Source organism: Lottia gigantea (assembly GCF_000327385.1).
Source record: "Lottia gigantea unplaced genomic scaffold LOTGIsca_115, whole genome shotgun sequence".
Classification (NCBI taxonomy): domain Eukaryota; kingdom Metazoa; phylum Mollusca; class Gastropoda; family Lottiidae; genus Lottia; species Lottia gigantea.
In genome coordinates this window covers 625,978-770,156 of record NW_008707123.1, presented here as the reverse complement: position 1 = coordinate 770,156, position 144,179 = coordinate 625,978, and the positions used below count along the sequence as shown (strand labels likewise).

The 144,179-nt window shown below is 35.0% G+C and overlaps 17 protein-coding genes across 17 annotated transcripts in view; 10 read left to right on the top strand and 7 right to left on the bottom strand.

Annotated features, from left to right (window-relative positions):
• Window positions 1-2,179, top strand: part of LOTGIDRAFT_199286 (hypothetical protein) — a 5,290-nt gene extending 3,111 nt beyond the window's left edge. The window contains exons 7-9 of the mRNA XM_009047707.1: window positions 233-454; window positions 1,191-1,412; window positions 1,692-2,179. Coding sequence (XP_009045955.1) covers window positions 233-454; window positions 1,191-1,412; window positions 1,692-1,757 — 510 coding nt within the window. The 3' untranslated portion in view covers window positions 1,758-2,179. The remainder of the gene's footprint in view (window positions 1-232; window positions 455-1,190; window positions 1,413-1,691) is intronic.
• Window positions 2,180-4,227: 2,048 nt separating this feature from the next.
• LOTGIDRAFT_87533 (hypothetical protein) lies at window positions 4,228-5,658 on the top strand (the record flags this gene model as incomplete). Its single annotated transcript, XM_009047706.1, has 4 exons — window positions 4,228-4,352; window positions 4,694-4,801; window positions 5,010-5,155; window positions 5,534-5,658. Coding segments are annotated over 4 exons (504 nt in total), but the record flags the coding sequence as incomplete, so codon positions are not given.
• A 19,070-nt stretch (window positions 5,659-24,728) lies between these two features.
• Window positions 24,729-26,284, top strand: LOTGIDRAFT_224463 (hypothetical protein). The gene is made up of 2 exons (XM_009047705.1): window positions 24,729-24,890; window positions 25,272-26,284. Exon 2 carries the CDS (start codon window positions 25,278-25,280, stop codon window positions 25,524-25,526), a length of 249 nt encoding a protein of 82 aa, XP_009045953.1. The 5' UTR covers window positions 24,729-24,890; window positions 25,272-25,277; the 3' UTR covers window positions 25,527-26,284.
• A 738-nt stretch (window positions 26,285-27,022) lies between these two features.
• LOTGIDRAFT_224456 (hypothetical protein) lies at window positions 27,023-34,414 on the bottom strand. The gene is made up of 12 exons (XM_009047704.1): window positions 34,289-34,414; window positions 33,909-33,982; window positions 33,513-33,632; window positions 33,227-33,342; window positions 32,913-33,034; window positions 29,565-29,631; window positions 29,204-29,324; window positions 28,916-29,106; window positions 28,601-28,741; window positions 28,297-28,437; window positions 27,906-28,080; window positions 27,023-27,512 (listed from the first exon to the last, which is right to left on the bottom strand). Exons 1-12 carry the CDS (start codon window positions 34,314-34,316, stop codon window positions 27,357-27,359), a joined length of 1,452 nt encoding a protein of 483 aa, XP_009045952.1. The 5' UTR covers window positions 34,317-34,414; the 3' UTR covers window positions 27,023-27,356.
• Window positions 34,415-34,754: 340 nt separating this feature from the next.
• Window positions 34,755-39,361, top strand: LOTGIDRAFT_151365 (hypothetical protein). Its single transcript, XM_009047703.1, has 12 exons — window positions 34,755-34,890; window positions 35,256-35,418; window positions 35,608-35,665; window positions 35,883-36,009; window positions 36,302-36,417; window positions 36,632-36,853; window positions 37,047-37,193; window positions 37,374-37,531; window positions 37,828-37,900; window positions 38,101-38,186; window positions 38,316-38,412; window positions 38,692-39,361. The coding sequence occupies exons 1-12, from the start codon at window positions 34,881-34,883 to the stop codon at window positions 38,752-38,754; spliced, it is 1,320 nt and encodes a 439-aa protein (XP_009045951.1). The 5' UTR covers window positions 34,755-34,880; the 3' UTR covers window positions 38,755-39,361.
• A 173-nt stretch (window positions 39,362-39,534) lies between these two features.
• LOTGIDRAFT_199271 (hypothetical protein) lies at window positions 39,535-52,382 on the bottom strand. The gene is made up of 26 exons (XM_009047702.1): window positions 52,244-52,382; window positions 51,929-52,090; window positions 51,378-51,521; window positions 50,816-51,033; window positions 50,268-50,455; window positions 49,827-49,934; window positions 49,347-49,523; window positions 49,018-49,150; window positions 48,486-48,718; window positions 48,021-48,121; window positions 47,525-47,685; window positions 47,225-47,372; window positions 46,611-46,780; window positions 46,169-46,283; window positions 45,749-45,876; window positions 45,206-45,340; window positions 44,695-44,784; window positions 44,282-44,472; window positions 43,912-44,033; window positions 43,469-43,595; window positions 43,148-43,206; window positions 42,659-42,800; window positions 42,009-42,240; window positions 41,582-41,695; window positions 41,053-41,215; window positions 39,535-40,628 (listed from the first exon to the last, which is right to left on the bottom strand). The coding sequence occupies exons 2-26, from the start codon at window positions 52,032-52,034 to the stop codon at window positions 40,480-40,482; spliced, it is 3,654 nt and encodes a 1,217-aa protein (XP_009045950.1). The 5' UTR covers window positions 52,035-52,090; window positions 52,244-52,382; the 3' UTR covers window positions 39,535-40,479.
• A 3,005-nt stretch (window positions 52,383-55,387) lies between these two features.
• On the top strand, window positions 55,388-73,008 carry LOTGIDRAFT_199269 (hypothetical protein; the record flags this gene model as incomplete). Its single annotated transcript, XM_009047701.1, has 8 exons — window positions 55,388-56,432; window positions 66,700-66,774; window positions 67,007-67,253; window positions 68,888-69,139; window positions 70,321-70,419; window positions 70,546-70,635; window positions 70,881-71,041; window positions 72,642-73,008. Coding segments are annotated over exons 1-8 (2,181 nt in total), but the record flags the coding sequence as incomplete, so codon positions are not given.
• A 5,168-nt stretch (window positions 73,009-78,176) lies between these two features.
• On the bottom strand, window positions 78,177-90,369 carry LOTGIDRAFT_171507 (hypothetical protein). The gene is made up of 6 exons (XM_009047700.1): window positions 90,037-90,369; window positions 81,374-82,189; window positions 80,937-81,029; window positions 80,490-80,620; window positions 80,251-80,325; window positions 78,177-79,941 (listed from the first exon to the last, which is right to left on the bottom strand). The coding sequence occupies exons 2-6, from the start codon at window positions 81,473-81,475 to the stop codon at window positions 79,830-79,832; spliced, it is 513 nt and encodes a 170-aa protein (XP_009045948.1). The 5' UTR covers window positions 81,476-82,189; window positions 90,037-90,369; the 3' UTR covers window positions 78,177-79,829.
• Window positions 90,370-91,553: 1,184 nt separating this feature from the next.
• LOTGIDRAFT_224445 (hypothetical protein) lies at window positions 91,554-94,610 on the top strand (the record flags this gene model as incomplete). Its single annotated transcript, XM_009047699.1, has 7 exons — window positions 91,554-91,616; window positions 91,860-91,942; window positions 92,334-92,403; window positions 92,583-92,747; window positions 93,072-93,188; window positions 93,491-93,651; window positions 93,860-94,610. 7 exons carry the CDS (start codon window positions 91,554-91,556, stop codon window positions 93,987-93,989), a joined length of 789 nt encoding a protein of 262 aa, XP_009045947.1. The 3' UTR covers window positions 93,990-94,610.
• Window positions 94,611-95,436: 826 nt separating this feature from the next.
• On the bottom strand, window positions 95,437-97,609 carry LOTGIDRAFT_199259 (hypothetical protein). Its single transcript, XM_009047698.1, has 4 exons — window positions 97,545-97,609; window positions 97,021-97,170; window positions 96,735-96,774; window positions 95,437-96,434 (listed from the first exon to the last, which is right to left on the bottom strand). Exons 1-4 carry the CDS (start codon window positions 97,595-97,597, stop codon window positions 96,243-96,245), a joined length of 435 nt encoding a protein of 144 aa, XP_009045946.1. The 5' UTR covers window positions 97,598-97,609; the 3' UTR covers window positions 95,437-96,242.
• Window positions 97,610-98,402: 793 nt separating this feature from the next.
• On the top strand, window positions 98,403-106,336 carry LOTGIDRAFT_171503 (hypothetical protein; the record flags this gene model as incomplete). Its single annotated transcript, XM_009047697.1, has 10 exons — window positions 98,403-98,450; window positions 100,475-100,549; window positions 102,217-102,265; window positions 102,524-102,695; window positions 102,910-102,973; window positions 103,478-103,596; window positions 103,878-104,941; window positions 105,105-105,223; window positions 105,417-105,567; window positions 105,810-106,336. The coding sequence occupies 10 exons, from the start codon at window positions 98,403-98,405 to the stop codon at window positions 106,334-106,336; spliced, it is 2,388 nt and encodes a 795-aa protein (XP_009045945.1).
• A 1,985-nt stretch (window positions 106,337-108,321) lies between these two features.
• On the bottom strand, window positions 108,322-111,272 carry LOTGIDRAFT_171502 (hypothetical protein; the record flags this gene model as incomplete). Its single annotated transcript, XM_009047696.1, has 8 exons — window positions 108,322-108,507; window positions 108,872-108,994; window positions 109,325-109,488; window positions 109,617-109,749; window positions 109,949-110,140; window positions 110,400-110,565; window positions 110,739-110,907; window positions 111,155-111,272. 8 exons carry the CDS (start codon window positions 111,270-111,272, stop codon window positions 108,322-108,324), a joined length of 1,251 nt encoding a protein of 416 aa, XP_009045944.1.
• A 1,062-nt stretch (window positions 111,273-112,334) lies between these two features.
• LOTGIDRAFT_237716 (hypothetical protein) lies at window positions 112,335-119,058 on the top strand (the record flags this gene model as incomplete). Its single annotated transcript, XM_009047695.1, has 9 exons — window positions 112,335-112,649; window positions 114,198-114,312; window positions 114,623-114,791; window positions 115,102-115,318; window positions 115,440-115,553; window positions 117,378-117,469; window positions 117,851-118,021; window positions 118,320-118,468; window positions 118,964-119,058. The coding sequence occupies exons 1-9, from the start codon at window positions 112,434-112,436 to the stop codon at window positions 119,056-119,058; spliced, it is 1,338 nt and encodes a 445-aa protein (XP_009045943.1). The 5' UTR covers window positions 112,335-112,433.
• A 1,663-nt stretch (window positions 119,059-120,721) lies between these two features.
• LOTGIDRAFT_237715 (hypothetical protein) lies at window positions 120,722-121,952 on the bottom strand. Its single transcript, XM_009047694.1, has 2 exons — window positions 121,316-121,952; window positions 120,722-121,279 (listed from the first exon to the last, which is right to left on the bottom strand). The coding sequence occupies exons 1-2, from the start codon at window positions 121,864-121,866 to the stop codon at window positions 121,060-121,062; spliced, it is 771 nt and encodes a 256-aa protein (XP_009045942.1). The 5' UTR covers window positions 121,867-121,952; the 3' UTR covers window positions 120,722-121,059.
• Window positions 121,953-123,077: 1,125 nt separating this feature from the next.
• Window positions 123,078-126,836, top strand: LOTGIDRAFT_171498 (hypothetical protein; the record flags this gene model as incomplete). Its single annotated transcript, XM_009047693.1, has 9 exons — window positions 123,078-123,539; window positions 123,840-124,146; window positions 124,370-124,480; window positions 124,681-124,872; window positions 125,028-125,315; window positions 125,587-125,870; window positions 126,075-126,187; window positions 126,357-126,420; window positions 126,735-126,836. 9 exons carry the CDS (start codon window positions 123,078-123,080, stop codon window positions 126,834-126,836), a joined length of 1,923 nt encoding a protein of 640 aa, XP_009045941.1.
• Window positions 126,837-128,883: 2,047 nt separating this feature from the next.
• LOTGIDRAFT_237713 (hypothetical protein) lies at window positions 128,884-130,119 on the top strand (the record flags this gene model as incomplete). The annotated part of the gene is made up of 3 exons (XM_009047692.1): window positions 128,884-129,035; window positions 129,356-129,510; window positions 129,912-130,119. The coding sequence occupies 3 exons, from the start codon at window positions 128,884-128,886 to the stop codon at window positions 130,040-130,042; spliced, it is 438 nt and encodes a 145-aa protein (XP_009045940.1). The 3' UTR covers window positions 130,043-130,119.
• Window positions 130,120-136,242: 6,123 nt separating this feature from the next.
• Window positions 136,243-142,584, bottom strand: LOTGIDRAFT_171496 (hypothetical protein; the record flags this gene model as incomplete). Its single annotated transcript, XM_009047691.1, has 11 exons — window positions 136,243-136,407; window positions 137,060-137,132; window positions 137,818-137,935; window positions 138,274-138,356; window positions 138,930-139,064; window positions 139,613-139,815; window positions 140,209-140,323; window positions 140,609-140,811; window positions 141,454-141,684; window positions 141,972-142,150; window positions 142,431-142,584. The coding sequence occupies 11 exons, from the start codon at window positions 142,582-142,584 to the stop codon at window positions 136,243-136,245; spliced, it is 1,659 nt and encodes a 552-aa protein (XP_009045939.1).
• Window positions 142,585-144,179: the final 1,595 nt, after the last annotated feature.

Below are 144,179 nucleotides of genomic sequence, written 5' to 3'. Positions count from 1 at the left end.
CTGTCTGGAGCACCCAGAGTTACTCAGATAGTTACTGAGATAATCAATTCAATGGAAGTATCATACACTTGCTATCCTGATGAGGGTTGTGTATCTGGAATGTCTTTGCAGCATGAGCCTTTGGTTTGGACGATTCGGTAGTTGGCTTAAGTTTTCAAGAATAAATGGCCAGGTTTTTATCCAATAGGGGCCTTTTTGATATTCATTAATCATCTTACAATTTTTATTTCAGCAAAATGGTCAATTCAGTCAGATATTCCAACCAAGTGCAGGAGCTGGGTATTTTGTACCCTCCATGCCCCATGCTGCTAGGGGGTACTTCACACAAGCTCAGATGCCACAAGTTCAAGCTAGTCCCAGATGGCAGACTCCATTTAGACAACCTCAACCTCAACCTGGTGAGTTTTCTTCAAAGTTCGTTTTGAGCTTGCTAGCATTGGGCTTGGGGAATCGTGTTTGCTGACCCAAAGAGGATTTTAAACCATGTGGGTCAGAGGGCCTAACGGCCTAGTCGTTCTGAAGGTACAATAAGCTGCAGGTAGGGGTTACGATAACCTCTTGCTGAAGATTGCCATTTCAAATGCATTCATTTACAATCCTATATCATAATGCTTTATTTTTCAGCTAACTTCCAATCGGCAATACCTGGCAACCAAATCAGACAACCAACTCGATTCACAGGTGTATCTCAACCTGTCCGAGCCAACGTCAACGCTTGTCCCATCACAGGACAGGCTGGTTCAGTTCAGACGATGAATCAGAGAATGCCAATGGGTCCTGGAGGCGCTGGAGCAGGGGCTATGAACCAACAGCGACCACCATTTAAATATAACAGCCAGATGAGAAATCCACAAGGTGTACCTCAACAACAGGTGTTAGGCGGTGTAAGTATTTTACACATTTCAACATGTTAAAGTGGCAATAGGTTTTTGAATGGTACATGCTCGGACTTGCTCATGCATGCTAATACTGGCAGTGTTTTTAAGAGAAATTAATAATAAAAGACCAACAATATATATTATTAAAGAGCACAAAAGTTCCGAAATACTTCCATATAAAGCACTGGCCAAGGTTACAAAGTATAGTAAATAAATAGTTTTGAGAATCCATTTTTACTGATAATTCAGACTCATCTTTGTAATCTAATTATATAGGTGCACCATGATTTAAATTAATGATTATTTTTTCAGGCTCCAGCATCAGTTGTGATACCTGGACAAGACCCTCTAACTACCTCCATGTTGGCTGCTGCTCCACCACAAAAGCAGAAACAGATGTTAGGAGAGAGGATGTTCCCCTTGATTAACAGAATGCACCAGGATTTGGCTGGTAAGATTACTGGAATGTTGTTGGAGATTGATAATTCTGAGTTGTTGCACATGTTGGAATCGCAGGAGTCCCTCAAGGGCAAGGTGAGTTGAATTTTTTTGAATTACAAGGGAGATAACTGACATTGAAACTTCTACAATTGTTTGAGTACTGCGGTCATTTATAGGTTTTAGTTTACATTCAAAAGCCTGATTTTCTAGCATTTGTATGCATATCATGGCTTCCTTATGACTGTTCCATTTGTCGGTGGTTTATGAATATTCCAGAATATCGTGGCTTAAATGCATTCGCCCTTTGGATCATTACCCATAGTTGATAATTGTTGAAAAGATAGAATAATTTTTAACTTTTTCTTTCTCCAGGTGGAAGAAGCTGTTGCCGTACTTCAAGCTCACCAAGCCAAGGAAGCCACCACCAAAAGAGAGTAACTTCCCTTCAATGACTAGGATGGAAAACTTGATTATCGAAGCCAAGATGTTTGAATTACAAAGTTTAAAATTTGATTGGTTAATTTTGAATTTTGACATAATTGTAAAACGTAGAATTTCCAACACCAAATTGTCTAAAAATTTGAATTCAAATTATCAAAGCTGAAGTAATAAAGTTTAGTTAAGATGTTTCCCAACTTACCAAAAAAATAAAAAAATACAAATTCTGAAATTTGATTAAAAATAGTAAAATTTTTGTAACGATTAGACGATTAAAAAAAATATAGCAAAATCCTTGATAAATTTGAATACAAAAACGTAACATTTTGGGTAGTAAATGCTCGGAAAATAATATATAAATAAACACAAATAAAAATACGAAACTTATTCAGAATTTGAAAAAAAAAACAAAAAAAATAACTATATTATTGTCCTGTTATTTGGCTTACTGCCTTCTTCAGTTATTTTACTAACTATTTAAAGAATTTTTTTATTCTCCTATTGATCAATGGATGAGGAACAAGTTGTTTGCTGGAAGCCCTTGACTGCCCTTGTGCTACAGTTTGAAATTGGAAAGGTATCTTAATTCTGTTGTCCTGGTAAATTCCCTCGATTGCTCAATGAAATGAATGGAGTGTTACATCTTGCAACTGCACATAATTGGGCCACTGAAGACCGGTAACACAATGCAGTGGGCGACAAGGCAAGTTTCTCCAAGATGGAGACTTTAGTCTGCCTTTAATTCCCTTTCCAAGCCCTAAGCCCATTGAATGCAGAAAAATCCATTTAGCTATTCTATCCGAGATTGATATGTCCATTCTTACTTAGGTCTTGGGACAATCAAAACATCCCTACTCTAACGTTGATGGGTCTCCCACCAATGGTTCAAACTCACTGGTTTTCCTGTTATGTTTGCTGAACAGCCAAAATGATAGTACAGAAACCTTCCAAGCCCCATTGACTTAGTTGAATAGGAAAAAAATACTATTTAACTACCTCGCAGATAGTGAATTGGACATTTTTTATGATGGACAATGATTATTATGCACTAAGAATGGCACAAGAAACAAATTCGTCAGTCAACATTAAAAGTAGCGCTTAGGTGTGGTCTGGAGCTTCATTGAGAGTAGCGTCCCTTGAATCAAACCCGCTCTTTAGCAGTGAAGGAGTGAAAGGTGTATGGAAGCAAAACAAACCGACGTGTGTTCATGTCAATTTTTCTTTAATTAATATAATTAGTTGTTTTGAAACGTTAAAATGAGTTCCTTGCTTGGAATACCGGACGGAGAAATACCCCGAAACACAGCATTGTCATGGGACACCAATAAAATAGGCGGGGAGCCGGTGAGTTTCATTTGTTGGCGTTGACAAGTGACAATTTGAGTCCATGGGTTCATGTTAGATTTTTTTTTGATTCTAGAGCACATTCACACCTTTGTCTTCTGAAAAATATGCCTGTGTCCATTCAATAGATTCATAGGAAATTTGATCTACATATATGAATCTATTCTTGATGAATGCATGAACTCTGGTGACCTATTGTCAAACACATTTTCAAGTAGGCTATAGTTTTTGCTATTATTTTTAATTAGTTTGTACTACATTTCAGGACTGGATGTTGGAGAATTGTGAACTGCCAGTATGTTCAGTATGTGGATTGAAAATGAAACTGGTGATTCAAGTCTATTGTCCTCTGAAAGATTCTGTGTATCATAGAGCTCTGTATATATCTACATGTTCTACCAAATCATGTTGGAATAAACCTCATAGGTAAGATCCTTATCTTATGGTTTCTCCCCAACTCCCAGAAGGTCCTGACTTTATCTGTTCTTTGTTTTTTGATGAAGGCAATGGCGTTTCTACAATGGGAGGACCCCAGAATCGAGGATGATCTGCTTTGGCCCACGACTATCAAATTTCTTACATGCCTGGTGCTGTTAGCCCTCCTTGACAATTCTGTGGCCTTCTTAGAACATAACCTAATGATTCATGGTTACATAATGCCATTGTGACATAAATTCTTTGGTATTTATTTTCCAGTTGGAGAGTTCAGCGCAGTCAGATTCAGGATGAAAGCTCGAAAGCCAAAAGTGGAGAAGCTATTAAACCAGATAGCTGGGGTGTACAGGAAGATGATTGGGGAGATTCCGCAGTTACCATGGAAACTAAAGACTGGTGCGATGATGCTGATGACTGGGGAGAGGAGGATGATTCTGTTGCCATGACAACTAAAAAGGACGCAAATTCAATTGATGATTTACAATTTAAACAAATGAACATTGTGAATGAAGTTTCCGATGACAATAGTAACCATAGCGATGAAACGCAGCAGACTGATGTAGTTCAAAGCGAGGTTCCGAATATTGATACCGATTCTGTGAGACACGTGTTTGATCTGTTAGCAACTGGTGATAGAGGACACAAAACAGAACTAACGGCAAATTCTAAATCAGAACAATTAGGCCTACCCTTTGATTCGTATTATTTGAGTGTGGTTGATGAAAGTGACTTTCAAACAGAAAATATCGAAGTTGACAGTCTATTAAAGAATTATGAAAAGAATTGTGGGGGTGATCTGAAATCTTTGTTTAAGAGGTAAGCTCTATCAAGATTTCTTCTAGCTATGTTAAGCACTGGTGTATCTAGAAAATGCCCAAAGTGGAGGCTAAAAATGAGAGATGTCTTTCCGAGATGAGGCCAGGGGGGTCGCAGCTCTGGGGTCTGTAATGAAACATGTCTTACATGAGACGCGTTGATTCGTTAAAAATAAGGTCAAAGGAATAGCTGTATCAGAAGGGGATTATATAGTTGTCTTTTAGGTGATAAGATGCCATGGGTATCAATCCTCTTAAGGATGAAAAAACAATTCCACAAAGTTCCAACAATATTAAGTATATTTACATTTGTTTCTGGGTCCATTTCAGCCAAAATGACAGAGTGGGGTCAGGTGCCCGAGAAGAGTATGAAAAATCAGAGATAAGGGGAGATAAGCATTCACATAAATTCTTAAAAAGATTGAAGAGATGCCCTCAGCAATGTATAAGGTAAGGTAGATAACTTTAAGGAAATTTTCACTTTAGTTTGAATGCAGTAAAATGCACTGTTAAGTGGACCTAACCATGAAATAGATCTACTGTTATCAAAATACCATAACTAACACTGCTGTCCTGGATAAATATTTCCTTCATTGCACAGTGCAGAATGTTGCCTTCAAAGTAGGATGCTGACCTCCATGCCTTTTAATTTTTTAAGGTATGAGTGGAATGGAGAGCCGTTTTTTATAACCAAGCCTTCTAAAGATCAACAAAGGGAGCTAACTTGTCCGAACTGTAGAAGTCAATGTGTTTTTGAACTACAATTGATGCCACCATTAGTCAACTATCTTCACAATTCACATGGTAAGACTTTACTTGAAAACCTGAACTGGTAGTAAGATGACTTAATGAATTGAATGGCATTCTAACAGAGCAAGGGGTATCACACTCAGTGACTAGTTAGATTGCTGTCTGCTAGTGTAGTTGTAGCTCAGTCATCAGATAGAGGGAGGTCTCACTCTGCAGACAGTCAGTTGTCCACTGCATGGGCATTAAGCATTAACTTGGGGACCCCTCTCAATAAGTTCGATAGCTAAGGTATCAACCCTGTGTTGAATCGCAAACCTTTCCATCTAACTGCTCGGACAGTCTGATTGTTGTCTGCTAGGGTAATGGAATAGCTGATTGGCAAGTTGAACTATCTAATTTTAGAAGTAACTGGTATTATATTCTATGTTTCAGGTGATAGTAGTGAATTTGGAACTGTTATAATATTTACGTGTAAAGATAGTTGTTGGTCATCAAACCAGAGACTAATGGAAGAGACCAGTATAGTCCAGTCTGATCCTGATAGTCATCTATTCAAAATCTAATGTTTTTTCAGTAATCTTTTTAGCTTGTTAACTTATAAGAAGATAACACTGTTACAAAATTCTGAGTTCTTCTGTCCCATGTCCTCTGCAATTTGATTAGATTTTACGCTAACGAATACAGCCAATCAGAGCCCTTGTTAGTAAGACTGTAAACAATATGGATATCCGTGTGTGTAATCGCAGGCTTGGATTGGCTGTATTGGTTAGCGTCTCTAATATAAATCAATGCTTAGTGGGTTGATCCCTTTAATTCAATTTTCTAAAAATATAGGGCTTGGGTTAGATTTTAAGTGGATAAGCCTCTCTAATTTTAATTCATTGTAAAAAATAAGTGGGTTGACAGCTTTAATTGAATTTTCTTAAAAAACAGAGCCCTTTTATTAAAATTTAACTTGATCAGTCTCTTTAATTTTAATTTCCATCATTCTTATATGGGTTGACACCTTTAAATCAATTTTAATAGAATAACCTAGGAGATTGTTATCTAAGTTTAAAAAGTAAACATAAGGCTTATATATCTTATACACATTAATCTGTTTTCGTACAGCGATATCTTACTACTCTACTCTGAAGATCTCCTAATGTTAATATTTGATCAAACAGGTTTCACACTTTTAAGGAGATTATCAATGGTTTATTATGTGGTTTTAATCACCTTACTAAAATATTCAACATTTATATATGCACCCATTCATACCTAGGCCAAACTTTCATATAAACTATTATTAAAAATATCTTAAGAATTTAATACACTGACGTTTCTATGAATCGTTAGGGGAGGGGCCACAAAACTGTCAAGGAAGGAATGGGGCAAAGAGCATCAGGCATTTAAGAACTCAATGATAATAAACTGAGGGATGGGGTTGGGGGGGGGGGGGGGGGGCTCAAGCCACTAGACAATCAGCTTGCTTGCACATGACCTAAAGGGAGATAGTGGTCTAATTATTTGCTTTACCAGTTGAAGTTTGACAAGGAGTGCTGACAGCTTTACACGTGCGGAAAGACAAAAGCATTGCAAGAACCACAGACATCTGATTGAAAATTAGAATGGTGCAAATTGATGCTATCAGTGTCCCTGATAAACATATGAAATTTAGAAAGCCTCATTACAATCCCTTTAAGAGAATTGTACAAACATGTCTTAAGTGAAATATCATGACCTGCCTCTAGCAATAAAAAAACACGTCATGATTGAGTTATTGTGTTCTTCACAGGTCATCTGTGACAGGTGGGTGCTTTTTGAAGTGTCCAGTGACCATAGTTTGACCATAATAAGTCCTCAGCTTAATGAGCAAGGCTATTATGACTTTTTGTGATTTGAATACTAAATACATGCTTTTCTTTTTGAATAATTTGGACAAAATACCAAACTGGTCAAGTTTGAAAAGAGTGCTGTTGTCTAGAAGACGCCACTATCACAAAAGCTGCTAATAATATCTCAGGGCCTTTGTGATAGTGACATCATTTAAGTGAACCACACATGTTCGACTTCTAATAGGAATGGTGTAAATCAATGCTATCAGTGTCCCAGATACACATAAGAAATTAAGTTACAATCTCTTTAAAATGACACAGTTAAGAAAGCGTCCAGAATAATATTTTGTCACAATGCTCGAGGGATATTCATCTCAACAACAGACCTCTCTTCAATCAACCTGTTTATTTGAAATACGAGTTCTATATTTTTTGTTATTGACAAGACCCCAATGGCTAGTTTATAATAATTTAATAACAAATTAGGCTCTTTATATTCTATAGATAGACTATTTTATATTGTTCTCTTATAGACCAACATTTAATACTTGACTAAACTTAAATTACTCTGACAAGTGCCTTCATTTTCTTTTTTTTTACTTATAAAATGTTGAGCAAACGTAAAGGACAAAATACAATAAAATAAAATAAATAAATAGAAAAATAAATAAAAAATAAAAAAAATAAATAAATAAATAAATTAATTAATTAATTAAAAAAAAATTTCTGATTTCATAAACTTACCCTTCTAAATAAATATCTTTCAACCAAAAAGTGATATTTGTGAGAAGGTATGGCTAGAGGAGTTGAAGATTAGTTGATGACATTGGTAATATTTTTACGAGGACATTGTGTAGTATCTCAGATCTGTTATTTTATTATCTTCATATAATCTGTAATAAAAACAAAAATCTTATTTATCTTAAACATCTACTAGCTAAGGTCACCTTAATGGCACAATCCCACATTTTTACCCTGTTAGATATGGAGGTTCACAAGTAGTGTAACAATGCATTGCCTAGGTTTGAATCCTCCTCAAGATAACAATTCAGATGCCTCAGCCTGTGATTTCGAGTGTCTAATTTCAACCTTTATCAACTTACAACTATAATCCTATCAGTAACCAAACTGAGCATAAAAAACTGTCCATAAAAACTGAACTAGAGAACCTTTTTTTGAAAGTGATAAACCCTAAAAAGGACCAAGTTAAAACTCTATAAAAACACTGTGAACTACATTAAAGGGTGACATTAGAGCCACCCCCTAGGGGTAAGAGGTCACTGGGGTCATTTAGGGTCAGCAAATTTCAACTTTTTGAAAGACTATAAATTTATTGCTGTAGATGCGGTACAATAGGGGTCAGTAGGAGGGTCAGGCTTGTACTGTTTGATGATGATTTATTTATCTTTAAGGACAGTTGGGATATCAAATGAGCCCCTATTACTCTTCAAACTTCTCTTTAACTTAATAATTCTTCACCAAAGGTTAATTCTCTACTTGTCATCTACATGAAGCCCATATTGTGGTCAAAATCCATGGATTTAAAGGTATAGAGTCATGTAGAATGTATAGATATAGACACAAAGAGGATTTTATGATTTGAAAATGATGTCATAGTATTCAAGCCCTCCATGCAACTTAGCTACATCCCTCCCCTAAATCTTAGATTTGAATTTGCGGAATGTAATGTCATCATATCTTCAGCACTCCATGTAAGTGAGCTACAGTCCTCTCTTAAATTAACCATAAAGAACATACAGAAGAATTTTGAAGAAGAGAAAAGTTGTAATTTTCCCAGTATGTGATTGTCAACTATGATATATTAATGGAGAAAGCTGATATACGTATTGTGAATGAAAGGACTGAACATAATGCGGCCCTTTTTGCAAAACAAAAATAGACGAATTAGGGGGATTTTTTCCACGATTTTTCTTGTGCACCACAATTTTGTTTAAAAAGAAAATTTCCCACACAGCCATTGCTTTCATTAGGAGCTATTAGACCCCAAAAATTTGGAGTTTCAAGTTTCTATAATGAATAAAATAGGGGACTAATGGATATTTAATGATGAGAATTTGCAGTAGACTTGAAAATAGACCTGAACCCTTTTAAACTGTGAGAAAAAAGGGAGCAGGTGCTTGTTATACAACTGGATATAAAACAAGAGCAGGTTAATGCTACTGTCCTCGCAAAAATTTCTCTCATTGCACACTGCATGGCATTGACGTCCTTATGAGCCCAAACAGGTGAAGAAAAGTAGGATGTAAACTCCATTCCGAGTTGTTTCAGAATTTTATACAACGGGCTATAACATGTATAACATGCAAGAAAGATTATCATTATATAAGGGCATTATAGATTAGAATTAAACAGGTGTCCCTTTTTAAACATTAATAACTTAGTTTCTTCTTCTATATTGTCTTTTACTCAACCATGTCTTCTTGCTTAGTCTAGAGTTGGTTAAATCTGCCCCTTCTTAATCTTGCCTTATACGTTTTATCTTAGGTATGTTAAATCTGCCCCTTCAACCATCCTGTCAAATTAGTGTTAAGTAGATTTGCCTTCCAATATATGTTTCTAAGAGAAAGAGCCAAAGCTTTTAAAAGAACATCTTCACAATGTTGAGCTAATAAGAACTGCGTCTAATACCTTGACTGCAATAGCCACCTTTCTTGTATCACAGAATGTAGCGATGTGATTGGATCCTTGATCTAGAAGCTGTATTTGCTAGCGTACAATCCAATCAAATCATAGTTCATAATAGATTGACATTGTGATGGTGTCTAAAGAGGAGGGCAAATCACACTAACTTTTGAAGAAAATGGGAAGGTAAAGGGCACAGTGTACCAACCTAACCAACACAAGAAGTGACTGTAGGGTGTAATAGGAAGTTACCTTTAAGACAAGCTGTAGATTGGAGTATATAACAGTGATACAGAGCTGATCTGGTAGTTAACTAGTTTACATGTGACAACTCTAGTTACAAATTTAACAACTTGGAAGTTAGTTCGACAAAACCGAATTAAAATTAAAAACTTAAGTGACAGTTTAAAAAGTAGGAACTTTGTCAAATTTCGTAGAGAAATAACAACTTATAGTGACAGATAAAAAACTTGGAATTTGTGAAATAAAATAAGGAATTTAGCACTAAAGTGAATATTTCAAAAAACTTGAATTTGAATATTCTGTAACCTATATGTGAGTTTTCATTTTAAAGTTGGAAAAAGAAACTTTAATATCGTAAATTCAGTGAATGATTATGTGAATTTCAGAGTGATTTTTATAATACACTTTTATCTTTACAACAAAGAAGACTAAAAAAAACAATTTGAAAAAGATCCTTTGTTGTCAATTTGTGAATGTTAAAAGAGCTACAGATTTTGATTAATCATTTAAAAAAATTGATGACAGTTATTTAAACTATCAGTTAGGCGGTAAACGTGTTGAGGTGATGAGATTTGATATAGATTTCTAACGTAAGGTGTGAAAAACAAACTTAATTAATTGATTTGATGGATATTTAAATATAATGATGTGTTGTTTATGGAAGACATGATACGCTGATTTGTTAGTTTATAAACAGAGTTTACCGCTTTCATGTGAATTCAATATTGAGGAATTGCTACGAGCTAAGAAAATAATTTTAAGTTCATACGTGTTAATGTAGCCTCTTTTGTTAGTTAGAATTTGTAGGAGAAAAGAGAATTTAAATTCAAAACTTGTAACACAGGCTAATATAAGAACTTACGATTCCAACTGGACAATATTTGGAAGTTGAAAACTATCAGAACAGTAACTAATGATATTGACAGTTTGTTTTGTTAATATCAGTCTATGTGAAGAGGTTTAGAAGGGAGTGTTTCAAGTAAAGATATTTAAATTAAACAGGTAAATCTTCCACATATTTCTTCCTTACAAACTTTACAATCCACGATTTCAATTCAAAATTTAATAATTTATGCATTGACTCATCTTCACAATGTTAAGCTATAACGAACTGTCTCTTATACCTTGACTACAATAGTCATCTTTTCTTGTATCACAGAAGTTTGTCAATGCAGTGATTTGATTGTATTGTATGCTAGCAAGTAACGCTAATCAGAGCCTTAAAACCCAACACACCAACTCATCTTAGTATCTCTTAGAGTGAAATGCATTTCCTTAGATTAATATAAACATGACACAGAGCTTTAGTCAGACATGACCGGTAAATACAACCTAAAGTAAGAATAGACCTCACTACTTCACTCCATAAACCAATTGTTTAAAATGCACACAGCAAACAGAAAACGACTTTGAAGTTTTGTTTTAACAAATTTAAAATTCATTGCTAGTCGAAGTCTTTTAACAGTTCAACAACAAAGCTGAATAACAAACCTGACTTGAAAGTTAACAGGGAAATCGTGGAGATTCTTACAATGATGTTTGGACTGATATTAAGGTCAAAGAATTGTCTTTATTAAAGGGATGTAGCCATTTAATTATTTGCTTTTATAACATCAAGTAAAGATACCCTCTCCATAGTGATTACTATCACTGTGTATGGTTGTGAATAATGAAAGTGGTCATGAGTTTCAAACGCAATTCTAATGTAACTGAGTTATTCATAATGCAATCATACTCATCTGGTGATCACTATGGTCGTCACATAATCTTACCCTGTCACCATAGTGATTACCAGTTGTATATGATTGTGAATAATGAAAGTGGTCATGAGTTCTGAACTAAACACACAACTCAGTTACATGAGAGTTGTGTTCGAATCTTATGACTTCTATTCTTATTCCAATCATACACAACTTGTGATTGATATGGTGTGAGAGCCACTCAAGTCTAAGAGTTGATGATCCTGCCTACGATGTCTAACCCTTGGTTCCACTTCTTAATAATGACGCTTTAGTTTCTCAATTATCCACAAAAAGAAGAAATAATATCCATATCTTACATGGATAATAACTTAGCTCCTATCACAATTTAAATAAAAAACTTTGACGAACATATCCCTTAAAATAGCAGACAGACTCTTAATATAATTAAAGAGGTACCTGGTACCCAACATTGAGTTCAATAATTAGATGAATCTATCACTTTAAAGTATTGACAACTAGACAAATATATTTTACTAATGAACTCAACAGTCAAAGAACAAAACTTTTTGTTGCCAAAATCCAGAAATTTTTACACAAAAACTAAAGAAAAGTCAGAAAAGGTCAGTTAGGCTAAAGAAATTCTTTAAGATTAGAAAAATTACTGTTTTAATTATATTAACAATTAAAGAGATTATAAAGAAGTTTTCAAACCAAAATAAACATTACTGACTATGTGAACTCTCCGTGAGCGAAGAGATCAAAACAACAAGAAAAGTCAAGCAGGATCTTTAAGAATCAATGTGAGATAATCCCAGGGATAAAGGTGTAATCCTAAAATCCTATAATCTGATAACTTATTACATGATCCGTATTAACTAAACAATAGACTGTAATCAATCTTGTAATATATTGTTACATTATTCAAATAGTTTACTATAATCTGGATAAAATTCATTTATTTATTTACATTTTACACTGAATCATTAGCATCTTTTGTGTACATTGTCATTGTATGCTACAATACTTCCCTATACAAGCACTGGCCTAGGCCACAAGTATTAGGTGTTATAGAAGATACTCTCATATAGAAACACTGTACAAGAAGATACTCTCCTATAAGCACTGGTCGAGGTCAGAAGTAGAGGCCATAGATTTGAGAGTGAGAATGTCCATGGAGAGATTTACAAAATTAACAAATTCAAATATAGCCAATGTAATGGCTTTATAAATTATAAACGAAGAACAAACTATGTATATTTTTTGAACAAGCTAAATTTCAGAGAACAAAGGTACTCTGATCAATACATTTCTAAAAGATTTTTAACAGATTTGTCATGTGTATTGTTGACATGTTTTTGATGTTGTTTGTTTGTTTATTTTGGTTGGTATGGAAACTGTCAACATCGCACCATCACGTACCAGATTAAAGAATATCATATTCTAAATAAATACACGGAAAGAGATCGATGTTCGTCGATATTGCCTTTTATGTACTGGATAATTGGTCTTATGTACTGGATAATTGGTCTATATGCATCAATCTTCACAATGTCAAGTTATTAAAAACTTATTACTTAGACCTTGACTGTAATAACCACTATTCTTATATCAAGATATGATATCGCTTTGTGTTCATAGACGTTCTGTCAAGGCTTCTGATTAGCTGTATTCACTAGCATACAATCCAATCAAATCGCTGCATCTGTAATACAAGAATGGTGGCTAGTGCAGTCAAGGTATGAGTACAAAGTTCGTAATAACTTCACATTGTGAAGATTATCTGCATCCTACTATGCACCTTTCATAGAGTCCACATAGCTAATTTTGTTTATTAATATTACTGAAAGAAGTACTAAATTGACACCAACAACATTTACAAAATGAACAAAAAGTTAACTATCAAATCACACGTTTTATACATGCTTGAATAAATCTTTTAGAAACTGAAATTTAATTTGGGTACACCAACTTATTTGATTAATTTTCATTATTCAATGAGGAAATCATCGTTTTTTACGCCCTTACTTGAAATTAAATTTTTAAATCGTTACTTAATTGTATATTACGAAGAACATGGGTGTTAACCATATCAAATAATTTTAATAGCAAATTCATTTTCAAACCACCCTAAACAAATCATCACAAAGAGCTCAAGTATTCCGGCTGGCTTTTCAGAACACCTGATGCTACATTGGGATTGGGTTTGTCAACTTGGCATCCCTTCTTGTATAATAAACAATAGCTAATAATGTTGATCTGTCAATTCGTCATCTCCTTCAGAGAGTCCACATAGCTAAATTTATATACAGAGTAGATATCTTTGAACAAAGAAGTTAAAAATTCAAAATACCATTGGCAAAATATTTGCAGATATGATTACATTTTTTTTTGTCTGTTATGACCTTTGTGGTTGAGATCCCAAGCGGAAAGACATTCTTTGTTCAAAATGTATCTTCTTCTTAATTGTGGAATTTGAAGTGGAGGGTCTACATTTTTCTAGTTAAGATCTCTGATATCAAAACATTTAGAAATAGAGAAATCCCTATTGGAAGTTAAAATACTTTAGTTTAAGAAAAACTTGAAGAGACAGGCTCACCATTTGTTTGTCCAATCGTACCTTAGTCTCAGAATCAGGAATGTTTTTAGCTTAGTTAATCAGTAATAGATTTTACATCTTACTGAAATTGGAGCCCTTAAATCTATGTGTGTGTCCAGAATTATCCACGCTTGAAAGTTAAAATGATGACTCGTGAAATATAAAGATAAATTGCTTTGAAGTATACTTGTGTGATTGTGCGATTCTAGTAGTTCTGAAGACTATTTACATATATTGAAGACCCAAATCAACCCCTAAAAAAAGGTGAATCATGGCCTTTAAGTTATTATTAAACATATTGAAAAGTATTATCACATTATCTTACGCCATATAAAACAGCATATTGGTTTTCCAGTATCAAATTTAAAGAAAATACAACCTTGAAAAGAAACCCCCTGCCCTCTAGCCTATACAGGATAAAGAGTTAGTAGAATATTCAAGTAATAATAAGGTTCTGAAGAGTTTTAGTATTATATAATTAAAAGTAAATAAGGAGAGAAAAGGGCTAGATGAAAGGTAAAACTAGAAGAGTCTCACTTACTATGTACAGTAAAGATAAAGCCAAACAGTTTTAAGGAGATGTTTGCTGCAAAGTTTTGCCACAGTGGCAAGTTGACATTCTTGAATTCTGGGCAGGACAGAGCATTAGGCTTCTCATTTTCTATTACCAACTGTCAAGGGATCTTTAACTGCACTGCCTGTAGCATACAGGACCTTAGTTAATCGTCCCATCTGGACGACTAGAAGCTTTTTATGTGCATACCCTTCAATTGAATACTCGACCTTCAAGTTAGCAAGCGAGCACCTCATAGAGCTCCTGCGGCTCGCTGCCAAGAGGTAAATAAAAGGGCAATATGGTTAATCAAACTACCAGGTATAAAAAGTGGGTTTGTAATAGATTATAATGTTGATAGACTAGTTAGATAAAGGGTTTTAGTTTCCTTTTCATAAGACTTGTATAACATAAGAGTACTAAAAACCCTTCACCAAATTTCTATAGGCTAGGAAATAATAGGAGTTTTGTTTCATGAAAATTTGACAGCGTTGTCTGAATTGATTAGGAACTTGTGACAATTTCTACAGGCCATTTCTATAGGTGTTTATTGAAAGCAAGGAATAGGAGTCTTGTTTCATGAAAATTCACCATGCATGTCTGACTAAACACAAGTATATCTTAGCAAATTAGGGCCCTTATAGTTCTACACTTCCTGATGAAGATGGAGATGGTACCTACATATTTTATCCCTGTCACAGATGGTGGTCAGAGGGTATGCAAACCTGTTGCTCAGACTCGGATGGAAATCTAAGGCCAGGAAAGATCCTTGGTGATTTGAAAAAGGAAAATAAGAGTAACCTAATAAGAAACAGCTGTGTAATGCCAATTTTCATCTAAATTCATTGCCCAATTCAAGTTCTGCAAGTTTATTACTAAGATATTTTATGACCTAGATCCATTGTAAATTAATCATTCAACTATTAAGAACGCCCTACTTGATATACTTTCTGCTATAATATAGAATAAAACATCTCATCATATGGATCAGTAACAAGTATACAAGTTTCTTAAAGAGAGCAGTCAGCATTTTCAGGGGTTCATTTTAGTCTTGATAACGTGTAAATAGCCTTCAGAAGTACAAGAACTGCATGAAAATCTCATAATTCCTTCAAATATATCTTAAACTAGAATTCTACTTTCTATTTCTATATCTGGCGTTGTCAAGCAAAGACAAGTCGTCATTTTAACTTTCAAATTTAGATAATACATGGACACACATGGATTTAAAGACTCAAATTTCGACGGTGAGCTGTGAACACTGTAACTGATTCCAATATCTCAAACTATGGTACAATTGGTCGAACAGATGGGCACACGTGTCCCTTTAAACCTCAAATTGTTTCAATAAAAACTTATTTTTAGTTCTGATATAGGCAATTATATATTTAGTGTATTACTACTCTCTGAACCGAATCACAATTAACATATTTTTGACAAACGCCATGACAATTAGTTCCACTAAAAATCTTTCTATTGAAATAGAACTAGGTTTAAATATTTCATAAAATATCTAGGTCCATTATTTTTGTATCTTATTCTAATTAAGGATAATCTATAAAAATTAATTATACCACTCAAGAAAGGGTCGCTTCGTAAACTTGACCCAATTTGAGGGGTGGTATTCAATCATTTTTCAAACTAGAGTAATTATTTTTTATCTTCTTTGTTTACCCTATTAGCCTAAGAACTCGAGCTCACGCCTAAAATCTTTATCAACTACTGTGTCAGTAGGACAAGCTCCACCTTCAACATCTAATGCCACTGTGCAAGTAAGTTTTCCATCGCGTTTGGAGAGTCCATGTAGTTAAATAAATGTCTTGCAAACTCTTAAAAGTAATAAACCTTTGCTTTACTACCTGTAATAATATCAGCCATAACTTAAAGTAATTTTAGGCTAACAGTTATCTGATTGGTCAATCACTAAATCAATTTTAAGTTAGTTTTAATCAACTTATTAACCAATCAAATTTCTTTTAAAGATTATGAAACAAGGCCCAAAATATGGCACATGAACCACTGTTGTATGCCCTTTAATGAGCTAAATGTCCTTTCCTTAAAGCAGAATACAGTTAATAAAACTATAACCTTTTGTGAAATTTTCTTGAAAATACGCTTCTGAACTAGCCAGGACATGCTGTAAGAAAACAATCCTAGCCTCTGGCAAATCACCTGGACGCAAATACTTCAAGCGTTTTTTGTTCCCACTTACTACAGCCTAAAATCATAAATATTTGCATTAGGACAAAAGGAGATGATCTTATGAATAGAAATGGTCCATGACAATCTGTTCATAAATTGGTTTACATATTCATTAATACATTAGTTGAAAAGAGAGGGTGAAAAGAGCTCACCCTGTTTGACCCCTTGTTTACATGTGTTCATTAGACCCATTATAAATCCTATAACTATTCAATAAATCCTTTAATAGTTTTGAAATAAGCCTCTTACATGACTGGCCAGGTTTGGATAAGGAGTTTAAACAACATTAGTGGTCTTCAAGTTTTTTTGGCCTTTTTAATAGATGTGTCAAGTGTTTTTTGGCTCTTTTATGTCACACTATATTTGGCCTCATCAGATGTGTCAAATTTGTTTTCGTCTTTTCAAGGCAACTGAATAATTTGTGAAGCAATTGATCAAGTGAAAAAATAATAATTTTTCCAAGCAACAACAGGCCATGACCGAAGTTTAAAATCTCTAGTGAAAATAATCATAAAACGTCAGATTAGGTTTATCAAAATTTCTGCCTCACTACATTTAAGTATGAGAGTTTTCAGATTGAAATAATAAGATTACAAACTTTGGCCATATACAATTATATCTGTTATTGTTCCAAACCAAAATCTAAATTCAAACTGTCCAATTAAAAATTATAACACAATTCTAAAACCTTGTGAACTCATTAAAAGAAGTCTTGTATAATTTCTGCAAGTGTCATATTTGAAAAAGTTTGCATTAGAATTTTTTTTTACAATTAAAATTGACAAGACACTTTAAAACTTTCCTCTTCTTTACCTTGTGAACTCATTAGAAGAAATATTGTATAATTTCTATGGCTGTCTTGAAGGTGGTCTGTTGATTTTATATTCATGATGCTGTTATTAGTCACACCCCTGATTCTGACTGATTGTTGATTCTATATAGTCACACCAAATGAAAACAACTCATTATCCTCTAATTCTGTTGACTCAGTTTGCCTATTAGCGGGGATATGTTCATGAAAATTTGCATAAATTTTGGCAATAATTAGTATACTTTCTAAAATATTTGAATGAACGTGAAGCCTCCAAAATAATTTTCTAAAAAATATCTATAAATTAGTTGTCTATGTACAACTCTCTTTTGCCCAAATTTGTGTCACCACGCCTTGGATAAGAATTGATTTTTTTAATAATGTTTTGAATAAATTTGTCTTACATATTGAGGCGCACGTCAATGACACAACAAATACAGATTCAGATCAAGATAAGATCTTCCAACTTTTAAACATTCAAAAAACTTTTCAAAAAAACCATTGCAATTTATATTCTTACGCAAAAGTTAGTTTCCTATTAAAAAAAGTAGTGCATTTAGATTGCCTTAAGCATGCTACTTCATGTCAAAAAATTGATAAAATGTTTTAAATTTGCATAAATTGATGAAAATATGTGATTGGTAAAGGCAGACAAGACAGATACAGTCTCTACCATCCTTAATTTAATGATAAAAATATCTTGTGACATTCAAATATTCCATAATGCATAAACTACATTTCAATTGTTTTAAATCAACACCGAAATCTATTTTAATAGAGTTTAGTTATCTAAATATTCAACCTTAAAAGTGATAGAAAAATGAAAGCAACATATCAGATGTAAGTGTATCTATCAGATTAATACTGTATTTAAATTAATAGACTACAGAGCGATATGGCTTTGATTTCAATAGTCTACATCACAACTAGTGATTACACGACAAGCCACATTTAAACATTTAAAAAATGAGGTAAAAAAAAAAGAGTTATGTTTGTGAAAAAGATCAAAGGTAGCAGAACTCTCTGATATCAAATGGGAGGTTATAAAAGTAGTTATTACTCAATGTCTCAATCAATCTACTGGCTGGTTTCTCTCTCATAGTGATACAGGTTGGAAATAATGAAATGAATGGAGTTTTACATCCTACTCTTCTGCACCATGTGGGCTAATGAAGATAGGCAATGTCATGCAGTGTGCAATGAGGGAAAATATTGCCAGGACAGCGGCATTAGCCTACTCTGTAGCACACTAGGCTGCCATTTTTTCCTATATGAAAGACTAAAAGCTATTTCTATGTCAGCCCCTTCAACCTGCATCACTGACAGGGGAAACTGGGTTGAAAAATCCGAAGGTATCATCTTGACCTAGGTTGGGATTGAACTCTGGAACTTTCTGTTAGTAAGCAAGTGTCTGAACTGAACCAATCTAGTCCTATTCCTACCTATCAAAATAAAGCTTTATTTTCTATTTTCACTAAAAGTAAGTATTGTTTTAATAAAAGATTGGTTACCATGGTAACAATAATATGAAATTAATTAATCTATCACATATTGTCTGGTATAATCACAACTACACGATTATTTGATAGTACCACAATAACTGATGTTCTAAAAACTGTTAAAGAGAGGGCCAGTACTTATGTAAGTATATTGCTGACAATCAATCAATATTAATACCAGCATCAAGAATAATGCCCAACCCTCTTGGCATTGATCTTTCTGGGATTATTGGAGGAAAGATGACTTACCCGTCTTTCACACTGACATGGATTAGAAACCTCAACCACCATTTGTTTCACATAACCATGTAAATGGCAATATTTCAATGCTTTAACCATCCATGCTACTAAGTGTGAAATGGTTTGACTGGTAAAAAAAATAGAAACAGAACTCCTGCTGACTAGATGAGTCTAACACCTACACTACACTATACTATACTAGACAATGAATATACTCTAGATATAGGGTATAACTTGACTGGTAAAAACAATAGATACAGAACTCCTGCTGACTAGATGAGTCTAACACCTACACTATACTACTAGGATACCAGACACATACATTATGTTAGAAATAGAGTATAACTAGACTGGTAAAAACAGTAGAAACAGAACTCCTGCTGACTAGATGAGTCTAACACCTACACTATACTACTAGGATACCAGACACCTACATTATGTTAGAAATAGAGTATAACTAGACTGGTAAAAACAGTAGAAACAGAACTCCTGCTGACTAGATGAGTCTAACACCTACACTATACTACTAGGATACCAGACACCTACATTATGTTAAGATTGTCACTGAGATGACAGTTGAATGGAAACAGTTGACTATGGCTTCAATACTCCACTAGGTTTCATACTTATAATGTGTATTACTAGGGATACATTCTAAAATGAGGTAATTTGTTTGAAAAGGAAGGTTTTATGAGTGATTCATGGTTTAAATTTAACTTGCATAAATTCTTGTTTGTGAGGTACGTTTCTAATCTTTATCATTTGGCTGTGTTAGTCAAAATATTGTGCTGTATAAATGGTTTGGTGATCTACATTTTCTCTATAATCTTTTGGTGTATTGCAATCATACAAGATATTGTGAGCTAAATTCTTTCATGGATTTGAGGGACAAATTGATACAAGAACAGTGGCTATTGTAGTCAAGGTATAAGATGCTGTTTGTAATAGTTTGACATTGTCAAATTGTGAAAACCCAAACCCACCATTCATAAAGTGGAATAGCTCAGTTGGTAGCGAGCTAGATCGTCGTCTGCTAGGCAATTAGGTGCCGTGGGTTTGAATCCTCCTCAAGGTACGAAAATAAGTAATAAGAAATGTCTGTGCCAGTGATTCCGAGAGGCAGCCCAATGTCATCTTGAACTCAATTCAAAACAATTCAAGTTCAGACGTCCTTATATTGGAAAATGTCTGAAGTCTAAGAAGTATTTAGGTTGTTTGATTTAAAATGTGGATTATGTTTTAACTATGAGCACCTTTGTTTTGTTATTTGTTGTTACGGATTAGACCTGGATTTCAAACACTCTTTAAATCTCAGTTTTACTATTCTTGCCTTCTTAAACTCTTTAACTCTGTATTGTTGAGATCAAGGTTTGAACTGTGAAGATTTGAAGAGGATTATTTTAAAATAAAAGAAAGGTATGTCTGTCATTGTGTGAAAGGAAGTCTTAGAGAGTAGAGGTAAGATGCCATTCTTCTGAGTTTTGGTAGGGGAAGAGGTGGGTAGAAGAGAGAAGGCTGAGGAAGAGGGGAAGATGGGGGTAAGAGAAGGGTAAGAGAGGGATGAGGAGGGTATGAGAGAGGGAAGGGGGTGAGAAGATAAAGGGTAGGGAAGGAGAAGAGAAGCCATTCTTTGAGTTTTGGTTGGGGAAGAGAGGAAAGAGAGGAAGTAGGGAAGGGTAGTTAACTCTCTCTCCCCACCCCTCTACCCCTCTGTAAGTAATAAGTAATGTACTAGTATAAGAGAAGAATGTTACTAAGTTTAAGTGTCAAATGTAACATGTGTTTAACATACACTGCCACCTTAAATAAATAAACTTCTATATAAAGTTAGTTAATTCACTAGTCATGGTGCTGTAATATATTTTAAGGAAATAACACAGCTAATCCAGGCTACAGTATAACCTGAATTGAAGTGGAGTTTTACATCCTACTTGTCTGTTAAAATTAGGCTGAGAGAAACAGGCAATCACTTGTTTTTCTAGGAAATTTTAGTTGAAGGGGCTAAAAATTTTCTAGGGGTGGTGGGCCACAGGTGATTCTTTCACTATGTAGAATGATAAAAATTGGAAATTGGGGAGTCAACCTCCTAAAAATGCCACTGCAGGAAACACCATGCAGTGTGCTTTAAAAGACATTTTGTCAATACAGGAGTTGAGATCACAGAATCACTAAGAGCTCACAGGCACATGCTGCCCAACCCCCATCATTTTAATAGATGTACTAAGGCAAGGAAATGCAAGTGTCTAACTCACTAAGCTCTCTTTCTTCACAATAAAATAAAAATGTAGGGGTTAAATAAAAACTAAGTGTACCTACACCCATGTGGAGTTACAAGTCTTTTGTCAAGCTGTCATATCAATCGTATTTCTAAATACATCGTTTTATCTCTTATTTCATATACTACAGCTAAATTTCAGGCTTATAATCTTATCTTAATGCATGTTATCATTATATTACATGTCAATACACGATATAGTCTGCTATCAGGATATAAATACCCCCCAAAAAAGGACTTTATATACAATTATGAAGGATTTTAGAAAACGAAGACGACTTGACAAGCATTTATACAAGACAATTTGGAAGATTTATAAAACTCTGGCCCCCGTTTCACTAAGTTTTGTGATAACAGCCATAATATATGTAGGTTTTATCATTGAATATTCAACTGAGCAATACGGGAGCTTTACGTTCTATATACCAGCTAATTTCCACTTGGTTGATTGGAGAGGATTAAAGCCATGCAGTTTGCAATGGGGGAAATTTTCTAGGATTATTTCTATTTAACAAGTGAGTTTGATCCTTTAAGTATATTTGTACAAGTGGGTATCCTCCTTGAAGTTTTGTGACTGTAGTGTGTATTTAAATACATGGGTATGCTCCTTCAAGTATTGCGATTACAGCAATTGTATCTGTAGTTTTTATCATTGTCACTAAAAGTAGAGTCTATAGAGAGATGTGTTAAGAGACTTTCAATGAAGTTGTGAAAACTAAATCAGAACTGACAGCATTGAATAATTTATACACTAATATTATACCATACAAATAGACTCAAAATAATTCAAGTCAAGGACAGTAACTCTGCAAAACCAATGTGAAAATTCATAAAATAAAAACCCTTTCGAAGCTCTACCAACAAAAATAGACCACATTAAAATCATTAAACACAACAATAACAACAATAGAGTAAATAAACAAACAATAAAAGTTAATGATGCCTAAATCATGACTGTAAACAAGAGTTATAAGATATTGGTCATAAATGTCAAAACTGACGTCATGTCGTACCCTATAGACAATTGAATATCTTAATTAAAGGCCCTTGTTCAACATTTTGGGGTTGATTTGGGTCTTGAATATATGTAAATAGTCTTCAGAAGTATTAGAACAATCGCATAATTCCTTTAATTATATCTCAAACAAGAAATTTCATTCGCTATTTCTATATACGTCTTATCTATATATGGCAGAGTCTCCAGAAATGACATGACCTGTTCTAAGTAGGCACATACACCAGGCAAGGTGATATCTAGATTACTAGTCATTGTTGAAATAACTAATAAATAAAATGACAATTTCTACATATTGTTATGACAGATCAAATTAATTTAATAATAGAGATATTTAAGACCATGTTTAAGATAAATTAGATAGTCTCCTGTCATAACTCACAGTCAGCTGATATATCATACCAGTCCAGAAGTAGGTAATTTCCTTTCAAATTGATGTATTCCAATGCTGAAATCCACAGTCTCTACTTGTGACCTAGGCCAGTGCTTTTTATAAGGGAGTATCTCTTATAAAATCTTAAATACAGGCTATATATCAATATTTCGTATCTTCATAACACATAATGAATTGCAAATTATTCAAATCGGAAGCCAAATTATTCAAAGCCAGGTATCTACCATCTTTACAATGTCAAACTATTACTAATTTCACCGTACCTTGACTGCAATAGCCACCTTTCATGTATTTTGGAATGCAGCGATTTGATTAGATTGTACGATAGCAAATACAGCCAATGAAAGCCTTCAACAGTATGCCTGCCAACCATCAGCCAAAAAGATTACAGTCAAAGTCAAGGGTTCTGATTGGCTGTATTCTTTAGTGTACAATCCAATCAAATCACTGCATTTACAAGCTTGCGTGATATAAGAAAGGTGGCTATTGCAGTTTCTGATTGTGTCATGCTTTGAACAAGATTTTTAGTTATAGGAATATTTTTTTTATTGATTTTCCTACAAGCTATATTGTAATTGTCAATGTATTTTAAAACAGATATTAGCTTTGTTACAGAAATATACTTCAAACTTAACAGACGACTGAAGATGAATCAAAGCCCCCTTTCTTCAACTTGTCAAACACGAAATAAATCTGTACTTAATATAGACAATAGCAGTCTTAAACTGTCAATGACAATCTTGTTATCCTTTTTCACCAAACACAAATGTCCGAGTTTCCTCATAAATTTATCAAAAAGCGTTTGTAAGATTTTAAAAATAACATCTAATCATTTCTATTTATATACTGATCATAAATTTTATTTTTATATTGTATCTTGTTTTCAATTTATTTCATATATCATAGGATACTTTCAATAACAACTCGGCAAAAATAGTAGAGATTAATTTCTATTTTGAATTCAATGCATATTATATGATGAAGCTTTCAATAACAACTAGGCAAGAATTTTGTTTGGATTAAATTTTATGTTTATATTTGTCTTGTTTTGAATTCATTATAATATATTTCTTTTCAGAAAAAAATGGTTTTAAATTTTAATCAACCACTGGAAGAGTGACAAGAGATCTTCAGTATGGGAGGTAAAAAAGAGGAATCGTCGCCAGGAAAAGAACAGAGGCGACCTCTATCAATAATAGTTGAGAGTGACGATAATAAAGACGGCAACAGTAGTGAAGAAGATAAGATAACTCGAAAAAATGTTGATAAATTAAGTGAAAATGGCCGCAATAAAATCGTTGTGCCGACAATTGAGATCACAGACTGTGTGACGGAAACTAATAATAACGTAGAAAAGAAAGATGGAGAGGACCCGGAGCAGCAGGATGATGATCTTCTGAAAGATTCAGATTTACAACTTCTTAAACAGGTCAGGGCACCATATTTTCTTAGCAATTCTGATTCATTTTTCAAATGTTCCCCTTTGTACTTCCATTTTAATCCCCCCACCCCTAAATTTCTGTCTTTGTGTTCTACCCATAATCTTTTTATCTTATTTCTTTGACAAATGAACAGAATTCTCAATATTTGGTTGCTATGGTTTCAGATGACAACAAGATTAAAACTGAGCACCAGACGTCAGAGTTATACTGTGTGGAAATCACAGTTCATAGACAGATCTCCAAAACTATTCCGTGCCAGTAAACCAATCCTGTCTCGTGACGGTTCTGACAACAAGTTAACATCAGAACGGAAACAGAGAATAGACGATGCCTTAGATTGGCTGAGAAAGGAATTGGTAGGGATCATAATTTTCTATTAAAAAAAAGAAACAACCGATTAGGTTCGTTCACAAGGATCTAACAGCTGATACTTGGCCAAACTTCTTGATAATGATTTTACAAAGATAGCAACTTGGGTTCACAAGGATCCTTTCTACCAACTATTCCTTGGCCAAACCTCTTGGTAATGATTTTACAAGGATAACAACTTAGGTACATGAGAAAACTCTCTACCAGCTGGTACTTGGCCAAACCTCATGGCATTGATCTTTCCCGGATAATCCGTACCCACTAACAGCTTAAACATGCACATGTAAAGCACAAATTGCCTGTTAATGCTCCCTAGACCAGCCTTTCCAAGTCATTTTTTAAATCCAAAATATTGTTGTCTTTTCCAGCATGAAATGAGAGTTCAGGATCAGGAATTAGCCAGACAGTTTTTATCCCTGAAACAGGACATACAACAACTCAAACTGACCAAAAGTTGTGAGGAACACGAGGAGATGTTAGAGGACATTCAATGTGAACTTCAAGAACTGGACGATCTTCCTGATGTTCTTGATCTTCCAGCGTATAAAACAGGGGACAATCCTTTAAAACATCTTGGAGTGACACGAATGAACCTTCATAGCCGTAGATTTTCTACATGTTAGCGAATGGGACTTTGAATAGTTGAAAATTTGAATGTGAACTCGAGGAACATCCTTGATTTTCGAGCATGTGAAATAACGGACAATCCTTAAGTTCCTTGATAATTCAATGGGAACTTCAAGAATGCATTTAATAACAAGGTGCTTGTGATTTTGTGAACCAAGGAATTTCTCCATAAAAAAGGGGGAATAACTCATGGAGCATCAGAGAAGTGTTCTTAATCTATTGTGAATGTGAGATTCAGCTTTTAATGTGAACATTTTATGGGCTTGAGACACCCAGAAAATTTTAGGACTGGATGATGACAGGTGATGTTCTTGCACATCCAGTACCTCGCTACAAACATTAACAGAAGAACTTCAAAAGAAGGTGTTGTTAATGCAGCATGGAGTGGTCACCCGTCTTGAACACATGGAGTCACTGTGCATGACTGGAATAATAAACTCAGTATCCCAATCTGGGTTCTTGTATTCATGCTTATAATTATGAAAGAAAGAAAGAATGAATGAATGAATAAATGAAGGAATGAGAGAATGAATGAAAAGAATGAATGAATAAACAAATTAATTACTCACTGAATTGATCACAAAAATGATTAATGAACAAATAAATGAATGAACAAATAAATGAATGAATGAATGAATGAATGAATGAATGAATGAATGAATGAATGAATGAATGAATATTATCGTGTTTTATCAGGAAGAAAAGTTATTGATGTAAAATAAAATGTAAAATAAAATAAATTATTTATCTAAGCAAGCTTATACATCTTTTTTATAACATCATTCTGAATTTTACCCAAATAAACTGTTTTTATACCAAACAATCAGCTTAAAGCAAACTTGTTCAGGTTCGGTGATATACTGGTATCGAAAACTTGATAATACCTTTCTTGTGATCTTGGCCAGTGCTTCTATAGGAGAGTATTCTTTATAACAAGACTGACTCCCCACTTCAAAACAAAAACGAAGCGTAAAATAAAAGGATGCTTACCAAGTGCAGAAAGAAAAGATGATTTTCTAACTTTTATTCATCATTCAAGGCACTTCAATGACCCTGTTTAGATTATAGGCATCACCTCTATGTCACAAAGATTTACCAGCTTCCAAGAATCTGCAAGAAAATGAAATGAAATAGAGTTTTAAATGTTACTGAATCTATTTTGTGAGATAAAGAAAACCTTGATCGTTAGCTTAAATGTATTCTCCTAATATTAAAGTATGTGTGGTCTAACTTTATTCAGTCATCACGGAGTTATCTCCCATATTTCACATTCATTAATCAAAATACTCACTGTATTCACTGTAGTCATAAATCATTTTTCTAAAGTAAATTTCATCACTCAGGAATGACAAATCCAAGTTCCGCGTGCAAATAATTCAAGGATGGAACCCCAGACCTCCTGACAAGAGGGTGAACATTTGACAAATCAGAGGAACATTCAATTTCATGCAAGCAAAACAGGATACAAAATAAGACGGGAAGAAACAAGGATAACAACTTAAAGATTTATTTACAAGTTAGATCATGGAATTATGAGTGGAGATAACTTATTCAAAGCATCAGACTTCCAAGATTAGAACCCATGATCATCATTTGTTTGATGTAACCACTATAATGACATCATTTGAAGAATTAATGCTCTAACCGACTAAGCCACAGAGCCTCAAAACATCATAAAAGTATCTAATTCAAATCTGTACAACCATGACAATTCCAGTAACCACAAATCTTGTTCATAGCATGACAAAATCGGGAACAATAATTGTATATTAGTGACAAGTACCATCAGGTGTTACGATAAGAGAAATTCAGCTTTCATATGGTCTTCAGGAAGCCACTTGTAGCCTTGATACCAGTGTTTCTACACCCTGAGATTTGTCCAGTTGATCATAATCTGTTATCAAAGAATTCAGAGATTCTAAACTGCTGGAAAAATCACCCATCTCCATTCCATCTACACTGGTATAATGATGTATATGAGCCTAAGAAAGAAAGAGACAACTATATTTTACAAGGATAACAACTTAGATTCATGAGGATCCCCTTTCTACCAGCTGGTCCTTGGACAAACCTCTTGACATTGAGCTTTCTCGGATTATCTCTACCCATTTTCAGCTGGGTCGAATAGAGTGTGATGGAAAAAATGAGCAGTATAAATGCACCCAATAAACAATATCAGATATGTGGAGTTGCCACAATAAGTTGCAGAGTAGAATTAGGTGTTCTAGAAAAGTTATGGCTATGTGGACTCTCTCAAAAAAGCTGAGTTGTCACAACCAGTTGCAAAGAAGCATTCAATATCTTCCGAGCACTTACACATCATAACTTCAAGCAAATGTTTCCCACTGACAAAGACAATATAAGCTGATATTTACCTTGCGTTTATAGAGTTTAACAAATCTATCTTTAAGACTGGTGAAACTATCACGTATACAGGTGTTATTAGACATGGTAAGTAGAGAATATGGCTGTCCTACTGGTGGTATATTACATAGACCGGTCTTCCATCCATCTTCATTCCATCTTATAAATTTCAAATTTGGTTTCAATCTGTGAATAAAAAATGAATGAAGGAATGAATGAATGAATGAACCAACCAACCAATCAATCAATAAAAAAAGTGGTTATTTATTTCCTCGTATTTATACATGTACTCCACAGAAGAAGGTTCTAAATAAACATTTATGTCAATGTGGACTCTCTAAAAGGGATACAGAGTTGACAGACACAGTTGCAGGATAACGTCAAGTATTCCAATGATCTTACCTATCAATATTACGTCTTATATCAGACATCTCCACATTCCCTCTGACCATCAATGAACAGGCTAGATACAGGCTGTGTTTAGGATCAGCTTTTATCAGCTGGTGATCTTTAGAGAAAGCATCAGTAAACATCTGATCCAACCTTCAAATACAAAACAATTTACTTAGTAATACAAACAATACTTTACTAACTTAGTAAACAATACTTAGTAATACAAACAATACTTTACTAACATATTAACAATACTTAGTAAACAATACTTAGTGAACATTACTTAATACTATTCCTTTTAAAACAATCCTACCTTCTTGGTGGAAGATGAACATCTTTAAATACATATAGTGGGCTCTGACTGGTCACCAAATAGTGTAACCGTGGATACGGCACTAGATTCATCGTGATCTCATTTAAATCGACATTTAATGAACCTTCGAAACGAGCTGAGCTGAAAATAGAACAGGATTTATTTCTCCATCAATTATATTTTATTATTAAACAGTATTGTGTGAAAATCTCACTTTTGCTACCTTGCTTCCCCGAAAACAAAATCATGTCCAACATTCCAGCCAATTTATTCAAATTTTTTGAGTGAAAGTATATTTAACATATTGAAACAAACCTCGTCATATTCAACAATAAATTAGCCACAATGTTATTCATAGCATCGAATGGTTTCTCATCTCGGCAGGTTGTATTGTCTATTGCTGTCAGGGTACTGTCTGTTTTAATATTACTGGTACTGTACACTCTTTTACCTGTCTTGCCTGACGGTATAGCCTGAGAAATCTTGTTCACTATATCTACCAATGCCTATAACAAATGAAAAAGTCAATTCCAGGTCATGACTTTAACAGCTTCCTTAATTAACATGTCAAAGGAAATTGTACGGAGAAGGGAGTAGCATTACCTGATTTTCAACAGGAAGAACACAATCAGCATGCTCTGTTAGTTCCCTCATAGCTAATACACTGTTATAAGGGGAGGTAACCACGTCATCTTCACCAGACGGATACACTGCAGTCACAAACCTAGAATAGAATTACATCAAATGCAGTTTTACATGATACTTTTCTCCTTCTGATTGGGCTTCAACAAGCAACAGTGAGAGTCTGTGACAGGGGGAAACCTGAGAGAAAAACTCAAAAGGTTGGAGCTATGTCAGGATTTGAAAACCGGACCGCAAGGTTAGCGAGGAAGCGTCCAACTCACTAAGCCACCCCAGCTCCTTACAATGAGAATGAAGAGCCAAATCAAGGTAGGTAACTCACCTATAAACATCAGGGTATTCATCAGCCAGGAGATTTAAAACGAATGTTCCTACACCAGATCCTGTACCTAAAATACAGACAAAATAAATTAGAGTCTTACATTTTGACAGGGTTCACATTTAACAAGAAAATCAAGAAGTTCCGGTCTATGTTAAGTTTCTGTCTTGAAACATGATGATCCTATAGTCTCTGAAATTGTTAGTTTGGCTGAGATCATATGAAATGAATGGAGTTTTACACCCTACTTATCTACAAGTGGAATATAGCTCAATTGGCAGCAAGTTGGATTGTCATCTGCTAGCAGATTACTTTCCATGGAAGCGATTCCCGATTCCCTCTCAAGGTAGGCAAATTGTGATGCCACGGACAGTGCCTTCAAACTCTATCAACCTAACAGGTTTAAGAAGACTAACAATGCCATGCAGTGGACAATGATGGAAATTAGAAATGGCATCAGCCTGTATTCAGTTCAAAACGTTCAGTTATTTTTGTTTAAGGGTTATCTAATTTTATTGTTTTTTCATTTGATATATTTATCAATGAATGAATTTATTCCTTTATTTCATTCATTCATTCATTCAATGAGGTGATCGTTACCAGGCAACGTAACACCGGAAATCTTGGGAAAACACCTAAAACACCTGGGGAAACACCCTTGTTACTTATAATAGCCTGCGCGCGCCGATAACATCATGGCTGTGTTTATGTGAAGACCTAATGAATCGAGAGGTTAAAGTTCAAATTTGGTTTCTATTTTAATGAGTCAAAGACATATTTAGCTTTTAGAAACGTGAAAAACACAGAAAACTGTTACTCAAGCTAAATGAAATCATCTACATGTGATTAGAAAATTACGCATTTGGAATTTTTATCGTAATCTACCGGGGAGTGATTCAGTGGCGAGAACAGCAGAGGGAATCCCGTGATGAATGATAACAAGAATTCAAAAATGGCTTCCACGTTGACTTTGCGCTCTAAAATAGAGGAAGACCATTTAACTTGTACGGTGTGTATGTGTAATTTTGACAAGCCGAAAGCTTTGCCTTGCCTTCATACATTTTGTCAAGGATGTCTTCAAGATTTTGTGGTTGGTCGGAATTATGAAGGAGAGGGGAGATTTCCATGTCCAATTTGTCGAGCGTATGTTGACATACCTGTCGGAGGTGTGGGTTATTTTCCCGATAATCATTTAGTAACGAGTTTGTTGGACACTGTAGAAGATGCCAGAAAACCTCCAAAGATTCCCCCAAGACCTAGGAACAAGTCTGACCCGTCTGCACTCCAAAGAAACAGCGAGCCAGTGGGATTTTTAGTCAGCACTAAAAACACCAAAACGACGCCATTGTACCCAGATTTGACAGGTGTAGCAAGAGTACAGGTAGATGATGATGTCACATCACAGCAGAACCAGCATCAAGTACTAGCCTGCAGTAATGGCTTGGTCCACAGATTTGGAAAGTTCGGACCAGGATTAGTTGATTTCTTCAAGCCAATTGGATTAGCCATTTCTCAAAATGGAGAATTTGTGATAGCAGATGAAGGCGGCAACAGAATTTTGATCTTCCACAGTTCAGGACAGTTACGAACCAAGTTTGCCTGTAAATGCACCATTAAAGATGTGACAGTGACGACTAAAAATGACATACTGGTCAGCGTAACCGGCAGTGGGTCGGCCATTATGCATCTGTATGACATGAACGGAAAATTGTTGTCTGAAATCGGACAACATTACAGATATGAAACTCCTAATGGAATCTGCTGTTTACGAAATGGTCAAATTGCTGTCACTGGGTTGGAAAAGTTTGGTGTTTATATGTTCAATTCCCAATACACGTTTTCTGGGACTATGATTGGTCGAAAAGGATCAGGTGATGAACGTTTTTTGTGCCCACGTCATGTGACCAGCGACAGTAAATCACACGTCATTGTCTCAGATAGTGTAAATCATAATGTCCAAGTTTTCTCTTCAGCGGGGAAATTCAAAGTTCGGTTTGGAGGTGAAGGAGAGAATCATGGGTATTTTAACACCCCGCTAGGAGTCGCCACTGACAACAAAGACAATATTGTGGTAGCCGATAGTAAAAATTATCGTGTGGAAGTGTTTTCACCGAAGGGACGATACCTTGCAACGGTTGTCAAGGACACTTTTGAAATTCAAAATGGCGTGAAACCAGTGAGTGTAGCCGTTACTAAAAATAACCAGTACGTTGTCTTATTAAATGGACCTCAATTTGCTGAAGTCAGAGTGTATGTGCCTCGTTCGAACGGGATGACAGGTTCAGATCATCCAGAAGCGTGTAAAACACAATGACACCCTCCTGCAATCTAAATATGAGACATTGAAGCGTTTTAAGTGTTTAGAATATATATATATCGCACTCGCATTGTGTACAAAAGTGATTTACATAAACATAAACTTCCTGAGTGCTTTTTTTACTGTGATAATGTTTGATTAGATTACTGGTATTACTTGTTATATGCAGGGATCACAGTAAGAATGGAAAATGTCAGCTGAAGGTCAAGGGGGCGAAAGGTTCCTATGTAGGGTACAGCCTGTATTGTACCGGAAGAAGATTTACCAAGAGGGTTCCCTGTATATGTGATTTAACTTTATAATGCACTAAAAATTGTCCCAGATTAGATTTTTTATTTATTACATATGATGTGTGCCTTAAATTTTTCTTTATCAGATTGTCCCTGAATTTTATTTCTTAATAAATGTAAATTGTTTTATTTCATTATGTGTCTCCTTTTTCTCAAAACTTTTATAAGATAGTTTCATATCAATAAGATGTAAAACTGGATCTTCTGTTTATCTGTTGCCGTGGGTTTGATTGATTCGGAAGTTTTCATTTCAAACTCAGACATAAATACTTCAATATAGTTGATAAATCTGCCAACTTAAATCATTTCTAACTTGAGACATGAAACCTAAAATAGTTTGCTGATATGTGACTCATTTGAATCTAAATTTAGAAACAATAGGTCAAAGGTATAGACATTCTTTTGTTTATATTGTAACCTTGGTGACTAAATACCCAAAGTTTATTATGACCTTAACAAGGTGACATTCCCCACTTATAGAAGCTTGTTGATATTTCCTAAGAGATGCCAAAATCTACAGATTTCTCACAAAGCGAGCATTTAATTAACCATTCCCTAGTTCACTGTGGCACTGCAGTGCTCTAATTAACATTTAACAATTTGATAAGTTACAATAAAGCCCCATTTATGTCAGAGAGTGGGGCATTGAGCAGCTTTAAAACAGGCTAATGGGAGTCCTCTTTGGTTTCTGGTTTAAGCGCAGGGTGGGGGTTGGGAATATGATGTAGAGGAATTGAGAGTTACCTCCTCCCATGGAATGTAATATAAAGAAACATTGTAGACAATCACAATGTTCAGCAGCACGTCTTATCGTCTCTGATATCATCTCTCCATATTGCCCTCCGTACATCTTGTTTCCTACTGCCCTGAAATAAAAATAATTGAAATACTCAATTGGTATAGGCCCTGCCCTTTTTTGATATCACATCTGTATATTCGCTGGCATACAATCCAATCAAATTGCAGCATTCCATGATACAAGAGAAGTTACTACTATAGTCAAGGTATATGATGAAGTTCGTATTAGCTTGAGATAGTGAAGATGATAGCACACTTACCAGTTGTTTCCACAGCCAGAGACATCAGTGATGAGTTGTTTACAGTCAAATACATCTCGTAATGGCCCTTTCATAATTTCACTGACTACTCCTTCCTCCATATCAACTAAAACAGCCTTCAATTTAAAATGAAATAGAGTTTTACACCCAAATTTCTTACTCCTTTTTGGCTAAATGACATGCAATGGAATTTGTTATTCTTTTTTTCACAAATTCTGGAGATTTGAATTTCAATTAGCTGGCCTGATGATGTACATACAAAGTCTATAACGAAATGCCTACTTACCCTGGCTTTAAGAGCTCTGATTCTTCCCTTCCCATTAGACAGGGAAATATTAACAGGGTCATCATAGCGACTGTCAACGTTCCTGAAGAAACTACATAAAGCTTCATCATATATACCTTGCTGAAAGTAAATTAAACACTTAGTGGAATTACAAGAGCCACAGATGTCTGACTGAAATTTGGAATGGTGCAAATCGATGCTATTAGTGTCCCAGATACATTTAAAAGTTTAGAAAACTGCCTTAAAGCCTCTACTGCTTTCATTTCAGACCTCGAAAAAAATTAAGAGAGCAAGTATCTTAACATTCACAGATCACCATAACTTTTCAATCTATGAAAGACAAATTATTCCCTCCTCCCCCCTGCCCCATTCTCCGAATTTTACCTGTTATCTCACCTTATTCACTGAAGCATGTTCTTTTAAAGCAAGATCCCAGAACTGACAACCAATCTGATTTCCACACTGTCCAACTGAAATATATGGGGAATATTTAAACCAAGAATCAAACCCTGCTTATTTTATGAATGATATTGCTATTATTGATTTGGTGGGGGTGGGGTGGTAACATTATACAGTCTCATTTGCATTCATGACAGGTTGTAGGCTTACTAACAACGGTTTCAGGCTCTGTTTAACATGTTACTAGTGGCTGTTAGGCAAGTAGATGAAATTTTCTTTTTTAGTAGAATAATAAGTTAACCTCTTCCTGCACTGACTGACAGAAGGCAAATAGTGCAAAATGCGTCATTGACCGAGTAACAGCGCGATCAACCGACCTTGGACGACAATGGACTGTGTCATCATGTATCTAACAGATCAGAAATCTGGTTTTCATTTCTCTTTTAGAGTCTATCTCCTAAAGCATCTGTGTTGCCATCAGCAGACGTGAATTTGGTGGCCATTTTCTTTTTCTTTTCAGGTGAGTGTAAATGGCCTTACGACAAATTTGAAAATTATCATAATACTCTTAATAGGTCTTCATTGAGCCAAAAATAACAAATTTCATAGAAAGGCATCGTTAAAAATTAGTTAAAATTGTGGAGCAATTTATTCATATAAGGCAAAGGTCCCATTCTTGAATTTTTGTCAAATAAAGGCATTTTACACCAACCGTGTGGCGCGAGTAGGAATCAAGGGCAAATAACTCTATTTCAACTCGCCGGAATGGTGAGACGAGTTCAGTCCCTTTGGTACTTTCTCCAAAATACTGACACGTAATTCTTGAGTTAACCAATGAAATAAAGCCACATGTAGGGGAACCTCCTTACTATTTTCTACAGTTCACACGTTTACAACCCAAAACATTTATAACACATTTGATCGTTACGAACAATCACAGAAAAAGTTCGATCTGAATTGTAGCTTATCATGATGATAGGTATGTAGACATTTTATTATTTACAAATAGAAATATTGGTAGCTTAGATTTGCTCTTTTCTTAGTGATCATTGATCATGTCCATTGTCACTGTGCTGTATCAACATCAACTCACTTCCAGTGTCAGTCATCAGTAGGGCATCAGGATGCATCAGCATCAGTTTCAAATTCTAAAAATGTCTCAGCCTCAGGAAAGAAAGAAAATCAACTAATAACAGTTCATCAGTATCTTAGGAGACAAAATTTCTGGATGCACCTTTAAGCGGCCTTAATGCATCTTCGTGGAGTGTATGTAAAATAGCAGTGGATGTTCAACTTAGGAACAAGTATCATAAGCAACTAACAGCACCTATTTTATTATTTCAGGTGTCCAAGTGACAGTTTGTGTGTCTATTGTGGCAGTGCTAGTGACGTCTGTCGCCTCGTTATACAGTAAAAGTGATGATGTTGTAGAACTTACACCGAGTAATTTCAATCAGAAAGTTATCAATGGAGATGAACTGTGGTTGGTTGAATTCTATGCACCATGGTAAGTTATATAACTCTGCAATGAGTTCCACTTAAAATTTATCTTTCCTGAGTGTGGAGAAATACTAAACTTTTGACAAAACTGATTGTAAGAAACGTCAGATCCACTTGTATCTCAATCTTGAACACAAGAATAGACCTTCAATTGGCCGTGTTAGAAATTATAAGAATATTTGTTGGAATGTTGCAGGTGTGGACATTGTAAAAGTTTAGCTCCAGAATGGAAGAAAGCAGCCACTGCTCTTAAGGTAGGAATCAACAATTAGGACTTTGTTTTAAGGCATTGTACGATATATAGACACTTTATGGAACAATCACTGGTTAAAGTTTTATGCAATATTTTGAGATGCTGCCCCTGTCGTCGTCAAGCACATAATGATAAAAGATATTATCAAGTAGCCTATTGGACAAGAGACAACAAATTAGGTTGCTTTCTCAACATTAAACTTATATCTATTGCTATAGGGAGTAGTGAAGATTGGAGCAGTAGATGCTGATGAACACAAGAGTCTGGGCGGTCAATTTGGTGTCCGAGGTTTCCCAACCATCAAGATCTTTGGTGCTAATAAAAACAGTCCCTCAGATTATAATGGTAGGCATAACTTTCATTATAGTCTGAATCATCCATTACATATGGGTTCTCAGCCATGGAAACAAATCATGGGCAACTAGAAGGCAAATCGTGTTGGCACAATCACAGATTTCAGTTGAGTGGAGATGATCTACCAGCTTGTCCATGGTCAACATCTTTGATCAACATTGATCTTTCCCCACTATCAGCTAGGTCTTGTGTTGTGACAGAAAGCCCAATAGTTGGGATGTCTTTCCAAAGGAATGTCTATTTAATTTGATGCTAATTGTCTGTGTATGGATTATGATTTCAGGAGCAAGAAATGCCCAGGGTATTGTAGATTCTGCCATGTCCACGTTGAAATCCATGGTGAGCTCTAGATTGAGTGGTGGTAGTGGAGGAGGAAAGAAGAGTGGTGGAGGCAAGAAGGTAGACAACTCTTTATATTTTTATGGGCAGACGCATTTTCACAATTTCAGGCTATTAAGAACTCCGACTTATACCTTGATTGCAATAGCCACCTTTTATGTATCACAGAAGTTTTTAAATGCAGCGATTTGATTGGATAGTACACTAGCGAATACAGCCAATGAGAAACCTCGTCATAAACACTGTAAACAATAAGCCATAATTTACATTTCAGGCAGGAGATCCAAAAGACGTCGTTACCTTAACAGACTCTAATTTTGAAGAGTTGGTTATAAAGGGCAAAGATCCATGGATGGTTGAATTCTATGCTCCATGGTGTGGTCATTGTAAAAACCTAGAACCTCACTGGGCCTCGGCAGCCTCAGAATTGAAAGGAAAAGTCAAATTAGGAGCTTTAGATGCTACAGTTCATACTGTCATGGCAGGCAGATACCAGGTGGGTTATTTTTAAAGGCTGTTGGAAAAAGGGCATTAAGATTTTGTTATGTGGACATTTATTCTAAAAAATGTTTAAAGCTTCAGAGAGCTGGCGGAAAAATCAACTGTATGTACAGGAGATCTCTCAGAGCTTTAGAATATACATTATCAAATTTAGAATATGTCTAAAGAACTCATCCACTTTATTTTAGGTAAAAGGATTCCCAACTATAAAGTTTTTCCCCGCTGGAAGTAATGGAGATGCTGAAGAATATGATGGTGGCCGAACATCCTCAGATATTGTCAGCTGGGCCAATGAAAAGGCAGCCGCTAATTTACCTCCACCAGAAGTTGTCCAGGTTTGTCTCTTTCTCGTAGAAGTTGATTTAGACACAGACGTACTCAAACTTGATGACCAAACAGGACCGCAATTTTTTGTTTCCAATATTAAAGAATTGTTGAATCGTTTAAAAGTGGTCTGCATATTGCATCACATTATCCAGTTTTGGGTGTAAAATTCCATTTAATTTTACTTTCAGATCGTATCCGAGTCCACTGTAACAGAGAACTGTGAAGGGAAACAACTCTGTGTAGTATCAATTCTACCTCATATACTCGACTGTCAATCAAAATGTAGAAACGCCTACGTAAAAACTTTAAAAGCTATGGGAGAAAAATTCAAAAAACATCAGTGGGGGTAAGAGCTTAATTTTTTTTATATTGTCCACACTCTCAAACAAGAAAAGTGCCTAATGAAGTCAAGGTATTAACCAGAGTTTGTTATATCTTGACATTGTGAAGTTGAAAAGTGTTTAAGGATGTCAAGGTAATAGCTCGATGCCTTAAATATGGCTTTCCTGATGAGGATTGTGTATCTGAAACATGTTAGTTAGCCCAATTTCTAAAACTAGCTGTCCTGATGAGGATTGTGTACCTGAAACATGTCAGCAAGAGATGAGCTCCAATCACTGATTATTTTGTGTCTATTTTTAGATGGATTTGGGCAGAAGCCGGTGCTCAGATGGAATTAGAAGAAGGGTTAGGTATTGGAGGATTTGGCTATCCAGTAAGTCAGATATTTTATCCCATTTCTGGACATTCATGCTTTGATGGAAGGCAAACAACCTTATAACTTAACAACTTAATCTTTTGTCTGTACCACTTTTCAAAACAAACATTTTATCTGTACCCCTTTTCAAAATGGCCAAACTTTATATTTCTATCAAAACTATACCATATGTAATATTTTAATTACCTTTTCTCCAGGCTATGGCAGCAGTTAATATCAGAAAGAAAAAATATTCTTTATTAAAAGGTGCCTTCAGTGAAAATGGAATCAATGAATTTTTAAGGTAAGTGCAATAACTTATATATTACTAGCTGTTCGTGGCTTTAATCTGCCTTCATAAGGGCATTAAAGTTTATCAGTAATTAGTAATCTCTTAGAAATATAAAGTTATGTTCTAACCTGTTAATTTCAGAGATCTGTCATTTGGTAAAGGTGCGTCTGCTCCTCTGAAGAGTGCTGAACTACCAAAAGTTGTTAAAACTGAAAAATGGGATGGAAAAGACGGAGTGGTAAGTGAATTGTCTTCCTTGTTGAACATTACTACATATTTTAAACTATCAAGGGCAAAAACTCAGGCTTTATTTCAACTTTAATCGTGCTAATTCCTCAAATTATTTAGCTATATGGCCATGGTGTTTAATTGGTTTCAAGTTTAATTGAATCTACGCAAATTTTAATGCCATAGCAAGTGCTTTCGAGAGTCAATCCAACGTCTGAAGGTTTCATTTTCTAAAAAGTTTTGGACAAGAAGGCGTGAAAGTAAAGATGTAATTTCAATTTCTTTTCAGTTGGAAGTGGAAGAGGACATAGATCTGAGTGATGTAGAATTGGATGACAAGGATGAATTATAGATAGAACTGTAGCGGTTATTTAAGACTGGGTGATTGTGTCTGAATGAAGAATGTTTGATGGGCCTGTTTGATTGGTATAATTGAGAGTATGTATGAAATGGTCGTGTTTGATTGATCAAGATATATATTTTTGTGTTTATCTTTTAGTCTAGTTTACTTTTAAATATTTCCAAGCCACCCCTAAACTCAACTTACCCACAAAACCTTTCTGCAATTGGGGTTGTCAACTCTGCATCTCTTTGAGTCCTGTGAAGCGAAACTATTAGTAACTGAACAAATTCAAAGCCATCCCAGCCAAAATATACAGTCTTTTATAAGCCCTTCCTTACTACGCATAGAAATTTTCCCATATTTTTTATCAATTTGAAGTAATTTTCCCTAAACTATGCATTAAAGTGCTCAAATCTGTTGAAAACCCTCCTCATGTATCAGGAACAACGCAATCATTTTGTATAAGATATCATTATTGTGTATTTTGGTACATCTGATTGGTTAAAATTGTGTTCTCTTGATTTTTCATTGGCTGATATATTTGTTGTATTTTATCATGTGATGTGAAAAACTCATTTGTTTGTTAATTGGTTTCAAATAAAACCTTTCAACTCTTTCTTTTGGGAGACTGAAAGCAGGGTAACAATGCTTGCTTGGGGGCTTGGATGATAAACCAAAGTCATGTGTACTAAACATTGTGCTTATCTCTTTTTACCATTAACAGATGGTAACTCAAACGTCAGCTAATGCCCATATTAAGGTCGACCATGTTCACCTATAAGACAAGTTAATATCGAGAGGTTTATTAGAAACTGAGCAGTAGGTTTTATATATTAATAATGATAGATAACATGTACATTACATCAAATAGGTAAAAGGTATTTAAAGCACTGCCAATAGCGAGGATTTCAATAACAAACAAATATACATACTGTCTTCCCACATCATCAGTATTTTACTGATTATTTTCATCTGAATTAGTATATCGGCTTCAAAATAATACTGTTAGTCTTATATTTTGACTTTTGACTGAAAGTTCGTGTTGAAATTTCTCGGAGGGAAGTGTTTTATATAACATGTTTATGGAAGCAATGAAATTCTAAGACTATCAGTATTTTTGAAGCCAATATGACAGTTCATTAAAATATAAGCAGTAAGATTCCGTTTACCAACAAATAGTAGCATAACAGTAGAAAAATATATACAATAACAAACTATTAACAAAACAAATGGCTTATTTTCCCTACCAATAAAATCTCAGGGTGTTTCAAGATACGCCCCTTTTTGCATATTCATGATCATTAATCATATATATATATATATATATATATATATATTGAAATATGAATATATGTATATGCCCCTTTATTGAATATTCATTTCAACAGACATTGACCTAAAGATACCCCCCTATTTGCATATTCATGAGTTCGATATTTACATTGAGGCATGCCCATGATCCCTGACTAACATAATTGAATATTAAACGTTTGCCTCTACTGTACTGTACCCTTTTTTGTTTTTTAACTATTCTGTATCAATCTAACGCCAGATTCATTCATTCATTTCTTTATTTACTAAATATTTTCATCTTCATTCATTCATTCATTCATTCATTCGAAATATGGATAAACACTAAATATTTTCATAATTCTATTCATTCATTCATCCATCTGGTCATTCATTCATTCATTCATTCATTCATTTGGTCAGTCAGTCAGTCAGTGAGTGTATCTATAATCTACAGTTATAATCAGGGAAGTTAGTGTGTTCTGTAACTAAATTAGTTTGACTGTTAGTGGTAGAGTTAGTTGTATGTTGATTATTAATAGTGCTATCATTCTCTCTCTTCTTCAATATCTTAGCTTTATTGACTGGTGGACCTAGAATATATCATTTTATTACATTAATTATTCTATCTGAGACATGAAAATGTAAGAAATTCACAAAAATTGCCTCTATATTGCTTGGCAAATACAGCCAATCATAGGAAGTGACAGAAAGTCTGTATACAATAAACCATAATGTTTACAGTCTTTCTGTGGAGAGCTCTGATTGGCTGTATTTGCCAAGTGATATAGAGGCAATTTTTGTGATACAAGAAAGGTGGCTATTGCAGTCAAGGTATAAGGTGAAGTTCGTAATAGCTTGATATTGTGAAGATGTATTGCGTTAGACGACATCCCTTATGTTTACAAGGATCCTTTCTACCAGCTGGTTCTTGGCCAAACCTTTTGGCAATTGATCTTCCCTGATTATCAATTCATCAGATGTAGATGATTTTAAACAGATATTAAAGTGACTTACCCACGTAGCTGAGTAATACGGGTAAAAACATTAGACCATGAGCAGCTCCGAAGATCACAATACCTAAATACATTCGGAAATAAAATACTTGGAACAACTGGGATTTGGAAAAGGCCAGCACGATTATTCCTACCAATTTGGTTAAAGTAATTCCAGATAATACCTGTAAATAGACAGAAGAAATGAATAAATGAATGAAGTATTGAATGAAGTATTGAATGAATGAATGAAGTATTGAATGAATGAATGAAGTATTGAATGAATGAATGAATGAAGTATTGAATGAATGATTGAATGAAGTATTGAATGAATGAATGAAGTATTGAATGAATGAATGAAGTATTGAATGAATGAATGAAGTATTGAATGAATGAATGAACACTAACAGCAAGATATCAATAGGTTAAGGATAGTGTGCAATAAATTTGTAATTATACAGTATATCAATATTAAGTATTTTCTATACTATTTGATAGTCTACAGATGGTAACTTTACTAGAAGATGAAAGATAAAAGCTGAGAAACTTACTGAGCTGCCCATATGAGCCAGAGAGTCTTTAGCACGTAGTTTACGAGTTGTCATGGTGCTGACTGTGAACGCTCGTGTTATATGTGAACAGAACTCCACCGATATTCCTACAGCCTGTCAAATATATTATTAAATACATAAATTGATGAACTAATTAGGCAATTAAGGATTTTTCCACATCAGGGGCTGACATAGAAAAAGTATCTTGTCGTTTGGATCAGACAATAAACTGAGGCTTCAGACTGTGCAAGTTAAAGATCTCTCAACAGTTGGAAATCAAAAAAGAGTAGGCTAATGCCACTGTCCTGGCAAAATGTCCCTCATTGCAAGCTGCATTAGCTCATAAGTTGCAGAACAGTAGGATGTAAAACTCCATTCATTTCATTTACAGATAAGCATTTAGAAAATAATAAACATAATGGCTTACCATAACTAAGTTAACCAGAGCGACAGCATTAAGAGAGATGTCCCACATATACATCAAGCCTAATAAATCAGCTAATATAAAACATATAGTGATGACAACCATAACAGCCGAATAGAAATCAAATCCCAGTAAAATAAACGTCACCAGAAATATAGATGCTATACATATTGATAGGTTGAATATAGTATCATAAACTATAGTTAGGTATTGTTCATAAAACACATAGAACACACTGAAAATAGTTCAATATTAAATTGTTAAAATGGTTTCTTAATGGAATTTGTTACAGAGATTGTAAAGAGGTTATCTTACTCTTTTATGTGTATCAATTTGCACCATTAGAATTTTCAATCTGACGTCTCTTGTGATAGTGACGTCATAGTAGAATAACAAGAACCACAGACATCAGATTGAAAATTGGAATGGTGCAAATTGTAAGTTGTCTCCCAGATACACATAAAAAGTCTAGAAAACCTTCTTAACAATCTCTTTAATGTTCATAGGACCTACATGTTTTGATCTACCAAAAATACCAAGTAGATGTATATAGATACATAAGTACATAAATACATAAACATAAGTACATAAATACATAAGTACATATACATAAGTACAAAAATACATAGATACATAAGTAGATAAATACATACCTATATGGGAAAACCTGGAAGTGTTCAGAAGAGTTTTGAAAAGAGTTGGTGATATTTTCTGCTATCTTTCTGGCATATTTTAAAGCATCTATATAATCTTTAGATGTCTTACATATAGAATGGTACGTCATAAAATACGTGGCTGAAACACAAAATAAACCATGTCATGTACAGAGTTTTACATCCTAGTTTCTTTCTCCAGTTAGAGTAATGATGGCAGTGAAATATCGACATTAATATATGGTATTTCATCATCATATAGGTTGTAACATTGCATTGAATACATTGTCACGAAAGCACATGCACAGGACGTGTCATTAGGGAAGAAAGGTTGTAACATTGCATTGAAAACAATGTCATGAAAGCACAGTCACAGGATCATGAGAAAGGGTGAAATTTGTATCAATAACGTCAAGACATTTAAATATTTGATACAACTCTCCTCTACCCATCACCATTTTAATATTGAAAACAGAAATATTGCCTCACCTCCTATAGTGTTGGTATCATTTTTAATCTCCACAGCATTTCCATAAGCAGCATGACCACTGAAATATAAAATATAAAAACTAGATACTAGCAATTTAGAAACCACAAAACTGAACTTTATTTCTGTTAAAATTTGTAAAACTGTGTCCAGATATCTTAAAGAGGTTTCTTTTAAGTCATATATATGTAATTGCCAATAAAATCGAGAGAAATTCTGCTGACATTTTGTTGCCCACTAGCACCATCTGTTGACATACACCAAGTACATTAAAATTTCATATTAGCAGCGTATCTATAGCATGAATTCTAATTCTTACTAACCCTTTAGCACATTTGATTTCTGGATTATCTTTCAAAAACCAAGGTAGAAACTTCATAAAATCTTGTTTTTGTGGTCGATTGTCTTTAAACTTAGAAACATTACACTCAATACAGTTAGGATTCGTGTCTGTAAAATAAAACAGCAAATATTTCAAGCTCTACTCCTTTTTTTTGCAAATAGTGAAGTCCTTAGAATATATTGACACTTTGATCTTATAGTGGCCAGTTGAATTGACATCTGCTGGGAAATCAATGGCGGAGGGAGTCCTCTTGACAGGAGAACAAGGCCTGCATTCAAAAAAAAAATAATGTGTTTCTATAGTTTTGTTATACACCTTTGTTGTTATTCTTTTTTATTCAATACTTCAACTGTTCAATACACCTAAGAAAACTACGACAAAATTTTGTAGTATTTTCAGGTTCTAATCATAATGTTATCTAACCTATAGCTTCACAGAAATCACCGGTTGTATTGTCATAGCGACAACAAGATGGCCGCCCTCCAGGTTTCAACCAATTAAAATAATCGTCTAACCAATCATTGGAGGAGTGGGATATTTTAGTTCTGTAACAAAAAGGAAAAATCATTTTAAGAGACATCTTTGCCATCTGTTTAACCAATCGTACCCTGGTCTCCGAAAAGGAAATTTTTTAGCTGAGCTAATCAGTAATAGTGTTTACATCCTACTGTTGACATTCGAGACTTTAAATCTTTTAATCAATGTGTGTCCAGAAATATCCGTGTTTAAATGAAGACTCGTCTCAACCCCTGAAAATGGCGAACCACGGCCTTCAAGGGAGTATAATACGTACATGTTAGCCCACTTGGTGGCTTGGTATATTTGACCATTAAGAGAGTTTTCTGGACACCCGTTTCCACTACACACCGCATCCTGTCCCATCTTGGATTCATAATTATGTCCGTCTTTTACCACAAAATACACTGGAGCTCCCACAGACAAATATTTATTCAAACTTTCAAAATAATCCAAAACATAGGAATCCTGAAAAATATAACAGATACGTATATTCAATACTATTAGTTCTTACATAAAATAACAGAAATATTGTAAAAAATAATAACACATGAAACTGAATGCTCCAAGTGACTGTATTCACCTCATTCCATGTTAGCGTCAAGGTATAAGATCAAGACGTAATACCTTGACCATTGAGAAGATACCTGAACCAAGACCAGTTTAGTTCGAAACTGAAAATATACTCACCTCTGGCATAGACAGTTTCTGATCCAATCCTACTTCTAATCTAGGTATCATAGCAACACTGGTACAAAAATACCCCACAAATACCACCATCTACAAAATATATTATCATCAACTAAATCCCTTTAACACAAGGTTATTTTTAAATTGATATACAAACAGCTGAAATTGAGCTCTATCAGCTGGTAAAGTAAATATTTAGATAACTATACAGATAGGTGAAATCGAGCTCTATCAGCTGGTAAAGTAGATATTAAGTAAGACAACCTAAGGATAGCTGAAATTAAGCTCTATCAGCTGGTAAAGTAATTATTTAGACAACTATACATAGAGCTGAAATTGAGCTCTATCAGCTGGTAAAGTAATTATCTAGATGACTATACAGATAGCTGAATACAGCTTTATCAGCTGGTAATGTAATTATCTAGATGAGTATACAGATAGCTGAATACAGCTCTATCAGCTTGTAAAACTGGTTCTATATTTTGAATATAAAATAAGAAAAGAAGCCTACCACTATTGGTCGAACCCATTCTTTCATTAGAAAATGAGAGTAATAGTTCTTCATGAATGTAAATAGTATACCATCAGCCTGTAGTTTATCAGTGTAGCTAGTCTTACTACAACAATAACAGTCAAACCTATCTTCCTAAACAAAACAAAGTATAGAAAATTATCACAATATTATATATACTATATAGACACAGCTTTATAGAACAACAATCACTGGTTAAAGTTTTATACAATGTTTCGACGTCTTTCCCCCGTCGTCCTCAGGCACATGAGACTGTTGAGATCAGGGGTTTTCAATGGTTTTCCATCTTTTTCATTCTATTATTACCTCTTTCAATATCCTAGATCGATTGAATAACCCCCTTCCCCCTATAATTCTTACTATTTCCTAAATTTCTCTTAGGTTTACCCTGCAATCTTTTTTTCAGAGAATATAGCCTAAAACATTCTGACTCTAACCCCACTCTGTATTCCCCAGGTCACCAATCTATGCCAACTCATCCCCTCCCTACAAACCAAGCACTGTATAAATGAAGACACTAACCTCTTCCCGATGAGCGTCTAGAGCTAGGACACTGATAAGACAAGTAATCTGTAGAAGGAAATTAAACAACACCGCCATAGCAGCATATAGAGAGAATATCTTTACAGCAGGCATATCAGTTAGAGCACCTAGAAAATACGATACAAATTGGCTTATTAGGGACAGGTTCACCATTTTCAGGGGTTGATTTTAGTCTTGAGTATATGAAAATAGTCTTCAGAACTGTTCAAAGATCGCGCCATTCCTTCAAAAATACTATAAGGAATATCACTTTTGATTAATTTCGTTTACAAGCTTATGTTCTCTCTGAAATTTGGGGAATCTGATAGTTGAACGTCCTGTTGTTATAGTCTCTGACAACCAGACATCTCTTAATTACAAAGAATAAGATAAAGGGAGGTAATAAGGAAAGAAACATACCAAGGAAGAAGGCCAATGATTCAGATAAAGATGTCAATAACATACTGGGACCCACTTTACCTATTGTTCTACCAACTTGTTCTTCTATCGTCTCTCCAGCACGTCGCTTGTCTCTCTACAATTAGATACATAATACATACATTACAGTTCTATAACTCTCTCTTACAATAGATACAGCTCATTCCAGAATTTCCTAATATTCAGGTGGCGCTAGTCACCACCAACTTAAATTCTGAGTACTGTTTAATCCTGTTTCATTGCACGTCTGGTTGAATCTATGAATTCTTAAAAGCAGAACTCACCAATCCAGTCGCTATATTCTTAGACAATCTTGAGAGCTCATAACAATTTGAAAGCCGTTCTCAAGTTGTCAAATACAATCATAGGAGATGACTGGCAAATACAGCCAAATTAACAATCCTGCTTCAGAACCCATACAAACCTGGAATGTCTGAACAAGGATGAAAATATTATCCACACCGACTGCCAGGACGAGGAATGGTACCACCTCAATGATAATAAGAGTAGCAGGTTCTCCTACAAAGCTGAAGAATCCCAGAGAACTTGATACTGACAGTAAAACTATTAATACTCCAACTAGACCCATTGTTACTTTCATATCAATCTGAAATATACAGTGAGTGACAACCTATATTATATTGAACACTGGTGATTTATAACAAAACACAAGACAATATTATGGAATGTAATTCACTACTTTAATAAGGTTAGGCACATAACGTTTCAACACAATATACACGTGTCGTTATCAGATGTAATGGCAAGAGAATAAAACATAACAAAATATATACCAACAAGAAACAATATAGAGATTAAGAGAGACAATAGATAAAAGGGTGATTTAGTCAAATTCCTGTTGTATAAAGCTGACATGCACTCCTCCTTTACCAAAACTTATGAATTAATGAACACTTGGAGAAAAATTCCTGATCTTATTTATTAAGCTGGCATGAATAAATAAAAGGCCAAGGACGTCTGGGCAATAAAACACAAAGAGTGAAACATAAACTATACTTACAAAGAATCTCATCGTACTAGAGGGAGGCTGTTCATAGCACATCCAACAACAGCTAGTTAGTTTACCAAGAGCAAAGGTAATATACCCAAACATTATCAGATAGCTAACAACAATAGTTAATACATCAGAATAGCTCTCTCTATTTAATTCATCCTGGATAGATCTCTGCAAATAGAATTAGAATGAATGAATGAATGATAAACAAATAAATAAATGAATGATTGCATCACACTGGCAAAACAAACAAACAAATAAACAAATAAATAAATAAATAAATAAATAAATAAATAAATAAATAAATAAATAAACTAGCTTACCTCAGAGCTAAAAGCTATGCTCATGTTAGGATTATCATAACTCTTCATAAACTTAATGAACTCTGATTCCCAGGCCTGGGCCTTGACGTTTTTATTGTCGTCAAGGTGATTGTTGACAATGAAGGTCATGACGTGGGCTTTTGATGTTTTATAATCATCTCCTGAAATGGTGAAATAACTGTCGTTAGTTTTCACGCAGTTCTTGTATATTATAACACTAAAGATAGGACTAGAGGTTACGATTTGATTGGATTGTATGTTAGCGAATACAGCCAATCAGAGTCCTCGACAGAATGTCTGTACACAATAAGTCATAATAAGTCTAGGGCTACAATTGGCTATATTTGTATGTGTACAATCCAATCAAATCAATGCATTCTGTGATATAAGAAAGGTGGCTATTGCAGTCAAGGTATGAGACGACATTCGGAATAGCTTAAGATTGTCAAGATGCTCTTCTGCAATACAAACTTTCAGTGAAATGAACTCAACTAACCTTCAAATCCACCGAACGTAATCCAAGGAAAGACGGGACCTCCAAATTGTCCCAGACAAGATGAATGGAACGCTGTAGTATCATTGACAGAGGCTGGAGCCCTGAAAATTATTTTCTTACATTAATTAAGTGTCATTTGTCTAACCATATAATAAAACAGTTATGACAAGATTAACATTCATTGGGTTGTGGGGGACTAGGGGTGGGGACTTGAGATTGGGGAACTGGGGGTGGGGATGAGATTGGAGGGTGATATCGGGGTGTGACCTACTTTGGGGGTGTGAGGGGTTCAAATGACTACTCTGAGGGTGTGAGGGGTTCAAATGACTACTCTGAGGGTGTGAGGGATTTAAATGACTACTCTGAGGGTGTGAGGGGTTCAAATGACTACTCTGAGGGTGTGAGGGGTTCAAATGACTACTCTGGGGGTGTGAGGGGTGAAAAAAGGTTGGAAAGAATACATACCTAACACAGAACTGTAAGTGATCTAAATAATCTGCTAAAATATAGAAATGATCCTCATCCCAGATCACTGCATCTAATTTCTTCAAACTGTTTTGATAATACTGTAAGGAACTCATGATAGTACAATCATTGTAATCTGGCGCCAAGGGTTGGAAACAGATATCTTTTAATGTGACAGTTTCGTTGTTATGTACTGCTGTTAGATTACTTATATCTTCTTGTAGACGTAATAACTGAAAAAATACCATCAACCATTTTCTAACTGCTGGCCAAACATCCTGGCTTTGATCTTTTCAAGTTAGGTATAGGAGGATCCTTTCTACTAGCTGGTCCTCGATCAAACCTCTTGACATTGATCTTTCCTATATCAGCCATAAGCTTACCCATTTATAGCTGAATTGACAGAGACCAGTTCATAAACCAGCCAAAACTTAGCAGTAATTTCATAGGTTTATCCAATTCATATTTTTAACATAGGAAGGGAAATAACTCTTGTTAAGTTTAGAAAAATCAGACCACAATGTGTCAATACCTGATGCATGAATTCTAATTCAAAGATACCATTAAAGACAACATCTTGACCATAAGGTGGAGGGTTTGTGTGTATAAATGAGGTATCATTACCAGTTTTTGTGATAATCAACTGTTCTGTACGATAAAATGGCCTAGAAATACAACATTGAAATAATGAAATGAAATGAAACGAAATAAATGGCTCTAAATTTATGAAATGAAACACTGTGAAATAGAGTTTTCTATCATTTTAGCCTGCTTAAAACTGGGCCAATGAAATCAAGTTTAATATCCTAGGAGATTATCTTCTATAACATCAGACCCCCAGTAATAGTCAACAATACTTACACAAAATGAGAATCAAAATAATCTTTTTCTTGCCGGGCACGACTGCTGGGTGACGACCAGAGTTCAACAGGGTCGGTGGTGACGTCAAACAGGGTGATGCCCACTGATAGTAAGAGAGATATCAATATAGCTAGTCCTATTACTAATATTGGTCTTCTAGCACAAAATACACCCCATCTACAATTACATATAATAATAAATGAAAACATTTGAATGGATTTTTACGTCCTACTTTTCTGCACCTTATGGCTAATGAAGACAGACAACGCCATGTAGTGCGCGATGTGATATTTTGCGAGGACAGCGACATTAGCCTGCTCTTTTTCAATTTCCAACTGTCCAGGATCTTTAATGTGCACAGCCTGTAGAACACGCGGCCACAATTACAATAATGTAGATAGTAAATATGAAAATGTAATAATTGTAAACATTCATTTCAAAATGTCTGCTCAATGTCAGATTTCACGCCTAATATCTTACCTTGTAAAAGACTTCTCCAAGACCTGTTCCATTTTGGCACCTATTTTCTCCATGCATCCCAGATCTTCCTCTTTGATGTTGTCATATCTACTAGACTTATCTTGATCTCTCCTTAAATCATAATGATAAACCTCGCTACTTCCTTCATCATCTTCATTACAGTCTAGTCCTACAATCAATATATCAATGAATGAATAAATGAACGAATAAATGAATGAATGAACAAATATATGAATGAATGATTGAACGAATGAATGGTGCTTCATAAGCTTGCAAACCTTGAATATGTTTATGAACTTCTTCCAATGCCATGCAGTGTGATATAAGGGAAAGTTTACAAGAATAGTCTGTAGCACACACGGCACCATCCCTTTGAGCAGATGGAAGCGTTTCAATGTCTGCATCTACTCATCTTTATGACTGATTGAGGCAAGAGTGTACACAAATTGAGTCTCACCTAAAGAGTCCTGAACCATGATGTTATAACAAATAGCGTAGGAACCAAAAAAGAGCAGGAAAGTAAGGAAGATAACTCCCATGATGAAATCATAGCCGTCAATATGTAATATCTCCCACGGACTAGGAGGTGAGGGCGGTGGTTTTACAGGAGAACACGCTGTTCTACAATCCTGAATATAGAACATACATTATAATTACACCAGACTGTGCTTAATGATGAATAATTCATGGACCGGTTCATTAGGGAATCTAATCCACTTTTTTCATCCAATTATCATTGGCTAAATTTTTCTATTGAGTGGATACTTCATCATTAAGTAAATTAGATCATGTGACATTTTGATTGACAGCTTAGTAAGTTAGATCTTATCAAGTTAAAAGTTTCGTTTCAGTTAAGAAGCGGTAGAAAGGTGAAAATTTAAATAAAATGCAGTTTCTCATACTGCTCTCAGCTTCTGATTGAAATAACCAAGACCAAAGACAAGCAGTGTACAATGAGGGAAACCTTAAAGTTTGGATATTGAACCTACCTGACAACTACAAGGTGATGATGTATTGGTTAATGGTTGACTACAAGGTGTTATATTTCTAAATAATGGATATATGGTGATGTTGTCTGGAAATCTGACAGAATCATTACCCACGTAAAAATTAATCTTAAAGGGAGTCTGACCATTGATGGTGTCCCCCATATAATCTAACCAGTTGGTCGTGTTACAATCTTTCGCTGGTTTGCCACATAATATATCTACAATTAAATCAATTCTATTAGAATTTACATCCAGTGATTTAAAATTCCACTTAATAAGGACCAATTTTGCAAATTTAATGGAATCATACAGAGTTTTTTTGATTACAGAGGATCTTAATGTTGGATTTTAATTTTGATAAGTGACACATAAGCCAAATTTAAGCTCTAGAAGACAAAAATCAAACAAATTAATTGACCTCTGTATGTCTTCAGCTTTAAGCTCTGGTTCTCGGTAAGATCTTTCAATTTCCAATCAAAATCTAACAAAATTCCGTCATTTTTAGACTAGCCACATATTGTGATCTGAATACTGGTGAAAAATTCAAGAATTGATATCCTACCTAAAGCTTTTTCATTAGCAGCAGGTATTTCTACATCACGACAAGAGTTGTACATTCCATAAGCGAATTGATTAGATACTGTATAATCTACCACTGTTATTAAAGTTTTATTGGTTTTAACATCTACTCTAGTGGTGTTCACATCTACAAATAAATATCTACTTTAGTAAATTACCCAACAAATCAGGTCCTCAAAACTTGGGTCTTTTTCCTGAGGCAAAAATTCTGTTGCCTTCCATTACATGGCTCTTGGTAAACCACTTTTACCATAGACATCAAATAAGCCAATTATTCAGCACACTGGTTCCCAACCTTTTTCAGGCTTCACACCCCTGGAGCAATCACTTGGACCTTTCACACCCCCAAAAATTTGTATCATCCACATTTACATCATGTGATGATGTGAGGTGCACTCTCAATTCAAAATAAATTCTTCTCCTACTCCAGTTGGCCACACACCTGACACCCTAGTCCCATACCCCCAGCCCTGCTATCTTTAAATATAAATGTGTAAATAGAAGATAACATTAATTTGTTAACAGAAAACTCACGGACGAATTCACTGTGATGTGGATCACAGGTAAAATAACAGTACAAGTTGACAAAATTCTGGAAACAAGAAGGACATCTGCTAAAAACTTGGAAAGGAACGGCCATATTGGTTTCTAAATCCTTGAGCTGTCCAGTGGAACAACATGTCTTTGTTTCTTCACCTGAAATAGAAGAATTGGAATAATAAATTATGGGTGATACGGGGACATCAGGTTGACTTCCAGAAGCAGCAGCCTGAAAATTGGAATGGTGCAAATTGATGCTATCTGCGTCCCTGATAAACCTCTTTACAAATTCTTAAAGTAGAAACAAACCTGTATAAAGAGATGGACAGTATTTCTCTAATATTCTCAGACCATCTGTATCATTAAGAGTTTTAGCTGGACCATAATAAGGACAATTCTGGTCTTTGTCTGTAATTGGATCCTTCCCACAAATGTCATACCAAACACAATGACCAGCATCAGGGGAATCAGTGGCTTCCAGATCTTCATCTAGGTCGTCTAAATTGTGGATCACGACCTCTTGTCCATGAGATACATTGTTATTAATATCTTCAGGAGTAATAGAAGCATAGTACAGAGTATCAACACTACCAGCAACCTATAAAATATAAACAGTCCTTAAATTTCAATCAAATCGAGAAGAATCTTGAATGCTGATTATCACAATGTCAAGTTATTACAGAATCTGTAAAATATCTTGATGTATCACAGAAGTTAGTAAATGAAGCGATTTGATTGGATTGTATGATAATACAGCCAATCAGAGGTCTAAATAGAATGTATGTGAAGGCAAAGCCATAACGTTTACAGTCTTTTTGTCAAAGGCTCTGATTGAAAATTGGAATGGTGTATATTGATGATCACAGTGTCTCTGATACATTTACATCTCTTTAAAGGGACAGGTGTGCGATTTCCATACATTTCTAGTACTTCTGAAGATTATTTACATATAGTAAATATAGTACCGATACTCAAGACTCTCTTCAAAATGGCGCACCTATCCCTATACGATGAATATCAAATCCAAAGTCAGAAATTTTGAAACAAGAGGGAATCCAACTTGAAGGCAAGATAAAAGTTTGATGACATGCCAATGAGTCTATTTGTATGTTATCTATAGATAACTTCATACTGTAAAAATTTATAGTAAATTTTATCATGTATTCAGATAAATCTTCAATGAAAGATCATCAAAATATCACACGATGACTTTCAACCAATGGATAATCTTACTATAAAATTCAACCAATCAAAATCCATCTTGATGTTTGCTTTTCACAGTGGTTCCATCGCAAACGTGGACCTAATACATAACCTTGTTTCAGATAAACTAGATGCCTAAATATCAGTCAAGGTTTATATAATGATAAGAATGCATTCTGTACAATTTTGAAATGATTTAGAACTTTTGGTTGGCCACACCGTTCTTGATGGCCTGCAAGAGATTAATTTCGTTACAGTAAAACACCTTTACATGGAATCGTAAGACATGACATAAATGGTGTATGAGGAAAAATCCTTCTTTCAGAATATATCTGAGGTTGAGTGGATTAAATATAAATTAGGGTTAAAAAACCTGCACTTTTGAAGGTGCGGAAAAACCCGCAAAAAACAGGGTCTAGTTTTTCATACCCTATCCCTGTCAACAATTGTCAAAATAGCTATCAGGGGCTGGAATAGAGGCAGATATTTTGGACTAGTAGACCTAATCATGTAATTAGGCACAGGATAGAGTTACAGCCGTTGTAACTTGAAATAAATTGTTAAATTTTCTATAGTTAGTTAGGGCAGACTACACATATTTATTTAGTAGACTGTAATAACAAAAGTCACTTCCTTCAATTTAATGTACTACCATCTTCGGTGACTAGGATAAGCAATTAATTTTCATAATAATTTACAAGAATACGCCATCAGTTCAATTTACTTTTAGATTCATTCAAACTTTCTAAATTCTTTCCAGAAGTAAATCTACTTGTAGTTTTGGAAAATTTGATGAAAGATGCCCACACTACAAGCAATACATGAGTAATAATAGGACAATGTTTACATAACAACGTTATAGTTATCACTTCATCATCTTAAAGTTCTTTCATAAGCCTTCCATTGCCCCCTCCCATCGCATATTCAAGACCCCAAACAGTTCTACCAACCTTAAAACTTGACAAACATATCAAAATAAATCCTAGCACCTTCATTTCAATAAAGTTTCATTGATATATGATTTCCTGGTGTGTTTTTAAGTTCACAAACTCGTTTCTTAAAGTTAGTTGTTGACTTGGGAAATGACACCGGAAGTTGATGATCGCATGATTCTAAGAGGCTGCGCACAAAGTCGAGAATATTTTATTGGCCACGCCCACATCAAGAAACGAATGGACTTCAGATATAGGTCAAAATTTATCATCATAGATTAAAGGTTCTTAATCGGAGTCGAAGGTTTATAATCGGAGTCAGAGGTTATCATGACTAATAAGCCAAAGCCATAATATCATCGTAATTAGGCCTTAGAAGATGTAGTGCAGTTAACAGATAGCATAATGCTTACTCTTCTATGGCCACCTTGTCTTATATCTTTAGTTGCAAAGACCACTTTTTAGTCAACAAGCCTGACAAATTTTTCCCATTGCTCACCGAATGGTGTATTCATAATTCCAATCAGCACCAGAAAAGTAGGGCGTAAAACTCCATTTCACTTCATAGTAAAAATGTACGAAATAATGATTTATATGGGAGATAACTCATGATGTACTGTTCAATAGCAGACAACAACAAGTCGTTCAATTTTTTGATATAAATGTAAGATTTCGCTCAAATTTCAGGCATATTTTTACCCTTTTCATTTGCAATTTGCATCATGTCAATGATCAATTTCTAAAAATGGTCTCGGTAGCCTTTGGTTAGGAGTTTCGACACAGATGTTGAAAACCAAAGGCAGATGTCAGTCAGATGGACACAAAATTTAGGTCTACACCTGTCAGTTGGTCTTGTTCTCAAAGAAAAGTTTTTATACACAGGGGTTTTATTTTCGGCACCTTTAATTAACAAATTAACGCATCAGATGCAGTGAAGTGGTAAGGCACCTTTAATTAACAAATTAACGCATCAGATGCAGTGAAGTGGTAAGGCACCTTTAATTAACTAGCGGCTTACTTTCTTAGATAAGAGTTTAAAAGAATAAGCTAACAGGAAATTGGGTGGGAAATGAATTTAACAAAAAACTACCAGACATTCGTATTATTTATTTATTCACTAAAACAACATAATCATGACTAGAGCATGCAAGCCATGGAGTTCACCTCAATTTAATTTCTATTTATAGAATTAACCTACTGACGAAATCGACTCGCCCAAACTCACATTGTGGCGAATTGACCCGAACGTGTCCCGTAACGTCTCGTCTATCCAATATGGCGGCTTAGAAGACATTGTGTGAAATTACTTGACGTTTTTCGGAGTTTCCACTCCGATTACTGAATCTTTTTATTTACCTTTATGTGAAGTTTAGTCCCAAGGTCGAACCGAGGGATTCTGTTAAATTTGGAAGTGCTAGGTTCACGGATCAAGCTACGAGGGCGTCCTTTGATGGATAACTATGCTCAAACTCAATGCAGGCTGTCCGACGTTATTCCTTGCTTTGCCTATGCGGAATAGTCATTCTCTCAGGGTATTTGGTGGTCAATAAAATTCAAAATGGACAGCGTTTGTTCCCATCTAAGACGTTCCAGTCTTTTGCAGACGGAGCAGACTTCAGCTTTAGTCAAGACTTCCATATTTCAACGAAATTCAGACGCTCGCTTCCGTCACAAACTTATCAACAAAGATGTCGAATGTCTAACTGCTTCGACTTCTCCTTGTGTAAAAATGGATTTAGAGTCTATGTGTACCCGCGTAATCCACAGGACTTGCTGTCGGAAAGTTACACGAAAATCCTCACAGCCATTGAACAGACCCGGTTCTACACGACGGACCCTAAACAAGCGTGTTTATTTATCCCATCAGTCGATACATTAGATCGTGATAAATTAAGTCAGAATTTCTTTCCTGATGTTCAAAATAGATTAGAAAGTTTACCATATTGGAATAATGGAAGGAATCATATTATATTCAACCTCTATTCTGGAACTTGGCCGGACTATAGTGAGCATTTAGGCTTCGATATTGGAGAAGCCATTTTAGCTAAGGCCAGTTTCTCCATTCATAAGTTCCGAGATGGATTCGATATTTCCTTTCCGTTATTCGCCAACGAGTTACCGATGCGAGGGGGCGATCGTGGATATCTACATTTGTCGTCTAACAACATACCTTCTCCTCGAGAGTTTTTACTGGCGTTTAAAGGAAAGCGATATTTAACAGGAATTGGATCAGAGACTCGGAACTCACTGTATCATATTCACAATGGAAAAGACATAGTGTTATTGACTACGTGTCGTCATGGTAAAAATTGGGAGAAGAAAAAGGATAAGAGATGTAATGCTGATATGTCAGAATATGACAAGTAAGTCAATCAATTTCTTTATAAAAATTACAGTGATTCAAAACCAGGCTGCGTATTCTCGAAATGATCTTAACTCTATGATGGCGTAGGGTATTCATTTCTAACACTGTTAGCATATCTAGAGTTTAGATCGTCTCCAGAATGTAGCCTTTTACTTTTTTGGTAATTGGTAATTTCTACTATTATTTGATATCATTCTGATTTCCTTTCCTGTGTCTGCTTCTATTAACGGAATAACTCATGAAAATTTTGACCATTCATTTGGTATCTTATGAAAATTAAAAGGGTTCAAATCAGTTTCTAGCTTTAAGAGGGATTATTACAAGTTTTCTCAACAGTTAATGTGTATTAGGGACACTGATAGCATCAATTTAATTTCAGTCAGATGTCAGAAACTAAGAGTTTTATGGCATTACAATCTCAAAAGTACTGAAATATTATAAGCAGCTTTTGCGATATGATGTCAAAAACGTATGACAATTTCTAGCTTCAGTCTGACACGACTGGCAAATACACCCTAAGAAATCAATAATAAACACAAAACTAGAGATGGTCTTACGTTTGATCAACCATTGATTAAAAATAAATAAATTTATGAAAACCTGTTTACCCAAGTTTTCAAAGTTATTTTTAATTTGATAAAGAAGGGTCCATTGAACTCTTTTAAAGATGATCAATAATGTCCAAAGGGCTTGTTATTATAAACATCAAAACTTGATAAGATCATGTAAACAACTTTATGATTTTTGATTGGTCAAGATAATCTATTTAAGCAGGATTAAGTGGTTAATCCTCTAGAAATTAATTAAGAAAGCATGTTATCTTATCAAGATTAAGATTGTCATATCTATATTAATTCAAAGAATTTGATTGGACAATATAAGTTTCTGTAGTAACCAATCAAATAACTGTAATTTATTAAGTTAGGGATTAGGGAGTGAGAAATGACGCTGGGCTGACTCTCAAGAGCACTGGCACAGGCATCATTAGCAGTGTATCTAAAAAAGAAAATAATCCAGGTTTTTGAGTGATATTTTAACATCTTCAGCTAATCCTAATCTTCAGCTAATAGATGCTCTTTTAGCTTGAGTTATAAATATGTTTGAAAATTGTTCTTCTATGTTAAAACAGAGATATTTTGTTAAGTTTTAAAAGGTGAAGAAGATCTTGGGTGTAAATTATAGAGAATACAGTTAGATTTTTAATGAAATATAGAGTGTAGTTTTATAAATGGAAAGATGATAAATTTTTGATGATGTTGTCTGTTATTTCCAGTTTAAAAACATTCTCTAAATGTCTGGTTGGTGAGGAAAGCCGTTTGTCTTAGCTTGATTAAATTTACTCAAAACCAATTCTTATAATGGTATGAGGTGTTCTGAAAAAGGCGCATTCCCTGCTGAATTTATTCGTGTTCTGTGTTTTGTATTGTACTGGTATAATCAATTGCTAAATATGCCTCTTAAGGACGTACTTTTCCATTCTAAAAGCATCTATAGGGAAATTATTTCAGTTAGTAAAAATTTAAGGGTGTGGCTATTCGCACCGCAACGGTACAAAAATGTACATTAAAAATCATGGCCATCCCTATCTATCCCTAACTGCCCAAACAATACTCTCTCAATAGATGTTAAGCCTGCATATCCATCTTGACAATAAAAATGGCTTCACGTTTTAAAAAAAAAAACCCAAAACTAACGCGCATATTGTGTGTTATCTTATCCGTACTGTTGTTAGCCGTCATAGAGAACACGCATCGTGATAGTGCAAATAGCCAGTGCGAAAGTTTAATTGAGGAAATATCGAAAACCTAAATATTTTTAGAAGAAACCATTTTACTCAAATTTCTCTGTATATGAAAGACTCGCTGACATGTGGTAGACGTCTGCTCCAAGTTATGACATCATCAATACATGTGTTTTTTATCATCATTTTCTGCTGTGACATCAGATTAAGTATTTATTGTTCCGTTATATTGTTTCAGAATTCTTAAGAAATGATAAAATTTATTCTTGGTAGGTATACTGAATTCTGGATCAATTCTTCTGTCCATTTTTCTGTAAAAAGGAGAGAGGTTTTAGGCCAGTTCAAATATTTTAGTGTTCATTGCATATTGATTTGTCAGTTAGTACTGTATCTCAATTGGTTTAAGGTTTTCTTTTATATGCTTCCAAGTCATAAAAGGGATTATAAAGAGGTTTTCTAAACTTATGTGTTTTGTTGACACTGATATCATCAATTTACACCATTGAAATTTTCCATCAGACCTGCGTCTGTGGTTCCTGCAATTACACCAAAACTAAGCATTTATGATGTCACTATCACCAAATTTGCTTGTATTATAAAAGGTCCATTATAAATATAAAACATGTGAGATGGTCTAGTTTGTTAGAGGATGTTGTAAATCTAACCTAATGTTTGAAAATCGAGTTCTGCTAGTGAAACCTGACTGACTATCTAACATTGTGTTAATAACAAACCTGTTAAACATATATTTCCCTGATTAAACCAGCATTAACAAACATTATTCATATTATCAGAGACAATTTATAGTTTGAAATATTCATGAAGAAAATGGCAGGTGTAATATTAATATTGATTTGATATTTAGAAAAGGAATTATATAAGTTAATTATTATAATTAATTGAAGATTCATAGCTTCAGACTGTTTGGTTTTCTTTCTGTTATGCAAGCGAGTTGGGTACCGGTACGGATAATCCAGGAAAGATCAATACCAAGAAGGTTTGGCCAATGGACAAGGATCCTTAACTGTGAACCTAAGTTGTTATCCTTGTAAAATATAGTTGTTTCTTTTTTTTCTTTCTTTCTTTTGAATTATGTAAATCCGAGCTCTGTCAGACATGATCGGCAAATTCATTGAAATCACCAGCCACTGGGGATGAGCTGTATCTTCTCTCTGAATATTCAACTAACAGACAGACTCTCTATCTATTTGTAGGCTAATTTTAAAAGGTCAAAATACAATATATGCAATTATTCTCATGAATTCCAGACCACTGTAGACATAATATGATAAATGATTCACTTTCTACCAGTTATATAGGGCATTGGGGTGATGTAGTCATTTTTAAATCAGAAATACATCTATTTGTCTTGTCTTATTGTTGCTACGTAAAGCTAATGAGTAATTTCTCTAAAATTGATGATGTCACAAGAAACTAATGATGTCATCGTTTGCCACAACAATAATGATGATGTCACAAGTTTTGAGTTGGTGGTGGTGTTATCTATGTAAACCCTGATGTCTTATTGCCTTGAACACATTGAGCTCAATTGAGCTTTGTCCAAATCATTAGCTCCTTTAAGCACATTGGCAGGTATGGCGAGCTAAGCAGGGCATAATTAATCATTCTTCTGATACACCTAAGAATTGGGATTGTCAACTGGGCATCTTTTTAAGAGACTCTACATTGCCATAGCTCATAATATTGAATGATTGGTATTTGAGTAGTATTTTGGTTTGTCGACTCAGCATTCCTTCAGAGAGTCCACATTGCTAATATTGACACTTCAGTATGGTACTATATGAGGTGATTGGTGGGTGTCCTAATTGCGGAAGATGTCAAAGTAACCTAGGAAGTGTCATGTATAGATGTAATCTAGCTACACTCTATATTTACAGAATAATATATATAATAGCAGGTGTTGTTTATTACACATTCCAGTAAGCATAGTCTTAGTTAAATATATTACTCATCAGATTATCTTTCTGCCTTGTTTCTCATATTTTCAATGTGTGACTGGCTTTGTAAATAATACACACTATAAGGTGAATGTCCTGTAAAATCTGTCTGAATAAAAGATGAGAAAAACACTGATCATTTCACTTCAACCTATGCTTTCTTAATTTCAATTGTAGCCCGTCACACTGAGCTGATACAGCGGTGGAAAAATTAGCTCAGAGTGTGTTGAGGTCTATTTAGAGTGCCCACATAGCTAATAATGATGAAGATATGTTAAATGTTAATGCACTAAGAAGTCTAGGCACGTCCTAAGTTTTTAAGTTTAAAGACGGTTAAGCTTTCAGAGCGTTCACATAGCTAGATATGTTAAATACAGTTAGGGTACTAAGAAGTCTGGGCGCGTCTGGAGTGAAGTTTTCAAGTTTGAAAAAAGGTAGTATATAATGATAGGTTATAGTTGAAACAGATAATGCTAAAAACATTCAGTAATTATAGATAGAGAAGTAGAAAACCAGGATTTATAAAGTTGAATGGCACTTTTATACAAACATCTCTTAGGTTAAAAATATCATTAGTTAAATTACTTAAAGATTCTGTGCCACTTGCATATATATTTTAACTGAGTGAGAGTTAAGTTGCTTAAAGGTGTTCTACCTCTTATTTTTTAAGAGTGTGGGTCGTGGGAGTTACATTTCTTAAAGATTCTGTACCACTTTTTTATTTTAAGCGAGTGGGAGATTTAAAGATGCTATATTATAAGGGAGAAAAAGTAACATTAAGAGGCAATGCCACTTTCATATTATAAGGGTGTGGGAGATTTAAAGATGCTATACCTCTTTTATATTATAAGGGAGAAGAAGTAACATATTTTAAGGGTGTGGGAGTTGGATTTCATCAAGGGACTGTTCCAGCACTCTTTTATTTTCTAAGGGAGAAGTTGCTGTCCTAACAAAATTGTCCTCATTGCACACTCAGTAGTATACCACAGACGCACGAATCTCCCCTTGTTCATTAGTCAAATCAGGAGAAAAAAAGTAGGACATAAAATCTCATTTCATTTTCATATTCATTTGTCTGTTAATTGCGTCTTTTTGATGAGAAAAAATGGCTAATTTAGAACCAAATTAGTCTTTTCATTGAATCTATTCAGAGTTCAGTTAATTTCCCTGAGGACTGAGAGCTTTTATCATTCTCTCACCTGTCAATCATTATTTATACTGATTAATGATTGGTTAATAATAGCCTGTCTCAGTATGCTGATCTGATTGGATAATAATTTGAAAACTCGTCATTTGATTGGTAGTTGGTGAGTTTGGTATTGATTTTTAAATGATAGTGATTAAAATCACTTGAGCTTTGTTAATCTAGCAACTTTTTTATGAATAGAAGAGGGGGGGAGACATGGGTATGTTTAATGGTTAACTGTATATTTGAATCCAACTGTCTGACTGTCGTTGTGCGCTATGGGTTCGATTCTTTTGTGGTGATGCGGTAAGCTGGTGATTTGAATTCAATATTCCATTGTAGACTCTATGTTAACTCTTAACTCTTAAGCCTTTTACAGCGCCCACATTAAAAACTTTTCCAGCACAGCATCTCCACAAAGTCAAGCTATTACAGACTTAATTCTTATACCTTGACCACAATAGTTATTGTTCTTGTATCACAGAAAGCAGCGATTTGATTGGATTGTTCTCATGGCTTATTGTGTTATAAACTTTCTTTCGTGGAATATGATTGGCTGTATTTACTGGTGTACAATCCAAAGAAATTGCTGCATTCTGCAATATAAGAAAGGTGGTTATTGTATTCAAGGTATAAGACAAACTTGACATTGTGAAGATGATTAGCGCTGTGGGTTTGAAACTCTACTAGTAACAATATGATACAATGTAATATTATAAAGTAATATATTGATAAGAGCTGTTATGATAATGGTATTTATTTTAAACTATTTTTATAGGTGTAGTAAGCCTGGTGTCATTGTTTACTGTGTTGTATCATTTTCCCTTGTACAGATCCAGTTACATTAAAGGGGTAGTCCTATATGTCTGGAGGGGGGGGGGGGGGGGGGATAATACTTTGGAAAGTCTAGTTACAGCCCATGCCTTTGGAAGTAGGCTCCAGTCATATTAAAATGAAATGAAAGGAGTTTTAGATCCTACTTTTCTGCACCTAATTAGGCTATTGAAGACAGCAACACCATGTAGTGTGGTAATTGAGCCAGGACAGCTGCATTAGCCAACCTTTTTATTATTCCCAATTGTTGATGGACTGAGCCACCGTGGCTCCTCCAGATGAATATATATCCTGTTCTAGCTCCTTTAAATAAAGGAAGGTGAAGATAGGGTATGATGACATCTCACTCCCTAGTGAGTCAATTTGTCCCGTCTGTTAGCTGATATAGGCTCTTATTACCTACTTACTTTTATAGACTTAGACCTTATTATTACCTGCTTGATAGGCCATAAATCATAAAGCAGGCAGGGGCATGTGAAAGGGCAGGTCCTAGGAGAGAGAGGTCAGGGCAGAGGAAAGTTTTGTTAGCTGGGTTAGTGTATACTTTACTAATAGAGGTGTGCAGGGAGTAAGAGAAAGGGCAGAACCTGAGGGAGAGGGGCTAATTTTGTGTCTGTGTGCTGTTAAATTTTGTGCCTGTTAAAGAAAGAACAGACAAATTGAAATGAAAATAGTAGATTTAAGCCACTGTCCTACAAAATTTCCCTTATTGCACATGTCTCATCATCATTTGCTCAATCAAAAATGAATACAACTTAAAACTGACTGAGATATTTGAATGGACTTGAAGTCTTATTATATATCTGGTGAAGATTAATGGTTATCGGAAGTGCATGATTGATAACTGATGTAAGAACCCATCAAGAAACAAGAGCTCTCTGTCTCATCCTTCCTTCCTATATTTTTATAACAATTCGAAAAACTTCATGATGCATATTCAAATTACAATGATTGGCAGTCAGCCAAACGTCTTTAATATATTATAACTAGTTTTATTAGACAATTATTTGATAGGATGGTCTCTAACTCTGGTGTTCATTCATTCATGAATATTAAAATACTCACAGTTTATCACTTAGATTTTCACGATATGGGAGACTTGAATAACTGCTTTGATAGTTTTCAATTCTTTACTTTAATTGCAGACAAACTACTCATTAGATATTCACTGATGATTGTAGTTAGCTAGAATTACGCAAATAATGGACAAGTATAAAACAACTAGCAATCTGCTTGGTTGATAAGAATTGAATGTCTCTAGAATGTTTTAAAGTTATATTTTTGTGAACAGGGCCCCTGAAAATTATTGCCCCCTTAACTAGAAATTTATTCATCTAAGTGGAAGTGTCTCTTTAAAGAAAAATATTTAAAATTTAAAAGTGAGTTATGGGTTTTGAATTATTTAAAATATGTCCCATATGAGATATACGTTTATAACACATTGTGTTACCAATATTTTCCCACTGAGCATTTTATTATCATTACTTTACAAATTACAGCTTTTAGTTCTGATCAGGGTTGTCGCTTCAGTTGTATTTGCCAGTCATGTTTGTTTGGGTTTATATGTTTGTTGAATTGCTAGCAAGCCAGCCCTCGGATTTTGGAATTGCATCGATTTACATCATTTCAATACACAATTAGCTCTTATCAGGGAAGTGTATTGTATTTGCCAGTCATGTCTGTTTGTATGATATGTTTCGTTGCATTGCGAGCAAGCATGTCCTCGTTTTTAATTTTGATAAGTGATACAGTCTGAAATAGAGCTTTTTCAGCTGGTGAAACAAATATTTAGATGGATCAACCACTTTTGAAGTGTAGATAGTTTTTCTAACCCGTCTAACTGACATCTGTCAACCATATCAAAGTAAGGCAAGAAAGAAAGCAAAGTTTATAAGGAAAGAGTCAATTTTATACCAACCCAAAAATATTTAATAATTAGATATTTCCTGTGTATATTTGTAAAAAGTTTCGATAATTTTTTTAATGGTACTTTCTTCATACATTCTGCTTGGAAAGCATGAATAGTTTTTCTAACTCTGTAAGTGACATCTATCAACCGTATCAGACCTAGGCAATGATTGAAGTAGAAGGTTTGATGTAAGGTAGATATATGTTAAAATGATTATAAAATCAACAGCTGTCGAAGGTTAAAAACGTTTTTTTTGTCTTTTGTTGTTCTGCATCATATACTCTGTAAAATAGAAAGAAATAATTATGTTAGCTTGAATTCATTAAAATTAAAATTTAAAGAAAGTAATCCACATAGAATCTATAGTAAATATGGCCTTGTTTTTCAATGCTTTAACTGTAGTCATACAGATAAGCTTGCTTGAAATTGAGCTTTCACAGCTTTCAAAACGAGCTCTTGCATCAAGCTTGTATCCATAAAATAAGCACCCCCAATTTAAAACAATTGTTGCTATAACAATGAATTGAATTAGATTGAGCTTTATACAAATGAAACTGAGCTTCAAATAGCTGATATTGAGCTCTATACAAATGAAACTGAGCTTCAAATAGCTGATATTGAGCTCCATACAAATGAAACTGAGCTTCAGATAGCTGATATTGAGCTCCATACAAATGAAACTGAGCGTCAGATAGCTGAAATTGAGCTCTATACAAATTCAAATCGAGCTCCATAAGCTTACTGCATTCAAGCTACAGATAGCTGAAATTGAGTGCAGGTAAATATTTATAAGGACTATCTCTATAACAATGGATTGCATTCTTGGGTGTTTGTGTAGTGTTATAATTTATGATAGCGTACTATATGAAATATGTTTGTTGTCTAAATACCTATCTATCTGTCTGTCTGTTGGTCGGTCGGGGCGGTTGGTTGGTCGGCTAGCTGGCGGGTGACAGCTAGACACTGAGTTCTACTTTAGAAAGGTTAGGCTGACAATTTCAGTGAAAATATAAGAGTTTTATATTTCATTATATATATATCTTATTATTGTGTATTTTTGTTTATAACCATATGGGAAATTACTAGTTGTTTCAAGCAGGTTTCTCCCAGAGTTAAGTCGTTCGGATAATCCCACTAACTCAAGCTTTATTAAAATTTACATCATTAAAATCAGAATTGATTCAGCTATTTAATGATACTTTTAGTTGAATTTTACCTTCACACATTTCTGAGAAAGGGCTGTTTTAAGCCTATTTTTTCACTTTTGATCTAATTTAAAGACATCATTGAGACTGTTCCTTTATTTTCATTAAATGATGTAATTTGCCATGCATTTGATGATTTCAAAACGAGGTATGAATAAGGTCTATTAGACACAGTTAATAATAGCTTGACATTATGAAGATGATTGAACATTTAAACCCAGTATTTACTACATACAGACGTCCAGACCTTCCTTGTTATAGACTAGATCTATTTGTGGTGACTTCCTCATTATTTCTAGGATTAACCAAGTCAAGTTTTTATATTATTTATATTTAGTTCCTTGTTGACCTGCCATGTCATCTTGTCTTTGATTTTCACAAATAGAATCAAAAAATAAAAAGAATATTTTAGTAGAATAAGAACTTAGATTCAAGGGGATCCAGGCCACGTATTATTCAAATGATCTCAGCGCTTGGATGTCCTAGAGTCTTAACTGTTAACACTGGTTCTAGGATATCCTAGCGCAAGGATCAATTGAGATACATGGCCAAGATAGGTAAAAAGTTTGGATTACAAGACATTTCAAAGGATAACAAAAAACACAAAAGAATATATTATAGTATTACACACTCCTTTAATAACGAAGTACATAATGTTTCAACACAATTTACACGTGTTGTCATCAGATGAAATGAAGTTATATGTGCTCTCTGACGTTCAAATGTTATGACAGTAAAAGATGTAAAATTGTAGGTTACAAGACAGTAAGAGATTTATGGTCTATTAGACTAGTGTAGTAGGTATTAACTATATGAATTGAGAATTGATAATATTTTTATACCACTAGACTGATATGAATAAGTTGTAATAACAGTTTTTATACCACTGAAACATGTGTTTTAAATATTGTCACGGTTGGAAATCATTTTGTATTCTTTTTCTACATATTTTATTCATTCATTTGGCATTTCATTCATTCTTCTATCAATATCTTATCTATATATCTAATTTATTCATTCATTCATTCTTCTATCAATATCTTATCTATATATCTAATTTATTCATTCATTCATTCTTCTATCAATATCTTATCTATATATCTAATTTATTCATTCATTCATTCTTCTATCAATATCTTATCTATATATCTAATTTATTCATTCATTCATTCCTTTAAGTTATTTTTGCAGTCAATTGTTTGAATAATTTGCATTTAGCAAAGTTTATTTATTTATTTATTTATTTATTTATTTATTTATTTATTTATTTATTTATTTATTTATTTATTTTTCTATTTATTTATTTATTTATTTATTTATTTATTTTATCTTTTATTTATTTATTTATTTATTTATTTATTTATTTATTTATTTATTTATTTATTTATTTATTTATTTTATTCAATATTGTTTATTTGTTTTATCTTTTCAGATATGACTATAAAAAGTTGTTGTATAATTCCACATTTTGTCTGGTACCCAGAGGCAGAAGATTGGGTTCGTTTAGGTAAGATGTCTTTTAAGGGGTGTCTGTGCTCGTTTTTACAGCCCCACCTCATTTTAACAGACCCAGTATCTCCATTTCTACAGGCTCCCTCCTCTCAGCCCTTTCTCACTCATAAATCATAACACATTGAACATACATGAATGTATCAAGTATATATTAGAAAGGGAAATAACTCTGAAACATTTGATATGAATGCACTAAGATTCAAACCCACCAATTATTTTTATTTCAGATTTTTAGAAGTGCTACAAGCGGCATGTATTCCAGTTTTACTGTCCAACGGTTGGCAATTACCATTCTCAGAAGTTATAGATTGGAACAAGGCTGGTGTTATAGGAGACGAGCGTCTGCTACTACAAATTCCATCTATCGTGCGTTCCTTGACTCAGTCGGAGATCCTGGCCTACCGTCAACAAACTCAGTTTATTTGGGAAACGTATTTGTCGTCTGTTGAAAAGATTGTCACCACAACATTAGAGGTAAGGTTCATTTTATTTTATGAAATTTCTAGTTTGAGATATCTTTGAAGGAATTATGCCATTTTCATACAGTTCTGGTACTTTTGAAGACTATTTTCAAATATATTCAAGACCCAAATCAACGTCCTTAGTCTTATACCTTGACTGGATATGATAGTCATATAAAACTAAAGTAATGAATACAGAAAACTAGGCTATATAGATCCTTGATAATTACACCAATTTTCTCACTGTTATTATTGACTAGGTAAACAAGACTACTGTCATCAGTTTCTTTGATCTCTTTGTAGTCACTAACTACCAGTTGTTTTCACGTCTTGACTAATATTCGTGAAAATATGTCAATTGACTTGAGAACTATAATTAAAATGATTGTTTATTTTGTGATGAGATTTTTTATTTGAAAGAAGCTAGACAAGATAATACTGGACATGAAATGAACTGCAGTTTGTTAAGTATAAGGCAATGAAATGGAGGTTTACATCCTACAGTTCTGTACTTTTAATAAGCCAATGAAATGGAGGTTTACATCTGTATCCTCTGTAACTTTTAATGAGCCAATGAAATTGAGTTTTTTATCCTAATCTTTGTTACTTTTAATGAGCCAATAAATGGAATTTTAATTTTACAGTTCTGTACTTAAAAATTAGCTAATGGATTGCCAGTTTAATCACCATATTTTCCTCATTGCCTACTGCTGTGCTGGCTGGTCTTCATTAGCCCAATATAACACTCCTTTTCATTTGGTCTAGATAATTTGAGATAGTTGAATGTAGGCTTTTAACTCTGTATATTATTTGATTGACAGTTTTATGAAAATAATAACTTAAATTTTACATGTTAAAATTTTATAAATATGTCAGATTTATTCAAAGCGTGACAAAATTTTTTGCTTGTGATGAAATGAAATAGTTTCTTAAATCACAAGTGACTGATAGCGAATAAAAATATGTTAAATTTAGAAGCATTTACTTATGATGTAGACGTTAGGAAACTCTTCACAAATAGAAATAGAAAAGTTATTAAGGTTTTGAGAAAAATGTGTAGTTGTTTAAGGTCTATGGACTGTTAAAAACCAAAAAAGAAAAAATGTCAATGCTGCTGAAATGGTAAAATTTGCTTCATTGCACACTGCATTGTGTTACGTTGTGAAAATAACCATCACTTCGATTTGTATTTAGCAAAACAATTGGCGTGCACGGAGTAGAATGTAATTTCATCTCGAGGATGGGCACCTTTAATATCATTAAAACATACAAGATATTGTTCGGAGGTTTATCTTTCACTCCCAATTTACTTTTTGATGTGAACAGTTTAACCTTTATTTTAAAGGTCAAAGGTGAAAGGTCAAGATTTTGAGTGACATGGAAGACCTTTTTAAAATATTTTACTTAATTGAATTAAAAACATGAGTTTGGGGGAACCATTATTTATTTAAAACTGATTTTAATTTAAAACATCTGTTCATCCGATAAAGAATACTGCCAAAGGGTTTGGCCAAGGACCTGGCCACGTATTCTCGAAACGATCTTATCGCTGGGATGTCCTTGGTTCTTATCTTCTAACGTTGATTCTAGGACATCCTAGCGGTAAAATCGTTGCGAGAATTTTTGAATGAATATTTCTTTTTTCAGATCATAAAAAGTCGAGTAAACCTTCATTTTAAAAGATCCAATATAATATGGAATGTAGAACCAGGCGCCATAGCAACACAGATGGATTTCTCTGACACTATCAACAACTTTCCATTTTATTACCAACAGCTAGGATCACGACCTCAACAGAAGTTTACTGCTGTTATATATGCAACTTCACCAATTCTCTTGGCATCGGCGCCATTGTTTAGAACTTTACGAAATGTGGCCAAATCTGAATTTGTAGTGAAGGTAAGGATGAATTTAATTTGCCCTAGACACCCAGGTCCCTACCTCATGGGCCACAAGATAGACTCCATCTTGCAAACTATAAACTCTATGTTTATACGCCCACATAGAATAATAATCCCACAGGGTAATGTGGAGGTATATTGCCGTCGCCTTCATCCATGAGTCTGTCAACAATTCTTGTGAACACAATAGATTTTAACTTTTAATATCTTAAACGTACAATACTAAGAAGTTTTGAAAACAGGATAGTAATTTATTCCCGAGCCTTCTGGTTTCTATCTGTTGATGATGTAAGATTATAAGAATTTAGTCTGAAATTTGACATATTGCATAATAGTTAAAGGGATTGTAAAGAGATTTTCTTAAATGTATCATGTGTGTCAGAGACACTGATAGCATCGCTTTACACCATTCTAATTTTCAATCAGATGTCTTGTGGTTCCTACAATTCCACTTAAAAGCATTTTATGGTGTCATTATCTCAAAGGTCCTTATCTAAGCAGCTTTTCAATAGTGACTAATAAACCCTTAGTTTTAGTGGAATTGCAGGAACCACAGACATCTGATTGAAAATTGGAATGGTAAAAATTGATGATATCAGTGTCCAAGATACACGTAAAAATTTAAGAAAAACCTCTTTACAATCCCTTTAAGTAGAATACTTGTTAAAAGTAGAGAGAAATGTTATGTTATCTATTGGCTACATTCTTGATATTTATTATGTAATATTTAATTATAACAGTATGTTATATTCTTATTATAATATTCACTTTCTAATATTCATATTGTTTCAATATATTCATCAGTTAAAGGGGAAGTGACAAGGTTTTCTCAAATTCGTATGTGTATCGGGGACACTGATAGCATCAATTTGCACCATCCAATTTTCAATCAGACATCTGTGGTTCCTGCAATTCCACTTTAACTAAAGTGTTTTATGACGTAACTTCAATCTTAATGCTTTTGTGATAGTGACAGACGTCTGATTGAAAATTGGAATCGTGCAACAGTGTCCCCATTACACATACAAAGAAAACTCAGGATAAAACGCTTAGTTTTAGTGGAATTGCAGGAATCACAGACATACAAATGGATTCTTTCATTGTCCCCAATACACGTTTTATTTTAATGCCTCAAATTCTAATGTACACATGTGTTAATACAATTGTTATTTCTTATAGATGATTGTACTGTGGCACTGTGATGTTCCCCCTCCCCCCTCACACAAGTGGCCCTCAGATTTGGGCGTACCTGTTCTTGTGAAAACCAGGAACATTAAGGTAAGAGTATAAATTCTCTCTCATTGCTCACTGCATGACGTTGTCCTCGTTAGTCCACGGATGCAGTAAATTCAATTCCCGTTTTTTCTGCTGCCCTGTTGATTATTTTGGTCTTTTTTTTTGCAGACTATCAGTGCTAGATTTTATCCATATAAGGAGATAGAGACAGACGCAGTTTGGAGTTTAGAGGAAGATTCTCTTCTAACAACAGACGAGGTGAAAATTTAGCTTCTTTTACTTTTTTTTTTTTTAAATTACCGGTACCCGTATTTTCCAAAACCTGTCCTAATCAAGTATTTTATTACTAAAATCTATATCATCTGTCTGGTAAATCAAGATCATGACTCCATTTTCTAAGGTGGCTAGAGTTTTCCTCATTATTCACTTCCTTGCCTTGCTCCTCTTCGTATGTTTGTACACCGGTATCGAATAGTAGGATGTAAAAACTCATTTTATTTCAGATTAATTTTGCGTTCAGTGTCTGGCAAGAGTTTCCAGTTCGTATCGTTGGATATCCTGCTCGTAATCATTATTGGGATGACGTTAAAGCTAGGTGGAGCTATACGTCCAAATGGTCCAACGAATATTCCATGGTTTTAACAGGTGCTGCAGTGTATCACAGGTAAGAACATCGAAGATTTCTTCCTCTCCAAATTCCTCACTTAATTATGACCAAAGGAAGACATGAAACACCATAGCCACTATAGTTGGATTTACCTGAGTTTTAAAGGGATTGTAAAAAGATTTTCTAGATTTCTTATGTTCTTATCATTAATTTACACCATTTCCAATTTTAATCAGACGTCTGTGATTCCTGCAATTCCACTAAAACTAAGCGTTTCTTTTACGTTACTATTGTAGAGATCTTTATGTATTATTAGCAGCTTTTGTGATAGTGTCGAAAGGCTTAGTTTTAGTGGAATTACAGGAATCACAGACGTCTGGTTAAAAATTGGAATTGTAAAAATCAATGCTATCAGTGTCCCTAATTTTAGATTTTAGAAAGCCTCTTTATAATCCCTTTAAGAAGGTATAAAAGAGTCTTGAGTTCTATGTTGAATATTTCTATGTGCCTCAAACGAAGGTATAATTTTGAAAAGTTAAAAGCTAGAGAGAATTTATTTGAAAATAAAAACAGTAGAGAGTTGTTGACTGAAAACATGAAGACAGACATTTGAGGAATGTTTCTTGATGTCTCAAGAGCTTTAAAGTGATTATATCCGTTGTTTTACATTACAACTTCATTACCAGACTCTTAATAATTATTTAATTTTATTGGATTAATATAGAAACTAATTTAAAATGATATCTTTAAATAAACTAATTGAAGTTTCTTCCAAACCAGATGTAGTTAACAGAAACATATTTATAGATGATTAATTGTATAGTTCAGATGCAGAAAAACTTGTGAATTTAATTTGTTGGCAATTGACTCCATGGTTCTGCAGAGCTAGCTAGTTTAATAATGCTTGAGCAATCCAGAGCAAGCTAGTTTAATGTGTCAACCTTTATATGTGTCAACACTGCAGAGTTAAACAGTTAAATGTGTCAACTCTGCAGAGAGAGTCTTTATAATATCTTTCAACACTGCAGAGTTGACCAGTTTAATATTTGACAACACCACAGAGCTAGCCAGATTAATATGTGTCAACACTGCAGAGTTGACCAGTTTACTGTGTGTTTAGGCACTTTGGTTTTGGCAGAGCCAGAGACATAAATCAAATCCTGTGGATACTGCAGAAGTAACTTCTTTAATATGTGTCCACACTGCAGAGCTAGCCACCTTAATATGTTTGGGCACTTGACACCATGTGGTTCTAATTTGTCCCAACTATTTCATGTCATCTGATAATTTAAACCAGGTGACTTCTTAATACCACAACTAACAACAAGTGACTCTCTGTCTGTGTGAGTTTTGGGTTCTTTGTTTTGTCTACCACCAATATATATATAACACATTTGGTTTGGATGTCGGCAAAGAAACAAAGGAATACCTTTTCATTCTTTAAAATTAATCCTTTCAACCTAGAAGCCAATTTACCAGTCATTTATTCTGTCAACCCAGCTGTAAATGGGTACTGAAAATCCAGGGTAGGATCAATGCCTAGAGGTTTGGCCAATGATAGAATCCTTGTAAAAATTAGTTGTTTCTTTCTTTTTTTTTGAATCCATAAATTGTTCTCTTCTGAACCGTGATCTAACAAATGTTTTATTATTTTCAGGTACTATCATTATCTCTACACCAATCATCTTCCAGCTGATGTCCTCGATACTGTCGACCAATCAAACAACTGCCATGACATCCTCTTTAACTTCCTAGTCAGTCATGTGACCAAACGTTCTCCAATCAAAGTCACACAACGAAAAAACTGTGAAGAATCGGGACTAGTGAATACTAATACAAACTATAATTCCAGTAAATCGTCGCTATGGTTACAACAGCATAATTTTTCCCAGAGAGAACTGTGTATGAATACGTTTACGGAACATTTTGGCGGAATGCCACTCATCCGTTCTCAAGTCAGATTGGACCCTCTGTTATTTAAAGATCCTGTTTCCAACATGCGGAAAAAATATCGGCAGATTGAAACAGTTTGATACTAGGCTATATTTAGTTTGAATCATTTGCATATTTAGTGAAGAGTTACCTTTCCTTGATTGAAGGTTGTACGATTGAATGCTATTTCACGGAATGGAAAATCTGAATTTCATTCTAGAATCCTTTGATTACTTTGGACTTCGATCAAAATTCTTCATCAAAACTTATTTTCTCATATAAGGTTGTGTAGTCTAGATGACACTTTTATAGAAATATGTCATTCAGATCGTCTTGATTTATCAAGAGTTGTCAAGAGTCCAGCCCTTGATCAACGGGTTGCAATGTCAAGCTATTATGAACTTCATCTTATACCTTGCCTGCAATAGCCTCCCTTTTATATCACTTATATGTAAATGAAATGATTTTGATTGGATTGTTCGTTAACAAATACAGCCAATCAGCGGCCTTGGCAGAAAGTCTAGACAAAATTCCATAATGTTTACAGTCTTTATATCAAGGACTCTGATTGGCTGTATTAGCATACAATCCAATCAAATTGCTGCATTGCTGATAACAGAATGATGTTTATTGCAGTCAAGGTATAAGACAGTTTGTAATAGCTAGACTATTATGAAGTTGATATGAATTGTAAATAATATTTTGTACAGATTTTAATATGATCACAATTTATAACAGAAATCAAACTTAATAGTAATAATTTTTAATTGCCATAATCAAACAGCCATATTCCTTTCTGATTACGATACAGATTCAAAATTATTTGTTTCCTTCTTATTCTGTGGGTAGATTTTGTTCCTCAATTACTCAACACATTGAATGCATGAAGAAACCCCCATGAAACAAATGAAACAAAATATCTAGAATAAGTGTGATAACACACTGAATAAGTGGAATAACACACTATGTAGAAATTTTGAATGAGTGAATTAACTCACATGAAATAAATGAAACAAAATTATTGAATGAATTCACTCAATTGTTTCAATTACAGTGGTGTCATTTACAGTGTAGTAAACTCTTTATTTATCTAATGGAAGACAAACTCAACATTGAATTTCCATTTTGATAAATGATACAGATAGATTAAAGTGAAAAGTTTTACCTTTTATTTGAAATATTCCTAATTATTCATGTTGTTGAGAAATTATAATGAAGATGAACCTTGGGGATCCTAGACACGCACATGCAAAGCACATGCCAGTTGCTGCTTATCATAAGCGACTCTTGAATCAAGCAAACAGTTGCTTAAACAAATAAATGTATTAGATATTGATGCACATGCTTGGAATATCCCAAACATTAACAGGACAGTCCACTATATTTTGAGGTAGAATTATAGTAATTGGTATTGTGTTGATTGCTACTTACACAACCTTAAAATAAAGTGGATTAGTCCATATTATTTGGAGGTAGAATAAATAGTAATTGAAACTATAATCAAGACTTATATAGTGTTGATTGCTACTTACACTACCTTGAAATAAAGTGGACTATTCTGGTTTATGTTTGGAATCATCCCAGCATGTGCATATACATCTTTGTATGACAACAGTTTAAATGAAACAGTGCGTGCGTGCATGCTGTTTTGGAATCCCGTTTTTTAAAGTGCTACAAATGTACAATTTTTTTTATACTTTTTGAAACTATTATTGTATAAACTCATTGATTTTTTGAAATGATATTTTTATGTATATATCTATATATATATAATCAGCTAGTCCATGTCTCTTAGCAACCGCGTAGGCTTTAATTTATCATATTTATACACTTAATATCTAGTGGAAGAATGAATGAAAGAAAGGAGAATGAATGAATGAATGAATCATTAAGGCAAAATCTAATCTGTTTTTAGAGAAATGTTGTTTTTTGTTGTCTTTTGGGGAGGGATGTAGTTCAGTTATTTAGAGTGTCTAGAATATTATGATGTCATTATTAAGCTCTGTGTTTACTCTATGTATGAATATGCTTTGTTGTTTTCTACAGAATAAGTTATATTTTATCTAAAGGTAACTAAAGGCAAGATGTAAAATTGCGTAAAATTTACAAAGCAAAATGAAAAAACGGAAAATGGAACAGCACAGAATAAGTTATTATTTCATGGTTTCCTGTCTTGTAATTTAAAAAAAACAGTTATAAATTGTTTAATTGTCAAATATAGTTATCTATCATTATAGTTGTTAGAGATTATATACTGTATAATTGCAAATATAACGCTCATCAAAATATAACTTATGTAGATCATTACTTATTCCTAATTAGAATATTAATTATATGCAAAATGAAAGACATATTTCATTAACTTATTTACTTTACTACAATTCCATTTTGTCAATTAGGCTGAGCAGAAACACATAGTGATCCTTGACGCTTGTGATGGCCAACTTCCATGACACAGAAACCTAGTAAATCAGTTGAAATTCTTCTTTTTTGGTGTGAAGACTTTTCAGATATTAGATCTGTCATGAGGACGAATGGGTTTTGAAATAAGGGACAAATTCCCCACAACAATTGTATTTGTAAAGTAACTTTGTAGTTGTTTGTATTAGCAAAGAAAGATAACTCTTTGTACAGGTTTATGAAACATGCCTCAAATGGTTGTAGAATAATATGTGTTGTGTTGTGCTTAAACCAAGCTTAAATCAAGCTTAAGCCGAGCTTAAACCTAATATATTGAGCTCTATGTATAGTGATATTAAGCAAGACATATTGTCTCCCCTTTTTAGTCTTTTAATAAGTAATATCGTATGTTAATGATGACTTGTAGATAACTTACCATCTTCACAATTACAAACTTGATTCTTATACCTTGACTACAAAAGCCACCTTTCTTTTATCATTGAAGTTTGTAATTGCAGCGATTTGATTGGATCTTGTGCTACCAAATACAGCCAATCTTAGTCTGAGTCTGTAATCCATAAGCCATAATGTTGAAAGTCTTGATGTTGAGGGTTTTCATTGGCTGTATTCACTAGCGTACAATCCAATCAAATTGCTGCATTCCGTGATACAGAAAGATGGCTATTGCAGTCAAGGTATAAGACAAAGCTTGTAATAGCTTGACATTGTGAAGATGAGCCTCCTGAGAATACCTAATTTATAACTTTATTTAGCTCTTAAAGCCAAAGCTTATTCTAATTAGCAATTAGCTAAAATTGATGGACCAAAATTAGCTCTGAAATCCATGTATTTTGTAAACCACTTAAAGATAGGTTGCCTTATTTTTTTCATCAATGAAAATAAGGGAACCCATCTTTAATAGAAGATTTTTTGCTTTGTAATATATTTGCTTGCTGTAGAGTGTTAGGCCTTATTTGTATATTTTGAGGAAATAATCAAAGTTCTTATTTCACAAAGTCGTTTTGTCAAAATTTTATTTTTTAATATGTCATTCATTGATTGTCCTACCATAATAAATTGTCATAGTTTTAATATATGAATGGATCTGAACTTAGATTTATAAAGAATTAAGTAAGATTTCAGTTTAGAGATAAATGTAATAGAAATTTGTAATTGTAAGTGTTTTGTGTCAGTGTTTCTTATCATCTTATATATAATATATAGAGAATCTTTGACGAGTTCTTATGTAATATTAAATTTATGAAATGTGTTGCCAGATTTGATATTACACTAGCCTCTCTTTAATTATGATCTGTATTCATTGTGTTTTTCTATGATCATCCTTGATTACACTATAGTGATTAGTAGTTGTATATTGGTTGTGAATAATGAAAGTGGTCATGAGTTTGAAACGCAATTTTTATGTAACTGAGTTGTGACCACTTTCATAATGCAATCATACACAACTGGTAATCACTATGGTCGTCACATATTCCTAACGTACCCTCTCACCATAGCAATTACCAGTTGTATATGGTTGTTAATAATGAAAATGACCATGAGTCCAGAACACAACACACAACTCAGTTACATGAGAGTTGCCTTGATACATATGTTATGAGACTATCAGCTAGTTTGATTAAGGGTTAAGTTCAGTTATGAAATTAAGTGATGAGATCATCAACTGGTAGGATCAAGGGTTTTATCATGTAGACTCCACTATCCTTTATTGTTTTATATCAGCTTTTATTTTAATATAGCCACTTCAGTTAGGGTCTTAAGACTGGCCTCTTTTGTCAAAATAACTTTTTAATTTGACAAACGTTTAAGATGGCTGTTGTTAGACCCTAACTGAAGTGGCTATATTAAATATAAAAGTTAATAAACAATAGAAGGAATTAGACTGTGGTATATCATGGTCTCTGTGTATCATATATCTATATTATAACAGTATAAGATGTATGAAATTTTTAAACTATATTGTAATGAAGCTTGTATTATATTTATAATAAATACAATTCTATACCGAGTATTACTTACTCCAGCTCCTGCTCCCGCTCCCAGGTAGTATTACTTACTCCCGGGTAGTATTACTTACTCCCGCTCCTGCTCCCGGGTAGTATTACTTACTTCCGCTCCCAGGTAGTATTACTTACTCCCACAAAGTATTATTTAATGATAGTAATGATAATCATTTCTTTTCAGGGTTACAAATTAATAGTAGCTAATGAAGCTTCCATCATCCTGATCCTTTAGTCAGCCCTAGACTCAGGTAAATAATGTGGTGGTTATCTAAATTAGGGCAGGGTCTATTGTGGGTGTGGGGTAGGGATTGCCAACTTGTAATCTTCTCCACTGTGTCATAACTTTCTAAGTCCACAGCAAGAAAGACGAGACACTTTATCATTAACGTTATGAGGTGCAGCTCAATACGATTGAAGGGAGATAACTACTGTTTTTGTTGTTCAACTAATCAGACCACAATTACATACTATTATTTCATCATGTGCCCTGTATTGAATTCTTTCAGACTATCCTACGATTTGTGTGTAAAATAATGATTCTATTGATTTCCAGACTATTTTTCCTTCAACTTGTGTATTTTCAGGGTCAGCTGGTCAATGATTACAGGAGGTTAGAAGATTGGTTGTCAGATGACAAGTTAACGTTCGCTTCCAGCGGATACTGATATCGCAAACCAGGGTAGAAGATTGGGAATGTATTTAAACAGGTAGGGAACATTGGTTTCGTCTTCTAGGCAAAAAGTTTACCCCACTGCACACCTTAACTGGTCAAATCAGAAGCAGAAAAGTAGGATATCAAGTTCGTATTCATTTGAAATAATAAAAAAAACATATCTCGTACAGAACATTAAATTTCATTTGGCTAAATATACATAAAAATACAGATTTTAATTTTGTGACAGACAGCTTGATAGAAATACACCAAAACTTTTAAAAACAAAGAAAGAAAAAATTAGATAAAAACTACGGTTATTTATTCCAGCATTGAACAAAACATAGCGCCATAGTGTTCGAATCCTGCTGAATTTGATCTCAATTCTTTAGCTTGAAACAAGTATAACTAGTAACACAGTTAAAGAATGAAGCTTGGAAAAGCTTAATTATAAAGCTTGATTATTACCAGCTGAATTTTAAGCTGTAGAAATTTTATTGACTTAAAATATTCCCCAAAGCCTAGAAATTCCCTTTTCCAACATATTATATCTGAATTTAATTATACCATCCTAAAATAAATATACATGCAAAAATGAAATTCCATAACAGCAAAACCCTAACTATATACAATTATAGGGCAAGGGCAATAACTCCTTACAATATTTCAATAAAAACAAAAACAACTCTTTAATTGAAGAACTTGAAAAGTCAAAACTTTATCAATTTGGAACCAGAATTGCATTTTCTTTGACTAAGAAGTCTGTAAGTTTGTTCTATTATTCCTGATAATTCCAAGAAGTTTTCTTAATACAATTCAAACAAAAGATAGGTTTTATCAATAAAATAAGCACTAATTTCAATTATCATCAATTTCAATGAATTACCGGGTTTATAGACAGCAATTGATGCCAAAATATCATTTGATTGCATTTGCTCACTTAACACTGTATAAATATTTTGGTAAGAACAGTTGTCTAATTCTTTTTGAATATTCAAATCGCGTACAACAGTTTCTGAATATCCATAATTTCAAATTCAAATACGCAACTGATTATGCCAAAATATATTTAATACACTACAACTAAGTAAGCACAAATGGGAAATTTGGCAGGTAAAGTTGTTAAATTCATGCTGTTGAAATTGTATAGAAGTTTTTGTATTATTTAGACAATAGTAAATTGAGCATTGAAGTTCATTGACCAGAAATTTCAATAACAGAAACATTTTGAAGAAAGTTATCAAGAGTTTTCAGAATTTGACTGACAACATTCAAATAGTTGATAATAATTTCATCCAAAAAATATAACGCAGAAAAAGAAAATCCACAAAAATTTACACACATTAAATTCGAGAAATTTCATTATAGAAAATTAATTAAATGAAACAAAGCATCTGATTGGTTGAACAAAAATAACATTAAACACCGATTGGATATCAGAAAAATTTAAAAACAAGGCTTTCTATTGGCTGACAAAGGGATTCATTTTAACACACATGTAGTTAGTTAGCGGTCAAACTGGACTGGACGCTTCAAAAATTGGTGTTTGGAACACAGCTTTTAGCAAATATTGATGCAAATGAGAAAGCCAATGGCAGTAAGGCCATTTCAAGGGATGTTGATTCGAAATTGTCTTCACCAACACATCAGCATTGGCAAAATTATAAAATTTTAGCGTTGACGTCATAAAGATATCATTTAAAGCTCCATCCAGACATGACTGGCAAATTTAACTAAAATCAACATCCCTGTTGAATGCTATTTACTAAAACCTGAATCAGAAATCACAGTTTGAGCGCTAGGTTAAAAATCAGCCAATCAAAATAAAATAAAAGAGTCACATGACTATACATGATTTATGTCCGTTATTTTTGAGTTTAAGTCTGGCTTTGGGACGGTAATGCTCAAGGAATGACAATTGCTTTGCATTAATGGCTCCTCTACGCTTTCTGAAAATGAAAAAAAAAACGTTCATATACAACTATTAATAGTAAAATTTATGATATTTATTTGTGGTCTGAATAAGAGATAGTCAAATATAGGAGTTACTTCCCTTCAATCACTCACAGCTGAATATTAGACATTGTAATTTCAAGATCAACTAAGGTAAACTTTGAAGAACTGTTGGGTACTTTGACTACACATTGAAAGCATGAGATAAATGACACTTTGTTAGGAACTGGCCTAACTTTCGCTAAAACCAATGAAACAAAAACTAAGCTAATGAAAGTTGAGGCTAAGAAAATAAAGAGACGTACCCTCGAATGAGTTCTACAGCATCTTCATACTTCATCCCACTCTCCATTAAAGCTAAAGCCACAAGAACTGGTGCCCTGAAACAGTAAAAAGCAATAAGGCATGGAAATTCTCTTCCAAAATTGGCTTGGCACAATGTCAGCCCCTCTTATGCATAGACATGCAAATATTCCACCAAACCTCACTCACTGAAAATTCAGAAAAGAGGTAAAAGGTTAAAGGTTAATGGTTAATTTCTTACCTTCCCAGGCCAGCCACACAGTGTACAGCTACACAACTACCTGGTTCTTCTCGGAATCTAGTCTTCAATAGATTAAACCAATCATCTACCACCGAGGCTGGCGGTGGGCTGCCATCATCAAATTGCCAATCCTGAGATAGAACAGCCGTAGAAAAATCAGGTAATGAAATGAATGGAGTTTAATGTCTTACTATTCTGCACCTTATGGGCTAATGAAGAAAGATAACACGATGCAGTGTGCAATGAAAGAAATTTTGCCAAGACAGCAGCATTAATCTTTTCTGATTTCCGAGTGTCAAGGTTTCATTCCTTTCCCAAAACAATCTGAATCACTAACAATAACTGGATAAAAATCCAATGCAACTCAATTCTGGTTAGAAACCCTGGACCTCTAGATTAGTAGAGTGGCAAGGGTTCCCTTCTAATCTAAAATAAAGGTATACCTACCAGAACACGAATGCCCTCCTGTTCTAGTTTATTTAAAGTATAAGTTGGTTCACAGACTCTCACTACATCTTTTACACCACGTTTGTGTAGTTCCTACAATTAAAAACAAAAATATTACTTAAACAAAGAAAGTTTTTACAAGGATAACAATTTTAAGGGGTTCCTAACCAGCTGGTCCTTGGTCAAACCTCTTGGTAGAAGGTCACCTTCTCATAATTCTAATCGAACCAGCTGTAAATGGGTACAGAAAATCTGGGAAAGATTCATGTCAAGAGGTTTGGTCAAGGACCAGCTGGTAGATTGCAAGACAAGTCCTTTCATTAAAATCTCATCCACAGCATGGCAAAATTGAGAGCTTAAGTTGTATAGTAGTTGACTCATCTAAAGAGAAGTACCATCAGGTGTTTCCAAAAGAATAATCATGATATAAGACTTACCTCAATGAATTTATCAATAGTAGAATCTGTTGGACGATCCATGATGAGGAATCTCATGTTTTTATATTCTATTTCAGCTGGTTCTGGTCGTCGAGCCTTCATTGCTGTCATAATACTATATACGTACACAAAGGGAAAGAACTCTAGATACACTCAAGGGAGAGAACTGTTACAGTCTAAGAGGTAATTACTCAGAGGTAATGAAACAAAGGGAAGATCACTCTATTATTACCAGTAATGTCTGTCAAGGGAAAGAACAGTGTCTATCTAAAGGGAGTTAATTCAGGCACAAATTAGAATTTACAAAAATAGCTTCTAAGGAAATGAACGCAATGAGTTATATAAAAATGAACATGAATTTCTAAATTCAAAATGAGGTCACAGGTACACGAAATCACGATTAAACACTACTATCACACGTATGATCCAAACGACACCAACTTTTAAAATATATTCCAGATATTATATAATATATACGCTAGTTACTTGAACACCTTATTTCTGTTACTATGACGATGCTATCTAGTTGAAAGACACGAGGGTCAAAGTTCAACAATATTGAAATGTTGTTCTGTCGCTTTGATTTACCCCATTCAAATAGAATTATTCGGGGCCTGGGATGATCTCCGTGACTAACCCAGTTCCAACTAATTTCTGGAATTTTTCCCAAGAGCACCTTAAGTTATGGAAGGTCAAGGTCGTTCACTATGTTACGCCGCGATTCTTCACCTCAGTAAATTACTCGTGCTGTGCCTGGCAGTAGTCTCCGGTTCCTTGTACAAACTCCATATATGGATGCTCCAACTCACACCCAAACTAAAAATAGAAAAAACAATACGGAATTAAGATTAAAACAAGTGAGATTCTTACATTATTCAGGCATTTTAAACTTAGAATTCATTGTCCCTTTGTCACCATCTTCACACTCAGGCTATGAACTGTGTCTTATACCTTGACTGCAACAGCAACCTTTCCTGTATCACATAATGATTGGAATAAACGCCAGCAAATACAGACAATCAGAATCTTGACAGTAATACTGGCTTAAGAAAATCATTTCCTTTGACTTGAATTTGTAACATTTAAGAGAGTTCACTTGCCTAATCCACACAGATAAATTTCAACCATTGCCCACTTCAATAAAAATCCTTCAAAAGAATAACTTAACAAGAAAGTTGCTTCATTCTTATTCAAATCAATCAATCAATCATATTTCACGACAAGAGGAAGTAAGCGTTGGTTTTACAAAAATATAAGGAAATTTACGGCAGATCTGTATGGAGGTGACACCTCTCTAATCCTGGGGCACATCTGTGACAAGCAATCCATGTAAAGTCATGTCTATATTTAGTAACTTGACATCACTTATTGACATTTGATTGACATTGGATATTGACCCATTATGAGTGATTTATACCATTGCTGCATTGACAAACTTCCGTGGCAGTCCCTCTGGCCTGTATCACTGACAGGGGGGAAAATAAATATTCAAAGGTATTATCTGGACTGGTAATGAAATGTGTTTAATGTTGGCAAGGTATTAGACAGAGTTGGTAATAACTTGACATTGTAAAGATGAAACTGTGTATTAAGTACAGTCTGTATTATAATAAGATAAACAGATATATAGATCATGTTTAGACCAAATAACATTACATATTTTTGGCATTGATTACTTGCCAGTATCTGCGATCTGCATCAAATGAAATAAATTGTGTTTTTGCGTCTTAAAATTCTTCATACACTACTATATACTAGTATGCTACATGCTGTGCACGTTAAAAGATTCTTCAACAATTGTAAATCAGAAAGAGTAGGCTTATGTCGTGCCCTGGCATTTAACCTCATTTCCCACTGAATTGATTGACAATAAATGTGACTTTATGACCCTTCAATTTGGAATTATTCTGCAAAGATATGATAATGGCCCTTTTTCTACGATACAATACAGTAATCTGATTGGACAATATGACTTAATTAAAAATCAAGTTTGGTGATTGCCCAATCAGATGACTGGACACTAAAATAATCTAAAGTAAAGTTTAACAGAATAAGGTCCCAGTGTATTGGTGTATAATGAGTTCAGTATTCATGAAGATTAAAAGTTAATTTAAAATCTGTTTGTGTACGATATATATTGATTGTAATGTTCTATATTAGAATAAAAAACAGAAATCAATTATAATTTAAATTCAGTGAGTGTAAAGTAATGATAAGTAAAAAACCTGTAAGAGTGATAGATATCAATTGCTTGACAATATCTTCCACGATATGTCAATAAATATTAAAGCGACAAAGTCATATAAATATTGTCTTTAATTATATGATACTTTAAGCTTTTGTGATAGTGAGTTTGTCATTGGTGGCTTGCTAATACACACAAATAAACACTCGAATACACTTAGAACTTACAACTGGCAAAAACAGCCTCATCAATAGCCCTGATATAAAGAATAAGTACCGGGTATATAAAAACTGAGTATATATAAGCTTGAGGTAATTAGAAACAAGTGTTAGGTAATGTTATTAAGACTGGTAACTATTTGGCAAGGAATGATAAAAACAACAGATTTACAGTCATCTTCACAATGTCAAACTATTACAAACTTCATCTTCACAATGTCAAACTATTACAAACTTCATCTTCACATTGTCAAACTATTACAAACTTCATTTTCACAATGTCAAACTATTACAAACTTCATCTTCACATTATGAAGATGAAGCCTGTGTCCCTACTGAAGTTTGACAAGTAGAGATCTTCAGACAACTGATTTATTTCAGCCTGTGTTCTGTTTCACATAAAGAAAAAATCTTTTCATTCACTTACTTTCTAGAACTTTGACAAGCTCAACTGTGAAGTAACATTAGGTGTTCTATAAAAATCTGTAATACTGTACTTCAAATAAAACGAACTTACAAATGTCAGAGCAGTTTAATAAATGACAATTTGAAATACAAGATAACGCAAAACGAAATATGAAATTTTCCTTGTTAGAAATTCCCTTAGTTTGAATTTCAATATCATTATAAAGTTATAGCCCGTTACACAAACAATGATCACATTATGAATGACATACTTGTCTCTATACACAAGCTGTGAGGTTACAGGTGAGAGGTCGTAAGGTCAAATGACTAAAATACCAGTAGTTAAGTAGAGCGTTAGTAGTTAATGTCATTCATTGGGATGTCTTTTAACTACCTTTCATACCCTGGTGACCGCCCAATAGTTTAAATTCTTGATAACTATGACTTTCCCCGAGATTCGATGAGGCTGCTCTTCTTTGGGATTCGCTGGCCCACAATTCATCATTGTTAACACAAATTGGGTCAACATTTCCTCATACATTGACATTCAAGAAAGCATTAAATCTTGTGGTCTAGTCCTTTTAAACTAATGTGAGTACAGTGAATGGTACCAGATATCACCTGTATGTCATGTGACTAAAGATATATTAAGATATGACTGACAAATATTACTAAGCTTATATATTCAACCATCTGACAAATTTTAAAGTAAATTTAGACATTATGACATCAATAATGATTTATGATCCCACTAAGCTGTAGACTGCTGATCGCACTGTATTTACCAGTCACAGATTAGCCAAGCAAGTCCAGCTGCAGTTCCTTTCATGCCTGTGTTTCAATCTTGTTTTACAGACAATTCAACCAATGACATTTTATAAGATTCCTTATAAATTAAGAACTGTTAGATATTAGGAAGGCCATGCAGTCTGCAATGGTGGAAAATTTTTACAAAAGCTTCAACATCAGTTAAAAACCTGACTTTCATATGCAGTCTAAACTCATAGCCATTTTACATCTCAAAAGAAAAAAGAAGACATTGTGTTTGTTTTGGGAATATTTCTCACCAGACTGTAGCTGACCTATTGATCTTTATTGACCCACTGACATTTGACCTATATCCATAGTGGCATGAGGTAAAGTAAAGGTAACCTAACAATAAATAAACAATTTGTTTGTTTCCCTGTCTCACTGTCTCTCCAAAATTTAGTCCATTTAACAACACAAAATATAATGAAATAAATGGAGTTTTACGTCCTACTTTTCTGCACCTAATTGGGCTAATGAAGACAGCAGCACCATGCAATTTTGCCAGGACAGCGACATTAGCCTGCATAATTATGTAGCCATTCAGCTGATAATTTTCCCTCATCTTGTTCTAGCAAATAAGAGATTTGAAAAACTGTCATACTTTTTGAATAACTTGAAAGAATTAGGTTGTTGATCTAAGGCAATCAAACTCTAACACCCTTGTAACAGTATAATGATAGTGATGAAGGTCATGTCACTATAACTTGTTAAAATATAAAAACACTAGAAACATACAGTAATAATAAAACTTCCTTGTGTTCTAGTTAATATATCATCTTTCCTTCTCAACAGAGACATGTACTTCCTAGTACAGACTGCATGTTCAAGATCCCTTCACAATGACAGCCATTTCCCTCATTGCAAACTGCTTGGTGTTGTCTTTTTATTATATCAATTTGACTTCTCAATAGATACATGTAGAGACAAGTACAGACTGCACTAAGGATTCCTCCAAAGTTAAATATTTAAAAAGATTGAAGCCATACAACTAGCAAGATTTCACTCAATTGCTTAGTGTTGCATGTGTACGTACATATTTAAGACTCCTTGAAGATAAAAATAAAAGAAGACAAGGAAAACGCCACTTTCCAGGCAAAGTTTCTTTCATTTCAAAAATGTGCTTGCGGTGCTTATTTCAATTTGACCTTGGACCTCATTCAAAAGCTATAACAAATTAAGAGTGGCGAATAGACCCTGTTTAGACATGAAGCAATATTTGAATATTTCTTATTATGAGAATAGTAAATACACCCCTTGACTTATGAATGAATTACATTTTAAGTTGTATCACGAGTGAACGAACACCCACGCTCAACAGGGTCCCATTCATACTTTGTCTATTAGACATTACGAAATACTGAATGAATGGAGACGAGTTCTTTTAAGGAACACGCCCCAATACAAACATAATTCATTTTTACTTTATGAAACTAAAAGGAAAATCAAGAATGGGTTTACCTTCAAATTACACCATGAAATTCCTGGACTTGGTAAATAACAACTATATTTGACCCTTACGCAATACCTAGATAACACAATATAATATAATAGCCTTTATCCTATATCAGATTACTAATATAACATACATCAAACCTTAACACCACTCCTACACTCTCCTTTATTCATCTAAACTGAGATCCCTGTGTGACACTTGCTTTGTATTTTAAAGATCCCTGATAGTTGGAAATAAAAGAGGTAGGTTAATGTGGTCCTGGCATAATTTCTCTCATTGCACACTGCATGAGGATACCAGTCCTCATTTCCCAATACATGTAGAAAAGTAACATGTAGACTGGGCACGTTAAAGAGCCCTCGACAGTTGCAGTCCTGGCAAAATTTCCCTCATTGGATACTGCATGGCAATACCAGTCCTCAATTGTCAAATAATATTTATTTCAGTCTGTCTCCCTGGGTCAGGCTGAACAAAAATGTAAAAAAAAATATCTGTCATTAGGTGAACAATTTGTGGTCTGATTCCATATTTGGAACTCTCTAATTAAAAAGTGCATAATTAGTCTAATTTGGCTGCAGAAGTTAAACAAGATGGCTGCCTTTATGAAAAAAATACCTAAATTAATTAGAAGCCAAGGAAACTAGGCCTTTATAACTGTAATTATATTTTTTTCATCTTTTTGATCCTTGAAACAAATCAAGAAGATATAATTCTTTAAAAAAAACTTCCATAAAATAAGGTTTAAATAGCTGTTTTGAGATAAAAGGTTGGGCAGATTCAAAACACAGAAACACTGACCTGGGACTATAAGCTTGTACAACTGGTCAACTAGTCCATGTTCTGTTTAAAGAGTTCAAAATCATGCTGCAAGCACAGGGCAGAGAATGCTTAACCTTCCTCTTTCCTGATTTGCCTTTTTATCAGATCTTTAGAATGTTCCAGACTTTTATGATGTTTGCCAGGTCTGTCATTTTCATTTGAGGACTTTTGCCGTTCTAATTTGTTTAGTACGGTGGACTCTACTTAGTTTTTGCTTGTCATGTTTAATATCTTTATCAAAGCATTGATCCATGAATGATTTGTAATGGTTGGTCGATCAGTTCAGATGACAAGTAGGGCTCAGTAGAGTTAAAAGGATTAAGTGCCCTGTTTTTTTAGTAATAGGGTCAATAGCCAGTAGCTAATAGAATGTAACAAGTTAATCCCTGGTTAGATTACTGACTTATTATACCATTATCACCTGTACAGGCACCTGGCTTCTTTATCCTTTCTCTTCAACTAGGACTGTTGGTTTATCTGGATTTACCAGTCATGTCTCATTTTCAATCAATCTTCGAAGTTCCAAAATGACTCACTGCTAGGTCGATCTTTTGGATATTTTCAGTGCAAATTTTGTTAGATTTTAGGTTTTCTCAATGAAAATTGGTACAAGATCAGTTCTAAAATAAACAGCCCTGCCCCGAATCCATCTGTGCAACAATAAATTAGTCTTTGAGCATGTTAATAAAAGGCAAGGCATAAAATTGAAAATAAAACTAACTTAAATGGATTGTAAAGAGAATATCTAAATTCCTTAAGTGAAATTGGGGATGGTGGAAATTGATGTTATCAGTGTCCCTGGTAGTCATAAATAAATTAGAAAACCTCTTACAATCACTTTAAAATTTCTCTTCATTCCATCAAAATGTCTTAAGTCAAATTGGAAATTAACTCAATTTAAAAACCATGCAATATAAAATCTCACTCCACTGATTGGATACAGAAAGCAAGAAATAAATCATGGGGGTGGATCTTGTGTTGACAGTGATTTGACTTTCTAAATGTCACATTTCATCCAAATGTCAAACAGTCATTGAAATATAAAAATCTCATATAACAGTGAAATTGTATTGTCAGCTTTTTATACCTTTTAGACTGGAATAGAATAGAAATGAAACTATGAAATGATCAGCATTAGGTTATTATAACTAATGAGGATTTTTAATAGGCATAGAAATTCTTCATTAGTGAAAATTGTCACACAAGTTGACTTGTTAAATATAGATCCACATAAAGATGTAACAAGTGTGAGGGAGTTTTCTACATCTGGCCTTTGATCCATAATACAAATATTAAAATCACTGTGACTAAATTGGAACTTAATTAATAGATGTATGCCCACAATTCTTGTGCTATAGTGAAATTAGCCCAATTCTGGCCATAAGGAAAATTAGTGAGTTCAATACTTTAAATTCAACAGTAAATCAAATTGAGCATTTGAGCTACCCAGGGTAATAAGTATAGGTACAAAATCCCAATGGATATCAACAAGTCAAAATAAATGACCATGTGACCTTTCAAAAAAAAAAAACAATACAGTTAAGCTAATATAAAAGAGATTAAATTGAGCATTTAAACTACCCAGGGTAATAAGTAAAGGCACAAAATCCCAGTGAATATCAGCAAGTAAAAATGACTAGATGACCTTCCATTAACAATAAAACAATGTACCGATACCTTTCTACACTGATTAAATGAACTATAACTAGTTATAGCCAGTCAATAATATTTATTTTATTGCCAATATCCTGATCAATATAAAACATATCACTACAAGTCAATTAGAGAACTAAGTAACAGTTCGTTAGCCACGGTGTTTGGTATTAACAATAACAAAGTGTAGGAAATTCATGTCTTCATTTAAGATTTGAACGAAATTTAGGGGGCAAACCACACACGGCCACACAGCTTCTTGCATTTTGATGATTTATCTAGTCAGACAAGATTTGATCTGGTTGTATCTCATGATTTTGACTAGTAGTAGTGATGGGTTTTGTGTGAGAAGCAGACCATGCTTACTCTTTTCAAAACAAGTGATTGTAACATCTTGATTAAGGAGTCCACTACTATACCATTATTGTGATAAAAAGTGTCCTTTATTCCATAATAATTGCCCTGTCTTAATATTGATCTTGCCTGGATTATCTGTACCTATTTACTGCCGAGTTGACCTGAGAGATGACTTCTTTATAGCCATTATATTAACTCATTTTTATAACCAGATTAGCTAGCCTTCACTTCATCAACATCTCTCTCAATTATACATAGCTCTTTAGCTTAATCCTACCAGGGTGATTTATATATTGATCTTGGTGTGCTTTAAACGACCAACCAAGTTGATTCGAAACTGATTTTGACTCATAAATTGGCTACATTTATAATCAATTCATTTGAATTTATACAAGAAATTTTTAGCTCTTAGATTTTTAAGGAGACTGAAGACAGTACGAACTGTGTCATTGTACTGTAGCATCAAGTCTTTCAGACTCTTTGAAATCTGTCTATAATTTATGTCAATGTCCACTTTATTTTGAATCACCCCCCTCCCCCAAAAATATTTAGTAATATATTGAATTTTGTTACCCTTGTGTTAATATTTGAGTTACTCACGCCGATCACTACACAGCAAGCTTTTCATCTTGTTCATTCATTCATTCATAGAACATTTGCCGAGTCAATGAACTTTTGTTTGTCGAAATGACAAAATTCCACGCCATTTTTAAACGATCGCTGACCAGAAAACAATGAAAAAAATGTAAGATCGTATACTCACAGCGTTAACGTCGCACATTGAATGTCTTGTATGAATAAAAACTCGCTCAAGTGGCGAGAAATGCACAAAATATGATAGAAGATATCCGAACGTGTTCTTGCTTTCAAGAAAATGGCCGCTGAAATGTGACGTCACGAGATATGGAATGTGGGCTTTTTGCTCACGTGATCTTGGAAAAACTGCGTTTTTATCCGAATATAACTTTCAGATGTCTTGGACACGAATTTTATCAGAGTGTCAGTCTTAAGATTCAATCGATAATGTTTTCTTGTGTCTTAGAATTGCATCAGACGGATCTGTCACGCGATTGTGTAATGATTTATGTTTGTCCTTCATAATTAATAAACCGAAAGTAGCAGTATGTTACTAAATATAGACCAATTAATTAAAGAGATTTGTCCTGTTCTGTCAATGTGGAGATGTTTAAAGGGATGGTGAACTTTGATTTCGATTTTAGGTCGCTGACCGCCTATGAATTGGTTTGTTTGATATCTTCTTCAAAATTGTCAAATTAATTGCGTACTTTTCAAGTTCCAGACAGCAAAAATCCTTTAATTCAATGAATATCTACTAGGTTAGCAATATCATGTGGACTCTGGAGAAGGGAAAGACACTGCTGAGTGGCACCAGGTTCTCTTTAAGGTCGAGCATAACAAGTTTGCTCTTAAAGCTGACAAATAAAACTGACAAATGGCAATGTCTATACAAATTTCAAACAACTTCTAGCCCCAAATGAGGTTTTTTTTAGTCGCTAAACACCGTCCACATTGTAATTTACTGTAAAGATTTATAAGACTAGAAAACCTCTCTACAACCCTTCTAATATGCAGATCGCAGAGTCGATTTAAAGGGGTGACCTTGTGATACGAATCGACTTGTATGATGAAATGAATGGTACGAAACGTCTCAGTGAATTCTACTTCCGTTCAAATTTATCATCCAATCAGATTATTTGTTTACGTTGTCAGCACTTCCGGAAACAAAGTCAGACTTGAAATAGTTTTCTTTTTATGTTCTTGGTGGAATTTTGTAAGAATAATTTTGAATTGTTAACTGTTAAATAAGCAAAAAGTTCTTTCTAACGAATTCTCATACGCGATTCCAAAGCTACGAAATGTTACGATCGGTAAATTAACGTAGCACAGATTGCTGAGATTCAAAGACCTCCAACCCCCCACCCCCCTCTCAGACAAACAGTGATTACACCCTTCTTTAACCTCGCCTATGTTTTGCTTACTCAATTATTCCATTCTGTAGATGGTCTTGGTATCAGGACTGTGTGGTTCGGTACTGTTGTTGCTGTTTTGCCCCTCCCAGCTTCCAGTTGTGCTATCTCAGCAATGAGATCTGTGCTGGTGGTTCTCTGTCCTACTTAGGTAATGAGTTCTTAACCTCCTTTCCAGAAACATCTCCAGCCTAATAGAGACCAGAATTACTAATTAAGAATGGCAGTGAGGCATTGAGAAATACCGAAGAATAAACTGTAAACTGAGTACACAATGACATCTAATGTCAAAATGAAGCCAAAAGTTATTCCTAGAGTCAAAATCATCAGCATGGGAAATGCTGAAGTTGGAAAGGTAATCATTATTTTATATTTTATGCTGATTGTAATCTTGTAGGCTACATGCTGATAATTTTATATGGCGATTATAGCTGTTTTTGGGAATGCACAAGAAATACATCACAATGTCAAGCTATTACGAAGTTTGTCTAATACCTGACTGCAATGGCCACCTTTCATGTGTCTTAGAAGTATATGAATTCAGCCAAAAGACCCTAGTTACGACCCTGAAATTATTATATAGTTATTATATTTGTAGAGTTGTATAATTAAGAGGTATTGCGAGAAGAGGTTTGTTAATAAATATCTAGCTACTATTGGTATAGATTATGGTGTAACTAGGTAAGACACGTACTCCCACTCTCAGCTTTACTCTTTCAGCTCAATTTCATTAATTTGTTGACTGTAAGAATTATAAATTACTGCCTTTGATGCTGTCCTATGACAGCTTCCTCCCATCATGATTGAACATAAATCAGGATACTTATAGTGTACTGTATCACCTTGCCACTACATCTATATTTAATTGTAGACATACCAACTGGAAAGTTATCCTGATAGCTGAAAACAAGCTCTTGGGAAGCAAATAGTTAAACAGTTGTAACTGATTAGGATTTGGTGAATTTGAGCTCATGAGCTTACAGATTACAAACCTTTTCAGACTTGTTGATATTACTTGTATGTTTTCTGTAATAAATGGGGTATAATGCAGACTTGTTTTATTTAAATTCAGGGTAACTATTAAAGATAAAGAAGTCAAGGTCAATATATTTGATATGGCTGGTCATCCTATATTTTATGAGGTAATTTCTTTTCTCTTTTCTTCAGTCCTAGTTCAGCCATTGATGTTCAGCATTTTGTTCAGTCTTTTAAACACTGAGTGTAAATGAAATAAAATATCATATACCCTGAAGTTCAAGGAGCGATATTGATATATGACATACTAGAGTGTTCACATGGCTAATTGTGTATTAATTTGTAGGTTCGTAATGAATTTTATCGAGATACACAAGGAGCGATATTGATATATGATGTATCAGAGAGAAGTAGTTTTACGGCCCTAGATGATTGGATGAATGAAATGAAGAGTGAGATTGGTAACCATGGTGATATGGACAATATGATTGTATGTGTGTGTGCTAATAAGGTAAAAATATGTCCCCATGACAGACATTGAAACTTTTCTGAAGAATGGAGGTTTATGGTAAAAGGGGGTGAAAACCAACGCTTGGCAGACTCTCTGAAGCACAGGCATCAGAATTTTCCCTACCTCTTAAACCAATGGAACTGATCCCCCAATCTGACGACAATCCAATTCTCTACTGAGCTATTTACATGCAACGAAGAACAGTGTTCCAACCCAGCGTTAGGATATCATCTTTGTTTCAAAAGGATTCTTAAACTAGCTGGTCATGGATCAAACTTTGTGAAATTATCTTGAGCATATTATTGGATATATCTTATTTTTCAGATTGATAAAAAGAGGGTAGTGGATGAAGTTGAAGGGCGTTTATGGGCTAGTAGTCATGGTTACCATTATTTCGAGACATCTGCTCAAAGTGGAGAGGGTGTCAATGAATTATTCAAGGTTGGCTGCCATTTTGAATTTGTGAATTCAGGAATATTAATGCCTATAAACCTTCATGACTTTCTCGCAGGAGGAAGTAACAATCCATTTCATTTCATAAACCCAAATTGGAACAGAAAAATGTGGCATTTAACACCATTTTGTAAACCTAAACAGAAGTAAAACTCTATTTCACTTCATTTCCAAATCTAGAGCAGCAGGTCATCTTTTTAAAAGATTAATCTGAAACAGAAAAGTAGAAAGTTAAACTCCATTTCATTTCCTTGTGGTTTATTAATAAAGGGAGCTAATTTTCATTGCAGACATTGTTAGAAGGAGTAATAAATACGATAGATAATGGCGGACAGAAGTTACCGACGGTTACCCAGCTTGGTTACAGTAAAGAACAGATAGATGCCATACAGAGGCTGAAAAATTCAAAGTCAGATTACGAACGTCTGGGTTTAACGACGTCTGCTACAAAGTAGGTTTATATTTTTTACACCTCTATCCTGATGAGGGTTTAATTATCTGAAACACGTATTGAGTCAATAACCTGATATTAAGTTGTGTATTGAAAGTTTATTTCCATTTATAAAGATAGCTGTCCTGATGAGGGTTATATATCTGAAACACATGTCGTCAGCATGAGATGAACGGACATTTAAATGGAATTTCTGCTTTTTTTCCAGAGATGACGTAAACAAAGCGTATAGGAAACTGGCGGTATTACTACATCCTGATAAAAGCGTGGCGCCAGGAAGTGAGGAGGCATTTAAATTACTAGTCGCAGCACGGACTAATTTATTGAAGCGATGCTAGTTTTGTTTTTAAAAGCGTGGACAAAAATCTCACACAGGCTTTTTAGACAATGCACCATTTATCTTATCTAAAATAGCTTAAAGAGATACATTCACAAACTGTTTGAACAATCGTACCTTAATCTCAGAAACAGGTATTTTTTAGCTAAACTAATCAGTAAAAGTGTTCGCATTTTCACCGCCAAATTTGCATTGAAATCCATGTGTGTCCAGAATTATCTGCGTTTGAATATTAAACTGACTAGTGGTTTTTCTTTTAAAGACACTGCCATATATAGACAAGACATATATAGAAAAAGAAAGTAAACTTCTTAGTTAGAGATATTTTTGAAGGGATTATGCCATTTTCGTACAATTCTAGTCCTTCTGAGGACTATTTATATTATATTCAAGATCTAAATCTACCCCCAAAAAAGCTGACAATCAAGGAAACAAACACACTTTGTAAGCAAAGCACTTGTTTGCCCATAAGCTTAATAGAGTTACTCCCCTTATTATCATTTGTGTCTTATTATTAATCCGTCCATGTAATTTTGTTCTAAGAAACTACTCAATCAATCGAAAGTTATGTAACGGCTGTGTACATATTCATTTATTTAACATATTAAAGGGAAGAAATTGTATTTTTTCGTGAATCCAGACACAGTTTAATACATCCTTTAGACCTGTCAAAGGTGTGGCCAACTGTTGTAGGAGAAGAATTTACCTTAAGGGTTTTATATGGTTCCAAATTTAAAGCTAGAAATAAACTCTATGCAGTGGATGTTATTGGAATGTCCATTGTTTTGGGGGTGCGAGGTGTTATGCCAGGGGTGTGAGGGGTTCAAATGATACACCAGGGGTGTTAGGGGTTCAAATGATACACCAGAGGTGTGAGGGGTTCAAATGATACACCAGGGGTGTGAGGGGTTCAAATGATACACCAGAGGTGTGAGGGGTTCAAATGATACACCAGGGGTGTGAGGGTGGAAAAAGGAAGGATACACTGTATATGAGAATTTATAACCTCTGTGTTTCTTTTAGAACTCTGGCAATGGCTATGAATTCATTTTGAATTTTATGAACATAAAGGGAAATAACTTTTCTGCATGACTAAGTTACTTCATTGCACACAGCATGGCTTGGCTTTCTTCTCACTTTGGGCATGATTTTATGTCTTCTATAACCAAAAGAGGGACAGGATAGTTGGATTTTTTGGGTTCTTTTGGAGGTTTAGTGTATCAGGTTTTAGGCCGTTACATGCTAAAATTTCATTGTTGGTTATGGGTTACGGACATCTTCAAAATGTCACGATGTGGAACTTTGTCTTATACCTTGACTGCAATAGCCACCCTTCTAGTGTCAGCGAAGTTTGTAAATTCAGCCATTTGATTGGATGGTATGCTTTAATCAGGGGTCATGATTGGTTGTATTTTTAATCCAATCAAAGGAAAGAAGATGGTGTTTATTTTTAATATTGATTTAATAATTGATTATTTATAATGCTGAGACAGGTATGAATATCAAAATACAACAAAACAAAATCTTAAAGCAATTAAATAAATAAATTATAACAGTATAGCCCTGCTATTAAAACCACATTTGAATTTTACACGATTCAACAGTGTTACCTCTGTAATGTGGCCATTCTCGTACTATAACCAATAATAACTTTTAAAGGATATATTTTTTATATCTTCTACATAATGATTATGACATATAACGAATAAAGTCAAAGGTTGAATTTAAATATTTAATAATAGAAACTAAAAGAGTTAACCCAATACCAATTAATAAAGATGATAAAAACGTCATAAAGTACATTCTTAAATATAAAAAATTACTCTGTTTATCTACAACAAAAATGTTATGAATTACCCTATACTTAAGCATTTCAATTATGAGACAGTTAAAAATCATACTTTTGCCATGGATAGCCTTCCATAAAATTAACGTTAGGAAATGTTTTGGCACAGATGCACTTCCATAATGAAATGAAATGACGCTTGCAGTTTTTGTAATTTTAAAGTGGCTGTAAAATAGATACTGATTTCTTTTCGCTTTAAATATGGTTATAATTTTTCATTTATTTACTATCTTGAATAATGACATGAAATTAGTAAGTGTGTGAAAGGGGAGAAGGGGCGTTTTTTTTTTTGCGGTAAGCTTGGATAACATGACAATTTCTTGAATGATTTGGACAAAATGGTATCATTTGTAGGTACCATTTAAAATTTTAACGAATTATTCTTGATGATTTTAGACAATGGAAAACTTAATAACAAATCAAGTCTTTGCCCATTTTTCTGCGTCGTTTTTCAGCATAAAATTTGAATTCCATCGCCTGCATCTTCTGTCCTAGATCGGTATTGATTCTGTTGCCATACATGGCTGAATTGGTGTTAGGAACATTATCAGAATAAAGAGCGACCTTCTCTGGCATTTCTTCTTTTTGTTTCAAATTACCCTGAAAAATATACAGATATAACATAGGAGACCATCTTCACAATGTCAAGCTATTACGAATTGTATATACACGTATGATGATGATGATATGGGATGGTAATCTGAAGTTGGGTTCTGTAACCTCAGCGCCAGCGTATGGAGGCAAAAAATAGTAGATGGGTGGGATGGATTTGTGATTGGATTATCTGCTTGATGATTTGATCTTCTATGTTACGGAACCCACAATAAATATACATGTACCAGTGGTTTGCATGCAATACAGCAACTGTTCGATTGATTATGATGCTATGATTATACTCACCCTTGCGTCATAATCTGTTAAATATCCCCAATCATGGCTCCTGAAATTATAAAGGGGCATTGATAATTTCTAGAAAGGGTGGGGTGTCAGGTCCGGAGCAATGAATATTATAAAGGGGCATTGATAAGTCAGTTTAATTTGGCATGTGATTGGGATAGTCGAGACCTTGTGTTATTATTATCGTTTTGTTATTAAAGAACCATGTGTTTCACTTTCAGGTGTCTCATTCAATAAGCTTCAAAGTTATTTCCCTTTGACACTTTAAAGTTAGCCTAGATCAACTCACCAATTTTTTCTGCAACGTTTTTCACTCTGAACATTTTCTGTCCAAATTTTATTTTGGGTTACACCATCGCAGCCTCTATAATCTCCTTCAGTGTGATTCTTTGCTGGTTGAGCGGCCTTTGCTTTCGGGATGCAACTGTCGTGGTGGGCACTAGGACGAGAAACGTTAAATTGATAATATCTTAAAATTGCTGTGGGCATTGAAATTATTTTACAGACTTTAAATTCCTTAATCCTTAATCATTTTGATTGTGAAGTCAGTTAGACGTTTGGATTTTTTGGAGACGACGCCTATCGTTAGTAATATGTGCATTTGGACAATGTCAAGCTATTACGTATTTCGTCTTATACCTTGACTGCAATTGTAGGAGTAATTGTGTCAAACGTTTTTGAATTTCTCCTCTGTTAGCCGTCTGTTTTTATCCCACAAATTCGTACAGATAATATGTTATTTGAAACCTCCACTCGCACTCCCCTCCCCCCCAAAAAAAACCAAAACACTATATTACAATGTATAAAAATTACCTTTTTGGTCGATTAGAATAAGAAAACAATACACCCGAAACCTGTTCCGTCATGTTTAAAACACTTAATCCAAAATACAGGTGAATTGATCTAAACGGGTATGATATATCAACAATAATCCACAGTTACAACTGGGCGTTATATACCCCAGTTGATCAGGGCGTTATAATTGATATACCTCAACAGTATCTAATATTCCACAGTAGTTAATTAGCGCCAATTATCTCAATATTTCATTGTCAGGTAAATAATTCATAACATAGTCACTATCGCCTAGTCTTTTATTACATATCGTTCTCTATTGTAGTCTTGGTCAATAGGCAATTAATCGATCAATACGTTTGATCTTTCAAGAGTAAAATGACTTGTTAGATTCTTGGATTTCAACGCGATCGTTTATCTCGACTTCGATTTGTTTAGGCCTAGTTTGGTCGGTGGCCAAAAGCCCATTAAATATATTTCTGAATATTCTTATACCTGGACGAATTTTGGCAATTTTCACTGAAAATTGTGCTTGACCACTTTCGAAACTGAACCATGTCTTTCCTAAAATCTCTCACCACACCACCTCCCCAAATAAAAACTTATCTTTTTTCTTGAATTATTAAAATTTTCTATTATACTTACGGAAACATTCCTAAAAGAAAATATTCAGTATATAATCCCAATTGCCTTATAGATAATCCTTTGTAGAATTTCTCAAAATTAGTTAATCCCTTTTCCAAATTGTTCAAAATAAAAATGGAAGTTTATTTAATCCAAGGAACAAAATTTGATTCTGTCCAATCTACTCGTGCAACTCACGAAACTGAATTACCAGGCCTAATGGAACTTTGATTACATATTGCCTTCAAGCCTATGTCACACTGGCTCTTGATTCCAATTTTAGCAGCAGACAAACCCAAAGTAAGTTTCCTATTCTGAGAAGTGTTACGAACATTTGCAATGGATTGGGAGGTCCCTATTTCCTTTAAATTTATCATGGCCTTAGTCTGGATTACCTATACCCATTGTGTTCCGATATTCCAACCCCTAGCTCACCCACTCTTCGTTAACCCCCTCACCCTCACCCTCTCCACTTCCAGTCAACGTTGTTAGACAAGGCCTAAGTTCAGTTGAATAATCACCTTACTTTGTCCAATACGGTCTCCCTAAACCATCCGTTTTTGCTTCCCAATTGCGGTCATAAAATAACGGTACATATGGTTATAGGGTATGTCCAAGTGTAAACAAGGCCTTAGTATAGTTGAATAATAGATTAACTTTAAGACTGTTGTTACCAGTCAACAATTCATCGAACTTTCTTCATCGATTTTCTTGTACTTATTGATTTTGCTTCAATTAATTTATTTTATATCGACTCCGAAACCTTTCATCTTTAAGACATTTTTATGGTAACTTTTGAGACCTTAGCGACATTTAAGGCATTTTTCGTTTGAGATATTTTGGATATTTAAAGGCATTTTTCGTTTGAGATATTTTGGAACTTTGAGACATTTTTCATTTGAGATATTTTGGATATTTAAGGGCATTTTTCCTTTAAGATTTTTGGCACGTTTAAGGCATATTTCGCTCGAGTTATTCTAAAAAATAATTCATTTATACTCTACCTTTGTTTGGCAGCAAGCATATACGTTGGTCCCGACATTTTCACTGGCGTTTGTTTCTGTCCTAAAGATAAACACACACGAAATATATTAAAGAGAACTTTTCGAGTATAATTCACTTTCTTAAATTCCCTTTTTACGAGGACGTCACACTTTAAGATGTATCTATCTGGAATATTGGCTAACTTTTATGACTCTCAGTTCATCCAGTATTCAAGTTGGGTTTCCTCTTCAAAATTAATTTGCAAATATCCCAATGGTTCTTCAAGGTCACGAATATCTTTAAGAGTAAAGGGTATTCCAGTTTAAATCACCTCAAAAGTTCCACAAATTCGCGTTCTTCTGTACAGATGTAAGGCTTTCAGTGAAAAACTGAATCGTTAGTGTTTTAACTCCCTACTGATATTTGACAATAGCTCACCTATATCTCTTTATAATAACGATTTATTGTAAGGCGATCCCATTGTATCTATTCTATAATCTATATAATCTACCGTTGTTAGGGCTAGATACAATGGCTAAATTATAATAGGCCTACTATTCTTATATACACATATAGGTTTACTTCATTAGCGATATTTGGGATATGAGAGTTTAAAATCTAATTGGCGGGGAGGGCGGGGCTTACATTGCACGATACAGACTGTTAACGACTCCTCCAAAGCTGGAAGTTGCAAAAGGGTTAACTCATTGCATACTACAAGATGTTGCCTCTATAAAAGCCCAATCTGGTGCAAAGTAATAAGACGTAAAACTCCTTTATTTTCTGCAAATCTATTCATTATAGAAGGAACGAGAGAAGGTGAAGGTGAGGGGGGGACAAATGTTATGCAGCAACACGAGTCGAAACTTTAGGTTTCTGATTAAGAAATGCATTAATCCCTTCAATAAGATTGTTATAATCCACTAACTGTTAAATGATATGTTAATCCAAGCCTATTAAACCTCTTAATCTATTTTCGGTAGTATTAAACTTTGTCGGTAGTTTAAAGTCATAAAGAGTTTATTTGTAGTCTGATTTTGATGGGGCACTACATTGAATTACTTCCCTTTGATCACATTTTATCTTATCTTCATACCGATGAATCATACCGCGTATATTATGGCGTGTCATCTCTGTTGCATGGAAATTTCAAGATTTTCTATTTTCACCTGCAATGAGGTAGCAAAATAAAGCAGGGAAAGCGTTTAATTTAGCCAAATTAATATTTCGGCAATTCTGACATTTTGGGTCAGAGGCTAGTAAATAATCCAAGATGGCCGTCAAATGAATTAGTCTTTGTTTTCCTCAATTGTTATCGACTTTATGATGTGAAATTACAGTTATTTCGCTTTCTAAATTTGAACACTTGCTCAAGAGATAACCAGGAATCGTATCCCGTGAACGGATTTGTCGAGGTAGGTGTAGTTTATGAGATTAGCTCTTCTACACGACTCAATATCTTCATTCACTGAATAAAATAGCTCATATTTTTTTTGGGTGTAGTCACTTCAAGTATTTCATTGCTCAGTGACATTATATTATTCATGTTTAACTGTTTAAAACTTCCTTATCGCATAACTGCATTGTGACTATGATATGACATTTAAAGGAATGTAGAAAATTTTTCTAGCTCTTTTATGTGTATCAGTATCAGGAGCATTTATCATAAATTTATAAACATGGCTTCTAATTCTGTTTAAACCATTGCAATCTTTTGTCAGATATCTGTGGTTCCTGTATTCATAGAATATACTTAATGGTATATGAAATCAAAAGCTGCTAATAATATCTTAAGGTATAGATTGCAATTGATCGAAAAGGCAATGGTGCAAATCCACGCAATCCAGTAGGGCCAGTGTCCTAAAAAAACATTTATGATCCCTTCAAGCAATGCTTAATTTGAGGAGACCTCCCATTAATGTCATAGAATCCAACAGAATTGTTTAAAGGGTTAACCATGACACGCAGGTTAACTATGACATACCAAGGTACAAAGACTAGGAAACACTTCACAAAAAATACGAAGTTTCAATGACATCTTGTCTTGTTTTGTAAAGAAAGATGTTTGAAGTTATTTGTAGTTACAATTGACTTTAAAAATATCAACTAGGAAGCACATGTTTTTATCAATCATTTTAGATTCATCTTCACACAGTCAATATGAATAGTGGCTAGTTCAGTCAAGGCATGAATGAGTATGAAGTTCGTATTAGCTTGACATTGTGAAGATGAAGTTCGTATTAGCTTGACATTGTGAAGATGAAGTTCGTAATAGCTTGACATTGTGAAGATGAAGTTCGTATTAGCTTGACATTGTGAAGATGAAGTTCGTATTAGCTTGACATTGTGAAGATGAAGTTCGTATTAGCTTGACATTGTGAAGATGAAGTTCGTATTAGCTTGACATTGTGAAGATGAAGCTAGCCACATTTTATTTCTTTTGTTGTCAAGTTATGTATCTTTATTAAACAACTCTCAGTTATTTATCAACTTGTCAGTTTTAATAAACAGTCAGTTATATTTATTTTAAGTGTTATTATTCATGGATGGAAAGATATACTACACCCTTATGTTGTGTTGTAATAAGGTTTATTTAAAGTGTTCTCAATTTGTTTTATATAACGTTTGTGAAGATAGTATCGCCTTGAAGGGATTTGTAAACTGATATCTTACTTACTTTAGATATAAACATATTTTGATGATCTTGAAAAAGTTATCTTAGCCCATTTTGAATAAGGAAGGGTTGTATCATAGCAGGTTAGAGAGTTGGAATTTTTATTTGACATCATTTGCTTGGTTATGTCGAACAAATAGTGATTGTGGGTTTTAATTGTGGTCATTGTGTGAAATTTTGATGACCGTTGATAAGTCATCTTTCCCCATTGTTTCTGTTGACCCAGCTGTAAATGGGTACGGATAATCCAGTTTTAAGCAAGTATCAGCTGGAAGAAAGGATTCTCAATAACATAAGGTGTTCTCCTTGTAAAATATGGTTGCTTCATTTTCTCTGCTTTAAAAAAACAAACTAATTTTGAAATTATGATAGCTGATCACTTACTTACTTTTTTAAATCATTTTTCAGATTCAGATAGCCCTATTCAAGAATTTAAAATGGTATAGATACCTCAAAGGTAAGATTAGATTTACTCTCAAAAGCACTTGTCATGGCATCAGAATTTCTATTAACTTGAAAATTTATTCAAGGTCATGTGACTATCACACGGCGATGGAGAATTGAACCCACAGCCGTCGTAACTAAGCAAATGACGAGACAAGTAAAGAACCAACACTCTGACCGACTGTGCTATAGAGCCTCACAACAATTCAGAAGAGAAAAATAGGACTCCATTTCTAATTGGGATGTAAAACTCCATTTCCATTTCTTGCAGGAATCATGATTCCGAATGAACACTTACATTCACATTGGGGTCGAAGGTTGTTGTCAACGGTAACAGAAAATATTCAAAATGGTGGAGACAATGTACCTGTTGCTGTCCTTCTAGGCATTGTGCTGACCTTGACCCTCGTGGTTCTGGTTGCCCTTTGTGCCTGCGGTGAAAAGTGAGTAGGTTACTATTTTGTCAGAGATAGGTCATCCAAGTTGTCCGACAAGTCGTTGTCTGGTATCTTATATTCATGCAATTATTCATTCATTCATTCATTCATTCATTCATTCATTCATTCATTCATTCATTCATTCATTCATTCATTTATTTATTTATTTATTTATTCATTCATTCGTGTCCTTATAATTGAATTGTTTTGTTCTCTAAAGGGATGATGATGCCAAGTTACAGAGAATGAAAAAGAAATCAAGTAGTGGTAATATAAAGGGATCAGTAAGTAATATCTTGTATTGTCTATGTCTTTAAATGTCCCCAATAACATAGAAAAGTTTATGAAATCTTTATCATCCCTTGAAACCTTGATCTGCTGAGGTGGTACAAGTCAGTCTATAACAAGCCTTTGATGCATTTACTTATATCTTTCTCGTTTAGATTAATGATTCCAATGTGCTGCTTATGACTTTATTTGAGGCACCTCAATCTTTCTTTAACGTGGCAATTCAGGGCTTAATATCCACAAGAGTTGGTACAAAAGAAGCATACATTGTATTTTAAAAATACTGGAAAAACTAGATTAAAATCAGTCTTTCGATCATGTCTATAAGTTTGAATTATAAACCTAGAACCAGACGACATATTCTCGAAATGATCTTAGCACTAGGACGTCCTAGAATCAATGTTAGAAGATAAGAACCTAGGACATTCTAGAGCTAAGATCATTTTGAGAGTACCTGGCCTGATTCATTGCTGAAAATAATAATATTTTATTTTCCCTAGGTTAGCCAAGATGACCAGTTAGACGTACAGATTCGCTCTAAAAGTAATGGTAATGTAGAGTCAAATGGGGTCACTGTGGTGGATTTAAACGGAGCTCAAAATAACACACAGCATTCCAGGTATGAAACCATTGTCAGGCCTAGATGTATTAAACTGAGAATCTTAATTCAATTTTAGTTTGAGGTATTTTTTTAAAGGAATTAAGCGATTTTCATACATTTCTAGTAGTTCTGAAGACTATTTATCTTTAACCCTTTCAACCGTAGCAGCCGGTTTGCTAAGTGACATCATACAACGTTAACGTCATACGCTTTTACTTTTATTACTTGGTATATTACGTTATAATTCATTTACACTCAGGGTTCAAAGGGTTAATTCACAAATGATTTGATTATTTCAGACAAAGTCAAGCTAGTACCACTTCCTCCCAGATGCGACCAACCAGCCTGCGTGAACTCCCTGAATTGCCGCCTAATTCTACGGGAGTATTGCCAGACAATCACCCTCCGTCTCGCTCAAGTCAAATCAGTAATGATGATTATGATCATTTGGGGCGTGTAAAGAATCCCCCGTCACAGTCTGAAAATTACGACCATATTGATCTGGAATCTCCTGCTCAAATAAGTGAAGCGTCTGCTTCAGACCAAATCTCTGAAAGTCATTATGCTCAAGTAAATGATAGAAATTACGAAGTTTGTAACAGTACGTCATCAGTACCGTTTAAACGAAGTGGGGAAGAGCCACCGTATAATAAAATTCACGACAACTCGCCATCGAATGGTGAGGAATCTCCGTACAATCAAGTTAAAGATAAACAGCAGTATAATTTAGTGAGTGCTCGTACAAACTTATTTGCTCATGGGACGAATCGTTTTACAGATTCCAGTGACCCCCCATACAACACTGTACACGATGACCCCTATAATCAGGTCAAGGATGATGACACTAGTGACCCCTATAATCAAATTACTGATCCGTATTCCATGCCCAGTGAAATGGGGGCAGTGGGTGGTGTCAGTGAAAGCCATTATGAACTGGAACCCGAGGATCCCTACACTATAGTAGATAATGAAGAGGAGCATGATCTTCGTGTGACAGTCTTGAATATGGATAGATCTTCAGCTTGCTCAAACTCCAGTCGACCTTTCAGATTGTCTGGAAGCGTGTCCATATCAGGAGAGTTACTGCCCCTTATCAATGCAGGGTTTGGAGCAACAAAAGAAGCGGAAGAGAGCACGGAAAATGATTACGCCGTCGTAAACAAGGAACGAAACCCGAGCACGACTAGTGCGTCTGAAAAAGAAGAAGTGGTATCATCTACTGTTGTACCACCAGAACCTCCCAGAGCTTATGGTGCTGAAGAGGTGCACGGTTTGGGACCACAGAATTCTGCCTCTACCCCACGTCTACCAGAAACCTCTCCTGCTGACTTATCACTTACAGGAATCGCCTCTACTTCACAAAGTAAGTATATGTTAATGTAGCTGGATTGTCGTCATCTTGGTGCCAAATTTTTCAGTCAAAATTATTTGTTTGTTTGCATAGTTTTAAGTTAAAGTATTGTCACAGTCAAAATTTCCCTCATTGCACACTGCATGGCGGTTAATGTCCATGATTCCTTTTTCAGATCGACCAATCAGAGAGTATTCTAAAGTATCAGCTCGTGAATCATTGGCCAGCATGTCAGCTAGACACGCCCTCAATCCGTACGAGGTAGTGGTTGATAACGAAAATACTTACGCCACGGTAAGGACCACCATTTTGAATTCTGTCCAAGATTGTGAGTCAATCTCATGAAATAGCATAACCAAATTAATATTATTAGCCATGTGGACTCTCAAAATAAACATTTTTACCTATTTTGACTCTCTTAAAGAAACAGGCTATTTTAGCAGTTCCCACAAATGCGGTCCGCATTTTAATTGAGTCATTATTTCAGGTTGATGGAGGTTCAGGCTATGGTGTTGTGGTTTCAGCACCAGCGCCCTCTACATCACCTGTCGCGTCTGCTTCCAGTAGTCGTCATGGTAACCAGCCTAGCCGAGTGGATGTACAACCCATGGATACTTACACTGAAATTGGAGCATCAGGTAAAAGGGGTTTGCATCCTTCTTTTCTGCTTCCAATTGGATAGGGGAAAGACGAATGAAAGAAAGAGAAGGTCCTTGTTTTGTTCAGAAGTACTGTGTCATTTTAACACTTTTCAGAGCGTAATTTCAACATCCAGTTCGTCTTCAATCAAAAAAAAGGGATATCAGTAGTTATTTGCATCAGAAAGATTGCTGTTAGGTATTTTGTGATTTTACTTACGTAATTATATCTCTATCACTAGGTGGCGCTGTGAACAATGTTCCGTCTGCACCAGTTCCGCCATCTTTAGATTCCTTACACCTGATGAAAAAGCACGAAAGAACTCGACATCTGGCTACACCTGAAGACACAAGTTTGGAAGAGAGCAATACTAATTCGCATACGTCACCAAACAAACGCTCCAGCTTTTCACCAACGACTGCGTTGCCTGGGATACCAAAAGCCATGTCTTCTAGCGTACACGAAAACGACATAATACTGGAACCAAAGTACCAAAGTGTGAAAGATTCCATCGAAGATTTGGAAAGCGAAAACGACCCAAATTACGAATCTGTTGATGAAGCTAAAGCTCGATTTCCATCGACCATAACAAAACGACAGCACCATTACGAGGAAGTTAGTCCAACAACTTCTCAACCGACCTCGCCCAATAATATTCGGACACGCGTTTTAAATCGACACACATACGAAGATATTGAAGATGTCAAAGAAGAACAGAAACATCTCCAAAAGTCACAAAATAATAATAAGAAAGGGCCCAAATCTTAAATTGTTGTTGGAGAGGTTTTTTTGGCCTTTTTGAGACACTTCTTTTACAATATATCATGGTCACATATTCTGGAAATGATCTTAGCACTAGGAAGTCTTAGGGTCTTAACTTCTAACACTGTTTCTAGGATATCCTAGAGTCTTAACTTATAGCACTGTTTCTAGGATATCCAAGGGTCTTAACTTCTAACACTGTTTCTAGGATATCTTAGTGTCTTAACTTCTAACACTGTTTCTAGGATATCCTAGAGTCTTAACTTCTAACACTGTTTCTAGGATATCCTAGAGTCTTAACTTCTAACACTGTTTCTAGGATAACCTAGAGTCTTAACTTATAGCACTGTTTCTAGGATATCCAAGGGTCTTAACTTTTAACACTGTTTCTAGGATATCCTAGGGTCTTAACTTCTAACAGTGTTTCTAGGATATCCTAGAGTCTTAACTTCTAACACTGTTTCTAGGATAACCTAGGGTCTTAACTTCTAACACTGTTTCTAGGATATCCCAGGGTCTTAACTTATAACAGTGTTTCTAGGACGTCCTAGCTAAGTTTCAAGAATACAGGGCCTGTCAAAAATGGCTAGAAAACCCTTGACACTTTGTTAAATGTTTTTAACTTACACATACAATGGCTTATAAATGGATGGCACACTCATTTCTGTCTTTAAAAGACACAAAGCATAATCAGATAATTTGTTAAATATAGTGAAAAGTTTCTTGAATCTGTGCTTGTTAGGACCAGTGTTCATTAGCCTAAACACTTGCTTACAAAACAGTAGGATATACAGCTTCATTTTGTACACGTTTATAGGCCTTAGGGTGCTGCCAAACGAACAGTCTTGGTGGCCGATTTTTGTCACTGACTGGAATATGGAGTAAAATGTCACATGTACCTGCGCTTCCATGACAAGATTATCCGTTGCCGACAGGATTTATAATATCAAACAAATTTGATATTAGTCTCTTATGATTTTATCGTCTACAAGACAGAGCCTCATCATCCAATCAGATTCATTTTCATGATCAGAACGTGATTACTGACCTAAGGTGTAGGACAAATAGGTGGTGAACAGCTCAAAGTTTAGGGCAATAACCGCTCATATACCTGTATATTCAAGTGATTATTGTAAACAGTGATTTTGATATTCGTTAAGATTTTATATATTGTTAATTATACCTTGGTACTTACAATGGTTTTTTTTACTTTTTCATTCTATCCTTTTTAAATCTAAATATTTTTTATTATTGCCAAACTTTGTACGAGCTGCTTTCTTACTTAATTCTTATGGCATTCCATTTAAGCTTTTATAGATAACCATATATTATCTAATGCTTATGGAGCTCAATTTCAGCTTGCATCTCTTATGAGATATTTGGTACAGTTAAGTTGTAACCAAGGAGTTTCTATATATTGCTTGTTGAATATCTTGTAACCCACGTTTGGGTCGAAGTCAATGTATTCTCTTAAAGGAATTTCTATTTATAGCTTGCAGAATATTTGTAACCCCGGCCTGTGCTTCTATTGATGAATGCATTATATCAATAATGATACATATCTAGTATTTACTCAGTGTTTTATTTTTTCACTTTGGGTACCCAACACCTCTCCAGTGACATTTTAAAAGAGACACATGTTTAGCTCTCATAAGGGAGACAAATGCTTGGATCTATTGACTGAGACAAATCCTAGGGTCTTTTGGGTGAGACAGGTGCTTTTAGGTATAGGGTGAGACAAATGCTAGGGTCTATGGAATGAGACAAATGCTTGGGTCTATAGGGTGAGATAAATGCTTAGGTATATGAGCAAGTCAAAAATTGCTATTCTGTTGGTTTATTTAAAGTACTAAGGCCGTATATATGAATATTTACAAGTCAAAGTGAAGGTAATGGGAGCTAACACGGCTCCTTATTTGCAATATTTGGAGGGTTTTGGGTAAGCAGCCTGCAGCATATAGAAGATGCAATGAGTTCTAATGTCGCTAGCGTTACAACTCCGTGTGTTTATGCTGCGATTTTCGTGGTCTATCGACGTAGGGTTTGTTAAATATTTTAGCTGCTTTTTTTAATTTTTCAGGTGAGAGATTCATAATATCTTCACGAGTGACTTCTCGTGTACCAGTTTCAAATAGCATGGCGAACACTGTAGCCCCCGGCACCAGGTCTTCTTGGCCCTGAAAAAGCATACATTGTATATTATGGTGGGTAATTATTCATTCTTGTAACGTTTGAGAATTGAGACGGCGGATTGGTCAGTCTGTAGGGAGTTGGATTGGTGCCTGTTAGTCGATTGCATAATAGCAGAAGTATTCAAAACTTCATACATGTAGAAGCATTGTTGTCGATGTCTAATATACTTTACTTTGCTAGTTACATCCGATTTCGATTTGAGATTGATGATAAAGACGTTTTTATTTTCACTATGCCACAGAAATTGGGGTTTTGGAACCGGGCTCTTAAGAGAACGACCATGTGGAGAGCGAAATTTTGGGTTAGGAACTATGTGCCAAATGAACGAATAGAGTGCGATTTTCTTACCCACACCATAGCTTCTTGATAGAAGACGATAAATTGTTCTATAGGAAGCTTTTCTTGGGTTCTTAACTCGGCCAGTAATAGATATCTTAAACTCTCAGCATTGAGATTCCAGTTCTTCAAAACCTGAAATAAATTCACCATAGATACTGTATTAAATATGGTGAACTCTCGGAAACGATTCTTCTTGAACTAGTCCTAGGGTGATTCCTAGAGAATTCCGGAGTGGGTTCATGCTTTGTCTCGCGAACTACATCCACTGTAGTTAAGGTATGGGAGACGAGGAGGGCAAACCGGACTCCCCCTCCCAACCTTCCTTCTGTCCGCACGCTTATGCACTGCAGTACTTCTTGCATTGGAGCTCAAATTTAATAAAGTCTTCTGGGTTTGTCTAGTAGGTTGATCTGGGTTCCGCCAATTTATAAGCTTGCTTACTTCTCTAAATCTGTGACTTACCCGTTTGCCCTCTTCAAAAGACCACATGAAAGCAGCATCGGCCAGCGTCTTGGGCTTCTTGTATTGTTTCTTATCGCAACCAGTGGCATCAAAGAATGGAGTCGGAGTGATCAGGATTGTCTCGGAGATGCTCCGTCCATAAGACCTCACCTGATGCAGAAAACCTGCAAATGAAAGTGAAATGAGTCAATTGGTTCAGGCTCTGTCAAACGATCTACTTCCGCTTGCACTCTGCAATAGATTCATCCTCACAGCCTCCGCCAACTGACCCCCGGCTGAATTCCCAACTCACCTGCTGGTATAAGTATACAATCCCCTTGTTGTAGAGTTGCCCAGGTCCAAGGTGTTGTAGAAATCTTCTTGTATTTTATGGCGTTAATAAAATCCATATCTAATGGAGAATGTCCACCAAGTGAGTTTGGAAACTGAAATATACATTAAACAACTGTATGGTGGTATTTTGGACGTTCCTAATGATGGGGTGAGGGTCGAGAATCCTGGTGCCATCCTTTAGATTCTTTCAACTCTTTTTTATTGGGTTTGTTTTCCCCGACCCTCCCCCATCCCTTCATCTATAAATAGATAGGACTATGTAATAGTTTGGGACTTGTGCCCATTACCAACCTCGTTTCTGAATTCAAAGGCGTCCTTATATGCATTCTCAATCAAGATGAAGTCTCTTCTTCCAAACAGCACACAGTGGAGGTAGTGGTCGTTATGGGCGTGAATCTGGGAAGATGTACCCCCACTGGACATCCACAGCTCAGCTTCTCTCAAATAGTTGGCTACACTTCCACACTGTACACATTTTGGTAGCTGAAATTGTTAGAAAACAATTGGCAACGGTGTGGCTAGGGATTGCCCTGTAATTTTAACAGGCAAAATTTTACAGTGCACTCAACATAAGAACTCCTTATCACACATCTCTACCAGTTGTAGAAAGGATCTTAGTGAACATAAGTTGATATCCTTGTGAAAGATTGTTGTTGTTTCTTTCAATACATCTTATGAATATACTGGGTCTAGGAGGATTCGAACCTTGGGCACCGAATAACCTAATTAAAGTGAGACTTACTGGTAATTCCTTCAACATTTCCAAGGGTACAGTCCCGGCTAAATACCAGTCCTCATACATATACTCCAACAAAAACTTCTTCATCTTCAGCGTCTTCCTTTCCCGGATCAGGTACTCCCTTTTAATCCCCTTCCTGGTCACCACCGACACGTTAACGCTTCCATATCTGAAACACGGATAGAAATGGCCGTTATGCCTAATTGGCTAACAGTGACTAATAAGTAGTGACTGGCTACTGACATATGCTTGGACCAAAGACAATTTTCTGCGGTCAGGATGATAACCCACGGGAATCGTGCTGTAACGTCGTTTTCAGTGCTTCGAATTGAAGAGACCTACCTCTCTTTAAGGTAGTCGTCTTTCTCCCAATTTTCAAAGACTGGTGAATCGAGTATACTGTCTCTAAATACGACTGGTAAATTCTGACTAATGTAATTATTGTACATAATCTGTGCGTCTACAATCCCTTCATAATCTTCAACTGGATTCTCGGGCGACCTTTGGTATCCTAAATCAAAATCGTATTAAAAGGTCAATACGTTAAAGGATAGGACTTAATCAAAAAACCTGATGTGAAAAGGAATAAGGGTAGCTTTAATCAATTCCATCAGCTACCTTGGTGAATGATTACACGATTACAACCCCACTCAGCCGCTCCCCACCCCTTCGAAAGATTCACATCGGTGTTCATGTTCCGGTGATACATTTCGGTTGGTTTAGGTTGTTCATTTTTCCCGCCAAAAAGAGACACTTACCCAAAGGTCGGAGATGTCCGTTTGGTATACTCTGACTGCCTTCTGCTTGTATAATATGTGGCGGGAAATCAGCATCCATACTTAAATCTTTCATAAACCCTACTTTACCTGACGTCATTTTTAATAATGACGTCATAAGAATACTCAAAAGTAATCCATTCATTTTGTAGTTTGTGAGTTTGTGATTGAAAATCACCGTAATTCCTATTTATTCGTATCCCCCCGTTATATTGCTGGTTCTTCGTGTGGATTTCTGAGGTCTTGACTTAGTCTGTGGTGTATTTTCGCTCTAGAGGCCACAACGGTGATAAATTCTGCGATTAGTCCCTCCAAAACACCATTAACAGAATTACAATGTCACAATTTCACAAAAATCAGCGGATATTTTCAAGAAATTAAGCTACCTTTCTCGAATTTTAACCGTGGAAAAACAATTTAGATATTTTGTACTGCTGCCGGCCACGTATCACACGTGTTGTTCTGTATTCTATAGCAAGATATTAGCTAGATCATTGATCTGGGGTGACATCTGTCTCCAAGAAACACCCGCCGTCTTGTGTCTTTGAATTTCTTCCCGATTCATTCAATATTCTTCCAATATTAATTGAGATTCGAGGTTTTGATGCGCAAAATGTGAGGATTATTGGAAGATGGTGCGTAATTGATTTTAAATTTTAGGGTAATAACTAAACCAAGCACTATCGATCCAAACCGCATACGTAAATGTTGGTAGCAGCTACTGAAATTTCCAAATGAGCAAGTGTATCAAGCATAGATGAGGACGTATTTCAGTTAATTCAGTTATTTTCCTGTCATGTCCGACATGAGTTGCAAAATGACACTTTTATATTGTAGCAACAGGACATTATTCGAAATCTTTATTAGAAATAGACCACCTATCGGAAAAGTGAACACGCCTTTGTCCCTTTATCCAAAACCCGTTTGTATTTTGCATAAGAAATTTACCAATAAAAGATTTAGTAACAATTAGGCCTACACTATGTAGATTTCTATCTGTGAAGTCAAGGCCGTACAGGTGCTCAAGGTGAAGGTAAAACAATTAACCCCTGACCTTTCGCCTATAGTGAGTGGAAACGCGACTGTTTATCACGGTAAATATATGTACTATATAGGTCTATAGAGGCTAATCATGAAGCGTTTAGAACGAGTTTGACAGCTAAACGGATAGACCCAGTATTTTGACTGGTCTGGCCGGGTTTGTTGGGAGTTGTAAGGAGGTTTTTTTTACGTGTAGACGCGGACGTAGACGGAATGAAACATGGACACAGTGAAAGACCGTACGGATTCGGATCAGTCTTCCAGACCCCGTAGCTCAGCCACACCCAGATTCGGTTCCAGTAAGACAAAAATTCGGAAACATATACCCGCCGGAAAAGGACCGTATACCGTGGGATGTGTGGATTTTATGAACGATCATTCCGACGACGGAGTTTTATTCCGATTGTTTTATCCCACCAGGAAATCAGATATATACGTGAGTATTTCATTCATTCATTCATTCATTCATTTGTTCGACCGTCCAATTATTCACCCATTCGTTTGGTTATTCATTCATTCATTTGGTTATACATTTATTCACTCATTCGACCGTCCATTCTTCCATACACTCGCTTATTCGCTCATTCATTCATTCGTTCATCCGTTCATCCGTTTGTTACATTTTCACCTAACTGTACTTTAAAAAAAATAACAGTATTTTGAGAAAACATGTTTGTTTCGTGTACTGTAGATATATTCGAATTCCTAGCCGAATTCTTTAGACAGCCGTTGGCAAGATTTGTATATAATTTATTTTATTAGTTCTATTTAGTTAGGTGTACTAATTAGCTAGTAATTCTCTACCGGGCGTTATCGTCGATATATCATGGTTACGTTTCTTTTGATGTATAGCGACAAGAGTATATGAGAGAGTTAATAAGCACCTATTGTGATAAAATCTATCATTGTGGAGGCTCCATTGAGCTGATACGAATTTGGGAGGGTAGTGGCAACGGGGCTTGTATGAAGGGAGAGGGGTTTGCATGAAGGAGAGGTGGGGTCGTGCATTAAGTGGTGGGGAAAGAAGAGGGAGGCTTGCTTTAAGGGAGAGGAGAGGGGAGGGGGCTTATATGAAGAGAGGAGAGGGGGCCTGTATGAAAGGAAGGGGAGAGAAGGGGGCTTAATTGAAGGGAGGAGATGGGGGAGGGGCTTGTATTGAGAGGTGGGGGAAAGAGAAGGAGGCTTGCTTTAAGGGAGAGGAGAGGGGAGTGGGCTTGTGTGAAGAGAGGAGAGGGGGCCTGTATGAAAGGAAGAGGAGAGAGGGGGGCTTGAATGAAGGGAGGAGAGGGGTTGAAGGATGGAATCAGGTGTTCACACAGTGAAGTAAAGGGAAAATTGATACGCTATAACCCCTACTGGTATGGAATATCTCTGTAGATATTTTAATGTCTTCTATAAGTATGATAAATGCACTCAAGAGTTTTCTAAATTTTATATATCTCTTCTTATCTATATACAAGATGGTAAGGTTAGTTTGGTTTGGCAGTTCTTATATCTGTTCAACCAATCATCTTCAATTCCTTTGATGTAGTGCCACAGAGAGTCTTTTAGTGCTGTTTCATGTAGAGTGGAATTCCACAATATTTATGATTTTAATTCAGTTTCAACTCATTCATTCATTCATTCATTCATTCATTCATTCATTCATTTATTCCTTCATTCATTCATTCATTCATTCATTCATTCATTCATTCATTCATTCATTCATTCATTCATTCATTCATTCATTCATTCATTCATTCATTCATTCAATCGTTCATTCATTCATTTATTCCTTCATTCATTCATTCATTCATTCATTCATTCATTCATTCATTCATTCATTCATTCATTCATTCATTCATTCATTCATTCATTCAATCGTTCATTCATTCATTCATTCATTCATTCATTCATTTATTTATTGAATTCATTAATTATAAATTATAATCTAATTTGATTCATTTAATTTGATTTAATTTATTCATCGAATCATACATTTCAGAAACGAGATAAACAATGGCCTCTGTGGGTACCAAGGAAACAATATGTACATGGTTATGTGGATTTTCTGGGGTTAAGCACCAAAACTTTTGGTAAATTCTTTAAATGGTATTGTGGTAAGTATATTTAATACTTATTTGGAAGAGTTTAATGAGAAGAGACAACATCATGCAGTGTACAATGAGGGAAATTTTGCCAGGACAGCAGCATTAGCGTACTGTTTAACTGTCAAGGGATCTTTAAAATGTCGCTCGCATGGACTAGATTTATTATCCCATCTGAATGATTTTTCAGTGCCATGCGCTCCATAAAATTTAATTTTATGATGCCTTTTCCATGCCAAACCCTTCATAACATTTGATTATATGATGCCTTTTCCATGTCAGCCCCTCCAGAAACATTTTATTTGGTGAACTTGTATTACAGATGATGTTTATGTACCAGCGTTATGGCAGGCTCCAATTCTCAAAGAACACAAGAGAAAACATCCAGTTGTTATCTTGTCTCATGGAATTGGAGGAAACAGGACCACATATACTGCCTTGTGCTGTGAACTCGCTTCTCAGGGATTTGTTGTCGCTGCCATAGAGCACAGGTTAGTCTTCAATCAAATTATTATCACTGTGAACACTCTAAAATGGTTAACAAGTTGACAAATCAAAATCTTAATTGAACATTAGCTTTAAAAGGATGCCGTACTTTACATCCATAAGCCTAGTAAACATTTTTAGTTATGTGGACTCTCTGAAAGGAATTCTGAGTTGAGGAACCCAAATTGTTATGCTATGTGGCCTATCTAAAATTTATACAGAGTTTACAGATTCTAATCATATCCCTTTAAATGAAGAATTTGGAATCCTTTAAGTTAATAATAAAACAATTTATCCTCTACTTTTACTTTCCAGTGACGGATCAGCTTCCATGGCTTTACGTCTGCAACAGTTTTCCCAGAATGCCTTGACTTCCAGTCCCGATCAACTTAACAACAATGATGTCATCGATGGTGACCCTGAAAACAAACCACAAATAAACTCACGACATCATCTCAACGCCTTCAACGAACATTGGAAGAAATTTGAAAAGATTGAAAATATTTTTGACTTTGACTTTAGGAATAAACAGGTAAGCAAAGATTTCTTCTAGATTTTACTGGAGGGTAAGGGGTGTGCATTATATTCGCAGGGGGGAAATGACCCACTGAACCACACCCTAAATAGTCATTGACCAGTACCATATATTATAGGTCCACTACCGAGCTGATGAGTGTTCTAGAATGCTGAATATTCTTACTGCTATGAATAATGGTGAACAAATGCATAATTATTTTGGAGTCATTTTTGATACATCACAACTCAGAGTAAGTTCCTTATAATTCTTTGTCATTTAATGTAAACATTTTTCAGTTAAATGTAAACATTTTTCCTTTAAATGTAAACATTTTCCCTCTAAGTTGAACATTTGGACCTTAAATGTAAACATTTTCCCCCCTAAAAGTAAACAGTTTTCCCTCTTTATGTAAACAGTTTCCCCTCAAATGTGCATTCAGGATTGAACAAAATACTTTTACCAATTAATTGAAAATAAAACAGGCTTAAAGTTATTACTATTTACCCTAAAACATGTTAAACGTCTTGTAGAGATTTTTAAACTACATGTATAAAAGATTAGAGTTATTAAACTATAAACAGGTTTTGGTTGAATAAGTCTGTATAATCTATATTTATGTATATAGTAATAAGTAAATCTGGACGATAGCCACTAATCCACTGTGGTCAAGTAGATTGTTTACTTTTAGACCAAACCATTTACGTTTATTTTATTACACTTTTATTAACTTAATGTGAAATGATTATAAATACTTCATTTAGAAATTTCAAGTGCTTTACATCTTTCTTAGCTTAAAATGAAATGAAATGAATGGAGTTTTACGTCTTTAGACACCTAATTAGGTTTATGAAGACAGGCAATGCCATGTAGTGTGCGATGAGGGAAATTTTGCCAAGACAGCGGCATAAGTCTTCTCTTTTTCGATTCCGAACGTCGAAAGATCTTTAACATACAAAGCCTGTAGCACACAGAACTTTGGTTTATTGTCCAATCAAAACAATTAGACGCTACATTCTGTGATACAAGTAAAGTGTCTATTGTAGTCAAGGTATAAGCTTACGGTCGTAACAACTTGACATTGTGAATATGTGTCTAGTCTAAGAAAGTTCTTTATATCTCTTGCCAAATAATAACCTTTTATGATTGACCTTTTTGAACTTATATATTTTGATTCAAATAAAAGGTGTTTTATTGTTAACACTCTTGTTGTCAATGGCAACAACTCATAATAGTAAAATAGCATGTCATACATTTAAAACCCTTTGTTAAAATGATAGGCATATCAGTAAATCCTTTGGGGAGCTCGATCATTAAATATGCATAGACTAATTGTTGAATATTGAGTTTATTTGTCAAAAGGGTTCATAACAAATCATTAATAGATCTTTTAACTTATTAGAGCTGTGTTTGATTTAAATTGATTATATTAACCTAGCTATATTTTGATATTGTTCACAGTCTAGGGCCGTAGTCACAGGGGACAGGGGGAGGGTTATTGCCTCTTCATCAATTGTTTATTCTATATGAGGTAGTGCTAATACAATTTTGTTGCTCCAGAAAATCTTTGAATACTTAATCCCTTCCTACATCCACAATCAACATTGATCCGCCCCTCCAGATAGTCTGAATGATGAAGTTTAAAGCAAAATAACACAAACAAATTCATTTAATTTGCAGAAATAAAATAAGAAAGTTGTTATTTTAGAAATGTGTGGGTTAATTGAACCAAACATTATCAGCTATATAGGTTTCTCAGACAGTTGACCTTGTACTTTAAAAGGGTTAAAATCTGATTAACATTGCCCACATATAGTCAAATAGTAACAGTGTTTAAATAAAGGACATTCTTTCTATAGGTATATAGGCATTTAAATATATATTTAGTAACTTTGTGTGGTACATTCTTGATAACAATACATACTAAGGTGTGGTGACAAGACCTGTCTTATCAGGGCATTGTGCAATTTAATTTACTGTTTAACTTGTATAATCAGGTCATTGTGCAATTTAATTTACTGTCAAACTTGTATGATCAGGTCGTTTTTAAGTGCATTTAAATGAATTCTCATTACAGAATAGCCTAGATCTGTCTCAAGTCTCTGTGATTGGTCATTCATTTGGAGGATCCACATGTTTATGTACACTTTCAAAAGACCCACGATTTAAGTAAGTATAACTGAAACATATCCATTTTTCGTATCCCTAGGAACGCAGTCTGAAAATAGGTCAGTTGTCTGAAGATCGTATAGGGTGAAACTCTGAAGAACAACCTTATTCAAGTTCTGTTTTGATAGCAATTTGGATTGCCATTGCAATGCAATTGATTGCTGGGTTCGAATCCTCCTCGGGTTTGAAAAATGATGCCTTAGCCAGTGCTTGTGAAATTAGCCCAGTGTGGGATTTCAACCTCTATTACCTAATGATAAATTACAATAACAACTTGGCCTCCCCACTCCATTACACCTGACTACTGTACCACTTTTAAGCCTATCTCTAGCCCTTAAATAGCAATCCTTCCTGACATATTGACCTTTATTTGACCTTTAGAGTTGGGGTGGTTATAGATGGCTGGATGTTACCACTGGATGAACAAGTCTACAGTAAGGTTAACCAGCCTGTATTAATGGTAAACTACGAAACCTTTCAATGGGTAGATAATATTAAATCTATGAATAGATTTCTAACCAATGAAGTTGATCGACGAATGATCACCGTCAAGTAAGTGAATTTTTTGGTCAAAAGTTTTGGTATTAATCTTTATCGGAATCGACCTTAACACACTGACCAGGATTAGAAACGATGACTATCATTAATTTGTTTGATTTAACCATGCAAATGACCTCAAATAAAAATTCAAACACTCTAACCGACTGAGCTACAGCTGGTGCTCAAAAAAGTAGGAAGCAAAATCAACCATGCAAATGACCTCATTAAAAGGATTTCAACACTTTAAACAACTGAACTACAGCTGGTCCTCAAAACAGTAGGAATAAATCTCAATTGATCTTATTTTCAGAGGAACTTGCCATCAGAGTATCAGTGATTTTCAGTTTATAGCTAACAAACTTCTAGGACGGGTGATGACAGTGAGATATACTCTAAACCCAAAACTAGCGTTTGGTACCAGTGCTCAGGCTACTGTTGGCTTCCTCCGAAAACATTTCGGTGAGTAACAGGGTTATTGCCCTTGTTTTCAAATTTAGCTTTCTATATGCTTCGATACATTCAGACCACATTTCCAAAGAGAATGCCCGGCAATGCCAACCCCCACCGGTCAGGCCTGTGATGTGAAAGGTCTTATTTTGAAGTGAAAATTAAACTCTTTAAATGATCAAAATTCATCTTAGGCTCTCTGAAATTCTGTTGGCTTGGCTACTGGGTCCTCTTGCAGCCCCCAGACTGCCGGCCTTGGGGGACTTTGACCCTCGCCTCAGTGTGAGACCTCTCAGGCATTTTCTAGATATGCCTCTGAAGGTAGACAGTGTTAGTTGAAGATGCCTTGATAACTGATTGACTTAATACCACTATCTAGGCATATTTCCCCCCTTTGCAAACTACATGACGCTTCTCATTAGGCTTAGAAAATGTGACGCTCATTAGGCTAAGTAAGTGTATAAAACTTGGATTTAAAACTGTTAAATTTTCCATTTTTTTATTTAGATTTGCCTGGAGAAAAGTTCTCTGAGATATTAGACGGAAACCATTACCTGGTAATAAATGGAACCAACGTTAACATGCCCGTCCAAGTCACATGACCCTGATTCAGCCAATCCATGACAAGCATTACTGTGATATGAAAATGGAATAATTTCTCTTGGTTAAAGAAACCTCACAAGTCAAAAATCTTTGGAATTAATTATTTCATGAAAGAAGTTTGTCATCTTAAGATGAGATCTTCTCTGAAGATTAAGGTGCTCTCACACCATAGTGATTACCAGTTGTGTATGGTTGTAAATAATAACAACTCAGTTACATGAGAGTTACCTCTAACCTTATGACCCCCATCTTATTCACAACCATACACAACTGGTAATCACTATGGCATGAGGGTATCCTTAGTTCTGATTTGTTTTTAAACAGGCTGTACAGAAATTTTTATGTGTATTGGAGTCTGAAAAGGTTCTTAATGACATCATTCAGATGTCTTAGGTTCCTGTAAATAGAATGGCATATCAGTGTATGACGTCACTATCACAAAAACTGCTGATAAAATCTCAGGGCCTTTGCAATAAAAATAAAACGCTAAGTTTTAGACCCACAGATAAGTGACTGAAAATTTGAATGGTTCAAATCGATGCCATCAGTGTCCCTGATACACATTTAAGTTTTAGAAAATATCTTAACAGTCTCCATTAGAGAACAAACATTTATGTTTAAAACACTCTTAAAATTGGGTATGAATTTCAGAATTACCATCCAATGCAGCATTACTTAGTCTACTATAGACAATTTTATATATCAATTATAGAGTGATATAGAAATATTAGAGACCCTTTTTGATGTTAATTCATACGGCTTTAAATTCTTTAAACAGGGTATTTTTTCTTTATTATTTTATCTATATTTCTACCTTATATATATGTAAATAGTAATATAGAACCTGAAACATGTTGTTACTCGCTAGTTTTAGACATATTTTGTGTACTGTTCATATTTTGTAATGTTTTTTGACACTTTATTCTTTCAGTCTTTCAGTAGGTGATGAAATATGTGCCTTTTCTTGCTTTCAAATCAGGATTTGTAGGCTCCTGGTTAAATCCTCTGTCATATTTTTTATTAATTTATGTGCCTTGCTTGTTTGAAATCAAAATATTCATCTATTTTGTTAAATTTTTGTCAAGAATTAGATATATATTGCACAATTCTTGTCTTGAGTGATAACTCACAAAGTGTTGTTTTCTGATAGTCTTTCATTCTATCCGAATCTATTTTTGTATTAACTATAGTCCCAATTAACCAGACAGTATTTTTTGTAAGTCTTGTCATTCAAGACTATATTGTTTTAAACTGCTGGTTGTGATAAAAGAATACTTTAAATTTGTGATGGTTGTTTTCATTTCCGTCCACTTCTAAAACGGTAAGTAGGCTATAGACTTACCAAGAATTTTCGTTGCCTTATGTGTACTGGTTTCATGTTCTTCCTAATGTAAGTGACCTGCATGTCCCATAGATGGGAGAGAGAAGAGAAGGGGTTGGGAGGGGAGATTTCATTGACTGCAATCCATGATAGTGGACAGTAGTTGAAGAAATGTCCAGCAAACAAGGTGTCTCATAACATGGGAAGTAGTTATTAAGGGAGATATTTCAAGAACCTACTCCCTTCTCTGTTAAGTTTGACCTCATACTTCAATGTTCTAACTTTGTTCCATTTCAAGTATGATGTGGGGTCCAAACTATAGTGAAAACAAGACAACAAGCTTAGAAAATAACATATTTAATACATTGGATGAAGCCATCATCTTTTTCAAATCATTTTACATTATTTTAACAAGTATAATACAACCCATAACTATCACCAGTTGCATATGATTGCCAATAAGAATAACAGTCATAAGTTTAGAACGCAACCTCAGTTGTGAGGTGAGTGGTCATGACCACTTTCATTATTCGCAACAATACGCAACTGGTGTGAGGGCCCCTTTTACAAAACAATACGATCTGTAGCACACTGTAGTACACAGGCAATCTCTGATGACTAAATGTTCTTGTTGGACACGACTGGCAAATACACGACAAATTAACATCAAAGGTCCTTTTTAACCATCAGTTGCTTTATAATGATCCTCATCTATTGTTGAGTAAATGTGACCTTCGCTACTTAGGAAATCAATGGCATCTTTGACAGCTTTCACTGGAATTCCTTTCAGATTCTGGCAGACGGACATCACATTGGCACCAGTTTCTGAGGGGTTGTTTTTAATAATCAGGTGAATCTGGTTTTGAATTGGCGTTAAACCTATGATTCCTCCTCCTCCGCTATCATTGTTGTTATAGGAACCATAATTCATTGACATGTTACCACCAGCATCGCCTGTAGCCGACATCGTGATTGGTGACGAGGTCAAAACAAGATGGCTGTGTATGATCTCTAACATATGACAGGATAATTCGTTCATGTCTAAGACAGGCACCATTTTGTAAGCCACGATGCTCCGCTTGCCACCAAATGATCTAACATGGCCGCTGACACGAACGTAAGTATTTTCTCTCATAGTTGGAACTCTTTCATCTTCAGGCACACTGTCATCGTTGTCAACAAACTGTTTGACTTCGATTGGTGGCCCTGTCATGTCGTCAACTTCATAATCTATTCGAGTTTGGGTCTCTTTCACTGTTCTCACCAATCCAACAATGGTAATTTGTAACATTTCAGTATCTCCTGTGAAAAATTTGTCTTCATTTTGAGTTGCATTGAAAACTTGGGCAACAGTGCAGGGCAAAATGTTTTGAGCTCTGGACCTGGCTCCCTTTTTCTCTTGAGATTGCTGCGGAGTTCCGAATCCACCAGGCGACTGGAATCCACCTCCACCTCCGTCGAACCCTCCTCCTTGGTTATTCCACATTTTGATTCGAAATTAAGGCTTAGATGTCTGAAAATGTGCAATAAACTACAAGTTTGTTTTCTTTTTGTTTTCGATCTCAAAGATGGCGGGAAATCAACCGGAAATAGAGAGCAGCGGCGTTCGATTTGCTTGTTCTATGACCTGTTCGATTTTTGTGCCGCTATTTGTATTAAACATTTTCTCAAAGAACTCATACGACTAACTGAATTCTTTATGTAACCTTCTTAGAGCAAATGTATGTGCCCACCTAAAACAAGTCGTAAAATAGAACTTATCGCATTTTCTCAAAGGATTATGGGTCATTGATCAATGTTATGAGTGCATATAAGACTTGAGTAATGGAGACTACACTATTTACTAGCAACCGACTAAATAACGATAAACGACAAAAAAATGTCAGGTATGTGAAACATAACACTCTTTAATATTGCTATCTTGTCTTGAGTGCACAAATCTTCCTCAAACTAGAGACAAATTTCTTTTTGGTCGCGCAAACTTTAAGAAAATAATAGATTAATTTAGGGAAAATGCGTTAGCTTCTTTCATCCAGTGCATTGAAGTACACCCTATTCCCTTATCACTGCACTGTCAGCAAAATTGAGTAAATACAGCAAACCTTCTCCCTCCCTCCCCCCCCCACTATCAGTTTTATTTTCATTTTACAAAGTGAATCAACAGCCCCTCTTGGAAAGTTTTGTCCCGTGCTCAGCCCTTTCGCCTTATGTTTTCTAGAAATGCCACTGAGTAAATATTGCCCCACTGCCCCCATTTTATTCTGAATTAATTACTTTTATCATTATTTTTTTACTCATTGAAACAGGTGTGATTAAAGTGGAAGAGGTTGAAAGGTGAATATAATGGGAGCAGCTGCCTCCCAAGATCCAGTTGTAAGAGCAGACACACAAGCCAGAGTTACCAGAGCAACAGATAAGGGCAATAACTCCACACTTAACAAATCAAAAGCTGAACAATCAAACAACGACAGCAAACCTCAGACAAGTGTTGTATCAAAGGGCAATAACTCTGATCCTAAAGCTGAGACCTCGGAAAAAATTGACACCACAAAACAAAAGGCGGCAGAAAAAACAAAGGCTGAAATCAAACCAGACACAGAATCTAAGGGAGATAATATGTCGAAATCACAACAAAAGCCACCTCCTCAACCTGCGCCAGCAACTGTTACCACGAGAACAGTGAAATAAGCACCGACCATGGAGGAATATAAAGCTAAAGAAGAAGCTGCGCTAGAGGAAGTTAAGGTAGCCTTTAAGGAGTTGGATGATTATCTTCCAAAAGGGAATATGGACATGGTTCACGGAGCCATTTATAAAATACGAATGTTGTATTCAGTCATGTATTCAGCACCACCAGACTTCATCGCGGAGTATCGTAAAAAATTAGCAAAACTTATCACAGCTCATGGTAAATTCGTACCCGTTGTCTGCGACAGTATTGTCAAGGTCATCAAAGAGAATAATTTCCATGGTAACGATGAAAATCCAGCAGCTAAGAAGAATTATGCATTGATAGACATGTGTAATGTATCGTTTTTAAACTACTCTGATTGTTCTGACTTGTTTCGTGAGCAGTATGGTAAACAGGAAGAGGTCATCAAGGTCATGGCCGAGAAACTGTTTGAATGGGCACCAGGTCATATTAAAGGAACACTACCAGTAAGTAGATCTATTCACAGGGACAGGAGCTGAACATTTTTAGGGACTGGTGGGTTGTGGAGGGCAGGGGGAATATTTTCCAATATAGGAAAGTTAGGCCCTATGCTTAATCCTCTGCCAGTGCATTCTGTTGAATGGTGACTAGTTGCTTGTCAGCCCCCTATGTCTTAAACTAGCTGTCCTGATGAAAATTGTGTATCAGAGACACATGTCAGCAGCATGAGATAAGCTCTAGTCATTACAAAATTTTCTATCAAAAACATGGCCACATCCATTTAATGTCTTCTTATTTCTTTACAGGCAGAAGAAGAGAAAATCGTAAAAAGATTTTTAGGAATAGCACATAATCTGGCGATACTGCCTGAAAATGTTAATATGTTACGTAAATATGATTATGTCAAAGCTATAGCACCTTATTTAGAATCTCAAAGTGGAATGTATACTTTATCTGCTCTGGCAACGCTGGCTGATATCCTTAACGAGGAGGAATGTCATCTTTTACAAACAAACGAAGGCAGTATCAAGTTTCTGTTGTTAAAATTAGGTAATGCCAGTGTAAGATCTGATCGTAGAGACGCTGGTTGGTCGGCCGCAGAACTCGGCAGGAGTAAGTCATTTGGTTTTATTATTTCATTTTCAAAAACTTGTAGTATTTCTAAAGCTACCAGTTAAAAATAAAGTTAAACTGGCCAGACATTTAAAGAAAGAAACAACTATATTTTACTAGGGTTCACTGTGGTTCACAAGGATCTTGTCTGTCAGCTGGTCCTTGGTAGGACCTCTTGACTTCTTGTCTCCTCGACTGGAATCATGGTAAATTTATATTACAGCTGTGGGAAGATTAGCAAGGAATGATGGTAACAAGAAACTGTTAGTTACATTGGGTGCCCTCCCCTTGCTGTTAGCCTTGACTACATCGAACATCAAGATTGAGCAGGAAGGTAACCTTTGACCTTTGCTATTTGAGTATCAACCTTTGCTATTTGAGTATCAACCTTTGCTATTTGAGTATCAACCTTTGCTATTTGAGTATTAACCTTTGCTATTTTAGTATTTTACAAACTATCTCAGATGGGTGCTCTTCAGAACTGGAATCCTTTTCACTATCCATTTAAATCTCCATTTCATTTCTCTCTTTCAGAATCTATCGAGGCCCTGTGGGTGTTGGCTTTCGATGAAGAAAACCAACCGAAGATGGTGGCTGAACCCAACTTGATAGAAACCATTGATAAATTACGGAGAACAACAGAGGGAAATGTTAAAAAACTATGTAATGGTATACTCTGGACTCTGCGAAATGTTTTAAAAGTGAATAACAAATTCAAACATCTGGGTGAGTATAGTCTTTTGGATTTTTGCGGGGCTCAGGGAGTGAATCATGGTGGTCTCGGTCATGGTGAATTCCTCAGCTCATGCTCCCTGGTTACTTTCGAGCTACCTTTCTCGGTAGGAAAGGTTCTCTTTGTAATAATATTTTTATTCTTCTAGTGAAAAATTTCCAAGAGAAATTAGAAAGGGAAAAAACCAACTTAAAAAAGAACGAGAGTTCAGATGCTGAAGATCAAGGTCATGTGATGATCAGCTACCAATGGGGTCATCAGAATATTTTGAAGCAAGTTAGCAGTGAACTGCGTAAAGAAAAGCGAATAGTGTGGATGGATATCGACAATATGGAGGGCAGCACCTTACAAGCCATGGCTAACGCGATAGAGGGCGCTAAAGTGGTCATCTGTTGCATGTCCCAGAAATACAAGGACAGTCCCAATTGCAGAGCAGGTCAGGCATTTTTGTGACTCTTTTGATTGACATTTCTTCAACCAATGGTGTATTTAGGTGGTACGGTCTTATCATGAAGTAAAACTTAAGCCCTCTAAATGCTAAACTTTCATCTCAGGTTATCTGAAATCAGTTGACTTCTGGGAACCTCTGGCCCTTCGAGCCTTGCCTCTGTGAGAGACACCTCCCCTTTTTTGCTCCCCCCCAGACATTTTATATATACACCAGGTTTTCACATATTTGATTGACATGTTGTAATCTGTCATTTCAGAAGCCGAATATGCCTTCCAGTTACGTCGACCAATCATACCTCTAATAATGGAGAGGGGTTACCGTCCTGATGGATGGCTGGGATTTATTTTAGGAGCTAAATTATTCTATGATTTTAGTGGAAAGTACAGTTTTGAATCAAGAATGGATGGACTGATCAAGGCTGTGATGCAGATTTATGATCCTCAAAGTGTGGGTGGGGACAGTGCTGGCCCAGGGGGTAAGGATGTCATGGCCCCACCCCCAGCTATGGATGAGGTTGAAGGCCCTCCCATACAGAGACAGGTGAGCCTTCTGATTTTTATGTATATGAATAGCTATTGTTAAAATTACTGTTATGGCTAGGACCAAGTACTTACGATCCAAGCTGCAGAACGAAACCCAAAGTTCATAGCAACATATTGGTGATATATTGGTAGCAGCCAAAAATAATCACTGACGAAATTCAGCTTTGAACAACATCCTATAGTATCTTGTCTTCTTTTTCAGAGAGCTGTGAAGCTGTATTCAAGCCCACAAAAACCAACAGAAGAAGATGAAAAGGTTAAGAAATGGACGTCACAGCAAGTTGGTACTTGGTTGAAAAAACATAATTTAAATGGGTAAGTAATTGTAAGGGAGTATTCTGGGTTATATTCTAGAGAATAATCCACTATGGTAGTTCTATTGTGTACCCAGTCATTCTGTTGTCTCCTGTTGTCTCCTGTTGTCAGCCTAGGTTTGTACGGTTGTATCAATGCTGACATTAAAATGTGTTTTAAATTATTTCAGGAATGCCAAGTTAAGTAAATTATCAGGAAGAGAAATTGTCTTTTTACGGAATCTTCGAGAAGAGGTAATCTTTAATTTATTTTATTCATTCATTCATTCACTCACTTGCTTCAAGCGTTCATTCATTCACTCACTTGCTTCAAGCGTTCATTCATTCACTCACTTGCTTCAAGCGTTCATTCATTCCCATCCCATCTTATCCATCAATTCATTCATTCATTCATTGATTAACTTAATTGCTTCAAGCGTTCATTCGTTCACATCCCCTCCTATCCATCAATTCTAAGCATTCCACTAATTTCATTCATCCATCCATTTATCCAAGCATTCATTCATTTATTCATTCATGCATTCATTCAATATTTTTGATATTTTCAGGCTCCAGAATTTTTTTACCATACAGTTGAAGGAAAATTAGGAGTAACACAACTTGGTGCCATGGTGGACTTCACTGAAGCTATCCACGATCTCACAGTATAGTGATCTCATTTAAAGAGATTGTAAAGAGGTTCTCTAAACTTTTTATGTTTGTGTTCTGTGTTCTCTTGCATTTTCAATACAGTTAAACCTTTTATGGCCTCATTTCAAAAGTGTCTGCCAATAATAAGCATATGCTGTTAAGCATTTCATAATTACAGGAATAACAGACATCTGATGGAAAATTAGAATGATGCGAATACAAGCTATAAATGGCGCCAATACACATAAACGTTCAGAAAACCTCGTTATAATTCCTTAAAAAAAACAAGCGCAATATCGAATACATTTGTCCAATCCTATGCCGAAAACTATTGGAATTTTCAGGGTTAAATTCCTCATGCTAATTGTTATTCTGTGATAGTATATGTACAGTGATCTTGTTATTATGTTGTTATGATGTACTTAGTGAATAGGGTATCTTCACAATGTCAATCTATTACCAACTTTGTTTTATACATTGACTGCAATATCACAGATTAATTGGATTGTACACTAGAAATTACAGCCAATCAGAGCCGTTGACAGAAAGATTGGAAACATTATGGCTTACTGTTTACAGACTTTCTGTTAAGACTTCTGATTGGTGGTATTTGCTAGCATACAATCCAATCAAATTGTTCTTCTGTTACATACAAAAGGTGGCTATTGCAGTCAAGGTTAAAGAGGAAGTTTGTACTAGCTTGATTTTATATTATTATATTATTTTATAGTCTATGTTTTTAGACGTATAGGTGTTGGTTATGATACTTTTGCTGATTTTTAGGGCACTGTTTTTAAGGCGATCAGGCTGTGATATTATTATTCAGGAAATTTTGATTATTTTTTAAAATCAAACATTTAATTAAACCATATCATATCAACTGATGAAGCTCAATTTTTTGTTTAAATCTCATTTTCAAGAAATTGACATATTGGTGGAATAAACTCTATTAGTTTAAGGAGAAATTCAGTCCATACTTAAAGATGTTTTTGTTTTAGTTTAATCATTCTATTGATTTTTTTTTTTGTACCATTGTACAATTTTACTTACAAATTTGCTCATTTTTATCGGTCTAAAGGGTAACTGTTTTTTAATGCATTTAAATTTGACAATGTTCTGTTATATTTTTATATCAGTTCTGTAACTTTTCCTTTTTCGAGAAGGGGTGTAGCTATTTTACCTCAGAGCACTGTCATGTGATGCCACATATTCTTGCATTTCTTTTTTATGAGATTATTAAGACCATTTATAAATTCTAGGTGACAAGGAACCCTGTGAGGCACTCTGTTGGCAGCTGGTGCTCTCTTCTAGAAGGCAATATATGAGAAGAATTGTGCCCTTATGGCTGACAGTGTCCCTTATGACATCGTTCTAGTGCTATTTCTCTAACTAAAGTGTTATATTTTATTAAGATTTATGCCTTTTTTGTTTTGAGTCTCTCAGTTGAGACCATTTCTGTGATATTTAATTTAAAGTTATATTTTTCTCCTTGAATTATCAATCAATAAATCGTTTTGCTTTCCTGTATTCTTTTTTTTTTCCACCAATGGGTCCCAGATATTCACCGAGACTCAAAGGGGCTCAAATATTCACCAAGTATCAAAGGGTCTCAGATATTCACCAAGTAACCAGGGACTCAGATATTCACCAAGTATCAAAGGGCCTCAGAGATTCACCAAGTATCAAAGGGTCTCATATATTCACAAAGTATCAAAGGGCCTCAGAGATTCACCGAGTATCAAAGGACCTTAGATATTCACTAAGTAAAGGACAAAGAAAACGGCTGGAATAGGCCTGTATAGTAGATATTCTCAATCACAGAACGCTTTGTTGTCTCTAAGAACATGTGAAATGTTGGACTTGTAGAGTATACTAGAATAAGTATATTCATTTATCTAGTTGCCTACACCTTAAATAGTGTACTAGATTTTGTTGTAGTACTTTTCTATTGGCACAGTCTGCATAAGGCAAAATTAGCTGCATTTACTGTAGTCTGGATTATTTTGTTATCGTTCTTGATAAGAACTCTTCATTTGAGAAGGTTAGAATGGTGGTCCATGATTCAATATGGCGGATGATTTGCTGAATATTTATTTTGAAGCAGAAAAACTGGAAAAATGTGGTGAAAATGGAGAAGCACTAGGGTTATATACTCGGTTTATCGACAGTATTACTAAGACAGTCAACTCTGGACCCAAAAACCTCACTGACAATGAAAGGTTATCTTTAATTTTTATTATAACAATACCTAGGCTTTTCCCTTCTGAGTTCTTCGTACAACTCCGTTCGTTAAGCCTACCCATCGACGTACAGTGTGAGGTACGGGGACATTGTAGAACATCCAGCAATAATTTGATGGACTAATTAATGGTTCAGCTTTATATATATACCAAAATTTATGCCAAATTTGGCCTGTTTTTGTGATAATGCTTTAAAACTAGTGATCAAAAATGGACTGCACCTCTGCAGGAAAGTGCAATGTTTTCCTCTTACTGATCTACCAACTGATTATTAAAATTTGGGTCTTTTTTTATTTCAGGAAACATCTAGCATTAGCATACAATAATCGAGGTTTTTTAAGATATCTGACAGTAGATTTTGATGGAGCTATAGAGGATTATACACATGGATTGAACTTTGACCCAAAGATATATTTCAGTTATTATAATAGAGGGTTGATACATTACAGATTAGGTTGGTATACTCTTGCTTTTTTGCATCAATGTCAGTCATTGAAGATACCTCAGTACCCCAGTTATCTGCCTAATGCTCTTCAATGCACTGAACCTCAGCTATTTGTGCCTCAGGAGTACTGTACCTCAGCTACCTGAAATGCTCCTCAGTACACTGTACCTCAGCTATCTTAGCTGTTAGAGTACTGTGCCTCAGCTATCTGTGTTCAGCAAGTCAGTTATCAATAGAACTATACTGTACCTATGGAAGCTATCCATTCACTGTTGTCCCTATGCCACACCCCAGTTATCTTTATATTGCTTCTCAGCTGTCTCATTCATCTTGGTACCAGTTGTACTAATAAAGCTCTGTTTTTCAACAAGTTTTAAGGACATATAATAAAAAGTTTGGTTTACTTTCAGGTAGATATAAAGAAGCAATAGAAGATATGGAGAGTTGTTTGGAACTAAAAGCAGACTTTGAATCTGCTCAGAAGTGTCTGAAGCAATCTGTGATAGACTTTAATAGAATTAAGGAAAAAGGAACTTCCTGATAGTGATGCCAGGAATTCTTAGTGTCACTTCATATGTGTATCATCTTCATAATATCAAGCTATTACGTACTTCGTCTTATACCTTGACTACAATTGCCAACTTTCTTGTATCATGGAATGCAGTGATTTGATTTAATTGTATGCAAGCAAATACAGCGAATCAGAGACCTTGACATAAGGTCTGTAAAACCTTAACCAAGTCGTCTATAGAGGGCTCTGTATTTTATGTATGTCTATTATGTATGTATGTGTGTCTTGTTAGCCTGCTTTTACAAGGAAATTGACAACAGTCTAACTGATTGGGCTACAACCCTCCTCAAACACTGTCAATTGAGAGACAGTTTGTGCTGATACTCACACAATTCAGCTGTATAATTTATAAGATTTTAATGTATCTAATAATGGATTCTAGGTCGGTTGTCTGAAGATTGCATAGCGTGAAACTCTGAGTAACAATATGTTTTTTTAGGTTCTGTTTTAATATTTCTATATCGCTCTACAATTGTTGTATTAAGAACTATTTTACGGTGAGAATATTTCGTTTATAGTTTTAGTTGTTAGAATTGTGTTTTTCATTATTTCAAATTATTATACCTAGGTGTACAAGGTTATTTATTCTGTATTTATTTATTGTATGTTGATGTATTTTGAATCTGTTTCTGTGATTTGGACTGACAGATATACCCGTAAATTAAGATAGACGTAACAAAACTAATATGAAACTGTGAAAAGTTTACATAATCATTTTTAGTTTATTTAATTGCAGTCAACCCTGACACAGCTTTACATATTTGGTTTTCTTTGTTTTCTGTGTGTTACTTCACCACTAAATCTGATTGAAATACAGCTCAAGATATATTGTCTCTGTATTTTTTATGGCCGAAAGAACACTCTTTGTTATTAAAATACAGAGCTAGATATTTTGTTTCTGGTTTTTCTGTGGGTAACAGCACTCTTTGTTATTAAAATACAGAGCTAGGAATTAATGAAACAATATTATAAGTTGTATTTTATTCAGATAATGTGTCTTGGTATGATTATTTTAAATCTACAATATTTTTGTCTAATCAATCAAATTATTAGTATTACTACTTTCTAGATAAAGTCACCTAAATTCTGTTTATTCTTTGTTTTATGTGTTTATCTATTGTATAATCTTCAATATGAATAAATTATGTTAGAATATTTCATTGTTTTATATCCTTAAGTTATTTATTTGTCAGTCCAAATCCATGACGGCTAATGCAGTTATTGCTTCTGTGCACAAGAAACAACGTTTGGTTCTTACATGAAAAAAGCCCAATGGTTGTGAACTACATTCCTATGTATTTCCATGTTAGGACCATACGTAGTTTCATAAGGCTTCTGTCCTGACATGGAAAATAATTCCAATAATTATGCTTATTAGGTACATTCATCAACAACATCCCATATTACATATTAGTTGGACTGTCACTGGTGTTAGACCCTCATGTTTAGTCTTATGTAGCCCTCCCAGTGCACTGACATCCTTTACTGAAGCAAAGGAGACATACTTTAACATATTCTTTAGAAAATCAACACAAAAATTGATAAAGAAATGACTTTAATTCACGTATTTTTTACATTTTAATAAATGTAAACAATAAAGCCGCCATGTTTGTTTACGTTTTGACACTCTATCGCCCTTGAACTCAGAGTTTTGGCTGAAAAAAGACACAGCAACCGTTCAAAACTGGGTGTAGACCTCGTAGAATCGTGCATGAATGTAAACAAATCCCCATATTGCCATGACAGTGGTTTGATTTAGTCCTATCCTCTTTAAACTGATGTACAGTTGAAACTTCTGACAAAAAGCCGCCATTTTGTTTTTATTACTCCATTTGTTTTGTTTGATATTCGAGACTAAAGTTAAGTGCGCATGAACGGAATTGACCTAAACCGGAAACACGTGACTTATTATTTTTATTAACCAGACTTAAACGTCGATAACCAATTATGACTTTTAGTTCGAGACTGTTGGATGTAAACAAACATGGCCGACATCAAGCAGATTTTTCATAAATATTCTGGATTTTTGGCTGTAAAAGCGAATATATGAAGAAATGGTTTACTTTTAACGTTCTGCAGGTTGCACAACAACTTATTCAAGTTTATCGTGCACTGTCATGCGTGTTGACTGGAGGATAAACATTCTACAGCCATTTTAATGTCTAGAAATTGACTCAATTGAATAGCATGGTATTCCCTGATAACGTGGTAGAATCGGTAATGAGTTGGATGGTCGACTGCAAGGCGATTGGGTGCTGTGGATTCGAATCATTAAAGGTAAGAAATTGATCCTGGGGCCAGTGCTTTCGAGAGTCGACTCACAGGCCTGCTCTGTCACCTGATTAAGAATGACTTATTGTAAGGCATGATGTTCCCTGACAAGAATAATATAGTGATTGTTGCTTGATAATCTTGATTGTTGCTGTCACGTAGGATTCTGTCATATTCTGTGCAACTCTCAGGACTTTTTTAAAATTGTTATTAAATTGTTACTAAGTGATAGAGTGATGAGCCTGTCACACTTTACTTGTTAGTTTTATTTTGTGATTAATTCTTTCAGGATGAGATCATGATACTGATAAAAACTAAAACCGTGAGAAAGAAGATGATCTGTTCAAATGAAAAAGGGATACCCAATTTCGAATATTGATTTTCGTATTGTTTTTACTTAAAATAAACTAATTATATTGAATTTTTCTTTATCACCACCCCCCCTATGAAAGGAGAAGAAGATATTTGACATCCCTTGGTATTTCTGAGGCTAAATACCAGTTGCTGTTTGCAGATACATGTACAATGATTGTCTTAAAGATGCAGTCTCCCTATTTCTACAGGAAATGCATTTCCCTACCGAAACATCCATTTAAAGGCTATCCTAATACTTAAACATATACAAATTGAAGCAGCTTTTATTGAATGATTACACAACAACACAAATAGCCATTATAAACAGAACTGTCTTCTGTGGGCTAAACACATCCCTAAATCACCAGTAAATGGATTTTTACATCAGTAAATATATTTGCAGTGTAGTAGGGGCCTTAGAATCACCAATAAATGGATTTTTTACACTAGTAAATATAATTGTAGTGTAGTAGGGGCTTTAGGTAGAGTCCATTTCAAATTTTAAGGGGTGGAAGAGTCCATTGTAATTTTATAGGGTGGATAGGAAGAAAATGGAGTTAAAATCTCATTTCCAAAAAGTGGAAGAGTCCAAGTTGTTTTCGAAGAGTCCATTAGGGTTTTAAGGGTAGTGCAGGAAGGATTTTCTGACGAGCCGTTTAAAACCAAAAACTGGAATAGTCCATTATAACCCTGGAAGAGTCCATTTCGATTTATAGGGGTGGACAGGTATGAGCTGTTTTTAAAACAAAATGGCAACTTTTGGATTTTCAAATTTTCCCGCGCCCTAGGTCAAACCTGGGTCAAATTTAGTGCAAAAAGGTCAAGTAAGTGGGACACGGGGTTTTCCACTGGATTTTGGCAAGGGGGGATAGCTATGTTTTATTTTGGTTTTTCAGCAATTTCTGCTAAAGTATGCATTTTTTGCATGTTTTGAGGTTATTTTCTGTATTTCTATGTAAAGACACATTATTGGACTAAATACCAGTGCTATAGGTGTAAGAATTACACTACAGCACTTGAAAATAGCCCTGTGAACTAGAAATATGAAACAACCCAAGTGAAAGAGAGGCTGATCTCTGTCCAGTTGTAATTTGACCTCTGTTTTCTGATTGGTCAAAATTATGCTCTTTTATTTCTATTTAAAATTAGACCTTTAAAAGACAAAGTCAATATTAGAGGGTTGGATAGAGAGAGAAAAGACACAAGAAAGATTTATTTAGTTTATTTAGCTTGAAGAAACAAGTTGAATATTGTCCTATCAAAACAACTCTTCAATATAGTAAACAGGTGATGTTGACCTCTGACATCTAGGTCAAGGTACACTAAATATTGGCATGGAGCCAAACTAAATGATAGATTTCTGTCAAATTTCTTTATCATAGACTACATTTTCTGTTTCTAGCCTATTTTCATTCTTCCACTATTTCCTAGTGTGATATTTCCTTCAAAATATAAGCCTGCACATGCATTTTAATCTTTAGCACCAATGATTAAAGGGAAATAACCTTGCTGTAATTTCAGACCACAATAAAGAAGTTTCTGAGAGCTGATCTATATCAGATGCCAGTTGAAATATATCTGATTTTCCAGTCATTTGTCCCTCTAGAAGGAAATAATAAAACATGCCTGGAAGATAGAGATGTATTCCAACTGTCCTCACAACCCTGTGTTTTGGGAGTAATTATCCCTGTCTGGACAGAAGCAATAACTGGGCTCACTGTTATGGATTTGGACTGACAAATAACCCATTAAACGATATAAAACAATGGAATATTTTAATATAATTTATTCATATTGAAGACTGTACAATAGATAGACACATACAACAAAGAATAAACAGAATGTAGTTGACTTTATCTAGAAAGTTGTAATACAAAAATCATACAAATAATTTGATTGATTAGACAGAAATATTGTACATTTAAAATAATCATACCAAGACACAATAACTGAATAAAATACAACTCATAATATTGTTTCATTAATTCCTAGCTCTGTATTTTAATAACAAAGAGTGCTGTTACCCACAGAAAATACAGAAACCAGATATCAAGGGCTGTATTTTAATCAGATTGAGTGGTGAAGTAACCCACAGAAAAACCAGAAACAAAATATCTAGCTCTGTATTTTAATTGCGAATACTGCCGTTGCCCTCAGAAATATCTAGAGCTATTTTAATCAGATTGAGTGGTGAAGTAACCCACAGAAAATAAATGAAACAAAATATCTAGCTCTGTATTTTAATTACGAATACTGTCGTTGCCCTCAGAAATATCTAGAGTTATTTTAATCAGATTGAGTGGTGAAGTATCCCACAGAAAATAAATGAAACAAAATATTTAAAACTATCAGGGTTGAATGCAATGAAAAATACAAAAAGGCTTATAAAATGAATTGAATAAACTAATAATGATTCACGTTAAATTCAAACAGTTTCATCTTAGTTTCATTACCTCTATCTTAATTAACGGGTATATCTGTCAGTCCAAATCACAGAAACAGATTCAAAATACATCAACATACAATAAATAAATAATTAAAAAGATACAATATTAAAATACAAGATTTTAACAACTAAAATTATAAACATGACCTCTAGAAATTACAAGATACAATATTAAAATACATGATTTTAACAACTAAAATTATAAACATGACCTCTAGAAATTACAAGATACAATATTAAAATACATGATTTTAACAACTAAAATTATAAACATGACCTCTAGAAATTACAAGATACAATATTAAAATACATGATTTTAACAACTAAAATTATAAACATGACCTCTAGAAATTACAAGATACAATATTAAAATACATGATTTTAACAACTAAAATTATAAACATGACCTCTAGAAATTACAAGATACAATATTAAAATACATGATTTTAACAACTAAAACTATCAACATGACAGTACACCTCTAGAAAATTACAAGATACAATATTAAAATACATGATTTTAACAACTAAAACTATCAACATGACAGTACACCTCTAGAAAATTACAAGATACAATATTAAAATACATGATTTTAACAACTAAAATTATAAAATATATAGACACAGCTTTAAAGAAGAACAATCACTGGTTAAAGTTTTATTCAACGTTTCGATGTGTTTCCCTCGTGGTCCTCAGGCACATAATTATAAGAGGTATTGGGCAAAGTATATATACAGTAATGTTTATTATTAAGAACATTACAAGCTTGTTTACGATATATCAATATGGAGATGTGGCAAATCAACTCATAAACAAGCTTGAAAAGAGTGAGGGTAAACTAATTCAAACATGTAAACGTTCTTAATAATAATAATATTAAAACTATAAGAATATACAAGATACAATATTGTTGTCTGTGGTTCCTGCAATTCCACTAAAACTAAGCGTTTAATGATGTCACTATCACAAAATCTGCATAGTGACGTCATAAAACAATAAGTTGGAATCGCAGGAATCACTGATGTCTGATCTACACCTCATTGATTCCCCCTCCTCCCCCTCCACCTTCATTAATTCCAACCCTTTTCAATTTTGGTTATCAGCGGTCCTCAACGTCTGTCTTAGGTTTAAAAAGATCCTCGAGATCCAACATGTTTTGTGGAAGCTCTTTTCCCATCGTCTCTGGTAGAAATATGATCAATATTGTAGCTACAATACAACATATTCCTAGTATTGCTCCTGGAGCCCATGAATAACTTCCAGCCTGAAATACAGTAGAGAAACTATTTTATTACAAATCAAATCAAATCGTCTTACGTCTGCACCTAATCGGGAGGTTGCCATGGTAGCTGAGTGAGTTAGAAGCTTGCTAACCTAAAGGGCCAGGGTTTAATCCCAGAATAAGTGGAGATAATACCTTCAGATTTTCAACGTCAGTAACGCAAATCAGAGGGGCTGACATGGAAAAAGCTTCTAGTTGTTCTGATAGGACAATAAACCGAGGCCCATGTGCTACAGGTTGCGAACATTAAAGACAGTTAGAATTAACTTAATTTGGCTAATGAAGACTGGCAACGCCATGCAGTGTACAATGAGGGAAATTTTTCCAGCAGCATTAGCCTGTTCTTTTTTGATTTCCAACTGTAGAGGGATCTTTAACGTGCACAGCCTGTAGCACACAGCTCCTTGGTTTATTGTCCAATCCAATCAGCCCCTCCTCCGATCTACATGAGAAATGCCGAATGCATCAACACAACTCATTTAGAAATATGATTTCTTTAAGTCTCTGATACCCAGACTTCTCCTCTCCTGTTCTGTCTAAGCAGCTGTATGTAGATAAAGTAGGACTGGATAATGAAGGCTGGACTATCATTAAGACTGGAGGAAGAAAGCTACTGTATTGTTTAAATACGTACCAGTAGACTGGAAAACGGAGCTATCATTCCACCAATACGTGCTGCTGCAGACGCTGTACCATAACACAGATTTCTGGAATAAATTTATACAAATTAGTCAGTAAGTCAGTAAGTAAGTTAATAACTAATTAAGTTAATAAATAAGTCAGCCAGAAAGTCAGTCAGAAAGTAAGTCATCCAGTCAGTAAACAAGTAAGTAAATAAATAAGTACGTCATTAAGTAAATCACTTATTTAGTAAGTCACTAATCCACTCAATAAGTAAGAAAGTCATTAAGTAAATCACATATCAAGTGACAAGTAAGTCACGAAGTATATCACGTATTTAGTAAGTCACTTATCCACTAAATAAGTAAGTAAATAAATAAGTAAGTCACTAAGTATATCACGTATTTAGTAAGTTACTTATCCACTAAATAAGTAAGTAAATAAATAAGTAAGTCATTAAGTATATCACGTATTTAGTAAGTCACTTATCCACTAAATAAGTAAGTAAATAAATAAGTAAGTCATTAAGTATATCACGTATTTAGTAAGTCACTTATCCACTATATAAGTAAGTAAATAAATAAGTAAGTCATTAAGTATATCACATATATAGTAAGTCACTTATCCACTATATAAGTAAGTAAATAAATAAGTAAGTCATTAAGTATATCACGTATTTAGTAAGTCACTTATCCACTATATAAGTAAGTACGTAATTAAGTAAGTCATTAAGTAAATCACTTATTTAGTAATAAGTAAATAAATTTTTACCTGACATTGGTGGGAATCATTTCTGGTGTATACATAAAAATAACATTGAAGGAACCTGATATACCAAATTTACCAATTATGGACAAGGTAGTGGACAAGGCTGATGACCAAGGAGTATCTGAAATATAACAATTATTTTGCATGTATTCAAAAACCACATCTACCTCCAAAACCATGTGAACCATGGCAATGAAAAGAAGTAATACCATTGTAGACCTATTCAAAAGATTGCGCTCACTGCATCCAAATGGCTCAGACATGTAAGCCATAATAAACCACTTTAATTGACCCCTTGCCATAGAATTTATAGAAAGAAGGGCCCTTAACCAGTGCATTCAGGAAGAAATTGAGTTACAGATTATCAGCTAGACTGGTCATTGTTGACCTACTCGAAAGATTGTGCTCACTGCTTCAAAAACTCAGAAAAAGAAGACATAATAACAATTGACCACTTACCATAGAATTTAAAGATGGTGGACCCGATCATTCCGATGGCAGCTACAGCATGAAAAGCCATACATGTCTTCTTTCTACCATATCTATAAACAGAATTCATATTACAAACAATCTAATATATTCCACTACAGCCACTCACTACACACACCTTAACAATGACCACTACTTCAATCAAAGTATGATGTATCATATACAAGACAATATACAATAGGATCCTCGACCAGTGCTTTCAGAATATACAAGATATAATAACCAGTATTACCAATGGCTCGACATCTCTGGCCCTACTCAAGTTCCTCAGATGTGATACCTGGATGATAGGATGATATCACATGCGTATATCATTCTGAGAAACAAGGTTGAGCCAGATTTGTCGAGCTATCTAATCGACAGGGCTACAACCCTCCCTTCCTGCACCACAGCGTGACTAACCTGTCTATATAGTGAACCACTATTTCACTCTATTAGAAAGAGCTACAACCCTTCTCCCCTTTTGCCATGATATCAGTACTAACCTGTTAATAGTGAACCAGTATATCAGAGCTGAAGGCCCCTCGACCAGTGCTTGAGATTTTACCAGATGTCATAAGATATTGAGAACTTTTACAGACAGAGCTACTACCCCCACCCCCTTTAGGTATGATATGAGTACTAACCTGTCAATAGTGAACCAGTATATCAGAGCTGAAGGGCCCTCGACCAGTGCATTCAGGAAGAAATTGAGGTAAAGATTACCAGCTAGACTGGACGAAGTTAAAAATAATCCATAATACGTCAAGCTATTGGTAAACCTAAATAACAAAATAACATATATTAGTTATATCTGCCTTAGTCTAGTCAGCATCGGTGGCGTTCTACAGGGGAGGGTGCTAAAAAGCAGCTGGCCCCACATTGCCCCTCCCCACCCCTACTTTCAAATTTTGTATCATTTTGTAGAATAGCCTGTAGAATAGCCTCTGGAAAATTTTGTGGCCCCTGCACGCCCTCTCACCTAATTTGTTTCCTAGATACTCCACGGAAAAAATACCTTGCTATGGCTTTTCTATGAATCATTAGGCGAAAGGTTGTAGGTGAGTAGGGGCTTTCCTTATGTAAAATGAAAAAGATATTTGAAAGTGGAAGAGGGGGGAGGGGGGAGAGGGCTATATCAATGAGGGACTATATAATAAATTCAAATGTGTAAGACTTATCATAAGAAAATCAAAACAGACCCGTCGTTTGTTTGTTCGGAGGGGCAATGATGAATGGTGATTAGTAGCAGTAGCTACTGTAACCTCCTCCACCCCTCTCCATCCTCCTCAAAAAAGGTCGCATAACAGGAATCTAAAGCCATACATACCAGATAAACCACACTATGAGTAGAGTTACCACTATTCTTCTATGTTTAAATAGATCACAGAAGTTGTAGTTTTCATTGATGTTTTCTTTCAGTTTTCTCCCTTTGTTTTCAGACGTCAAGAGAGTTGTCACCTCTGGAAACTCATCACCCGTGTTAAGAGCGCCATCTGGTTCATTCGATATTGGTATATTTTCGTAAATTATCTGAAATTGGTCAAAGATCAAGTTATTTGAGAAAGTGTGCTTATGAAAATGAATAAGGCAATGTATTGTATAATTGCGAGTATTATGCGCATTTTTTGCCCTAAAACAAGAATGGAATTGTTTGCCAGATGTTCCTAATTAATATTTACAGTTTGTCAAGTGGTCATTTTTAACTGTCAAACACTGATAATTCTGGACACACAGGATTTGAAGGCTCAAATTTTGACAGTGAGCTGTGAACACTATTATTGATTGGCTTAGCTAAAGCTATCTTTGCTTGATAATGACGAAAGACCTGTCCTTTTAATGGATGTACCACCTTTGTGCGCCTGTTTTATTTAAGTAGGCTTTCACCAGCCTACGGACTACTGATTTCCAAGTGAATCAACTAACCTTCAATGGTTCATTTGCATTGATCTTGTTCATTTTGGCAGCTTTCTTCACCAGTCGTACCGTCTCTTCTAATCTGTTGTTAGCGACCAACCATCTTATTGATTCATCATTTATCCTGAAGGACAAAATGGCGCTTAAATAATACATTGATGCCTTGAATACAAATATACGATTTCCATAAACCAAAGGAAAGTTGGAAATGACCACAGACAAATAATAACAACAGAAATGATGTTTTTTTTATTGCTTTTTCAAGATATAACTCAATATAAACAAAGTTCAAGCTGCTTTATCAAACAGTACAAGAGCTGTTGGTATAAGTTCCTCATGAAGCTGTCAAAAGAATACTGAACAGAATGCAAACTAAGGGAGGTAACTATATTAAAGGTAGATAACTCACCAGTACTGTACTAGAGAAAAAAGAGAAACAGACGTCAGCGTTAAATTGACAATCTGCCAGCTGTACATGCGCACAATATATGCCACTGGTGACAGAGATGATACACACACGGTCCACGTCAGTAATCCAAAGCTTCCAACATATCTCCTTTGATGATGTGGGAAGATTTCGATGAGGTAGGTCACTGCTGCCAAAATCATACCCTAAGGAAGAAGAAGATAGAAAGTTGTATTATATTTAATGCTGATGCTGATATTGATCCTGATGAAGAAGGGAGAGAAGGAAAGAAGAAGAGAAGGAGGAAGGAAGAGAAGAAACGAGGAAGAGGAAGAAGTAGAAGAAGGAAGAGAAGGAACAAGAAATAGGAGGAGGAAGAAGGAAGTGAAGAAGGAAGTGGAGGAGGAAGAAGGAAGTGGAGGAGGAAGAAGGAAGTGGAGGAGGAAAAACACGGAGGAAGAAGGAGAGAAGGAATGAGGGAGTGAAGGAACTAGGAAGAGGAAGAAGGAACTAGGAAGAGGAGGAGGAGGGAAGAGCAGGAAGAAGGGAGAGAAGGAACGAGGAAGAGAAGGAGGAAGCAATAGAAGGAGTAAGGAAGAGGAAGTAGAAGCAGGGAGAGAAGGAACGAGGAAGAGGAGGAGACAAGGCGGAGGAGCATAGAGGGTAAGGAGGAGGAGAAGGAAGAAGGAGGATGTGGGAGAAAGAAAAAGAAGGGGGGAAGAGGAAACCGAAGAAGAGAAAAAAAGGACCCCCCCCTCCCCCCTAACCCTAACCCTAACCCTAACCCCCCCCCCCCCACACACTCCTCTCTCTCCCTTACGATGGTATAGTAATAACGCCAGGCTTACCGAAGATCCTACTCCAGATAAAAACCTCGTCACTGCGAACAGACTATAATTTGGCGCCAACGATGATCCGATTCCAGAAACCAAAACCAGCATTTGAGCCAGAATGATGACTGGTTTTCTCCCGTACCGATCTGAAGCTATCGTGAAGGTGGACGATCCAACAGCCATTCCTAGGCTCATCAGGGTCTGGGAAAAATCATTCAGGGCGGCTCGATCACAAACTAGGTCGAACTGAAAGATCAATGACATTGAAATTTGCAATGAATGCTCATCGTTTCGGAAGACCTGATGCTATTTGCGACAGGATTTATTAATTTGGCATGTGCAGAAGTAACTGATCATAAGCCCATGGCGTCTTGTACCAGTAGTGGATTGGAGATCCTGTCACGCAGTGGTATAATGATCGAGTTGTTGGTATCGTTAATGAGGGGAGGGGGTCGTGCGTATCTTTCAGGAACACCTGATGCGACTAGAAAGGGGGAGGGGTGCTAAATTAAATAGTAAATGGTATAACTCACGTAAGAAACCACCGACATATCTTTCGGATATTCATACTGATAACCGTAGAGGCAGGATGTAACGTTTTTAATACCAGTATCGTTATCTGTGAAGGTGATTGAACACTGGTCTAACACGTAGTCGGAGTCGTTGCCGTAAATTCCAGGCGGAGGGGCACACGTATGAGGATTTGCCTTCCCTGCAAGGATAAAGATTTGTTGCGGAAAGTCTATCTTGGTCTACCATGGAGCTAAGATGCTCCATGGGAGACCAAGATAGACTTTCCGCAACAAATTCACAGCGTCAAGCGATTACGAAGTTCGAAGTTCGCAATAACTTGACATTGCGAAGATGTCCTTGGGGCTGCAACCTCCATTTTGAGACCAATTTTAAGCTTTTTCGCTAACTGTTAAGAACACTGAAAGCATTGCCGATTGAAAATACACTATATTATATGTTAAGCTTGGTATGCTACTTACCCAAGAAAACGATGCTCAATGTTGGGAAAGCCTCGGAAAAATAGACAAACGTGTTCGCAAAATACATGAAAATTTGATAACGACCATTACTTTTCAACGCAATGAGAACGTCATCTACATCAACACGGCTCAGATCCGCCATTTTTTTCGCCATCTTGGATTCTTCATATACTTCACTACTCTCAAAAAAGATCGGTTTGGACAACCGTGTGATTTCCTGAGACCATCAATGTCAAACTAGACTCTTCTTGAGACGCCCTTGAGATCAATCTTTTATCTTAAGATGCGTTACACCAGATCAGATTATGCATAGTCATGGATTTGGTTTGATAAATGACTTATCAGTCTGTACAATTTAGCCAAGTCACACTCGATAGGCTTCACAATATCAAGCTTTTACCAACGTCGTCTAATACCTTGGCATTGTGAAGATGATTCGGTATTTGCATTAACTTTATATTTAAATCTCTCTGAATAAAAGTATTCAATTCGGTGTGTGTGGAAAACACGAGGAAATAGTGCGCCTCAAAGCCAAAGTGCATGTTGGCGTATGCCTTGCAAAGAATGGGCAACGGCATGCAGTGCACAATGAGTGAAATTTTGCCAGGACAGCGGCATTAGCCTACTCTTTGTCGAAGGATAGTTAACGTGCAAAGTTTATAGAACAAGAGGCCTCGGTTTATTGTTTTATCCGAACCACTAGAAGCTTTTTCCATGCCAGCCCCTCCGACCTGCATCACTGACAGGCTGGAAACATGGTTGAAACATCAGAAGGTATATCTCGACCTATGCCGGGATTTATTTAATATCATTACGAATAGAGAAACAATGTATATCAATCAATAATAAGCATAACACAAGTTGAATATAGCTTTTTATTATCAGTTTATCACAGCTATCTTAGTTTGTTTTTTACTTTCATTCGATTTAATTGCCAGTGGATTTATTTCTGAAAGAAGAATGAGTATTCTTTTATTATTTGACACCTGAAGAAAGCTCGTGGAGTCATTCCTTTAAAGGGATATGACCCCGTCTTTATACAATAAAATGTCTGTGAGAGGGTGAAGGCATTTGAAAGAGAAAGACACACATACCCATTCGTTGCTGGGTCAAAGCAGCAAGTGGTTTCGTTGTCTGATTTTGAGCACAGATCAGAAGGTCCTTGGAGCCAGTTGGCCTCCTGACAGTCCTCTGGAAGCATGCAGACACCAACCACCGTAACAGTGTTGTTCACACCACATTCTGTAATAAAGAAATGCCATGGAGTTTTACGTCCTATTCTCGAGGAACAATAGGGTGGCAATGTCCATGAAAGTCTGTCGCTATCGATGATGGCCTACACTTGTGGGGTATAAAGATGATGATGGAGGTAATTCATTCCCTATGTAGCCTAAAATGATAGCCTCTTTTCTGCACCCCCACCCCTCTTTCCTAACACACACACCCACCCCACCCCCGTACAAACGGTACTAGTGGTAATATGACGTAGTTTAACGTCTATATAGATATTATAATGTAGTTTTTCGTTCCACTTTAATAAGAAAAAGTAGGAGCATGATGATGAAATTAGTGGAGCGTAGAATGACTATGAATAATATACTACAAGAATATTGATTCTAATAACGTTGACACTTCTCATAAACTACCGTCTATATACAGATCACCATATTTGACTTTAAAAACATTGAATGCTAATTTGGAGACAAAGGCCTAAATCTCTTTTACACCTATTAAATTTTGAGGTGACAG

What these genes read in the sequence shown, in the direction of transcription:
- LOTGIDRAFT_199271 (XM_009047702.1), bottom strand. Translation starts at nt 52,034, where the DNA reads ATGGCCGTTCCTTTCCAAGTTTTTAGCAGATGTCCTTCTTGTTTCCAG. An exon ending in TACGTTCGGTGGATTTGAAG is followed by an intron (nt 47,686 to 48,020) that starts GTTAGTTGAGTT and finishes TCACCATTTCAG; the next exon opens with GAGATGATTATAAAACATCA. An exon ending in CTCTGGTTAACTTAGTTATG is followed by an intron (nt 41,696 to 42,008) that starts GTAAGCCATTAT and finishes TATATTTGACAG; the next exon opens with GCTGTAGGAATATCGGTGGA.
- LOTGIDRAFT_151365 (XM_009047703.1), top strand. An exon ending in AGAGTGGTGGAGGCAAGAAG is followed by an intron (nt 36,418 to 36,631) that starts GTAGACAACTCT and finishes TTTACATTTCAG; the next exon opens with GCAGGAGATCCAAAAGACGT. An exon ending in TTGGAGGATTTGGCTATCCA is followed by an intron (nt 37,901 to 38,100) that starts GTAAGTCAGATA and finishes CCTTTTCTCCAG; the next exon opens with GCTATGGCAGCAGTTAATAT.
- LOTGIDRAFT_224463 (XM_009047705.1), top strand. Translation starts at nt 25,278, where the DNA reads ATGAGAGTTCAGGATCAGGAATTAGCCAGACAGTTTTTATCCCTGAAA.
- LOTGIDRAFT_199259 (XM_009047698.1), bottom strand. Translation starts at nt 97,597, where the DNA reads ATGACGGAACAGGTTTCGGGTGTATTGTTTTCTTATTCTAATCGACCA. An exon ending in AAACGTTGCAGAAAAAATTG is followed by an intron (nt 96,775 to 97,020) that starts GTGAGTTGATCT and finishes TTATAATTTCAG; the next exon opens with GAGCCATGATTGGGGATATT. An exon ending in TAACAGATTATGACGCAAGG is followed by an intron (nt 96,435 to 96,734) that starts GTGAGTATAATC and finishes TATATTTTTCAG; the next exon opens with GGTAATTTGAAACAAAAAGA.
- LOTGIDRAFT_224456 (XM_009047704.1), bottom strand. Translation starts at nt 34,316, where the DNA reads ATGATGACACAGTCCATTGTCGTCCAAG. An exon ending in TCAGAGCTCTTAAAGCCAGG is followed by an intron (nt 33,343 to 33,512) that starts GTAAGTAGGCAT and finishes TTTAAATTGAAG; the next exon opens with GCTGTTTTAGTTGATATGGA. An exon ending in ATAAGACGTAATATTGATAG is followed by an intron (nt 28,081 to 28,296) that starts GTAAGATCATTG and finishes TTTTATTCACAG; the next exon opens with ATTGAAACCAAATTTGAAAT.
- LOTGIDRAFT_171507 (XM_009047700.1), bottom strand. Translation starts at nt 81,475, where the DNA reads ATGAAGGCTCGACGACCAGAACCAGCTGAAATAGAATATAAAAACATG. An exon ending in TGTGTGGCTGGCCTGGGAAG is followed by an intron (nt 80,326 to 80,489) that starts GTAAGAAATTAA and finishes TTACTGTTTCAG; the next exon opens with GGCACCAGTTCTTGTGGCTT. An exon ending in GCTGTAGAACTCATTCGAGG is followed by an intron (nt 79,942 to 80,250) that starts GTACGTCTCTTT and finishes TTTCATTTTCAG; the next exon opens with AAAGCGTAGAGGAGCCATTA.
- LOTGIDRAFT_237715 (XM_009047694.1), bottom strand. Translation starts at nt 121,866, where the DNA reads ATGTGGAATAACCAAGGAGGAGGGTTCGACGGAGGTGGAGGTGGATTC. An exon ending in GGCGATGCTGGTGGTAACAT is followed by an intron (nt 121,280 to 121,315) that starts GTCAATGAATTA and finishes CAACAATGATAG; the next exon opens with CGGAGGAGGAGGAATCATAG.